Raw genomic sequence first — 125,900 nt, forward strand, 5'->3', positions numbered from 1 at the left:
ACACGGACAGCTCGTTGATTTAAATAAAACCGGTGTAATGATTCATGTCCCCTGTGGTGGCGCTGCCTGGTTCTCTTAGCAGCTGATTACTCGGGGTCCCAGCAGTGTGCGTGTAATTAGCAAATCCTTGGGGGACTCTAAACAAAAACTGATTGTACAAAGCAGTGTACCCATTTAATGATTTTCAGGGAGGCTTTTTAATGGACTCTCTACTCTGTACTCACCACCTATGTCATCAGGATGTGGTAAAATTACAGATACTTTCTCAGTAATGCAAAAGCTGCTGCGTGACAGTTTGCTAGCTCTGGGATTAATAAAATCAGCTTTGGTAAGTTTGAACTCATTCACACAAGGATATTTCATGCTCGTATTCTCGGCCATATTTTTTTTCGCCAAAGGAATGTTTTTCCTTTTTGTAAAAAAAAAAATTCTAATGTTTGATTCAGAAAAAAAGCACGTTATCTCGGTTGTTAGCAGTGTTGCCTTGCAGTTCGTCTGTTTGTCTCATGCTTGTGTGGCTTTTCTCCTGGTGCTTCGGTTCCCCCCCATACTCCAACAACATACTAATATTTTAATTGGCATCCGATTAAATGCGCGCGCGTGTGTGTGTGTGCACGTGTTTGAGAAAGGGAAATTAGACTTGGACCATTGTTAGCGCTATATAAGCAAATGGAAATGGAAAAAAAGCAGTTATTACTTATCAAGGTAGTTGCCTACATCACGAGCTCTGTATTCCAGCCACGGGAGCATGGAAATACAGGTCCATCACAGAACTGGCTGTCAAGCATTGGACAATGACCCAACGATCAGGCCCCTTAGTCACCTTTATGGATCTCAGCAAGGAGAATTAGCACCTTCCAAACGTTTGAATGTGGCACACACAAAACTTTGCTTGGATACACTACCCCCCCCCCCCCCATAAATAAAAATGTACATGTTCAGACATTCCGCAGTTTTGGGCTCAAGCTCATAGCCCAGTTCACACTGAGTTTTAGGCACTGATTTTGATGTGGAAACCGCGTCAGAATCCATGGCGAAAACGCCTTCCATTGATTTCAATGGGAGACAGGTGTTTTTTTTTTTTTCCCGGGAAGCTTTCAGCCGTTCGCGGGAAAGAAAAGTAGCACGTCCTTTCTTGCTGCAGTTCCGCCTCTGACCTCCCATTGAAATCAATTGGAGGCTAAAGCAAAACTCGCAGCGCTCGTTTCAGAGCGTTTCTCGCTGTGTTTTTTGTCCACGGTCTTTTGCATTATCTGCAATGGCCACGGGTGAAAAACGCCAGCAAAAAAAAAAATCACAGGCAGGTCAAAATAGACGTCAAAATTCCTGAAGGAATTTTGAATCAGATTTTTTCTGCCTGCAAAACACTCTGAACTAAGCCCATGTGTGGATCCCTAATACAACACACGTAGGAATTTATGGGTTCCTACTGCACCTGTGTGCCTCATACAGAATTTTCTTTTTCATACTGCATCTTGACATATAGCATGCTCCATTGCGTGTAGTATTATGGAGTAATTCTTCTCTAGATGTAATGCTTTGACTATTGAGTAATAGAAGCATTGCTGTTGGGGAAGAATTGCTCCATATTACTACATGCCAAGAATGTCAAGGATTCAGCATAAAAGAACTATGCTGTATGGAGGAACAATACAGAGTGTCTGGCTCCGTAATACAGGCTTCATACACACTGCTTTGCTTTGTGCATGAGGCCTTAAAGCATAGCTAAATGTTTGACAAACTTCTGACATGTCATAGTGACATGTCAGAAGTTTGGATTGGTGGGGGTCCGAGCACTGAGACCCCCACCAATCGCTAGAACGAAGCAGCTGAAGCGCTCGTGTGAACGCTCAGCCGCTTTGTGTCTGTTCTGCTTTTTCTGGAAATAAATGTATCATGTACGGACTCCATAGAAAGTCTATGAGCCCGTACTCCGATACATCGGCTTTCTGGAAAAAGCCGAACTGGCACAAAGTGGCTGAGCGCTCACACGAGCGCTTCAGCCGCTTCGTTCTAGCGATTGGTGGGGGTCTCAGTGCTGGAACTCCCACCAATCCAAACTTCTTACATGTCACTATGACATGTCAGAAGTTTGTCAAATGTTTAGCTACGCTTTAAGACAAAATCTCACGAGAGACTGGACTGTCTTGTAGCCCAATACTAAAATCAAACTGGAAAACAGAAAAAACGCACAACTTCATTATTATAAGGGGTTACAAATATTCAATTTATTATAAATAAGAAATACTGTTTTATACATAGAAAATGTGTTGTGTTCTGTTGAACCCCTTTCTTCCCTGGACAAAAATAAAAATTGACCACAGATGAGCCCTCCCCCCTTCTGAACAGTCTGTTGTCCATTATAAGTCCAATATTAGACATGGCTAACAAAGAAAGCAAATTGGGCACACCGGTTGGTGGCCACTGGAGCTTTCCTAACAGTGAAATGGTTGCTTCTCTGTTCGGGAAGGGTCTTTGATTAAAGATGACACATGAGGAGGTTAAAACAGAGAAGACACAATGACACGAGTTAGGGTCTGTGAAGAGTTTCAGTGAGGGAGTAAAATTTAGATGTGCTGTAACCCTACCCAAGTGTCTTTGCCTCTACAGGGGTGTAATACATAATGTTTTCAGAGAGACTGTCAGGTAGAGAACATGGAGAACAGGAGGCGAGGGAGAAAGGGTTGGGGGCACACTTTAGCTATGAATGAACCCCCCACTCCTCCTTCTAATCCCACCTCCTCCCAGCCAGGAAAATATTTACAGAAATAAAGATAAAAACTGAAACAAAATAGACATTCAACTTGAGTTATAATCTGGATACAAAAAAATAACACTCACAGGAATCAAGCAAATTCAAAAATCATTTATAGCACCAGTGTCGTTTAAAAAAGGGGGTTACCCTCCAGCAGCGCCCCAATTCATACTGGGAAGCGGGGATGGAGTGCGTCCTTCAGATGAGGGATTGCTGTATAGAAAGACCAGGTGTAACAGATGTATGGTTTCTCAGAACTGTAAAGCTAAAGTCATAAGAAAGCTGTTCCCTCTGCCTTAATTTTCTTTTAATAGTAACGTTTACGAGGGTTCCCTAACTCTATATGGCCATAGGCAGGGTAAGATGTTCGTTCCTCTCACATTGAAACGCTATACATGCAGCGCCCACGTGGCCGGAATGCAACACTGAAGACTGATGACAAAAATGTAATTGTTGCCCTGACGTTGTGCCTTTTATAAAATCTTGGCCTAATGCCTCACGTTTTTGACGCCATCCGAGTGTCACCCGACAGTCTTCACGGACCCATTAACTTTAGCAGGTGAATCGGGTCCGTGAAAAATAGTCCGAGTCTCCGATCTGAGCAAACATAGAACATGTCCGATCTTTCCTCGGATCACTGACGGGACTCGGACGGCACACGAGGCATAAGGGTCTTTTGGACAACAATCTGGCCAACAAGCCTATGGTTGGCTTTAAGCCGGATTTATGCTGCCATTTAGTCATGGTTTGCACTTGCAACCTGGAACAGATTCCAACAAGAGGAGAAGCATAGACAGCAAAGTTTCATCTTTCTCTGGCTTCTGTTGCCCAATTTTCTTAAAAGGAACACTTGGAAAAGCCGATACACTGCGTTATGCCTAGTGCAAGGCCTGAGGGGACGGTGCATGATCGGGATCCTCTCTTTGGTGTTTGTTGAATCCCTGTGTCATGAACCATGCTGCACTAGGCAGAACACATTGTCATTTTTGCCCATAGTGCTCCTTTAAGAAAGTCTCAAGGGCAAATTACAGCCTAAGTTGGATTCTCATACACTGGTTGCAGCCTCGCAAGTCGGCCACTTAAAAAAAAAAACTAAGCTTAGACCCATAAGCCTAATATGTGGGTACCAGCCTTACACTGCCTGGTAAACTCATCCAAGCAATTAAAGTAATGGTAATTTGGAGGAGCAAAGCTTTTGTTGAGACGTGCAACAGAATGTCTCACTTATAATCTCTTGGCAATTTATTTGATTTTCCTCTTTGAGAAAAAAAAAAAAAGAAAGAAGCCCAAAAATCTAAAGGTCAGTGGAAATTCCAAGTAAATATATTGGTAGCATGCCACAATAAGATAAGTATTAACATTTAACAGGGAAATACACAATTACAGAATGTTAATATTTTGGGGCTTCCTGATTCCTTAGTGCCCTACGTTATCCCAAATTGATTATGATTTTTATATATTTATTTTAGTATGTTTAAAATATATATATATTTTTTTTTAATAGGGGAAACAGATTCATTCAATTATATTTGTTGGCAGATTTATGCTAGAACCCACTCTCCTCTATTAGGTTTCCAAAATTAGAAAAACTGGTCTGCTTTACTTTTTTTTTTTTTTAGAAACTGTGCCACATCTATGAGCATCATCTAGTATTGAAGTTCAGCCCCATTCACTTGAATGTATATGAACTGAAATACCAGACACAGCCCATAGACAAAAGTGGCGCTGCTCCTGGAGTAAAAATATAAAATGAGACACTCTAATCCTGGACAACCCCAAATTGTGTGCACGCTGGCGGACAAGAAGATGCAGCAGGTATATCCTCGCAATGGCTGCTACGGCATTTTACCTGAAATTATTTTAATACCATATGTGAATAGTAAGATCCTTCCTTTGTTCTGAACAGCAAGTGGCCATATAATAATAAAATAATAATAATATTCTACTATACTACAGAGTGCAGAAATCTCAAATATATAGCTATGGACTGGATATAAACACCTCCTCTGATACTGCCAACATATAAACTATAGTAAAGGTATATACAAATTATGGCATCTAAATAACAATTTTCCAGTGGATTTTCTTAATTTTAAATGGGAGGAACAAAGGTGTGAGGTCGTCTGCTACCTGAAATAATGACTTCATTCTTATTATTGGCAGCTCTACAGCTTTAGTATGCAAATGATGTCATGTGGCCCCTTGGTTCTGTGCCATGAATACTTTGCTGGTTGCGGGAGTAGAGTTCTCTCATTGGGTACAGTTCTGAGATGCCAGGACAATCATCCACCCCAATATGTGATCAGAATACCTTGCCCAATCTTGCGTGCCCACAATTGCCGCAATGCTTTATTCAGTTAGATATTACATAGACCAGATTACTGCCCGAGGGAAATCACTTATATTTTCCCAGTCACAGCATTATAGGACCCTTCCATAGAACAGAAGCCCATGCCCTTATAATTGAGGGCTCTGTGCGGTCAGGGATAATACTGGCTGTGTGGCTACATTATAGGGCAGGACGCCAGGCAGTTGGTTAGTCAAAGGGAATGGAAGGTAAAAACGTAGACGGGGGAACAGATACATTCCAAACACTTTTGGGGCAACAGGCCCAAGTTTTCTAGAAGGTTGAAAGCATAGCTTTATTAACCACTTCTGTGCTGCAGAGAACTTAAATGTAAAGCACCGAAGATGCAGCCATCACTGAAACAGTTAACCCTTGCTAGAAGCAGTCCCTTGGCTAATCACTGCAGAGCCATGGCACCGTGGCATTACTATGCCGTGCATGGCACCGCGGTGTTCGTATGCCGGGTGGAGAGGCCTGAGCGTTTGTTTCTCTCACCATTACAGCAAACCTCTTTCTCTCTGTAGTAACAAGGACAACGGACTCAAGTGGATGCCTCTTGTACACAGAGTATGGTGGTAGAATTCAGGTAAAATAATACAGTTTCAAATACTGCCCCCTTAAAGTTCAATATGTGGAGGGCTTGGAGTGATCATTGTGTAGGGCAGATAGTCTGGGGTGGGTGAGTAATAAGGCACTTCACAGCCAAACATGGAGGTTGGTGAGGAAGGAAGCGTGGCTGAAGTCCTTCCTTTTTGCCAGCACTTAGGGCTTCTCAATAATGGGGGTGTTGAAGCAGCCAATAGGCAGTGTGTTTTTAATGTCCTCTAGATTATCAATGTCTTTCAGTATCTGATCAATGTCTTGTTGATACAAGAGAAGGGCAGCATCCTGCAGTCGCGCGGATTCCTCCAGCTGTGCCACCTTCTTGTCCAGATCGCTTTCATTGAGCTGGGTCTTTGCATCCTCTAGCGTCCTTTCAAGCTCGTTGAGTTTTCCTACATCTACAGAATCCAGTTTACCTGTTGTAGAAAGCAAAACCAACAATTATATCTGAAGTTTAATCATTCACCATCTATAGCGCCCTTTAAATAGGATTTGACACACCTATTTCTTGCATATTTGTAGGATATAATCTACCAGAAAATCATTTAATCGGTCACAGTACCTATTCAGCCTCCAGCTATCCTTTCCAACATCTTGTGGTAGAAAACGTACAGAAAATTGTGCAACGAGTATACGGGACAAAATGTGTTCGGCAATACAAGAAACCAATGCTTTTACAGTGGATAAAAATTGATGGTGTTTATGCAGTGCCAGACACAGCCCATGGATAAGAGTGGCGCTGTTTCTGGAAGAAAGCAGTCATGTTTTTCTTATCTTATACAAGCCCTTTAACCTTGTATTTATGCACATGGGAGGTTTCAATAATAAACCCATGCTATAGTAGACTGTCCTCACTGCCAATATTTGGAAATGGTATATAAAGGTTTCCTTATAAGAGTATACGATCTCTCCCAGGTTACAAGGAGCATCTCCGGGAGACTAACACAAGCGTCATCTGTGAAGCCTATGGACATCTAACTGACCAAAGGAGTTTATGATCTCTACATATCTATGGTCATTCAGCTTCAGACTTATAACAGAACCGATAACAACAAAAACACTTACTACAGGCAATCAAAGTTCTACATCTCAAAAAGTTTCTTACCAAGCTGTCCAAGCAAGTCATTAATAATTCCAAGGACATTATTGACCGAGTTCTTTGCCTTCTTGGCATTATCTTCTGCTTCTTGTGCTGCTTGAGTGGTCTGGAAAGAAAGTATGGCTGTTATTTCCTGTAGGCACGCCGCACCTCCCGTAGACAGTATTTTTACATTTGCTTACCATGCTTGCCATCATCATGTCCTGGTCAGCTTCCGTCTGCTTCTTTTTCAGCTGGTTCTCTGCATCTTGTAACTGACGCAACATGTCTTGCAATTCCCCATCTAAATCTGTGACATCCTTAAAAGTCTTGTCAGCATCTGCTTTGGCTGCGGCAGCATTCTGAACAGCAGGAAGAAACAGAGCAAATTTATATTATTTCAAATAGTCTACATTTGGATGCACGTTTTGAGAAGGAAGCACAAGGGAGAGGACATTCCTCCTTCTCAAGTCAAACTCTGGGCTTCCATTACTCAATTGTCTAGATTTGGATTCAACATTTATGAAACTAAATTTTTTAAAACGTCTCTGATCTTCAGGTGCATATTCTAGAATATCTACCGCACACTCAATGTGGCAGTTTTGCGATCTGTCTCTGTGTCATTTTGGTTTCTGACACAGCAGACTGTAATGGTTACCTGTTTAATTGCCGGTAAAATTACAATCAACACAAGTCGTGTTTTCAGACATCTCCTAAGCTGATAATGACAGGATTGCATATCTTGGAGAAGTGAAAACTTCTAGAGAATAGGCGGCATGATTAACTTGCCCATTCAACATTCTACAGTTTTTAGATATTGTGGAATTCTATTGAGGATGCCAAACTACCTTGAGCTGAAAACCTGAGTCATGTGAGACAGACTGGTTTGCCAGTAATGGGCTGCCTGACATTCGCATATAAAAATACTGCACTCTATTCCTAGCTAGCAGACTCTATTGCCAGATGTGTGTCAGTTTTTCAGCTCAAAGGTTTGGCACTGCGGACAGCAGACAAAGGGAAAAGCAGCTCGGCAACAGGCAAGCGATCCTATTCCTCAACGACAGTCCGCGTTACTAATCAGATTAATAAAAAAATTAAAAAAATGAAGCCGGCCATACACAAGATAGCTGTGGGCCAAACACTAATTCGACCGACAGTCATCTCCCAATCAAGATGGCGGTTCTGCTTGAACGAGCATGCACATCTTTTTTAACGGGGATAGGGAGACAAGCTGCTGCCAGACTGACAGCAGATTATTTTCTGGCATAAAATTTTGGGCGTTAAATTTCAACAATCAATTTTCTTTCAATATCTGCGGTCAGGGGACAGTGGAAGGCGGGACAATAGACTTTAGATTAGCGGCAGATCCTGTTGATCTCAAGAGAACTCAAATATGTATTGGCAGCTAGGACACAGATTGTGCTCATTGCCCACCTTTTGGACAGTATTGGCAATTTTCTCTGCTTCTTCTGCTTTGCTCTTTGCTCCTCTGGCGTCAGCATTGGCATTGCCCAGTGCACTTTCAGCTTGACGAGTCTTGTTGTTGGCTTCAGCAATAGTTTGGGCGATTGCAGGGATTCTCCTTAAAGCGGCTTCTGCTGCAGTTTTATTGTCATTCACTCGCTTGTCAAAATCTGTAGTGAAGATCAGGAAAGTTATAACATAAAACCAACACATTTTATTCACTGTATTTATTTGTGGTGACAATCACCTTCTTAAATTCTGCTTTATCTAAATACTTTCTAACCTTTCAAGTTGGTTAATATGTCATTGGCCTCCTGTAATGTGGCACGACCCTTCTTGGCAGCCTCCTCGGCTTGAGCTTTTGCTGCATCAGCCCGGGCCAGCAACTGGTCAGCAGTCTAAAGAGACACAGGACAGTTAGTCAGAGGTAGACTACATTTACTAAACGCCAGAAAAAAAAAATATTATTAAATTTAGATATAACAATGTCAAGTATTTAAAAAGCTATGTACACATTTGTTAAGTCACTTTTCTAATTTACTTTTATTTTTTTAACTTTTTACGATACAGCAGTTATGTATCCTTTATACAGTACATAGAAGCTGTATCGTTTTTCACTCAGCTGATTCCGTCAGTTCAGCTGAACTGACTGCTTGGCTGAGAGTCGCTTCTGTGTCTCTGACACACAGGATCCGGCGTATATCGATCATCTCTAAGTTCATAACTTAGATGTCTCACAGAGAGAACGACACAGCTTATATGTATACAGAATACATAGATGCTGTATCATAAAATGTAAATCGATTAAAAAAGTGATTGAAAACACAAAAACACAATTAATAAATGTAAAAAAAATGTGTACATAGCCATCAAACTCAATGAGACACACACACATTCCGTATGATATTGACGATCCATGACATGCGGTATTTCGTAGGTGGAAAAGCCTTCAGGAAATGTCATCAAGGGTGGGAATGTGTCTGAGAACTATGCAGCATGAATGCTCACTGCCTCAGCATGCAGCAATCAAAAGGATAAAGATTTTGTAGGGTGAACATATTAAAAAGGTAGAAGCCAATGAGCCTATACATTAGAAATGAGAGTTTATGGATGGGAGCTGCTTACACATTTCTCTATACAGTGGATAAGTTGCGAACAGAGAGACAAATGAGGCTCATCCATTAGTCGGCTTATCAGCCAGTTAAGCAAGACGTTCCCCAGATATATAGAAAATAAAATATATTAAAGTTCGCTTTAAGACCCTTAGATGGGTCACCAGAAAATACTTTAATCACAGGGTGTCTAACTGCTGGAACCCCCAGCAATCAGCTAAAATCTGAGAACTAAGGAGAACCAGCCAGCAAGTATTCAATTTCCCTTCAGCACCAGTGCACCTCCGCAGGGGAAATTTAGGAATGGAAATCAACAGATTGTCAGTGTAAAGCACAGACTCCGGAGTCGCTTTCCATTATGGCCAATAGGAGTGCTCTAAATGGGGAACCCTCCTCTATTAACTCTAGTTGCCCTAATAGGCATTTAAAAGTAACGTTTCTAAACCAGACAACCCTTTTAAGTTTCTTTCAAAACACCGGACCCAAATTACTGCTTTATAATTAAGGGTATTAATTACCAACCTAGAAATGAGAGGGGTCTTGATTTAATTTCAAGTAAATCTTGAAAGGGAAATGACAGAACAAAATGGAGTTGGTCATAGTGATTATTCATGAAGAAGTTCTTCAGACTGAATGTTAATATAGATTTTGTTGATTTTGCTAAATACAGATATATTCAAGCTTGCGTTCAGCAACAAAAGTCACGGGGAGCAGGTGATCTGGCCAAGCCTCACACTTCTGTGGCCACCCGACAGCATTACTTCTAAATAAATGAAGTGCTGGAGTACAGTTTCCAAGTATACATCTTTAAGAGGTTAACAAAGAAAGTTTATAAGGACTTTCTCCTATCTGTAAACAAGGACCTGCACGTCTTTTCTCTCTCTACAAACCCTTTGCCTGGACTCTAAGGGTATGTTCACACGAGTTCATTAAGTCCGTAATTGACGGACGTATTTCGTCCGCAAGTCCCGGACCGAACACACTGCAGGGAGCCGGGCTCCTAGCATCATACTTATGTACGACGCTAGGAGTCACTGCCGGACAACTGTCCCGTACTGAAAACATGATTACAGTACAGGACAGTTGTCCGGCAGCGAGGCAGGGACTCCTAGCGACGTACATAACTATGATGCTAGGAGCCCGGCTCCCTGCACTGTGTACTGTCCGGTACTTGCGGCCGAAATACATCCGTCAATTACGGACGTAATGACCTCGTGTGAACATACCCTCAAAAGGACAATATTCTTATAAGGACACGTCACACAGTGGATTGACATTTCTTGCATTTATTAACAAGCGAGTCACAACGGCTTCTACTGAATCGCATTGAATGAAATTTAAGAAAGTCTTATTAGGCTTATTTCAAGCAATCGTACTGATCAATGAAATGACGGATATTCAGATTCGGTTGGTTTCGAGTCTTTGGCAGATTATACACATTTCAGAATGGTGAATAGTTATCGGACCAGAGCTAATAAACCATTTTAGAATAGGATTCAGATTAATCTGTATTCTATAACTACACGCAGTACGACTTCGGCCCCATTCACATCGCGTTTGTGCTATCCGCCGGGCGTATACGTTTTTTTAAAATAAAAAACGTGGACCATTGAAAAAGTATATAAACGTGTACCATTTTCGGTTTACGTTGGTTTATTTTATAGCGTGTACGTTTAGCATATACTCATACGTCGTATACGTTTGTCCGTTTTTTACCTAAAAAAAAGTACACTTTTTTTTAAAAGTGAATGATAGAAAAAAAAAAAAAAGAAAAAAAACGGATAGATTTAATGTATGTAAACTGATACAAACGTATAGTATTACATTTTCATACGTCGTCCATTGAGATCAATGCTTAAAATGTTTCGTCGCGTATAAGTTTTTTTGAAGTGCAAAATAGAGTAGCAGACTACGCTTTTCAGTACATTCAAAAAACAGTATCCCAACGTAAACCAAGACAAACAGACCAAACGGATGCTATTTTGGTCTACGTTTGACCCACTTTAGTCCATGTATATGCCGAGATATACATTTCAATACTTTTTTAGTGTTTAAAAATGTGAAGCCGGGCGGATAGCACAAACGCGATGTGAATGGGGCCTAATACAAACAGAAATAAAAAAAAGGACATTGAGAATCTTAAAGTCTAACTAAACTCTTTTAAAAAAAAACAAAAAAAAAAAACTTTTAACATGTCATAGTGACATGTTAGAAGTTTTGATTGGTGGGAGTCAGAGCGCTGAAACCCCCACCGATCGCTAAAACGAAGCGGCAGAATTGCTTGGGTGAGCGCTGTACCGCTTCGTTTCTGACCGGCTTTCCTATGAGAAGTGTACAGGCTAAATAGAAAGTCTACGAGTCCGTACACCGCTCTCTCGGCTTTCCAAGGAAAACAGATCAGAAACCAAGTGGTACAGCGCTCACTCGAGCACTTCTGCCATTAGTTTTAGAGATCGGTGGGGTCTCAGTGCTCGGGCCCCCAGCGATCAAAACTTCTGACATGTCACTATAACATGTTAAAAGTTTTTTAAAAGTTTAGTTACCCTTTAATATTTTTTGTCATGCGTGGATTCCAAGGACTATATAGGTTGCAACACACAATAGACCCACCTGTTGCTCGCTTCTGCCTTTGTCGAGCAGACGTTTAACCTCCATCTCCCGGTTTGTCATGTCATCACGCAGATCCTCATAGTCTTTCAGCTTTCTGTCAATCAGCAGGTCTAAGTCTTGTGCCTCTTTCTGAATCTTTCCAGCCTCGTTCTGGAGGAATGGAAAGAAGAAAATGCTTTAGAAAATACACTTTAACAGTGAACTGTAAGTAAAAGTAAGGCTCTGTTCACACTAGCATCATGGCTTCCGTTTAGCGCTGTGACAGCTATAGTGGATTAGTTTTCAAATGGTTGCCAATGAGTCCTGACAGACCTCAATGACTTTAATGGGATCAGTCAGGGGTTATGGTATTTTTGACTGCAAGAACAGAATTGCAGACTTCACAATTTTTCTGAAAAAAATACTGGGAAGCCCGACTGAAACCCTTATGGACCCATTAGCCGTAGTGTAAACAGAGCCAAGTCATGTTAAAACCTGCAAAGCCCCCACTTTGTTTAGGAGGGATGCGAAGAAAACCTATATGTAGGTCTGCAAAACATATTAGTAGAGACTACACCTCCCTGTGTCCTGGAAACCATATGGGGAATAATACATGACTTGGGAGTAGGGCTTAGGCTGACTTGTCTCCACTGGAGACCAATCAGTTTGAGGAGGGGTAGGGTATCCTCAGTTGCCTCCAAACCACAGACAAAACAGCCTGAGCTCATACTCTTTTTCTAAGTCTTTTTTTTCTCCCCACATGCACCAAAACCGGCAGGGAAAAAAAAGGAGAGGAAGAGGAAATGTAGTACAGAATAGAGCAGGGTGAAGACAGGAGAATATCATGGCAATAAGAAGTGTTCACATTTTTATAACGGATCATGTCTGCACTTTTTGTGCACATAAATCTTGCATTTCAAAGGATGGCAGCCTATGTTATCAATCAAAGATATACTGCATATGGGGAACATCTGTGTAGCTGCAGGCATGCGGCTTGCCGGCTCTAAAAAAATATATTGTATTTCTAAGTAGCACTTTTCAGAAGCGTGAGGGTGTATTCACATGGTGCGGTCAGATCACGGTTATTGCCAGGATTTTCATAACACATGGCATTTTGTTGCGACTTTGAAAAATTGCGGAAAAAAAAACCAAAAGGTCTGATCACGCCGTCTTAATACACCCTAATCAGTATCTGATTATTAACCTGGAGGTGAAATCGCTACAAGAGAACATTTTGTATGCAGATCCTCAATAATAAAGCACCTGCTGAGGCTTGGGGATAATTCACCACTCAAGGTGCCCTTACACGTAGATGGCGTGTGGCAATTTTACGAAGAATTGGCGTGTTTTTTGCCTGTGTGGCTGGTACAGGTGAAGCACAGCATGTGCTTCACCTGTACCAATTGCATGACCAAAAACACTGCAAGTCGCAGCGGCTCTTAGCCACGTGACACAACCGCGACGTGGCCGCTATGTGTACAGGTACCCTTACAGCAAAACATCTCAGCTTTTGACGTTTTCCTCAACACGGTCAATCACCTACTACTAATTACAGATCATTCTTTACCTGTAAAGCCGTAGTGTCGATGGGAGGAATGCTGGTGAGGTTGGCATAGATCTGCAATGCCCGGTTTCCTGCCTCCTCAGCTTCAGCATGCACCTTGCTTGCCTGTTTCTCCAATTCCCGGGAAAGCTCCTTAGCTTGGTTATATCTTATGGACAGAGAAAGAAAACGCATTAGCTCTATAGAACAATGTTACTTTTTACCGTATGCCCCCGTGAAGGACTCGAGATAAAGCTGCAGCTTGTGTGAATATATAAAAGGTGCCTCGGCTTACTTCTTATTCAGTTCCTCAATATCAAATGCAGTTTGGTTCTCTGCAGCGAGGGTCTTCAGGAGCAGGCGGTAGGCTTCATTTGCCGTGTCATTTGCTTCCTTAGCCATTTTCTCAATCTCACGAGCTTCCTGGGTATGCCTGAACAAATCATTCATTTAGTTAAATGTGTACAAGAACGTAGAAGTTGAGTAAAACATTTAGACATTACAATGCTCTAGAGAAGTCTCAGCCAAGTAAGTAGAATGGATCAATTGCAAGCCAGCACATAGAGTAGGTGGTCACCATAGAGACACATAGGTCTACGTAGGAGTTGTACACTCAAAACCCTGATATTTTCAATGAAGACTAAATGCAAAGTTATTTATTTTAGATACATTGGAACAATATCTAAGTGGTTACAAAAGTGGACGTAGCATTTTAAGATTTAGGAAATGCTACATTTAAATATAGGCATGTTCCAAGCTTGTGAGGGAATCCAAGTTCTCTCAACCTGTCATGCAGGACTAAAAGTACTCATTAGCTGCCCTGAAGCAGCCTGTAGTAGAGGTTTTAAAGACAGAATACAGGCTGCTGTAAAATGGATCTGCTGGTAGAACAGATTAAAAAAAACAAAAAAAAAAAACTCCCAGCAGTGCTGTATTGTTTTAGGAAACAGCCAGGTATAAAATTCAGTCCTATATTCTTTAAAACTGTTCCAAGGATTGGCTTTGCTGTAAAGTTGCATTTCACTTACTGGTCTGAGATTTCCCTAGGGAGACCGATTACTGCATACATTTATAGCACCAATGAACATATTCTAATTTACCTATTACCCCTTTAAAATTACGGTACTCTTCTGCTGTCTAGATCTTCTCCTTCCTTAATGATAATGCAGGGATATTCTCTAAATATATGATAACCAAAAACTCTGCTCTAAGATTCAATAGACTCTCTGACTGCCCATGGAGCCGTGCACATGAACACACACTTAGGCCCAGTTTACATCTGTGTTGGAGGCTCCGTTAGGGCCTCAGTCACAGATCTGGAAGAAGAATGCTGCGCTATTATTTCTGGTAAAACCATGGACACCCTCCACGGAACCCATTAAAGTCAATGGGTTCCGTCGGCCGCCGATGGTGTGCGTTGTACAACGGAAAAAGCACTTACGGTATTCTCTCTGACAGAGCAGAACAATAGAAACAACAAAACAGAGGTGTACGAGGCCAAACCTGCCAGCTCCCTCTAAATAGATTTGCAGTCCTCAAGATCAGTAATCAGAAACCAGATTTTAACAGCGTAAAGTATATGAATTCTATAATTATAAATTATTATATTCTCAAAAACGCCCTTTAACAATGTAAGTCTAACGTCTATGATATTTTCTCACAGTGCAGATTTGGTTGATTTGCAGCCATTTTTAAAGCCCAAACCAGAATTGTTTAAAGAGAAGAGACACTTTAAGGGGAAGGTGTCATGAAATGTTTTATTTTTTTTTCTCATATTGCTTTTAATATGATATTAACTTAAATTTTACTTATTAGTGTTCTCATGTTCTACTTTTTACTGTGTTCTTACTTTTACTTCACTATGGGGGCTGCCATTTTTTTTTTCATCTCTGTATGTGTCGATTAACGACACATACAGAGATGGACTACGGCACATACAACCCCATAGAGAATGCAAACGGGAGCCGTTCCATTCTCTGAAGCGTATGCCGTCTGTGTGGGAATGGCGCATGCGCCGCTCCCACACAGACCAAAACTAAGCTCGTTCGCAGAGCAAAATCCGGCGCCATTTTCACGTGGACCGGACCATTTTCACGCTTCCGGCCATATGTTCAACAAAGTGAAGGCTCAAGGAATAGGAGCGGAGGCGGCGGCAGGAGAAGGTAATTTAGGTTTGTGTATGTGATGTGTGTATTATGTTCGTGTTATACTGTCTGCTGAGCCCTGTATCTAATCCTCCTACACTGTGCAGTCGCTCAGAAAATGGCGGCGCACAGTGTAGGAGGTTTGAAGATTCAAACCCCTCCTTCTCCTGGCACTAGCCAGAATAAGGGAGGGGGGATTGTGTGAGGACACTAGAGAGTGTGTTTACACCAAATTTGCAGCATAAAGCAATGAGGTTGCTTTACCACAGTGACCATGCTGCAATTTTGGGAACTGCTCCCTCTAGTGGCCAGCACATGGAAATATTATAAATTAGAATCTAATTTATAATATTTCCTGACTTGTGAAAAAATTAAAACAATGTGTAATCACTTAAATAATAATTGTTTAACTAAAAAAAAAATTATAATAATTTCTAGCGACACATTCCCTTTAAGGCCTTCCCTTATATATTTCTTCTGTTCAGGTTCCATTTGTGGTTTTGGATAAAAAAAAACAAAACAAAACCACACAAAGCAAGATCTGCACGGTGCCTAACTTTAATCTTTTCTGTGATGTCCTGGTGACAATGAGAACACTTGTTATTTGCCTGACTGGGAGTCCACTCACCTTTCAGCTAATTTCCTTGCCTCTTCTGCCAGCAATGTCATATTATTGGGGTCACCACTAGTCGCTGGTGGGGTGATTGACTGCAAAACAAAAGTAAAACATTAGCGCTAGGAGCCCACAGATTTAGCTTTATTTCTCAGCGTGCCACAATAAAAAAAATTGGGCATTGTGAAACTTCCATGAAAAATATCAAATGCTCCTTAAACAAAAATGTAAGTAGTGCAATGACCAGACACTATGTTCTACTTTCTTCAACTTTTTTTTCCCCATTACTGGTTATGTCACAATGTTTACAAGAACACTTCTTACTTCAGAACTCTTTTTTTTTTTTGGACATGAATCATACAGGCTGATTGACCACTTTCTGTGTACTCACGCTGATATAGGTGGAGTCTGACAGACATTCAAATGAAAGGATATCAATGTAATGCATGGACTGGCCGGGTCTGGCAGAGCGGAAGCGGTCATTATCAAACGCTTCTCCAATCTGGCTCACGGAAGGGAGTCCCGAGCAAGGGACCCTAGTATATGATGTTATGCTCTAATTGGTCATTCATAAGACAACCCCTTTTAACTGATGTATCTAATGTATGTAAAAAATTGCACATTCATTTGTAATAAAATTAGTCTGCAATTGGCAGATCATTCTAACGACTTGAAGTAGCACGCTTGTCCACGATCCTGCTGCATCAGTGCTTACCACGTTAGCGATGGCCACCTTTGCTCTCTCCAGCTGCACTCTAGCAGACTCAATGATTAACTCTGTGCCTTCCACGCGATCTCGAGCGTCTTGGGCCTGTTTGTCAGTGTCACGGACCATATCTCTGATGTTCTGCAGACGCTCCAATTGAGAAGTTAGTGTGGCATTTATCTCAGCGAGACGATCCAGCATTCCCTGATCTACATCTAAGAACAAACAAGCACAAGGTCAATGAGTATAAACAACAAGTGTTCAGTTTTCATACAGGGCAAAAGATGGAAGAAGACTATACCTTTGCTGCCTTGGGCATCCAAAAGGAGGTCACTGACAGCCTTCTCAGCTTCTCTAAGCCGCTCTTCAAAGCCCTGATCCGTTACAGTGTCATCACCTGTTCCCAGGTTCTTGAGGAGTTCTTCCAATTCCTGCAGTTTTTCTCTTTGCTCCATCGCCTAAAAAAACAACCACAAAATACATGAACTGGTCAGTTATATTTCTATGTAATTCCTAGTATCTAGCATCAGTGCTTTCCAATTTTGACAACTTAAGAGCAAAGTTTAAGAGTTTACATGCTTTACTGAAAAAGGGATAATAATTTAGTACGTTTTCTAACTTAGTATCGGATTGAATGCTACGCTGTTCAAACAATTCAGAAGGCTAAGCACTACGCGTAAACATCAAAGCAACAGGTTAACGTACGTCTAATAGAATTTATACGATGTCAGGTGTCATGGATTAATCATGTGGCCGCATTGTCCATAGGCTCGTTCTATAAGTGATCTGTGAACGTGCGGAGGTCTCACCACCCAGGTGGTTATTTCACATTTCTGCATGAAGTCTGGCATCCTATGGATCCCGGTAGGAATTCTTTTATCTGCTGCCTCATTTACAATCAGCGCAGTGCTTCATTTTAGAAACGAAACCATTATGTATTTGAAAGAATCATACGTATTAAATTGTTGTAGTAAGTTATAAAAAAGCACCACCGTTTGATTAAGAATGGAAAAAAAATAAAATGAATATTCGTCACAAACCCGCCTGTACCTGGTGCTACACTAGATCGTGCTACACCTGTATTGTAAAAAGTAGTCCCTCACCTTATCCTTTACTAGTCTGTAGCAGGCCGGACACTCTTGGCAGCCTGGTCCTGAACGGTTGTAGAAATAGTTTTCCTCGCACTGGTCACAGCGGATTCCCACAAAACCGTCTTTACACTCGCAGCGCCCATCCTCTTTGCACTGCAAACTGAGGGAGCCCTCAGGATCACAGTCACACGCTACAAGGCACAACAACAAGAAATGAGTGTTAGAGAATTCCTGATAAATGCAATTAAATTAGCTACAGTGGCTCTAATGATGAAGCTTTAAGTTTTCAGTGTCTTGATATAAAGTATAAAAAGGTAGGATATCAGTACTCTCAGGGACTTACGTTTACAGCCTTCAGGTCCAAACCCAAAGTGGTTAGTCTCACAGTGCTGACAGCGCAGTCCACTGATGCCAGGCTGGCATTCACACTGTCCAGTACGAATATCACACTGCCCATTTGTAGATCCCAAGGAATGGCATTCACATCTATTAAATACAAATTGTGTAATTAGATATTTATTGAATATTTTTAGCAGTTAAATAAAAGGATTTGGAGTAATGAAGGGGAACGGCATTAAGTTCTAGATAGAATATAGATGCTTGTATGTTCAGGGTCACGGTGTTGAGTACCACAATGACCCATGTGAGAGAAATAAAATGAATGAATCTTACCGCTCACATCCTTGACCGCTCAGTAGGTTGAAGAATCCAGGCTGACAGGCGGAGCAGTCCCTCTCGGTAATATGTGGCAGACACTCGCACTGGCCGGTCACCTGATTACAACTGCTCTGACTTTTTACTGTGCCATAAGAGTTACAACTGCAGGCTGAAAAAAGACAGTCCAAAGACACACATGTTCACGTACTGGTCACAGACAAAGGCACCTCTCACATTTTTCTTTTAATTAAAAACACATAATTAAGAGGACGTCATTTTCACTGTGCAGCGTTGCTCTCAGTGATAACATATAAGATACCTTTGCATTTTTGATCTGGTGTAGCCCCCATAGGATTTCCATAGAAGCCATCTCTGCACCGGTCACAGTAAAATCCAGCCGTGTTATAGATACACTTCAGACACTCGCCAGTTAAGCGATCGCAATTCCCCACAGCATTAGGATCAATGTTGCTGTTGCATTCGCAGGAACGACAGGGGCGGGGTGCTCCATTCTGACCAAGTGGATCACCAAAATATCCATCATCGCAAAGCTCACATCTTTTTCCTATGGACAAAATTAATTAGAAAATCAGCTCAGCATCACTTAATTCTCTAAAAGGAATATTGCCGTCATAAGTAGTGATGGCACATAGCTAGGTCCGACTGCCGTGGCAGCGACAAATTCTATGAAGGCTGACCCTTTACATCCTTTCCCACATAGCGCAATCTACCGTGCAGGAAATTACAACAAAGCCCTATTCACTTGGAGTGTCTGGGAGCACCGCTTTGCAGGGAATAAGTCCCTTCGTTCTTGACTCTTGCCAAATATTACAACAATTAACCCCTTAGATGCCATGGTCGCTACTGACGGCGGCATCTAGGGTTAATCGGCGGGGATTAGAACTCTGGTCCCTGCAGTTATAGCAGAGTGTCAGCTGTAATACACAGCCAACACCCGCTGAGGAGGACGCAGGCTCAGCTTATGAGCCCGCACGATCACCGTCACGTGCAGTGACGTTGCATTGCGATTAACGCTTGGCACAGCAATGTAACTGTACGTGAGATGTTGCTAAGGGGTTAAATAAAGAAATCTGTATATTTTTGAATGGTAAAAAAATAAGAAAAGGATTCAGAAGACCTAAAAGCAGATCGTTCTTACCTGTAGTTCCCAGAGGACAGTTGGTACACACCACTTCCTTTGTGCGAGGTACAACAGCACAGCTGGACCCACCAGGGCATGGACATGGCTGGCAGTCCAAACTGGAACCAGTAGTGCTGTCTCCGTAAAATCCCTCGCTGCACCGCTCACAATGTGACCCTGCGGTATTGTGCTGGCAGTCACACACGCCTACAGAATGGAGGAAAACTTTTAGACTAAGTTTAGTCTCTCAGCTACCAGTTATATAGACATAACACAACAGCACTAGTCAGTCACAGTCAAGCCTAAGTATAAATATTTCAATGAGGGATATTTATCAAAACCGGTGCAAAGTAAAAGGTGTAGTTGCCCGTAGCAACCAATGAGATTTCTCTTTTCATTTTTAAAAGTGCCTCTGAAAAGTGAGGTCTGGAGTCTGAATGGTTGCTATAAGTAACTTCTCCACTTTTGATAAATCTCACCCAACAATAAACATACAAAATGCACAAAAATTATATCGCAGCAAATCCTCTCATAAACTCCTGCTTCACTTTGATTCTATTTTCTCCCATATTGCAAATAAAACAGAGAAATATATAAATAATTTTTCTGTGTATATACCAGATCATCAGCCATGCGCTCCCCTCATAGTACTTAGTTTGACTTTAAGACAACTGGCTGCAACAGGAGCCTCCTCCCTCTGCCCTGTCTGCAGTAGGCATAAATAGTTTAGCTTTGCCCCCTATTGCTAAGCCCCATCCCCAAAACACTGTTGCCCAGTGGAAAATCCTGCAGACTGACAAACAGCGTGAGCAAGTTTATCTTATGTTTACTTTTATTGTTTATTTCTAGGGTTAGTGTTCCTTTAATATTACAGCATTAGTGTAATGTAGTCTGAGATATTCGATATACAGACTACTGTAAAACCATCTCACCTATACATTTAACTACTGATTAAGCAGGTAGCATATTTAGATATTTAGGGGTCTAATATTTCTTAGCGTATCCATTTAGGAGAAACAGCAGCTGCTGTCGTTACTCACCTGTCTCGGGGTCACAAGACTCACTATGATCATTACAAGTGCAAAGCACACAAGGACTGTAAGGTCCTAGGCTGGGGTTCTCTCTCCGGTATCCAGGGGCACAGCTTTCACAGAACTGCCCAACATAGCCAACAGGACAGCTGCACACCTCCACCCATGGTGCAGGATCACCAGCTTCATCGTATGCAGTTACTAATGTAACCTCCTCTAGGAAACCAGCGCCTGTAAGGAAAGGATAAGATAGTTCACATTAATCTACAGTTCACTGATAAAAGTAACATTTCAAAGCGTACCTAACTTTTTAAGGGAGTTTTCTGAATAAGCTTTCATGTGTGTGTGTGTGTGTGTACATGAGAAATAACACTTTCTTGCCATTATAGGACTTGTATCCTGGATTTTTTTTTTAGCAGTTTTCCCCTCTGCAGAATCTCTAATTCTCAGTTGTCGCGGAGCTTGTGGGCGAAGTGGAACGTCTACCAGGTCTTCTCTATGTATGCAATGTATAGAAGAATCCTGCTCTTTTATCTCTATCTATCACTCTATATAGAAGCTGCAGCAGCACGGAGGAGATTATACAGCTGTAATGAGCAGTGTAGCTGAGAATCCAGCACTGGGGTGAGACAACTTAAAACTGCTGCAGCGTCTATCTTTTTCACTCTGCGCCTGCTCCCCCCTCCACTCTTCAAAGGCTTGTATAGGTAGCGTAGCTGTGTCTCTCCATCTCTGCTCCTTCTACCCTCTCCTTAGACTTACATAGGCAGTGAAGAGACAACAGAGGTTGGACAGCAGAATATAGGAAGAGATACCTAGTGGCAGTAACGCCACACAATTCGCATGGATAAAACAAATACATTATAAAAGTAAATTACGAAGTTGATATATATCAGGCCTACGTTTAGATTAGAATAAGCTGTTTGAATGTATCTCATTTACAGATAAAAAATAAACATTTAACGCGACGTAAAAAAAATAATTCAGTTGTTGGGCAAGTTTTGAAAGATTATATACTCTGGAGCTTAACATCTCCCAGCATGCTTGGACCTCCACAATAGATGTAGAGCCGGCAGCTGCTGGTCTCTGAATTAGTTTCTTTAAAATCCACTTTGCACGGCTGTCCGTTTCACCGATACAAGCACAATACACATAATAAAGTACATGAAATGGGATTTACGCTGGTTAATAAAAAAGAAGCTCTACCACATATGATGGAACTAGACAAAGAACATCCGTGTACATAGCAACAACGTTCAAGTAGAATCTAGAAAACCTCAGCTTTGTCCATGCAGTGGAACAAGTCTATCATTTATAGGCAAATATTGTCATGGTAAATAAGGGAGAGCTTCCTATTTACAAGTTGCTCGTCCAGTATTTTTTGCTACTCTTCTCATGGTACCAATCCAAAACCATGATTTAATTAGCTAAATCAGACATCTAACTGGGTGGAAGCTCGGATTACACAGGCGACACCTATACGTGTGCAAAATACCATAGCAGTCATTTATTTAGCTACCCAGAGCAATACCCCCCAAAAAACACATGGTGCAGACAAGACAATGCAGCATGGGTCACTGTACCTACTCAGTCCCCCCCCCCCTGTCACGACAACTGATCATGGGGTCTCCCAGCTGCAAGTAACAGACCATACACACAATCCGTTGCTGGCATAAAAAACGAATTCCAAGATGAGGCTGACCAAATTCATTATAACGTGCTATATAATGGTAGTACAATATGGTACTGCATATAGATGAATATTATAATGTACCTTCACAGTCTGTCTCACTATAATGGCGCACACATAATTGAAAAGTGCTGAAAAGCCAAAACTTCATCAAAAGCTGCAGCTATGGCAACCACAGCCTAGACTTGAGAATGGCAAAGATCATTCAGCAGATGCAGCGCTCTGTGGTGGCCCGTGGTTATTAGGTAAGCAAGCATTACATGGACTTCTATGGTAAATGCTGGGAGGGGGTTCACAACTCACTTCTTTCACTGTATGTCCCCCGGATTTTGATTGCAGTAAGATTCTGAAGCATTTTCTGGAATTCAAAGGGTGATACTGACGGTCTCCATGGATAATCGGTAGCCTCGTGTAGCCTGAACAGAATATATTACATTATAATTTGCTTTCACAGGAGAACATATATGAAACATTATTCCTAGATTCTGTTATTAAAGGGACCTAAGAGGTGCTCTGTTCATTACACACATAAGATTATCATACAGTCCGAAAAACTACTTGTTAGCCAGAAACAGCTGCTGGACTACCAGAATCTCATGTCAGACGCTGTAAAGGGGTCTTCCCACTATTACAAGAGATGGTATATTGCCAAAGTTCTTCCCGGCACAACTAAGCTTCTGGCCACCCCGTGTGTAGGGAACAGCCGCAAAACCCCATTCACTTGAATAGATCAGTATTGCAGTTCTGTGGGCAGGAGTGCCACTGTGCATAAAAAAAAAACGTAAGGGGCATCTGGACTCCCACTGCTTGTAATGTTATGATATGTACTAGAACGCTCTACCATATTGCTAAGATGGAAATATCCCTTTAATGAAAGGTTCCGGTGTGAAAAAGAGTCACCATTATGAACCGTAACATATAGAATTAAACAAGAGAAGAGGAGATGTGTCAATTTCCCACAAATACACGACTGGCTTGTAACGAAGTCACTTCTTGTGTAACATCTGGGATTCTTCCATTCCGTAAACAAATAGGCAGATTTTAAAGGCGATTATATGTCAAAATATCAATTGCAGGCCTTCTCCCATCTTTGTAAACAAAAGCAGATGTCTACCAAAAAAATAAAACAAATCAGTCAAGATTACAAGAACCAGAGACCGATAAACTGCTGCGTTCATAAGCGATCCAAGGAGCTTCCTTAGCTGAAACATCAATGAATACCAGATCCCCGCATTATAGGAATCAAGCTGACGGGAGACATCCAGCGGAAGGAAGGGACGGCGCTGGCCATCAATTAGGTCCTCCTGCCTTATGTGCAAAATGGATGGCTGGGAGAATAAGCCCATATTGTACAGGGGTTTATAAAGGATTGTGTAAAGGAAATTTTAAAGAGGCTCTGTCACCACATTATAAGTGCCCCTTCTCCTACATAACGAGATCAGTGCTATAATGCAGGTGACAGCAGTGCTTTTTATTTAATAAAACGATCTGTTTTCACCACTTTATTAGTGATTTTAGATTTATGCTAATGAGTTGCTTAATGCCCAACTGGGCGTATTTTTACTTTAGACCAAGTGGGCGTTGTACAGAGGAGTGTATGACGCTGACCAATCAGTGACCAATCAGCATCATGCACTCCTCTCCATTCATTTACTCAGCGCATAGGGATCCTGCTAGATCCTTATGTGTTGTCTAATACGAACACATTAACAATACTGAAGCGTTTAGACAGTGAATAGACATTCCACGGGATGTCTATTCACAATCTCTGCACTTCGTTACTCTGTCTGTGGTAGTTACAGCAGAGGAAGCGTGATCTCGTTGTAACCTGTCATCTACAGCGAGATCTCGCGAGATTACGCTTCCTCTGCAGTAACTACCACAGAGAGTAACGAAGCGCAGAGATTGTGAATAGACATTCGGTGGACACTTCAGTATTGTTAATGTGTTCATATAAGACAACACATAAGGATCTAGCAGGATCCATATGCGCTGAGTAATTGAATGGAGAGAAGTGCATGATGCTGATTGGTCACTGATTGGTCACTGATTGGTCAGCCTCATACACTCCTCTGTACAACGCCCACTTGGTCTAAAGTAAAAATACGCCCAGTTGGGCATTAAGCAACTCATTAGCATAAATCTAAAATTGCTATTAAAGTGGTGAAAATAGATCGTTTTATTAAATAAAAAGCACTGCTGTAAATTAAAGAGACTCTGTCACCACATTATAAGTGCCCTAGGAGATAGGGCACTTATAATGTGGTGACAGAGTCTCTTTAATTTGTCTCAACATTTATGTAGAGGTAACCCTTTCTTTCCCTCAGATCTGCCTGTCCCCACATGTACGCAGAAGGTATGCAGCAAATTCCTGACATTATTTTGCGCCACTGAAAGAAGTAACCAGAATATAGGAGCCCAAACCACCCTACAGATTGGCAGAGGATTCTCGAACACGTTTCCCTCAGCTTCACAGCCTAGTTTCAGAACACATTGCTCTTCTTCTCTGTCTGCTGGAGACCACATGTGCATTGCTCAACCTGCCTATCCCAGACCTCTAGAAAGGAATGTGTTAATGTACCCTCTGCTGGTAAACACTGTCACTGCAATATAAACAGGCTTATGCTATATATATTAGAGGATTTAAGTGCTCCATTAATCTCTGGACCCATCACAGACACTGACAGGACATTATTTACCTGAATACATATTGCAAAGAGTTTTCGCTGGGGTAGGAATTTCCCTGAGCAATCAGAGGCACAGAGACCCGGAGTCCAGCACCTTCCAAGACTAGATCTTCAGCAGAAAGACGAGCATCACGCCGCTCTACCCGAAAACTGAAGGTCAAATTCTGTCCATAGCTTAGACCCTGATTACCAAGGAACTTTGCTGCAAGAAAGAGAAGGAGAAAACACAAGATTTAAAAAAAAATGTAACTATTGAAGGGATTGTTTACTATCATTTCTCATAGACACGCACAATTTTATCGGATACTGTCCCTGCATAGGGAAGTGTTTTTATCTAGATGCATTCCTATATTCCTTGTTTTAGGTATGGGGGTAAGCACATAGGATGTAGCCTAGCTAAGCCATACCTAGATATGATGTATCGTCATAAAGGGAGACAGACCCCCTGTAAGTAATGACAAATTTCTCTAGTTTTGTGATGTATGTATTGCAATTTGTGCTGTACCATTGTTAGCCACTAGATGTCAGAGTAGATAACGACAGATGTAGAGCAATGACATTGAATGCCTGATCTCCTGCAGACCGCAGTTCTAAATTAAACCACATCCTGAGCCACAAGACAGCCTTCCCTTAATATAAGATTTTGTCTGCCAGCTAGAAATAACATTTTACCAGAGCGCATAAGATAATCGTGATAACAGAGTTCATCACTTATTAACTTCCTGCAGTAAGTCCTCTGCTCCCCTCTTCACACAGGAGGAACTGTATGTTCCAAAATTATAATATCATGCAAGTGCTCATCGGAAAACTATGTTCTAGAAATTAAAAAACATAATGCTCATAGGTTATTTTCCGTCCTGGAGCATTTTAAAAGGGGCATATGGTCGTCAGAGGGGATTCCCCCATTGAGACAGAACAGAGCTAAACTACCATGTAAGAGAAGCTACCATTCCGGCGATCTCAAGCCAATGTGCTACGTGGACGGCCATTTTTTTTGCTGCTTGCAGCTTCCCTGGGTACAATCAGCTGTATCCCAGGGGTGCTGGGAGCCTGACCCGTGGAGATTAGCTTATCACCACAGCGGCTCCGTACTGAAAGGGGATGTGTGAAGAGACAACCTTTTTAAATCAGGGATTGTACTCAGTCTGTCCTGGTAATAGGAAGGGGTTTTACAAAAAACAATTTATCAGACAATCAAGTAAACATTGGACCACTTTAAATTCTTGTTAATAATAAATTATAATTAGTCGTTAGCAGTCTGAAAATCTCAGTAACGCACTTTCTTAGCTGTGCTCTCTACTAAGCTGTGGTCTGAATACATTTGGTCCACGTTTTGTTAGAGGGGTTGAAAAGGATTAAAACAATACGGCTGCTTTCCTCCAAAAATAGCGCCACACCTGTCCACAGGTTGTGTGGGGTGCAGTTTTTGGAAGAAAGCAGCAATGTTTTTCTAATCTAGTACAACTTCTTCAACAAAATGCAGTTAAAAAAAATATTAGGCTGCAGCTTCGTAGAGAGAACAGCTAAAAAAGTACATTACAGAGATTTTCAGACTTATAATAACTAATCTCTTACAACCCCTTTAAAAAGTAAATAAGGCTGGGCTGCATTACCCGACACAAACCAAGGACAAAGGTGGCGCTGTTTCCTGTTGTAGTACTTCCTCTAGACTTACCAGGTGCAATGAAGTAGATGGGAAAGTAGCTCTCAGAGGTGACCGACAATGAGCTGCTTTCAGAAACCCAAGTTAGGGGGTATACACCCCCATCTCTCTGGTGTGCCGACCACTCGTCTGTACCTAAAAGACACCACAGGCATGTAAATCAAGTTCCAGCAGAGAAAGCAGAATGCAGTTAATCAGTCAATGTCCCATTTGTAAAACAGGCATTCATACAGTCTGCAAAAAACTACATCTCTGACAACTGCACAAAACTGGACATATGCTGCTGCCCAAGCGCAGGTTTGCAGATCATAGTGTGGAGTAACTGGGGAATTAATAGACCGTTTAACTGATCAGTGCGGGGTCCGGGTGTCTGACCCCCACCGATCATACTCTGATGACCTATCCTGTGGATAGGTCATCAGTAAAAAAAACAGACCCCAACATGGACAACCACTTTCATGTACATGCTGTCTGACCGACATGCAAGGTAGATGAACTTCTGATCCCTATAGGCATCAGCTTGCTATATGGAGCCGCTGACAAACATCTAGTATCTTTACACATAACAAAAACGACAACAGTGTAAAAAAAAAAAAAAAAAAAAAGAACTAATAGGAAAGTAATAAGTGGTCAGGATGTGACCTGTATTAATGTGAAACAGTAGCCAGCGCAGTCTTAAGATGGTTATTAAAATGTAGCTATTTATGAACATAGAAGAAGGTGGTGACGAAATTCCCAACCCTAGAAGATAATTACCGGTCTCAAACGTGGAGACGATCTTGGCAACGGTGAATCCTTCAGCACTACTGCACACGGAGGAATGGCCATAACAGAAACAAGGAGTGCAGCCACGATGATTTGCTGCATCCATGTGAAAGAAACCAGGTTTACACCTTAAAGAGAAGTGAGGGGAAGAGTGAAACAGCTTTCATGACAGTATACAACCTCACTTATAGGAGTCTTCTGGAGGGTCAGATTCCTTTACATGTGCTTTTTGATAGATAGAGATATAGAGATATATTTCTAAAATAAAAAAAATAGGTAGCTCCCAGCAGGCCGAGAATAAAAAAAATGTGATATTTGCAATACATATCGTTACAAGTGATTATTGTAGAAGATATCTACACGATAAAATACAAAAAAATATAAATAAAAGGAAAGAAGGAAACTCGTGAGACACGTGGAAAAAAGCGTTGACATCATTCCAAAGTTTCTAAATGTTTGATGGCTTCTAAAGTAGGGGCCAACCAGTATAGTTTGTTGATCTAATGAACGGGACTGGCCACTGCAGAAAAGCTTGCCATCCTTATAGCGGTGCCTGATGCCAGGCAACTTGCCCTGAAGGATGCTAAATTTATAGGAAAAACCTGGCTTAGAGCTAGTACTTTCACCAATTCCAATTTTTGTACCAATGAAGTCTCGTTTTTTTGCTCCCTATAGGCTGCACAATACTATAATGCAGGTAAACGGCATTGCTTATCCACAGCGGAAACAGAATTGGACACTTAAAAACCAACTTGTCCGATCCAGGACTCAACCAAAAGCAAACCCTGGACAGCAAATTATTAAAAATAAATAAATTAAAAAAAAAGGCCAGATTAAGAGTGCAACAATATGTATGATCGTTCCATTTATATGGCTTCTAACTTTTACCTCTCACAGTTGAAGCCTTCCACATTGTCTTTACAGCTGCAGCGTCCGGTCTCCACATTGCAGTCATCTGTACTACCAGCCGCATTACACGCACAAGGTCTAAAGACAAGAACAGGAGTTACTACCTAATATAACATGCATGCCTATAGCAGGGGTGGCCTTGTCTGAAGTGAGGTTATTACCTGCAGCCAGCCTCTGTCAGTGAATGGAAGCCAGGCTGGCATCGGTCACACTTCTCTCCCATCACTCCGGGTTTACAGCTACAGCGTCCATAGTTATCACACTGCGTGCTAAGAGAACCTGCAGGGTATCACAAGAGCGAAGCAAGAATTAGAAGCCAGATAAGACTTTCCTGAAACATCGATTTACTAAATATTTGTATTTCCAATGAAATAATGCTGGAACGTCTTTTCTCTGTGTGGTCTCATTCCTCTGTTATTCCTCCTGGAAATTTATGATTAGACAAAAGGTCAGACTGTGTAGGGACACAGTATTGACCATAGGAATGGTAACACCCAGTTGTCAAAATATTCATACATTTCCAGGTGGAATACTTGTATTAGGAAACTGTAATTGCCTTAAAAAAAAAACACTTCTATTGGTTAGAATGACCTAATCTTAGCACAAAAGCAAGTTTAAATCTACCGGCCATGACGCTTCATTCTGCAGAGTACAGACATGTTTCTTTCATAAAACAGCCATGTTCACAGGCTGGAAATGTAATTTCCTTGCAAGAGGGTGAATTTGTCATAGAAAAAAAATAAATCTACAACATATAGAGCATGCCCTGAAATTGGTGCAGATTTTATCCACCGTGCGCTTGCATTGTGCTGCGGATCTTCCACAACAGATATACCATGTGTGAACGTGGCCTCAGGTGGATGCTGTTAATCTAATTCTAACATTTTTAAGCTCCTTACTTCACTATGTATATACAGGACAGCTGGAACCTCTAAAATAAAAGTGTAAAAACAACTTTTTCTTGATGTATGAAAAATAGCTTCTGAAATTATTGGCACAAAGAAAGACAATTGGATACAGTTTCAATGGCTTATTCTGTAGTTGAAAATTGTAAATGTAATATCCTCTTAATTATTATTATAATTTTTTTTTCAATATCAGCTTGCTGTGTAGATTTATAATAAATGAAGTAAATAAATATATATATTTTTTTTTTTTGCTGCTATATGATAAATACCATGGCTCCGCACCCGCAGCATATGTGATCTTAGAGCGTGATGCTGGAATGCAGGAGATCTCAAAATACAAAGCCAAAAGGGTCAGAATATCAGTGTGCGGTCTCCTTTGTTTAGAAGACAGCATGATGCTTATTTACATAGGATTGCAATGCTCGACACCGTCTACTCAAAACCAATGTGTTTATAGGACGATGTTTGTTTGTTTCAGACCCAGGAGAGATTTTCCAGAATGTGAAGATAAGCATTTCACTGCAGAGGGGATCTGTTCACATCACGTTTTCCCTTTACACTCTACTTATAAGCAGGGAAAATTTCCCAATGTGCCAAACATAAAAGCACGACGTATGCCACTGCATGTCATATAGTGGCATATTTGACCCATAGGCCCCCCATGTTAAAAAAAAAAAAAAAAAAAAAGAAAAAAGTATACCATGGGGTATACTTTTTTGCTCACTGAATAGGAAAGAACAGCAGACTATGCTTTCCTATACAGAAAAATAAAATACAAAGTAAAATGCATACCTGCCCTACAGACGCCAAAAGGTCACGCTTTTGACATTCGCTTGGTCCATAGGGCTCTATGTATGCCGTCGTATTCAGTACATACGCTGAACGTACACAGAAAACGTGACAACCAATAGCAATGGATGGCAGAAATTTCAGTATGTTCTGGTCATCATTACTGCTCGCACATGGGTGGTCACCAAACTCCATATTTCTGCAAGGCAACAAAACTTACAACTACAGCACAAAATCTATTTTACATTACAGGGTCCTCCATAAGAAGCTCCTTAAAGTGATATATACGTACCAACAGGGTTACAATTGCAAATCAGGCAAGGTTCATCATCATTCTGCCGATAGTAGTTTTCTTTACAACGCTGGCAGTTTGGTCCATCCGTATTGTCTGAACAGCCTGTACAATGCCCACCGTGTCCTGTGGAACGGTACAGCTCTGGATCAAAGTAACATTCTTCAGAGCGGCCGTTACAATTACAGGCTGTAAAAATTAAACAGACAGAAAAATATGGTAAAAACTCATAATAAAAAGTGGATCACCATTTAAATCACTACGGACTATAATGTAGGTAAAGTACAGCAGAGGCATCATTGGCTAGGAGTAGTCCTAGTGTAAATGCAATTGTGGTCTGAGACCTTCGCTATGGGACACCATAAATTGGCTAATACACAGGGAGGAGTTCCCCCATTTTCTGGCTTTCCTGAATGATAAGTATTCAAGTGGAGATGTTCAAACGGAACTTCACAAAAGATACCCAATGCCTTGGTATGAGCCGATGAGGTTCAAATTTTAGCACAAACCCAAACTAGGTCTTATTCTGAAGTATGGCACTGGCTTGCAAGATGGTCAAGAAAGTTGCACTTCTTTCTTCTGGAAGAGGAGGCGGTGACAAAGGTCCCTTACAGAGCCTCCAACGCAGATGTGAACAGGCCCTAAAACAGTAGATCAAAATGGACAGCCAAAAAAATAAAATATTACTCACGCAAACACTCGCTGGCACTTTCAGAAGTCGCCCTCCTCCAGGGTCGATCATTAAAGAAGGGCAAACATTTTTCACAGTCAACACCAAATGTGTTATGCTTGCAGTTACAAATCAGCTTGTCAAACTCATTGCGCACACATTCGCTGGCGTGGCCGTTACACTTGCACCTGAAAACAAGAGAAATTCTGGATGACACAAGTAAATGATACTCAGAGGAGCTAAAAAAAAAAGGAACTACACCCGACAAATATTGGCTTGTACATTGTCATAACACCAACAACAAGGCTGTTCTCATAATTTACCGTCCAGAGGAACATTGCACAATAGGAGAATGAAGAAGGAAAAAAACGCAGGGAGACGGCACACGTGAGGATAAGACTGCCGAAATATCTCTGTGTTTCCACTACGGAACATCATAAAATAGTGAACGTCTTTATTGCAACTTTCAGGAGAAGAAAATTAAGGTTCTTTTACTTAAAGAGACTCTGTCACCAGATTATAAGTGTCCTATCTCCTACATAATGTGATTGGCGCTGTAATGTAGATAACAGCAGTGGTTTTTATTTTGAAAAACGATCATTTTTGAGCAAGTTATGAGCTAGTTTAGATTTATGCTAATGAGTTTCTCAATGGACAACTGGGCGTGTTTTTACTTTTTACCAACTGGGTGTTGTACAGAGAAGTGTATGACGTTGACCAATCAGTGACCAGTGACCTACACTTTTCATTGTTCCAGCCCAGCTTCTTTCACTGCACAATCACACTGTCCTGTGGATCATGCTGGGCTGGAACAATGAGAAGTGCAGGTCACTGATTGGTCACTGATTGGTCAGCGTCATACACTTCTCTGTACAACACCCAGCTGGTAAAAAGTAAAAACACGCCCAGTTGTCCATTGAGAAACTCATTAGCATAAATCTAAACTAGCTCATAACTTGCTCAAAAATGATCGTTTTTCAAAATAAAAACCACTGTTTTTATCTACATTACAGCGCCGATCAGATTATGTAGGAGATAGGGCACGAATAATCTGGTGACAGAGCCTCTTTAAGGATACAGAAGCTAGACACCATTAAATAGAATACATGAATTCCAGGGTCAGCTTTCAGGGTCACTTTAGCATGAGGAGTTTAAGTTGGTTCAAGATAACCAATGCGGATAATGTAGGACCACCACCCACAGCACAGAAGCCTCGTAGTCCCAGGGTCTACTAAAAGGCTTACATATGACCTTGTAGCTCTCCTGCCATGTCTGTCTGTTTTAGTCAAATACTTTTATTCCTCATGAAAAAATTCTGGAGCATCGTTGCTTAGAACTCAATTGTGCTGTTCCTCTGTTATTCCTCCTGGAAACATGAAAAAGTTGACAATTGAGCTTTACGATTCCTTATCAATTGGGTGTGCCCCCATGTAGTCTGACACGGTCCACACTGATTGGACAGTGTAGGCACACCCCCCTCTTTAAAAAAGGAACGGTTACACTTTGTTGTAACTTTTTACCCAAGAAAAGATGTTCCAGAAGTTTTACTTTAAAGAGGCTCTGTCACCAGATTTTGCAGCCCCTATCTGCTATTGCAGCAGATAGGCGCTGCAATGTAGATTACAGTAACGTTTTTATTTTTAAAAAACGAGCATTTTTCGCCAAGTTATGACCATTTTTGTAGTTATGCAAATGAGGCTTGCAAAAGTCCAAGTGGGTGTGTTTAAAAGTAAAAGTCCAAGTGGGCGTGTATTATGTGCGTACATCGGGGCGTTTTTACTACTTTTACTAGCTGGGCGTTCTGACGAGAAGTATCATCCACTTCTCTTCACAACGCCCAGCTTCTGGCAGTGCAGACACACAGCGTGTTCTCGAGAGATCACGCTGTGACGTCACTTCCTGCCCCAGGTCCTGCATCGTGTCGGCCACATCGGCACCAGAGGCTACAGTTGATTCTGCAGCAGCATCAGCGTTTGCAGGTAAGTAGCTACATCGACTTAACTGCAAACGCTGATGCAGAATCAACTGTAGCCTCTGGTGCCGATGTGGCCGACACGATGCAGGACCTGGGGCAGGAAGTGAGTGACGTCACAGCGTGATCTCTCGAGAACACGGCTGTGTCTGCACTGCCAGAAGCTGGGCGTTCTGAAGAGAAGTGGATGATACTTCTCGTCAGAACGCCCAGCTAGTAAAAGTAGTAAAAACGCCCCGATGTAACACACATAATACACGCCCACTTGTACTTTTACTGTAAACACGCCCACTTGGACTTTTGCAAGCCTCATTTGCATAAATACAAAAATGGTCATAACTTGGCCAAAAATGCTCGTTTTTTAAAAATAAAAACGTTACTGTAATCTACATTGCAGCGCCGATCTGCTGCAATAGCAGATAGGGGTTGCAAAATCTGGTGACAGAGCCTCTTTAAGGCGAATAAAAGTATTTAACAAAACAGACATGTCAGGAGAGCCAACAGGTCCTCTTTAAGATCTCCCATTTCCACCAGTAAATTCCACTTTTACTGTAATTAAGCCATAGAGAAATATTGCTGCACAATATGAAAAGTAGATCGAGAACCATATATCCACTATCCGTAATTAGAAACTCACCTGCCTCCTACTGCAAAATCTGAAATGGCATAGTAATAAGATTTCAGCACCTTCGGATCACTGAACACTTCATCTCCAAATGTATTGAGTCTGTTCAGAGTTACGCGGATGTCTGTAGCGGTCACCCAATCCTGCAGGCAAAAAGTGATGCAGTAGTCACGATTTGTTATAATGTGCTCTTAGGCTTTAGTAATATATCTGGACTAATAATATACAGGTCATTAAAACTCATTTTGCTGTAAACAGAACCTAAATTTTAAGGCTCAGCATTGACAGAGACTCTGGAGGGTCTTCCAACTCTCCCCTGATGGCAGATGTTGGCAGGGAATAAAGGATAGGGCGTGCTGGATTTTAACATACATGGTCCTTTGTTCCCTCTGGTCACAATCCATAAGCTTTTTCCTTTCTCCCCACTGAAGAAAGCGGTTGGACGGATTCTCGTGTGTATATTTTTTCAGTGTATGGCCCCCGTACGAGTCTGAACCAGCCCGCTTGTTACTTTACGCGTATCAAAAGTGGTCAAACCAATCAGATAATTTAGTATTACATGGTGGCCATAGATGTAGCACGTGGAAATCCTGAGTCCACCAGAGCGAGAACCGCATATTAGTGACTCTCTGCTTTAGCTTATAGTGGGGGATCCCAAGTTGGAAACCAAAATGAGTAAGGGTATGTTCACATGTGGCAGATTATTTGCGACTCTTCCATTTATCTGCATGGGGTTTGCAGAAAGCCATGGCCAACCTCATTCACATGCATGGAACAACTTTTCAGTGGCAGAAATTTCTTGCAACTAGTCTGCGCGCGTGAACATGCCACAAGTGTGCCTGGAGTGTAAATACAGATTAGATCATTTACCTGCAAAACAGGACTAACGTCAAAGTTGTACGCGCTCGGTCTGCCCTCAAGAGTAGAGAACGCAACATTGCCGCCTGTTAACGGTGAGATATCACTGAATTCATCCGTGCAAAGAGCCTGCTGTTCATCTTCTCCAGTGCGGATGAAGCCTCGGTTGTTTTTTTGGTACGTATTCTCACAGGAGCCACTGTAAAACTGGTAGGGGATCCATGGACCATCTTCGCGTGTCCGCTTGTATAGGGTAAAACTCTCGGGGCGACTGGTATGGAACTTCAAACGTACATAAGTAATATCAAAGGACTTCCCTAGAAGAAAAGAGAACTATAATCAGTGTTGAGTGGTGGGAGAGTCGTCAGATACAAAAAAAAATTCCAACATTACACATGTGATCTATATTATACCTCAGCAGACGACAGATTTAACTTTTCAAAACCTTCTTGCTACTAAATATAAAGCATTGTGGGCACTGAAGAGCAGCACAGAGGATCGAGGATGTGTATGACAGATAAGAAACTTCCCTGCTTATTAAAGTTTGGAAAATGAGTAAAGGAAGAAGAATGCATATGAAACACATGAAATAAAAAAGACATGAGGGGAACAAATGAAAGATGAGAGATACAGACAGATTGGGAGTGAGAAAAGCAGCCGCCCCCCACGCAATTATTTCACAGAACATCTGGAACAACTGTCCGGCACGAAGGTTCCCAGGATGATGAGCGCAGCTGCAAACCAGCTGTTTCATTGTTAGTTTATGAGAGGCACAACCACAAAACACACAACTCGCGCCAGGGCCTCCTGCCACTCTCACGGTCCCCTTACCAGGTACAGACTGGTTACCCTGCTAGGTCACTGTGCCAATTAAACATAGAAAAGTATGAGCAAAGCCAAATGGGCTACCAATTTGTGTCCGTAAATCTTCCAGTTTTGGGGCGTTTTTTTTTGTTGTTTTTTTTTGTTTTTTTTTTTTAAGACTGGCGTTTCACTTTTTTTAGAGGAATCGAAATCTGTACTTTTTTCATAATGACAAGTTTTACACCGATAAGTATCAGTACAAGAAGAGATACCAAACATGTTTTTTTGAGGCAGCGCTCACAGCTAGAAGTAGATGGCTGTATACACAGTCCCAGAGAATAAAACTATAAATCCAGGTCCCGGAGTTGTCCTCTTCTGTCCAGTTTTTCGAAGGTCTATTCAGCTGTTTCTTGGACATATCAGTTTCTGGGAAAGCTGGGTGACACACAACATGGCTGTCATTACAACAAAAAGGAGATGTTGCAGAACTTGTGAATTCTAGAACTACCCGAACCGGTAGCGATACACAGTAAGTGAATGTATCACTACATGATTTGGCACATTTGCCATTCTGGAGTCTGGGAAAGCTAGGTTACTTCTCCCATGGGAGCCATTAATGACATCCATATTTGCTGCCCATTGCTTTCAATGGGAATTACAATGTTCTACTCCCACGAGACATTATTTTACGTATCGCTGTCAAAATACGGCACGTAAAATGACGGCTTGTCAAAAGAAGTGCAGGACACTTCTTGGGACGTCTTTGGAGGCGTTTTTCATTGACTCCATTGTAAAAAAAAACACCACGAAAAACGTGAGTTGTTAAAAAAACTTCTGAAAATCAGGAGCTGTTTTCGCCTGAAAACAGCTCCGTATTTTCAGACGTTTTGGCTCACTGCATGTGAACATGCCCTGAGAATTAAGGCTTGTTCTTTTACCGTCGTGCATTTAGTATTATCCCCCTCAGCCCAGTGCCCTGTAGATGAGCGCCCCCGCACTTATTGCGGCTGGACACTTACTCCCTGCAGGTATGGAGCAGCACCTCCCGGCGCCTCGGACAGACACAGATGGTTACAGGAAACTATCTCTCCGCTTCAGGATGTGTGTAATATCTAAACAAAATTCCATACACTCCACAGAGCTGAGGGGGAGAGAAGGAATGAAACAGGTGCTAAGAAACAGGCAGAAAGGCTGAGAAAGGGCTAGGAATGGGAGGAAGGCCTGTGGGAAAATCTATACCGTTAAGTGCTCATCGCACGGGAATAGAAAGCAAAGGATCCAAAAAAATATATCAAATGTCTCAACTCCTTCATTCTTCTGTCCTCGGGGAAACCAAGTTGTTGTCCATAAATAACACAAGTTCCCCATTACCACTGAATATGCGGAGTCTTCGATTGGCCATCAATGTGTGGTCAGTGAGGGTCCAAACCCTGGGACCCCACGTTCAGAAGAATGTTTACCGAGTGGATAGTCCCTAAAGTGAACGGGGCTGAGATGCAGGACCAAGCTCCGCTGCATGCACATGTGCTGCTGTGACTGCATAGCAGAGCACTGTGCCCCCCTCGTTCTGCTGACGTGTGGGACCCACTGATTACAAATTGATGGCGTGTCCTAAGGATAGGCCATCAATATGTTTCCCTGGAAAACCCCTTTAAATAACGCATCGAGTATGCATATACAGGGTCAGATCTGTGCAACATTTTTTTGCCGCAACTTATTTTAATTTTTGTTTCAAAAACGCAGCCCCTAAGCAAAGCTTGCAGCCTAAGGCTACATTCAGACGAACGTAGCCAACCTCGGACGTGAAAAACTAGTTTTTCACGTACAAGGTGACCCCATGCTGCACGCGTTCTCACGCATCCCCCATAGACTAGAGTCTATGGAGGGTTGCATGAAGCGCAAAAATATAGGACATGTCATATTTTTTTCACCGGCCCTTCACGCGCTTCGTTGAAGCAACGATCGTGTGAACGGCCCCATTGAAGTACATGAGACCGTGTGACGGCCGTCGTTTTAACTGCTGTCAAACGGACTACATATACGCTTGTCTGAATAAGCCGTAAAGAAAAAAAAAAAAGCATGCAATTTTTCATAGAACCAGTTTAAGAAATGTAAACGCAACCACAATTTGGATATTTGTGCTGCACATTAGAAAGGGTTGTTTGTTTTTTTTAACACATGAAGATAAATTTGTACAGAAAAGAGTGCCGATCGCCAATATTTACTATTTCACTTGAGATTTCTGTGCAACAATTCCACACCTCGTCTCGACTGCTAACAACGCACAGATTCCTGTTTACACGAGGAGACGTACCGCCGACAAACTATTATTTTTAGGTCCTCACTGACCTTGCAATCGCTGTCCATGTCTACTACGCTGGCCAATAACTGAACTTGCCAACTTTCACTCCATATACGAAATTTTTTTCCCCCCACAAAAAAAATAATCACCCCTTGTACAAGGGCTTTACATTTTCAACTCAGCCTTCAGGCCCGGTTAACGCTTCTTTTCCAATGTTGTGCTATCCGCATGTTGCATTTTCTTTCCACCTAATACATGAACTCAATTAGCTACTATCTTAACAATATTAACTAAATAAGTCACCAGGGAGTATGCCCGAGACTGGACTGCAAATTACACCATAGGAATCATTTATGCCTTTCATGCGTGTGGGGAACGACTGTTTTGGGATATGAAAAGATAACCTACAATTAACGGAATTTAGCGATTTGACTTTAAGATAGGGCAGCAGAGCGGCGGTAAGACGTCGTCGTAGGCAGTTGACTGTACATCATACAGTAAGAATCTCAGGAAAGAGATAGCCAGACGAGTCACATTATGCTGGCTGTCTCGGCTCGATGCCCTGTGTAGACATATCTAACACCTCATTAGGAGACACTTGTCTCAGAATGTGCTATTTGCGGAATCCGACAACAGCCGGCTCCTCACATCTATGTCATGGCCCATATACCCCAAAGCCCATCTATTTTCTGAAGCTCACGGCTTGTAAAGTCACCAGATACAGAACAGGAGCATGGACATCCTGCTGCTATATGGCGCAAAATATGGAAGTACATAAGTAATGTCAGTCCTAAACACCATAATCCATACATTTAAACAATTAAATAATGTCTACACGTGTGTTTACTTGTGGCATATGATAGGAAGGAAGTAATGTCCCGGATATGCCGGGTTAGTAAATCACACACATACTATATCCCTTCACACAAAGTTTTTTGACACGTTTTTTGACGCGGAAACAGAGCCGGAAAACGCGTAAAAAATTGGCCGAAAATGCCTCCCATTGATTTCAATGGGAGGTGGAGTTTTTTTCCCCGCGAGCGGAAAAACCGTCTCGCGGGAAAAAGAAGCAACATGCCCTATTTTCGGGCGTTTACATCTCTGACCTCCCATTGACATCAATGGGAGGCAGAAAAAGAATATTTTGCTGCGTTGTTTGCCCACGGCGCTCAATGGCCGCGGACGAAAAACACCACGAAAATTGGCGTGAAGGCAGAGCAAAATCTGCCTCAAAATTCCAAACGGAATTTTGAGGCAGATTTTCCGCCTGCAAAAAACACAAGTTCAATTTTCCTGCAGTGCCACCACAGGTGAAATTAAGCATTACACAGTGCAGTATGAGAGTACATTCGCGATTATACATTCCAGTCCCCCGTTGCACTGATTGAGATTTTCATCGGTCTCGTGACCGACCTCACTGTACTCCATGTGCTCCTGCTTGTACATGGAGTACAACGGGGTCGGTCACATGACGAAGAGTCGTGTCATCAAAGGAGGCTGTGCAACTAGACTTCCGATCCCCCGGCAGCGCTATAGAAATCTATGAAAATATCAGAATCCGCGTGATGGGGGACCGAATTGTATATGTGCAAGTACTCACATACTGCAGTGAGTACACTGCTAATACTTTTTTATCCCCACATAACCCCTTTAAAGCAGTGGGTAGTCTGTATAACGCAGGACAGGACTGGTCCTCCAGAGCGAGAGACACTTTGTAACCACTCTCCACTTTGGCCAAGAGATGAGGACCCACCTCTAACTCCGAATGCCCAAATAGAGTATATGAAACTGGGTTTTCTAAACTAGACAACCCCATTAACTATCTAATGTGCATAAACTCACAGAATCTTTTTTTTTAGGCCGACAGACATTTGCTAAGGTTGTATCAGAGGGAGGATCATACATTTGCCTCGGTCATTAGTTTCTACCACTATTATAATAGTAATACATTAGGCAATGCACATTCCGCTTTTGCAAAGTTCACTGAATGTTGTTTCAGAATGTATGGAGAATTTGATTTATCCATGTCCCGCAACCTGCACTATATGAAAGTTTAGGGTTTTGTTTTTTTAAAAATTAAAATTTATTTCCAGGTGAAACTTCTGCAATATATAGTTTTTATTCTCAATCATCTTCTAAAGATGATCAGTCAACGGTCTAGTGGTTACGGGTGGAAGGTGCAGATCATATGATGGTTGGCATCGATTGCACCAAGCGTTCTGTGTTCCAATTGTTTGACCCAAGTACAGAACAGTCAGAACTTTCATACGGGAATTATTAATGAAGAATTTTGAAATAGTTTAACACTGGCCTGATGGAAATAGCACGTAAACAGATCTAGCTACAGTACATATCGCTCACTGCCACATCCGGCTGTCAGGATCAGTATTGAAATATTCACTTATTTAAACAATGTTTTGTTCATGAGAAGACACAAAGAATAAAGCTCAGCTTTCATCATCAAGCAGAACACAAGTTGCTTAGCGATCTGAAGAGTCTTATTCGTACAAGGTTTTATCTATGTCATCAAAGACGTTTTGTACAGCAATCTGTCGTTTTTAGCCTAAGGGCACATTCAGACGAGAGAGTATCACATTCGTGTGACGGCCGTTAAAACCACGGCCGCCACACGGACTCATGTATTTCAATTCGGGCTGTTCACGGAGCTTGTGAAGGGTACGTGACAAAATAGGACCAATTTTTTTTCCGCTTCACGCATCCCACCATAAACTTGTCTATAGGGAATGCACGATAACGCGTCCCACAAGGGTACACCTCAGACGTGAAAGACGGTAGTTCTTCACGGCTGAGGTTGGCCACGTTCGTGTGAATGTATCCTTACAGGTAGGATAGGAAAAAATTGCTCCCATTCTAGCAAAATACAGCCCAGCTCTTCCCAATGGGCCATTCCTTCCCATCACTGTCTACACGGTACCATGTTCGTGATAGAAGTGATTCGATTAGAGAAAAGTACGATGCAGGTCAGATAGTCATTTGATCATTTTGACAATATACCTATATAAGTCGAGAGCACCGGCACAGCGAATAACCTCGGAGTAAATGCAGCTTTAAGGTCCTTTTAGACCAAAAGTAAAAAATGTTACGATCTAACAAACAGCGATTCGTTAAGAGTTGAGCGAGCTGCATTTTACCATGTAGGTTATTTAAATATTAGTTATTGCGATCGGGAGGAAGACACGCCTACTGGTTTGTCGTGGAAGAAAGAGCGCTTCCTTTTGGCATTTGCAAATTAATCGCCAACGAATGATAATATATTTGTCAGCAAAAAAAAAGACACATTCAGCGATATACCAATGAAAGATTGATGCTCGTTCGGTCGCAGATTGTGAGCTTTTGCTCCATCAAACGATTTTTCGAGCGAGAATCTACTTATCTAAAAGGGCTTTTAGTCATCCAGGGAATTTTTTTTTCAGGTTATCAGGAATGGTCAATAATACTGGTATTTTGAACCCATATCCCAACATCTGTATGAACAAGAGACTTCTAATCAATATTCTTTGCATACGGATAGCTTCTATAGGATTTTCCTGTAATCTGAGGCCTGATTGTCCACCGACTTGTTACTTTTCAAAAGAAACAAGGAACGTAAAGGTTGGATTTTAACCTGTACAATCCCTTGTTTCCCCTGAGATAAGGTGTGTCTGGCAGACGCTTATCTACTTTCCACCATAGAAGAAAGTGTCATCATTATTAAATTTTATTACATAAATGGATGTACTAAATTACAGTACACTGATTAGAAATAAAATGTAATCGGGTTCTCAGCTCTGCATCAAGGAAACCAAGGTCATGTCTAGGTATGCATAGCCCGGTCTTGCAGCTATTTCTGTAACCAGAACGGGCAAACTGAACACAAATTCTTAGGCCTTGTTCACACAGTGCAAAATTTGGTGCAGACCTTGATTGTATTTATTCTTTTAAGCCAAAACCAGGAACGGAAACTAAAACAGAAGAAATATTTATAGAAAATCTTAGTGTCTTCTCACCTGGATCCAATTCTGGTTTTGGCTTAAAAACTGCATTCAAAATTTGCACTGTGTGAACCAGGCCTTAGGGTGCAGTTACAAGTGGCAGATTTTGTTTTAGAAATCTTTGCAACTGAATATTAGTTCCATTCATCTGATTGGAACCTGCAGAAATCCACGCACCTGCTGCCCCATTTAGAAGTTTCTGTAACAAAATCTACCGCGAGCGAATCCACCAATACAGTTTCCCATTAAACTCAATGCGCCTGTATAAAACCATCCACAAGGACACTTGGCAGGATTGGCCAACAGCGCTTACGTCTAATCGCTATCATATGCAGCTGAAAGTAGTGCAATGGCGATTAGATGTGAGCACGGTTGGCCAATCCTGCCAATGTCCTTGCTGATCTTAAACAATCTTCTGTCTCTGGGCCCAGGTTACACTTGGAATTCGCGAAAACATTACTAATATTGCCATGACCAATTACCTTTTTATGAGACAAATGCTACTAAATGGATTCCCATGAATGTGCTCGAGATCTTACAAAGTAGTGCAAAATCCCAAAGTAAAGCACGTAAATGGTCTACAATCATTATTTATAGGGTCCGAGTGTCATACTACTAGAAATCAACCATATAGCATACGGCTTGTCCACATGCGTATTGCAGGTCTGTCCAGTAGCCGTATATTTAGTGCCAAGGAGGAGAGATCGGGTAAGACTTTCCTGATCTCCCAGGACGGGATCCGATAAGGTCCATGGCGCTAAATTTACAGCTCATACATAGGAGCTTACAGCCATGTGTCTGAGCGATTAGGTCTACAAAAACAGAAGTTGAACATCCTTCCTACACCAAGTATGAGTAAGAAGTAACATAGGCAGAACGTGTTGGTGGACCCCTGTTTATTACAAAGAAAAATACTATTATTAGTACAAGGTCTAATGAAAAAGTTATATTCCCATTGTAAAGCAGCGGTTTCCTTATCCCCAGGAGACACAACACCCTCGTTCTCTGTATTCGGCACGGCTCCTATATTACTTTAAATGGAATGAATTCCTCCAAGCTCACTCAGTGGGCGATGAATAAGAACTGATGACCATTTCAGCCAGAAATCCCTCACATATATTTCCCTCCTTGAGGTTATGTTTTTTCCTCTATTGTAATGTAAGTTGCCGCAGAGGGACACATTATATACTGGACACTTCCGGGTATTTGGAATTGTTATGTTTAACGGATGACATTTTGTGCCAAAAGCTTTTGCAAACAAACTTAATCTCTAAAAACAATGAACAAAGTGATAGAGCAGGAATTTTAGGTAAGTGCTTTTTTATTTGCTGAAAATTCCATCGCACCTTATAAGACATCAGCTCCTAAATATACAGAATGTTATTACATTAACCCCATGAGAGTTAAAGACCTCAATTGCAGAGACGTAATACAATTACAATAAGTATGATATAAAAGCACTTTGGTCAGTGACAGAATGAAAAAAATAAAACCCAAATGTTCACCCCCACAAAAAAACAAAACAAAAACAACTTAAGACATATTAAAGAGGCTCTGTCACCATATTATAAGTGCCCTATCTCCTACATAATCTGATCGGCGCTGTAATGTAGATAACAGTGGTTTTTATTTTTAAAAACAATCATTTTTGCGCAAGTTATGAGCTAGTTTAGATTTATGCGAATGAGTTTCTCAATGGACAACCGGGCGTGTTTTTACTTTTTACCAACTGGGTGTTGTACAGAGAAGTGTATGAGGCTGACCAATCAGTGACCAGTGACCTACACTTCTCATTGTTCCAGCCCAGCATGATCCACAGCACAGTGTGATTGTGCAGTGAAAGAAGTAAACACGCCCAGTTGCTAAAAACACAATACACGCCCAGTTGGAAATAAGAGAAAACACGCCCAGTTGTCCATTAGAAAGGCTCATTTGCATAAAAATAAAATTGCTCATAACTTGGCCAAAAATTAGCGTTTTTAAAAAACAAAAACAAAAAAAAAAAAACGTTACGTTATCTACATTGCAGCGCCGATCACATGCAATAGGAGATAGGGATTTGATAATCTGGTGACAGAGCCTCTTTAAGGGCCTGTTCACATCTGCATCAGTGCTTTCGTTGCTCTGCTCAGTCAGAGGAGAAAAACAATGAAAATACTGGAATTGCCAGATCTTTGGATGGATATAGAGTTGTATACTGCAACAGTGTAAATGTATGGCGCCACATTATGTAAAATCGTAACACTTTAATAAAAAGGTCGTTTTTGTTACTCAGAAATTGTAGATTAAAATAGTGCTTTGACAATTAATCGGTGCCCTTTGGAACCCATGGACTTTAAAGGGTTCCGTTGGGCTTCCGTCATTTTACCGGAAACTATAGTGCAGAGCGCTGCTCTATTGTTTTCGGTATTTTGGGCCGCACCTTTGACAGAGGCCCCTAACAGAGCCTTAACGCAGAGGTGACTTTTGCACAGTCCCTTTGTTGCGTTTTTTTTTTTTTAAACATGTAAGGTGATCACATGCTATCCTGCTATTCCGCAATCAGCTGTAATCTGGGGGGAATATAGCAGCAAGTGCTCAATTCCTACAATGCCAACACAGCGGAAATTAAATATTACACAGTTTACCTTTAAGTCAATGGGCTGTGCTGGATCCTCCATAGTAAGAGTCCACTGTAAGGCTCTATTAACAAGACAGGGTCCGAGTGTCGGCCGATAAAAACGGATGTTTTGGTCTGTTTTTCTCGGCCGTTTTGCATCTTCTCTGCATTTGTTCCGGGCAGTTTTTAATCAGTTTTTTTCCTTTGTCCGCTTTAGAAACGGATGAATTTAATTTGTCGTCAATTTTTTGCCACACACTGGCCTCTTAAAATGACACACACTGCCCCCCTGTAGCTAGTGCCACACAGCCCCTTTGTACATAGCACCCTCCCTCCCTTTCCGTAGATCGCTCCACTGTGGAGGACCGCTCCAGGAGAAGTCCCTGTCCATATATGGACAGTGAAGTCCGGGACCTCCTGGATCGGAATCCCAGACGTCAATGTCCAAATATGGACAGTGAAGTCAGGGACTTCTCCAGGAGCAGCGGAATCCCCGGCGCTATGGCCGGGGATTCTGCGGCTGGGGATTAGGGATTCCACTCCTACAGGGAGCAAAAAAATCTCCTCCTCACATGCACTTCACACTGTGAGGAGGAGAAGAGAGAGCGGCACAAAGCACGGTAGTCACTCGGATAACATCCGACTCCAGACTTCTTTGGGAGCCGTGCGGCTGGGAGAATGGCCGAAAATAGGGCACGTCCCCGTTTGACAGCCCAGTTTAATTTAGATGCATCCAAAGTTGCGGGACGATTGCTTTTATGTGAATGACCTGAGTGACAACGTGTATGATCAATGTGATGTCCAATCAAAACTTTAGGGTTACTACAACTTTTACAAAGTAATTTAGTTAACAGATTTTGAAGACCAAATACTGTCAAAGGGTAACTAAACGTTTGGCAAACCTCTGACATGTCATAGTGACATGTCAGAAGTTTTGATTGGTGGGGGTCCGAGCACTGAGACCCCAACAAAACCGCTAAAACGAAGCGGCTGAAGTGCTCGAGTTAGTGCTCAGCCGCTTAGTGTCTGTTCGGCTCTTTCCGGAAATCAATGTTTCGGAGTACGGACTCAATAGAAAGTCTATGAGCCCGTACTCCGATACATCGGCTTTCTGGAAAAAGACGAACAGAAACGAAGTGGCTAAGCGCTCACACTTAGTGCTCGGACCCCCACCAATCAAAACTTGATACGTCACTATGACATGTCAGAGGCTTGCCAAACGTTTAGTTACCCTTTAAGTGAAATATACTCCACAGAGGTAATTAGAAATTGCCAATGTCTCACACCAGTGGTTCAACTTTCCATGTAGACGGAAAACGGTGCAGAATTCAAGTAGCACAAAAGTCAGGTTACATCCCTTTAGGCACGTGTATTTACTGTGCCAGGAATGCTAAGTGTACAATTTTGACTCTAAAGGGCATAATGTTATTTGGTTCTCCTCCCATTGGCATTTGCGTGTATAATTTGACAAGTTCAACATTCTGAACTAAAAATGCAGACGAAGATCAGACACGATTAAACCTGTGTGATAAAACAAGATTAGGTTTTTTTTTTTGTGAATTTTGATGCCTTTTCCACACACGAGAAATCCTAGACTTCCTATACAAGTCCGAGCAAGCCCCAAACATCATCTGGAGAAAGCAACGATTAAAATAAAAAACAACACCACAGATATCTGCATATCTTTTCCATAGGAACATTTTGCTTTGCTCAGACAAGATCGCTATGAACCATAAGATGAAACATGGCAACAAAACCATAATTCTCTCTCCAACTTCCTGCTTGAAAATCAGAATCATAGGAGTAAAATCAGGAGCTTCACGCAATATAAAAAAATCCTGAACGCAGAAAACAGCCCCATACCCCGTGCCATCCCAGCGCCATACATTTAAGCTGCTGTGCGGGAACTAAACGTTCAGCGCTGTGCGGGAAGCACATGTAGCATCATTCGATCCCATGACGTTACACAGATGTTTCATTTATCACAAGAATAGGAAGTTATGACTTAATCATGAAGGTCAGGATGTCCCAGTGGAGGAACAGAGACCAGAGTATACTTTAAATACGGCAATTCTAACATGTAATTCATTTTTCTATATTCCAATAGCGACATAATTTATAGAGTGGCATGCCATGTACTCTGAACCCATGAGAAATCATTCACTGTTTTAATGGAGCAAATAAACTACACAAGATTCTTTTATAAATGTACAAATGAGTGGATTTTCTAAAAAAATCAAATGTTTTGTTTTGGAACCAGAACATATTGTCATGAAGAAAGTTTCACGATGTACTGGCCGAGTAAACTCTAATTTTCAGATTTTCAGTCTCTCGTTTATAAAAGGTCAACATTACTTTATATATTTTTAGGATGTTGGGGTTCACAAAATTTAATTTCTCTAAACCAAGTATGCTTTTTTGGAATGTAGGTGGAAACCCTTAGAAAGTCCATGCAGATAAGGTATGAGACTGACTGTCCAGTCAAGAGCTTAAGGCTGGGTTCACACGACCACATTAACGTCCGTAATGGACGGACGTATTTCGGCCGGAAGTCCCGGACCGAACTCAGTGCAGGGAGCCGGGCTCCTAGCATCATAGTTATGTACGACGCTAGGAGTCCCTATTACACTGTCCAATCAGCTACGGACAGCGTCAGGGCGGCTTGCGCTGTGTTCCCTCCTGCGAGAACACACAAAGACTGAGAGCGCTCTCTGCAGAACCCCCAGTCTGTGTGTTCTCGCGGGAGGGAACACAGCGCAAGCCGCCCTGGCACTGCCCGTAGCTGATTGGACAGTGTCAGAGCGAAAACATCATGGCCCTTTGCCATTTAGTTAGATAGAAACGCCCCATTGACAGTTCAGGGGCTTATTTACATATCAGGCGCCAAATATAGTGGAAAAACAGAACCTTGTTCCCCTCGTGTGGTTTGTTTTGGATAATCAAACCTCATTCATCCAAAATCGATCTTACAATAAACCTGTTGCCGATAGCAACCAATCAGAGCTCAGCTTTCATTCTACCAGAGCATTTTAAGAAATGGATGAGGCTCCACATATTTTTTCCCCTGCCAGTTCAGTAGTATTATTTTGTGGAGGGCAGTAGTGTTGTGCTTAAGCGTGTCATAAAAAATAAAAAAAAAAAAAAAAAAAAAAGACCCAAATTTGACTACTGATTTTAAAAGGGAGGTATAGGCAGTTTTTTTTGGGCCGTGTTTGTCTGCCTGCGAAAAAAGATAAGTCATGCCCGATTTCTTGCAGTGGTTTCCGCTTCTGAACCCCCATTGAAATAAAATGAACTAAAAAAAACAAAAACGGGCTGTTCGTTTGAAGCGGTTTTTGACTTACATAAAAACCACCCGCAATTTTTACACTTGCTAAATTTTAAAAAAAGCCTCAATAGAAGCTTAAAAAAAAAATGGCATGCATTTCAAAATCTGTCTAAAAAGGTCAGGAAGGAAAAAATCTGCCTGACAAAAAAAACCAGTGTGAACTAGGCCTTTAAAGGGGTTGTCCAGGCGGTATATGATCGGTGGGGCGTCTAAGGCACCATACAAACGACTGTATTCTCATCTATCCCGAAATACTGTCCGTAAATACGGTCCGTATTCCATCCGTGTATACGGATCCGTAAAAAAAAAAAAAAAAAGGAGGATGCAAATGATGTCATCAGCATGTTGCATAACAGCGCTTCTGTAAATAAGGACGGTATACGGATGCATATCCGTAGCCATCCATACTTACGGAAGCTCCCTATGGGAGAGTCCTTGCCGTAATTAAGGACAAGAATAGGACAGGTTCTATCATTTTTTCACCACGGACACCCATCAGTAAAAATACTGAAAGGTGTCCGTGGCCAATAGAAATGAATGGGTCCGTAATTACGGTCAGTAATTACTGATGAAAAATACAGTTGTGTGCATGGGGCCCTAACACCCTGATCAGCTGTTCCGGAGCCCAGAGGCAGCGGGAAGTTATGCAGTGGTCGGTGCCAGAAACAGATGTCTCTGTACACAGTATAGCGGCCGTGCTGGTTTACTGCAGCTCTTATCTGATTCACTTGAATAGGAGCAGTACTGCAGCTCGGCCGCTATTCCATGACCAGAGCCAACTGCTTCCGGCATGGATGTACAGGAGCGGCTGATCGGTGCAGGGTCCGGGCGTCGGACCATCAGATCATGTACTGATGACCTATCCGGTGGATAGGTCATTAGTTGTCCAGTTGTGGACAATCCCTTTAAGGGCCGATTCAGACGAACGTGGCGTTTTTGCGCACTCAAAACACGCAGCTTTTTGCATGCGCAAAAGCCACTTGACAGCTCTGTGTGGCAGCAGCATATGATGCGCGGCTGCGTGGTTTTCACGCAGCCGCCATCATTATGACGCGCCATTTGGATGTTTGTAAACCGAAAAGTACGTGGTGCTTTTCTGTTTACATTCATCCTTTTGACAGCTGTTGCGCGAAACAGCCAGTTCGAACGGAAGTGCTTCCGTGCGACCTGCGTGGTTTTCACGCACCCATTGACTTCAATGGGTGCGTGATGCGCGAAAAATGCCAAGATATTGAACATGTCGCGCTTTTTACGCAGCGGACAAACGCTGCGCAAAAAGCACGGACTGTCTGTACTGCCCTATATACTTCTATTGGTCCATGCAAGCCACGTGAAAACCACGCGGCCTGCACGGACGCAATTCACGTTCGTGTGAATCCGCCCTAAGCCTAGGATTTATGAATCTAATCCCCAGACAGTGCCCGAACGGAAAATGCAAATTGAAATTCATGTCCAGAATATCGAACATGTGGTGTTGCAGAAGGTGTTCCTGAACATATGGCGGGCACAACTTTGCACTGCCACTAGCGGTAACCACTTCCAACATCTCCTGTAACATGGAGCGCAGTGAATGCATAGTGAAAGACTTCCAGTCCACACAGCAGAAGCAGGAATCGGCTGGTCCTAGTGCGGTCACGGATATTTCTGCAGCAATGCGCCCGGTAAGAGGATAGCCTGCCCAACCTTTTACCAGGTGTACTAGACAAACCAGGGCCGCAATAAAAAAAAATTTGCAGGAGGAGTGTCTCTAAGATGACCAACATAGCAGGCTGATTCCATGTTTTACACATTAGTTCAGAACACAAAATGGCAGCCTCTCAGGACTCCTTAAGGGTATGTTCCCACAGAGTTTTTTTTTTGCAGGCTAAAAATTCTGCCTCAAAATTCTGTCTTAAATTTTGAGGCAGATTTTGATCTGCCTGTATGCCGTTTTACGCGTTTTTTTTACCTGCGGCCATTGAGTGCCGCGGGCAAAAACGCAGCGAAAAATGCTTTTTCTACCTCCCATTGATTTCAATTGGAGTTCAGAGAGGTAAACGCTCGAAGATATGGCATGTCGCTTTTTCCCGTGAGCCGGTTTTGCCGCTCGCGGGAAAAAAACGCCTTCACCTCCAATTGAAATCAACGGGAGGCGTGTTAGGACTTTTTTGGTGCATTTTCCGACGCGTTTCCACGTCAAAAAACGCAGTGTGAACAGGGCCTTCAGGAGACAGGATTGGGCAAAGCAAGTTGGGAGAGGATTATGGTAACGGTCCATTAAACGAGACAAACTAATCACGGCCGCAGCTACTGGGAGGTGAACATGTGAACGTTTCCCACCCAAATAGCTAGACATTGTGTGTATTTTAGTTAATGACTCACCTCGATCATCACAGCCCATAAACTGCAGAATATACATGTGCTCAACACACAGCATTACTAATATCTTACTAATAGGAACCCTGGGTGCGTGAAAAATGTGAGGGGAGAAATCGTGTTCTTAGTTAAACTTAGGCTATGTTCCCACACAGGATATGCTTCTCTCCATTCATGTAATCAGCACAAAGTGACCCTGCACTGTTCACTATGTGCAGCCACATTAACGTTACTGAAGTGTCTTGACCGTAAATAGACATCGCGTCCAACCAGGACGGGATGTCTAAGTCACACACAAATGTTACCGAAGTGTCGGGATTGTGAATACTCACACAGCACATCGAGATCACGTTGTGCTGTCATTTACAGCGAGATCACGCTTGCTGTGTTGTAAGTCCCACAAAACGTTTCCGAAGTGTCGGGATTGTGAATAGACATCCCGTCCTGGTTGGACGCGATGTCTATTTACGGTCAAGACACTTCAGTAACGTTAATGTGGGTGTATGTGGGTGCACATAGTGAACAATGCAGGATCACTATGTGCAGAGTAAATGAATGGAGAGAAGTGTATGACACTGATTGGTCACTGATTGGTCAGCGTCATGCACTTCTCTCCACAACGCCCACTTGGTCAAAAGTAAAAACACGCCCAGTTGTCCATTAAGAAAGTCATAGTAGTAGTAGAATATGCAATTCCACGCAACAAAGTGCTGTAAAAATAAACATATGCAGTGCGGTAAAAGTTTTTTTGTTTTTTTTTAACATGGAAGTCTACGGGTAACATCGGATGTCCCTGGCAACCGGTTTAATATACATAGAGGTCATGGGCATTTCGGCAGTGACACGGCTGCATTAACATTAATGTAAGGGTATGTTCACACGGCGGGGGTCCGTAACGGCTGAAATTACGGGGATGTTTCAGCCTGAAAACATCCCCGTAATTTCAGCCGTACCGGCATGTGCAGGCGCTTGAACGCCGCGTCAATTACGGCCGTAATTAGCGCTGCTATTCATTGGAGTCAATGAATAGCGGCTCCAATTACGGCCAAAGAAGTGACAGGTCACTTCTTTGACGCGGGCGTCTAGTTACGCGCCGTCATTTGACAGCGGCGCGTAAATATACGCCTCGTGTGAACAGACAAACGTCTGCCCATTGCTTTCAATGGGCAGATGTTTGTCAGCGCTATTGAGGCGCTATTTTCGGGCGTAATTCGGGGCAAAAACGCCCGATTTACGTCCGTAAATAGGCCGTGTGAACATACCCTTATTCTATGGGGCTATCCACACGGCCGTCGTTTTAACAGACCGTGTTAACAGCCTGTGAAAAAATAGGACATGTCCTATTTTTGCCCGTTTCCACAGATCCCTCAATAGATGCAAGTCTAGGGATCCGTGAAAATTGGTCCCTCACGGATGCAAATCGGCACGGAAAAACTGACGTTTTTCACGGCCGATTTGACACCTGGACGTGTTAAGTAGCCCTTAACGTATGTATGTCAAGAGTATATGTCAAACATAGGCCAAAAAATATGATGTGAATGGGGCCTAAGCTAGTTTGAACAGGGCATGCTGAAGTCATATGTTTGGGTATGTAATGTACACATCCAGTAAGATAGACAAATATTTAATAAAAATTGCCAAAGTACATAGTAAAAAATACAACAGCCAAATAAACAAACAGAATTGATGCCACAATGTGTCGACTTTGAAGTTTAATGTATAAACAGTGATCTTTCACCAAGTATTCATGAAATAATTCCCTTCTGACCACAAACAGAAGGCCCCTGGCACTAATTATACGCATTGTTGACAAATCAAACAGAATGGTAATTAAAGCCGCGACTTCCTTAACGGATAGGTAGTAAATAGTTATCCATCACTATCCATTGCTAGCCCTGAGAAAACCAAATTGAAAATGAAAGAGCGGCTCTGTGGACACAGCTGTTTTTGTAAGTAGACAGAAGAGGACAGGGATATGTGACCCTCACGTCGAGACCGCACAACCTGAATACTAAATAATCCAGTTTATGTTCAGGCCATTGAAATGCCTTGCAGAAACGGACAAAAAAAAAAAGTGTACAATTCCTTAAAAATAATATAAAATCAGCCTTTTTTTTTTTAGTGCCCTATACCGCCATCATGCCGTAATACCGAACATGCATTGGTTTATAAAGATGCCCCTGTATATGCTGGCTGATGCAGCATAACCTAAGAAACTTAAAAAAACATTGTGCGCTGTATGGAAATTTCCTGTGAAAAATCATCTGGGCATGGCCGTGATGCTGAAAAGTCAGGCAGTCCGGTTCCTTCCTGGCCTGACTTACATCCCGCAGGCTGGCTAGTAAGGACGTGTCACGCTCTGGGGACGTCAATCAAGCCAGGAAGGAGGTGTTTATTGACAAGACCGCCTGACTCTTCAGCTCCATGGCTGTGCCCCAACTGACTTCACAGGTAATTTGCATGTAACACAGCGTTCCAGAAGTTGTTGTTACGTCATGGTGGAGCTTTGGGCCCGGTTCACAGGTTTTTGCAGGCGGAAAAATCTCCTGCCCGCAAAACATTTCCCGTGTTTTTTGCCGCGGGCAAACAAACGCAGCGAAAACCGCTTTCTCTGCCTCCCATTGATGTCAATGGGAGGTCAGAGATGGAAACGCCTGGAGAAAGGGCAAGACGCTTTTTCCCCCGCAAGTATTTTTTTCCGCTAGTGGGAAAAAAAAACCCGCCTCCCAAAAGTCATGACAGGTTCCCTTTAAGTTGACAGTTAGAAATGTAATCAATTCAGCTTTATATTCCCTATTAAGTCTCTATTACACGGGTTAACTGTATTAGTTGCTAATTTCCAAAAGAACGTGAAAATTATTGGCCACTGGAAATTAATAAACCTTATATCGTTGATTGATCGTGCCACTGTACAAATTATCGTTCTTAATGAAATGATCGGTAAAATGTCACTTGTAGGGCATTTATAGTCGGCATTTCTGTTCTTGCAAGAGCTTTTGCTAGGCAACATTGACGCATTTAACCCAGAGGATCATCCTGATGGAAACGTCCATAAGAAAGTTTTTTTTCCTTTGTTTTTTTCTTCTCGCTCTCAGTACCATCAAGTACACAAATGTTACTGCGAAAGGAGTACTCGGATAAGTATTTTTTTTTACCCTTTGTTTACCAAGCATTAAAGACATCCGATTACATTGTCCACTTTGAAGCACATCAAAGCTACTGGTTGACCTCTAAGGCACATGTACACATTTTGTTAGTAAATAACATCAAATGAATGGGCTGAACTGCAATACCAATCATAGCCCACGGATAAATGTGGCAGTATTTCTGAGGAAAAAGCGGAACCATTTATCTCAGACTGGACAACCTCTTAGGTATGTTCACACGCTTAACAAAAAATGTCTGAAATACTTCGCTGTTTTTAAGAGAAACCAGCTCCTGATTTTTTTTTTTTATTTAAGCAAACTCACGTTTTTCGAGCTGTTTTTCTAGAGTCAATGAAAAACTGCTCCAAAAACGTCTCAAGAAGTGACATACACTTCTTTTTCGCGTCCGTTTTTAAAAACGGACATGTAAAGAAACGCCCCGTCAGACCAGAACGCCGTTTTTCCCATTGAAATCAGTGGGCAAATGTTTGTAGGCGTTCTGCTTCCGATTTTTCGTCCATTTACAGCCCGAAAAACGGCCGAAAATAAGCCGTGTGAACACACCCTTAAAACGATTAACTAGAGAGAAAAACACTTATAAATATTGATTTATGCATTTTTTTTCTGTAATTTTTTTTTATCTGAGTCACAGATTAGTTCTTTAGCTGCGCGGAAGTGGATTGCTATGGATTACTATACAGCCTGGAATTTCCCAATCAACAAAAATATTTTTAAAAGGGATTAAGTTTTTTAAATCTACAAGTCAAAATGTAAAAAACAATCATCAGACATTTCTATAAAAAAAATTCCAGAGATAATATATGTGCATTAACAATCACTAGACCAGAACAAATGACAATTGCCTTGTTAAATGCCTAATACAGAAGACTGACCTCTCTTCATTTACACACTATTTCACATTGCTATTTCAAGAATGTCTTGTTTCTATTGTATGTTGTATAGTTTAAACATAAATTTACATTTTGGGAGCAAGACTTCGCTCACATCTGCCTCGGGACTCCGTTGATGGCTTCTGACAGACCTTTCAGTCAGCGGAAGCCATCAACGGAACGGAAACCAAACGGATGCCATAGCTTTCTGTTTCCATTACCATTGATTTTAACGCTAATGCTTCCATTGCTAAGGCCCCATGCACACGACCGTATTTTTGTCCACCCGTAAATACTGGCGTAAATACGGGTCCTTGGTCACACGTATTCGACCCGTACTGCACCAGTATTTACGGACCCGTGCCCGTAAATACGGGTCCGGTGTCACCCGTATTCCACCTGTATTTACGGGCACGTTTTTGCTGCAAAATTACACTGCAGTAAACGGCAGCCCTTCTCTCCATCAGTGCAGGATAGAGAGAAGGGACAGCCCTTTCCGCAGAAAAAGTAAAAGAAATTCATACTTAGCCGGCCATTGTCTTGGTGACGCGTCCCTCTCTTGACATCCAGTCTGACCTCCCTGGATGACGCGGCAGTCCATGTGACCGCTGCAGCCTGTGATTGGCTGCAGCGGTCACATGGGCTGAAACGTCATCCCAGGAGGCAGGACTGGAGGAAGAAGCAGGGAGTTCTGGGTAAGTATGAACGTCTTTTTTTTAATTTTTTTACAGGTTGCTCTATTGTGATAGGAAGTCACTGTCCAGGGTGCTGAAACAGTTACTGCCGATCGTTTAACTCTTTCAGCACCTTGGACAGTGACTATTTACTGACGTCGCCTAGCAACGCTCCCGTAATTACGGGTGCACACACGTAGTCACCCGTAATTACGGGAGCCCCATAGACTTCTATGGGCCTGCCCGTGCCGTAATTACGGCCTGAAATAGGACATGTTTTATATTTTTTACGGGCGTTTTTACGTTCGTGTGCATGGGGCCTAATAGTTTGTCTGTCTCAGTTCCGTAAGGTCTGTTTTTTTTGGTGTAATCAATAGCGCAGTCGACTGGTAGTCGATGGTTTTTGTTCATGAGCTCCCCGGACGGTAAGGTCTGACGGAACACCGACGTGAACGAAGCCTTATCTGCTAGGATGATTAAGCTGGCCGTACACATACAACGGTTTGCTGAATGTTCGTTACATAGACTGCACACGCTTCAGATTTTGTTGCAGATCTTAGCAAACTGCCTTAGGACGGGTTCCCACGTAGCGTAAACGCTGCTGAATATCCGCAATGGAATTCGGTGTGGAAATTCCGCAGCATTTACAGTAGAATCAAAGTGGATGAGAATTTGAAAATCTCATGGCCACGCAGCGAAAATGTTAATAAATTGACCTGCGGTGCAGAATTTAAATCTGCAGCATGACGATTTATGCTGCGTTTTCGCTGCTTTTCTGTTGCGGGTTTTGCAAAAGCCACAACATATAGCTAAGTGTTTTGCGACGGGATTGCAGAGATTCCACCGCAAAAATTGCATATCAGGAAAATAAAAAAAATATATACTTACCTAGAACTCCCTGCTTCTCTCTCCAGTCCGAATCTGTGAAATGGGGTCCGGAACAGATGCAAATTAGCCATAAAGAAATGGCCATTTTGACACAAGTTTGTGTGAATAAGGCCTAACTGGAAACAGAAGGTTGAAACAATAGCGAACAATTAATATATTATGGACCCAGGTCTTTTGGTCTCCATACAAGTACACACAGACACTCCCCTGCGCTCCCCTTTTTTCATGTCTGTAAATTTTGTATCTGTTGCTACGACCATAGTCGTGCCTTCAGTACCTGTATTAGTACATAAGGGAAAGACATTCCTACACTGAGGGCACCTAACAACAGCCCAAATTCGGGATGAACAAATCCCAGGAGCCAGATCGCCAACGCACCTAAATATTTGATACTGGCGTTTTAGGTGGTGGTCTGTTGATTTCAGAGAAAGTTCTTCTATCTGGCTCCCAAAACCTACCTTACTTTGTCTATCCCTGGCCCACATACATCCAGAAGGAGCCAATAATGCCAAATACTGAAAAAATAATATATTCCAATAGGGCTGGATTCACACACTGCATATTTGTCATAGAATTTCGGTTGCAGAATGCAATGCTAATGTATGGGGCTTTTAACAAACCTAATCACTCACAAACAAAAAATCTTTGGATTCTGAACACAACGCGTAGTGACGGAAGAGACCACTGCAACATCTAAAACATAGATAAAAGCAGATCTTTGAGAGCAATCATATGGAATTTGTTTTCAAATCTCAATCAGGTATTGCACTTTGACAATACATCTGTACAGCACATTCTAATCTCAAGATGAATCTCCATGTGCTTATGTAATTCACATTTGAAGTGGGTTTTACACTGGGCGATTATCATGTAGACAAGAGTTCATAGAACGCTCTTTGCCGATAATTACCCTGTGTAAACAGGGCAGCGATCAGCAGATGGACGAGCAAACGCTTGATCATCTGCTGGTCGTATAGTTTCAAAAAAGTAAAATATTATCGTTGTCGGCAGCACATCTCCCTCTGTATACAGGGAGACGCGCTGCCGACATAATAATAATGTATGGGGACGAGCAATCGGAGTAACGACCACTCGTCCCTATCCATAGCTCCGTGTGACAGGAGCAGATGAGTGCCGATCAATGATGTCTCGTTGATCGGCGCTCGCTGCACCGGCCGAGTGTCAGCCGGTGAAAAAGGCCCTTAAATAGGAGAATCTGAAGTCCATTTGACCAAATGAAGGTTGAAGCAGCTGAAGACGAGCGTGACCTTATCAGAGGCAGTGACCGGTCCACTTATGGGATTATTGGCGAAGATGGAGCAATGTCATGATATGGGGAGAGTGAAATGGGAGGCCACATCCAAGGTGTGGAAGGAATTGTGTACCCCACCCAGTAAGAATATGACGTTATGTACTGTTCATGAGGTAAGACTGATATCCGAAGAAAATTTCTATATGAAACAAAATGCAGAAATCCAAACTGGTTTGGCGAGACAATTCTAGAAGGCTATAGGACATGCATGAATGTCTTCACAGTTTGGTTCCTAAAACAATGGATGTAAAGAGGGGCCTTTTCAATGGCAAGGTATCAAAGACATCTTTTGTATGTTCTAACCCCTCTATATGTGTGGTGTAATCGCCAAGTTCATCAGGAGTGGTTTTGTTTGGCAGGAAGCCGCACAGGAAACCCATTAAAAACGTAAACCATCCGACCGCAGACTAAGCTAACATCTTGTGTGCAGCTGCAGGACCCCAAGAGGTGGGTAACAATTAAACATTACACAACAGGCAGACGAAGCACCATCGTGTCACTGTCAGCAATGAGAACTGCCCCACATGTGGTACATTCCTAACGCCATAACCCATGAACGAAAGCCAAGAAAACGAATGCAAAGCAAAACGGAGAACTACAGGATGGTTAAAAGTCATCAGGATGGATTCCTTAATTTGAGGCATCAGAATACACGGTGATAAAACGAAATAAGTGGGTGCAACTGCACACATTGAATGGAGACCCAAAAGTGCCAATGGAAGGGCATCAGTAAATGAGCACTTTTCATTGAAAAAACATAAGGGTATTCCTGGACTAAACCAGCACCAAAAATGTAATATAAAAAAAAATAAAAGATATACATTTAATCAAAAAGGTAGTGTAGATACCATTTCCTTAGTCACATACCAATCACAGATAATTCAAACAAAAATAGTGAAGATTAAATATAGAATATAGTTTAAAAAACCACCGAAGGTCGAATAACCAGGTGAATAGACCGCAGCAAAACCTTATTATATCTAGGGCAAACAGGGATTACCTACATACAAATGCAATCCAGTGTGTATAGACAGAGCACATGTAACGATTAAGATAATGTGTTATGCAACGTTACACCAGAATAGAGGTACTCATCTATTTGTAGATACGTTCAAGGGGCCCCATTGATTGAGGTTTTCCAGAGGAGCTAAGACTCGACCAATTCACTATCCTTAAGTAGTGATTCAAGCAGGTAGATGATATATAATGCAGCACAAGGCCAACAGATATTGGCTAAGCAGTTTTAATCACGTCTTTCAGGACAGGACCGAAAGGGAAGTAGAGTCTTCACTCTCTAGGCAGGTAAGCCCGGTCTAGTTCCTACCTGTATGGCTAGTCTGTCACCCCGCATCACGTAGTCTTGAACACAGTGCAAGTTCGAAAGGTAGTCATGCAGCATAAAATTTTGCTATGAAGTGAGTACACGGCGTGTGACGTCATGCACGCACGTGTCAGTACAAAATGGATTGGCTAACGCGTTTCATCCTGTCCGGGACTTCCTCAGAGCCGTCATGGCCATCAAGGCATCCAAACCTTATATAGTGTCCATTTTAAAAGGCATAGTACTACTCCATACGTAGTTTTAATATATTTAGAGATTTATGCTAAAAAAAAAAAAATCAAGATGAGCATCCTATATTAATATATATATTTAGCACATATAGACCTAACATATAGGTTTCAATAATTAAGACTCACAAAGAAAAAGTCCCTAACATACAGAATATTTCAAAGTGAAAGTCCTAGTACAATTCAAAAATTAGAGAACTTCTCAACATTGGAGGATAATGAGTCTTCTCATGACAAAGTTAATACAGAGAAAAAGTGATCTATTACATTATAATTCACTTAAATCAAGGTAAAGACTGTTAGTGCTGTGGATAGATGCTTTCAAAAGGGGGAGGGGAAAAAGAAAACGTAACGGATAAAAAAAAGAAGAAGAAAACAATAACACAAATGTAAATAATATATTTAAATTCAAGGTTGGCAGATGGTGATTTATATATACTCTCTCCGTCCCAAGGTAGGGAGCCCGTCAGTAGGGTTACCCAGAGGTAGTGTCAAAAAGAAACACCGGCATGAGCAAGAACCGTGACCGGGAGCCGGCCAGAGACGAGCAATTATTGCAATCTCAGACCGGGTCCCCATCAACGCGGGGGGGAAAAAAGGTTAAGCCCATCAGCAACGCATAGCCCAAACCAAGGAGTCAACCAAACACACACCAGTCCCCACCTGAGGCGGAGAGTAAAATATACTCTAAGGGTGTTCTTCGGGGGTGACGACAGGCCAGTCCAATGATCAGGTCGCCATCAACCAATATGAGCACCCTAGTCCTACACCAAGAGCAGTACAAAGGCTTTTAGATATTTCTATAAAGGCAACCTGTCACCAGCATTTCACCTATTGAGCTTTACTTATCCCGCACTGGCCGCTGCTATCAAAAGTTCATTGCCGTTATCCTCTCTCCTAAACGCCTCCTCCGACTGTAAATAACGGTCTGCGAACATTTTGTGCTTTTTATCGTAATAATCCGGTGTCTCGTTGTGCGCACACACCAGAAGAGGACATCAATGCACAAGCGCAGGATTATGTGTGCTGGGGGAAGGCGAGGAGCTGTCAATCATAAGTAAGGCGGCGGGGTAAACACGGAAAGACTTGAGGAATGAAGATAGGACTCTTTTCAAAACGAAGATGTGACTCTTATGCTCATTAGCATACGGTGCAGGAACACTAAAAAGCTGAATACTAAAGCTGCAGAGCCGACTAAGACGACAATTATATAGAAATGATTTTTCACCCACTTCCACCAGGTATTGCTGGTTCAATAGGTAAAATGATGGTGACAGGTTCCCTTTAAAGGCTCAAGTTAGAGAAAGAAGGGCAAGTATAGTGCAGAGTCCGGTAACATTAATAAATGCATACAGAACAAGAGAAAATGAATCCATAGTATACAGGAGTTCTTTTAGACACTAGTATACAGTAATCAAACCAAATAGTTCGGATATTGGTAAATAAAAAAAATAAAAAAATAATGTTTGTTTCAGTGAACATGTTCAGAAGCAGCAACAGGGATGTGAAAGAATTAAGCTCTCCTCACATACAGGGCCCCATTAACGTGCATCTCTTCTACTAAAACTTTGCTGGAATATGAATGCAATTCTGCAAAGCACATAAATTAACTGGAAGCTTTACATTTTGTTTGGCCACACTCACTCCTTCCAAAATTGCAGCTGTGGAAAGGTCATAAAAAATTTATTTTGGTCAATGAGAACGTATGCAACTTGGCCTGGCGTCCCATAACATCTGTCTTGTTCAGTGAGGCAGCCAGATCGTTTCTGGACTCTCAGGAAGCGCTGGCTCTACTGAAGATGGAACGTCAAACTTACCGAGAGCTCAACTTACAGCTCTCCACTGAACGTCATCGTCAACCAGCAACTATGATCGCGCTTGAGGAGTTGTATCACCTCCATTATCAAATGCTGGTCCATTGTACAGTACGACAACTGGTCATTGGGTGAAGTCTATTGCATGTTAAAAACGTGCCGGTATCTTCATAGTAGACCTCACTTCAGGAATAAAACCCACACCAGACTCCCATGAGAAGCCTCTGGATTTATTCTCGCCCTCAAACTATTTACCAAATCCCTAAAAAGCAGAAACGTCACTTGTACGAATACTCAAAAAAAAAAAAAAGCAGCGTTTTTCCTGCATTGCAGTTCCGTGTGGCATCAGTGTACGTCTTCGTTTTTTACGCGCGGATGTCATCCGTATGTCACGCGTTTTTTACGTCAGCAAAAAAAAAACTGAAGGGGTTTTATTTTTTCATTTCTTTAGCAAGTGGTGCGTGAAAAACACGGACAACACACGGATGACGTTCGTGTGCTGTCCGTTTTTTTTCACACACCCATTGACTTAAAAAAACGCACAAGAATAGGACATGCAGTGAGTTTCACGCAGCGGACGCACGCTGCGTGAAAAACACTGAATGGTCCCATTATATGCAATAGGTCTGTGTGACGTCTGTTATTTTAACGCGCATAACACAGACGTGAAATACGCTCGTGTGAATAAGGCCTAAACCTACAATAGACACAAAACCACTGGTCCCGCTGTACTATGTGATGTCGGCCACACATGCTGCACAAATAACCTTTATTACCTCTACAATAAAGGAAAAAAAAGTATTCCATTGGGCAGATCTTTATGTAAACTCTGAAATCCTTTTTATTATGGTTATTATCAGAGCTATAAAAATAGATTTGATTCATCAGTGGACTATTAAAAACCTCGCTGAAAACCTCCACCGATCCAAACTTTCTAAACAAAATTTGAAGGAGGAGACAATGTCAATAATGAAAACTAAAATAGGAAAAAAAATGCACCAAATGTCATTAACTGCATAGTCAAGTATAATAAAATAATGTCGGCTAAGAGAGAAATGAGTGGCAGATGCCGGAAAACAATATAATAAATTGAATATCTAAAGCAGATGCTCTCAAACTGGCATCACTAGTGGAAAACCACCCTGCATCCAGTGCCCTTCCCAGCAACACTAAGGCTGGGTACACCATGATTTTTTTGCAGGCGGAAAATAAAGATTTTGCTCTGCCTACATGCCGATTTTCGCTGCGTTTTTCCACCCGCGGCCATTGAGCTCTGCGGGCAAAAAACGCTGCGAAATACACTCTCTGCCTCCCATTGATGTCAATGGGAGGTCAGAGGCGTAAACGCCCAAAGACAGTGCATGTCCCTTCCTTTTCCCACGAGAAGGTTTTTCCGCTCTCGGTAAAGAAACGCCTCGGCCTCCCATTGAAATCAAAACTGCAAAAATAGTGATCTCATATCATCTGGAAGTGAGGACATTGCGAGGACTGGGGGTGAAAACGTGAGGCTACAGAGGAAAAAGTTGGAGAGCCATTGATCGGAAGACTCACAACAGATGGCATAAATGTAATTTACTATTTATCATTACAGTCAGGCAGAGTGATAATACAATCAAGATCAGTCCAGCTTTACCAAGACCCAAAGTCTGAAGGCCTTTTTTACATATGAACGCTCCTGTGTAAACAGGGCAACAACCAAACGCTCGTTCATCGGCTGATCGTATCGTTTATACAGAAATAATTGTGTAAACAGGGAGATGTGGTGCCAACGTTATAAAAAGGGGGGACGGCGAATGATCGCTTATCCCCATGCACAGCCAAATATTGTTACTTGTGAAAGGAGTAAACGAGCGCCGATCAACGAGCTGTCTTGTTGATCGGCGTTCGTTTTAATGGCCTAAATGGTCTGTAAAAAAAACACCACGTTAATTCTACCAGCTTTTTCCTTACCAACTACTCCGATCTTTACTTTCTGATTAGACTAAGGCCCCATGCACACGAACGTAAAAACGCCCGTATTGGCCACGGGTACCTCCCCGTATGCTTACGGGAAGGTGCCCGGGACGTTGAAAAATATAGAACATGTCCTATTTCAGGCCGTAATTACGGCACGGGCAGGCCCATGGAAGTCTATGGGGCTCCCGTAATTACGTGTGACTACGTGTGTGCACCCGTAATTACGGGAGCGTTGCTAGGCGACGTCAGTGGATAGTCACTGTCCAGGGTGCTGAAAGAGTTAACTGATCAGCAGTATGTCTTTCAGTACCCTGGACAGTGACTTCCGATCACAATATAAATCAACGTGTAAAAAAAAATAAAAATAGAAGTTCATACTTACCCAGAACTCCCTGCTACTTCCTCCAGTCTGGCCTCCCGGGATGACGTTTCAGCCCATGTGACCGCTGCAGCCAATCACAGGCTGCAGCGGTCACATGGACTGCCGCGTCATCCAGGGAGGTCGGGCTGGATGACGAGAGGGACGCGTCACCAAGACAACGGCCGGGTAAGTATGAATTTCTTTTACTTTTACCTCGGAAAGGGCTGCCCCTTCTCTCTATCCTGCACTGAGAGAGAGAAGGGCTACCAACTAGTGCAGTGCAATTTTGCAGCGAAAACGTGCCCGTAAATACGGGTCGAATACGTGTGACCAAGGACCCGTATTTATGCCAGTATTTACTGGAGGGAAAAAATACGTTCGTGTGCATGACTAAACACAACTGGATTTAAAAAAACAAGTTAACTGCTTATATTTGATGACGATCCTATTAGAAGTTAAAGGTGTTTTCCAGGATGAGAAAAAGTAGTTTTTTTCCAGAATATGTGACTCTTGTCCATGGGCTGTGTCTGGTGCTGCAACTCAGACCCATTTACATGAATGGAGATGCGTTGCAATACCAGACACAGCCCATGAACTAGTGTGGCAGGGCTTCATAGGAGAGTGTCAGAATCACGATATACTGCAATACATTAGAACTGCAGTATATCATGCAAGCGATCCAACAATCGCTGCTTCACGTCCTAAAGGGGGACTAATAAAATAAGTTTAAAAAAAAGAGTTTTTTGTTTTTTTTGGGCACATTATAAAAAACTAAAGCAAAAAAAAAAAAAAAATCTCTTTTCACATTTTTTCCCCAAAGCAATGTTCAAAAAAATAAGTTAACATAACCGGTATCGCCGCATCCATAAAAGTCCAAACTATCACAATATAGCGTTGTTTATATATCATGCAAATTGCTGTTTTTTGGTCACCATAGCTCTCCAAAAAAAAAAAAAAAAGGATTATAAAGTCGCATGTACCCCAAAGTTGTATCAGTGAAAAATACAGCTTGCCCTGCAAAATTTAAGCCCTCACACCTCTAAATTGATGGAAAAATAAAAAAAGTTATGGCTCTCTGATAAAACATTTTTTTTTTTTAGCAAATAGTTTGTTTTTTTAAAAGCGTTTAAACATAAATTTGGTATCGCCGTAATTGTATCAACCTGCAGAATAAGGTGAATATGTAGTTTACCGCCTGATGGATGCCGTAAAAACAAAACCCTAAAAAAAAATGGTGTAATCGCTGCTTTTTTCCCATTTCACCCAACAAATAATTTTTTTTCAGATTCCCGGTACAATAAATGGTGCCCTGAAAAAACACAACTTGTCCCATAAAAAAAAAAAAACAAGCCCTCAAGCCCTCATATGGCTATGTCGACGAAGAAATAGAAAAGTTATGGCTTTTGGAAGGTGGGGAGGAAAAAAACGAAAATTAAAAAAACGAAAATTGGCCTGGTCTTTAAAGGGGTTAATTTTCCCTTTATAGCCCATAAAAGGAAAATTAAAAACAAAAATAATGATGTAACATGAGGAAGATTGCACACCGTGCGGCTCCTTTATTAGATGCCGTATGTACGGGTTTTGTACTAGGGCATGCCATATTGCTTTCTATCTAATTTTGTATGAAAAAAAACCAAAAACGCCTCCGTATTGAATTGTTGCTACTTCAACTAAACTACAATCCTCCGTAAATTGCTGCTGACAGCCTGCGGTCAGAGCGGTCCATTTCTGGTACTGAAAGAAATATTACCTGCTAAAAAGAGTATATTAGGAAATTGCTAAGAAAGTATCGTTTCATGTCATGCACTTTATAGGTGGCAGCATAAATAAATAATAGGCAGGGGATCTTTATGAAGTCTCCTACTAAAGACCAGATCTGGACAGTGTTTCCTTCCTCCCCGAGATTCCTCGCTCTCCTCCCTCCCCTTCAAACTGCAAACATACACACCTAGTGCCAGTCTCCATGAGAAAATGACACTCACAACTCAAGCTCTGTGATTTAAGAGGCTGTAAGGTCAATTACCTTAAAGATCCCACCTAGAAAATTATTATTGAACTGGGGGGAGGAAAGAAAAGAAGATGTTTTTCAGAATGCGAACACAAAGGAAGCCGACTTAAGGAGGGGATTGTACAAATCCTAATGCAACCGCTGCCAGGAATGTAAGACCTACTAATGGCAGGCAATTACAAGCACCAGCAGTGAGATATCAGCTATACATTCCTATTCACAAGGTAATAGGAGCAATGACCCCCACACTTTTCATGAATTTATGGTCAGTCCAGGCCTAGGGGAAGACAGATTTAAAGTGTAGATGTTCTAAATTCTGGCCGATGCAACGAGCGCCGATCAACGAGACATAGTTGATCAGCGCTCGTTTGCTCGTCCCCATACATCATGTCGGCAGCGCATCTCCCGGTTTACCCAGGGAGATTTGCTGCCGACAACAGTAATATTTCAGTTTCTGCTGATCGCTGCCCTGTTCTATGAACGATCTTTTGCCTGATAATTGCCCAGTGTAAAACCCCCTTAACTAAACTTTCAGAAAACTTGTGACGTCATAGTGACATGTCAGACGTTTTGATCGGTGGAGGTCCGAGCACAGAGACCCCCACCAATCGCTAAATCGAAGCGGCAGAAGCACTCGGGTGGGCGCCAAGCCACTTAGTTTCTGATTGGCTTTTCTCTGATTGCCAAGGTAATGGTGAACAGGCTCATAGAATTTCTATTGAGTCCGTACACCGTTACATCGGCTTTATGAGAAAAGACAAATCAGAAGTGCTTCTGCTGCTTCGTTTTCGCGTTCAGTGCGCTTCTCAATGCTCGGACCGCCACGGATCAAAACGTAACTTGTGACATGTCTTCTGAAAGTTTAGTTACACTTTAAGAAAACCGAACCACATAGCAACAATATTCGTAACAGCTTTAAAGATGACTTGTCACTAGGTCACATAAGTTAGCCAACAGGGAATGAACTACCCTCAAGCTGCCTTGCACTGATTGGTCAGCATCAAAGGCAGAGAAGCTAGCTCCACCCCGTTGGCTAACTACAGCAAGTCAACATATAGGGAGCCAACACTACAGTGGGCCATATCTCCGGAATGAGGGTAGGGGAGGTCCAGGAAAAAAAAGAAAATCATTGCTGGAATCAGGGAGACGGCGCTATTCAGGTCAGTAAACCATTTCAGCTTATACAACCTAGTGAGAGATCCTCTTTAAATAAATATTTAGATTTTGGTTGTAGGAGGCCGTAGAAGTGATAAAAAAAAAAAAAATGAACATATTCACAAATTGCACATTGCTCTTTCCTACCGTACTGAACTAGAATAAAAAGAGAAATATTGTGGGTGCGAGTTTTGCTGGCAAAGAGCAGTCATTCATCCATCCCCGTGATGAAAATTCAAGTGTGTTAAAAAAACTTGAGATTTATTTATGAAATACCTCCAGATACCAAATGAAGGGTGGATGTATCATACCACTGATGGATATTACAGAACACAACATGAACATCTGTTTGCCTTGTTACATAAAATTAGAAAAACATTTTTAAAGCGCACATGTCACCAGGTTGTATTTATTAAAGGGCTTCTGCCATCGATATAAGATCAGAGAGGTCTGACCGCTGTGACCCACACCACTAATAAGACTGAAGGGGCAGGGGTGGGAGAGTCTAACCTCACGGTAAAACTTGTCTGAGTGAGGTCTCGTCAACTTACATTACAAGGTTTAAAAAAAAAAAAAAAAAAAAAAAAAAAAAAAGACACCGATCCATCAAATTCAACCTCTCTCATAGGGTTAAGCTGCAATACTAAAAACAGTGCACAGGCGACAGCGGCGTAGTGTCCGGTGAAGCTTAAAGGCTATGTAGGTACACACACACACATATATATATATATATATATATATATATTTCTTTTTTTTATAAAAATGTGTATCAGTTTGATTGGTTCAACTTTGACATAACATTTTGTTGAAAATTATTTTTACTTTGTATACAGGATACAAAGCAGCTGTATCTGAAAGAGTTCATAACTTCAATGTGATCGATAACAGGTAGAGGGGCCATCACTGAACTCATCAGTCCCGCTGACCTGACATATATAGGTCTCAGCGCTAAATAGAGCTACTCTGTATACAGGAAACAAAGCAGCTGCATCTGAAAATGTAAAAATTATTTTTAATAAAATGTAATTACAAAGATGCACCAATCACACTGGTAGACATAATTAAAAATAAAATCGTTTCCAAAAAGGTGTACATAGCCTTTAACGCTGGAAACTTGGCCATCCATATACATTAGATATTGGTATTCGTCAAGCTGTACCCCAATATCTCCTATCAAGGGAAACAAAAGCAGGACTGTTTTGATCCTTGGTTTCCCCTGGAAATTCCCTTCATGCTGTAAATGGGAACAGGCTGACGTTATAGGGACTCCACAGAAACTGTTCTAACATCATTAGGTTCGGGAATTGATGTTTATGCCATTTTACCCTATGTTTAAAAGCGGCTCTTGAAACATTTAGTCTGGAATATACCCAGCATTTTATTTCAGTGCTCATCAGGTGTTCTATGAGGATATATAATATTTTTTACAGTATTTATTGTCACTCATGCACATAGCTTTTACTCTCGGGCTCTCCCCAATTCGTGAAAACATGATAAAAAAAAAAAAGAGAAGGGACTTAAAGAGGCTCTGTCACCAGATTTTGCAACCCCTATCTGCTATTGCAGCAGATCGGCGCTGCAATGTAGATTACAGTAACGTTTTTATTTTTTTTAAAAACGAGCATTTTTGGCCAAGTTATGGCCATTTTTGTATTTATGCAAATGAGGCTTGCAAAAGTCCAAGTGGGTGTGTTGAAAAGTAAAAGTACAACTGGGCGTGTATTATGTGCGTACATCGGGGCGTTTTTACTACTTTTACTAGCTGGGCGTTCTGATGAGAAGTATCATCCACTTCTCTTCAGAACGCCCAGCTTCTGGCAGTGCAGATCTGTGACGTCACTCACAGGTCCTGCATCGTGTCGGCACCAGAGGCTATAGTTGATTCTGCAGCAGCATCAGCGTTTGCAAGTAAGTAGCTACATCGATTTACCTGCAAACGCCGATGCTGCTGCAGAATCATCTGTAGCCTCTGGTGCCGATGTGTCCCCGCTCGTCTGACACGATGCAGGACCTGGGGAAGTGACGTCACAGCGTGATCTCTTGAGAACACGGCTGTGTCTGCACTGCCAGAAGCTGGGTGTTCTGAAGAGAAGTGGATGATACTTCTATACACAACGCCCAGCTAGTAAAAGTAAACACGCCCCGATGTACGCACATAATACACGCCCAGTTGTACTTCTACTTTTCAACACGCCCAGTTGTACTTTTGCAAGCCTCATTTGCATAAATACAAAAATGGTCATAACTTGGCCAAAAATGCTCGTTTTTTAAAAATAAAAACGTTACTGTAATCTACATTGCAGCGCCGATCTGCTGCAATAGCAGATAGGGGTTGCAAAATCTGGTGACAGAGCCTCTTTAAATACACACAGCTAGGTGCAACATTTATCCTGCAAGAGGCGGAGGGGACAGCTACATGCCAGAGGTCAGTGTGTCAGCAGAAAGAGTACATAGGACTCAGAGGACGGAAGTCAATAACACAGGCAAAAAAAAGCAGTCAGGACTCCTCCCTAGACCCTCTAATGACCTCTCAACCCCGTTATTGTATAACAGCTCTTAAAAGGGTTTCCCATCTCAGACATTTATGGCATATCCTGTGGATATGTCCAAAAGACGCAGGTCGCACTGATCTCTAGAACAGGGCCCCGACCCCCATCCTACCTTCTGCCTCTGGACACCGACCACTGAGTCGCGACGTGGCTGGGTTTTTCGAAAACAGTCGAACAGTAAAGCACAGCCAGTTGTTTCCAGATATACCATTCACTTCTATGGGAGTTCCAGAAACCGCGTAAGGGCTTATTCAGACGAACGTATAATACGTTTGTGCTACGCGCGTGATTTTCACGCGCGTCGCACGTCCCTACGTTAGTCAATGGGGCCGTTCAGACAGTCCGTAAGTTTCACGGTGTATGTTCGCTGCGTAAAACTCACGACATGTCCTATATTTGACAGTTTTTCGCGCATCACACACCCATTGAAGTCAATAGGTGCGTGAAAACCACGCACGGCACACGGACGCACTTCCATGCGCTGCAAGTGATGCGTAATTGTATTCCCCATGAAATAATGCTGGTATACCTTTCTTAGATCTCGGGGTAATAAAGTTCCTGTTATCCCTCCTGGAAACGTGAATAAATGACAACTGGTGTTAACATTCCCCTTGTCAAATGGGCGTGTCTACTGATTGGACAATGCCCGACTGAAGGGACACACGCTTAAAGAGGCTCTGTCACCAGATTGTGCAACCCCTATCTGCTATTGCAGCAGATAGGCGCTGCAATGTAGATTACAGTAACGTTTTTATTTTTAAAAAACGAGCATTTTTGGCCAAGTTATGACCATTTTCGTATTTATGCAAATGAGGCTTGCAAAAGTACAACTGGGCGTGTTGAAAAGTAAAAGTACAACTGGGCGTGTATTATGTGCGTACATCGGGGCGTGTTTACTACTATTACTAGCTGGGCGTTGTGTATAGAAGTGTCATCCACTTCTCTTCACAACGCCCAGCTTCTGGCAGTGCAGCACTGTGACGTCACTCACAGGTCCTGCATCGTGTCGGCACCAGAGGCTACACTTGATTCTGCAGCAGCATCAGCATTTGCAGGTAAGTAGCTACATCGACTTACCTGCAAACGCCGATGCTGCTGCAGAATCATCTGTAGCCTCTGGTGCCGACACGATGCAGGACCTGTGAGTGACGTCACAGATCTGCACTGCCAGAAGCTGGGCGTTGTGAAGAGAAGTGGATGATGCTTCTCATCAGAACGCCCAGCTAGTAAAAGTAGTAAACACACCCCGATGTACGCACATAATACACGCCCAGTTGTACTTTTACTTTTCAACACGCCCAGTTGTACTTTTGCAAGCCTCATTTGCATAAATACGAAAATGGTCATAACTTGGCCAAAAATGCTCGTTTTTAAAAAATAAAAACGTTACTGTAATCTACATTGCAGCGCCGATCTGCTGCAATAGCAGATAGGGGTTGCAAAATCTGGTGACAGAGCCTCTTTAACGGGTAAAAAAAACAAAAAAACAGCTATTGCTGTATTATTTTTCTATGTAATCTGGCCATTAAACAAAATATGTCACGGTACCTTTCTCAACATGTCATCAAGTGTAATCCTAGTAACATCCAAGGATGATGCGTCACGTGTTTTCTATTTATGTGAATGAAATCATACTCCACATAGTTATTAAAAGGACCACAGAGAGGAGCAGCTCACAGAATTACAAGACACTGACCACACAGATCTCAGGACGGGTCTTTAAAAAAAAAAAAAACCTCAAGGTGGTCATAAATCATTTGCACCTTATGAGAGGTACAGAGCCGTATTTAACCAGGTGTATTAGTGGTTCAATAGCAGCTCCACTCTGACTCCCTTCCCCTCCAGGCTTATTTTCTTAGGGTGGTGAGCAGAGGATTGGCAAGTGATGACAGGACCTGCTATCTTCTGATGATGTCACTGCAGGTGAGCACATAGGGAGATCCCACACAAAGCTCATTTTGCTTGAACTCAGTACATGGCCCTCATCAATGGGCAAAATTAAAAAGCAGAAGATGAAAAACACCCAAATAGGAAGTACAGTGACTTCATATGTAGTCCACCCTACTTCTGTGGGGTAAAACAATTCACCTACAATTATGATGGCAGAAAAATAATGATACCTCTAACTACATTTATTAGTCATCGGAGCACATAAATCTATGGCTATGCAGCGGATTTTAACATTTGCGCACTAGGATGAGTTTAGGACCTTACGCTGTTATTATTGCGTTTGTTATATAACTGTATGGAGAAAGCTCCCATGCTCACTCTAGTGGTGGCTGCAGATAGTCTAAACATCGGTGGAGATTTATTATGTGATTTGCGCCAGTTTCCCTGCGAAAAAAGGTGACACATTTTGGCGCACACCTGTTTTGCATTAAAAAAAAAGTTTTCCATTTTACGCCACTCTCACCACTTTTAAAGAAGTGGGTGGGGATTAGCAGGAGGACGGTGCCTCTCGCAGTTTAACAAATTTAGTATCATTTATGTAAGAATTTGGGGTAAATTATAGCCAGAAATCTATGCCAGCTCGTAGCTGCATAGATTTCCGTTTTTGGCGCATGGCCAACCCAAGATACGGCAAATTTATTAAGAAGCGTCCATTTACTTCAGTAGGCCTCTGATTTTAAGAATAGAATATAAAATGATTTGTGAACTGTAACTATTTAGAAAAAAATAAAAATTGTGTTCAACCGGTGGGGAAGAAGAATATAAAAGTGTCATAAGGGGCAGTACAAAGATAGCTATAGGTATACATTGCGATTATAGGAACGACGAGCACCACAACTCACAAAGTCCCCGTGTTTATACAAACCAATACACTCTGAAGCAGTCACAGCCTCATTAGTAAATATGGCACACAATGACCAGGATAATAAAATACAGACCAGTAGTAAATATGATTGCATTTCCTGTGGGAAACTGAACTGCGATCCTTACGCTGCCAAAATATAAAAGGCTCCTTCCCAGGAGACGGAGGAAAAACACTGAGAAATGCAACATACACGAAAACAAATATTAATTCAGTTGTATATAAAAAGTTTTACTGATTATAGTTAAATCGCCAAGAAAAAAAACAAACATAATAATGAGACTTTACTGCAAGTTACATTCCCAGCCTGAGGACTAGGGCTACACGGCAGGTTTGATCACACAATGCGAAGATCCCAAGATCCCATTGTGAATTTGCAAGCAATGCTTGTGAATGTGGTTGCGTTACTACAATGTAATTCACATGCGACTGGTCAGCGATTCTTGTTTTTTTGGATGTCGCAAAGACTGAATAGCATGCCACTCGCAAATAAATTGCAGCCTTGTCTACGAATTGAGGTAGTGCGACCAAAGTCGTTGTCAAAAGGTGGACAACTCCTTTAATAACTGATGACCTATCCCCCGGATTGGTCATCAGTACGTCATCGGTGCGGGTTCGACACCCGGACCCTGCACCGATAAGCCGCTCCGATGGCCTGCAGGTACCGGATGTTATGACACATAATGCTATGTACGGAGCCTGGAAGCAGTTGGCTCCGTACATAGCATAGCGGCCGTGCTGCAGAACTGCTCCTCGGCCGCTATTCCGTGAGCAGAGCTAACTGCTTCCGGCTTGTACGTCCAGTGCACAGAGGCATCGGACCAGCTGTTCTGTGTGGGGTTTGGGTGTCTGACCCCCACAGATCATGTACTGATGACCTATCCAGTGGATAGGTCATCAGTTGTCAGAAGCTGGAAAACCCCTTTAAGCCCCAGCCTCATATGATACAAAGGTTGAATATTTTCAAAATCTCTAATACCAAAATGTGAAAAAACAGCCACACACATTGAATGCATCGACTAGTTGCGGTAATGTCGCAATCTTAGGACTCGTCCACATTTAGCGGAATTGGTTCGTATCTTCCGGCCGTAATTGCAGACGGAAAACACGCAGTAGGTTACGGTAGAAGCAAAGTGGGTGAGATTTAACAAATGTCATCCACACGCTGCACAAATATTCAGAGCAGAAACTCACCCGCAGTGCGTATTTTTCGGATTGCATGTCCATTACGGCTGCGGAAAGAGGACAGAATTGCTGCGTTTTTCAGACGAGATATCACCATTTCCCAACATTGAGAAAAACGCACGATTTTTCTGCAGTCAAAACTGCTGGAAATGGTGCGTTTTTACCACAGTGGAATCTCTGCTAGTTTCAACGGAATTGGTGCAGAAATTTTCACGAAGCACTTTTAGGCCCCCTACACACGGCCGTAGCAGTGTGCACAGTCCGTGATTACTGGCACGGACGGCCGCGGACTGTCAATCGCATTTGCGGGCCATGCTCCCATTATAAAGTATAGGAGAACTGTCCGCAAAATCAAAAATACGACCTTTCCTATTTTTACGTGTCGTTTCTATGGTCCGGAAACTTACCCGTAAATATACGGGAAGGTGTCCATGGGCCATGGAAATGAATGGATCCGTATTTTGATCCGCAATTACGGATCTGAAATTGCGGATCAAAATTATGGACGTGTGCATGAGGCTTTACCTACTGGCGAGCTCGTCGTGGTCATCTGCTTATGCACAGAAGCCATATTAAGCACACAAAACTGCAGTGTAAAGCATGGGGGTCAGTGAATTACCCTAAACCTTCTATGAGACAGGCGGTGGATTTCAGACCACCTCAGATTACAGTACATAAAGGAGTCACTAATGGGTGCTCTGTTGTAGTTTTCAAACTATAGGGGTGTTCATGCAGCGGTTTTAATACCAAATAAGTGGCGGTCTCAGTATTATTACAAAACAAAATAGGCAAGCACTTTAACTAGATCAGTGTTTACCAGGCAGCGGCACGCCACCAGTTGGCAGCTCTAACTACTAGTGGCACCTGAGGTGATATAACATTACTAGAACTTGGCACTACAGTCAATTTCATGAGAGATGATATTTAAGACAATTACATTCTGCTGCAAGGCCAATCAGAACTGCTGATACGGTGGGAAAAATCAGTGTCCTCGTTCACATCTGCGTTCAGCTTTCCGTTATTCTTTTGTCATTCTGTGTTATTGTTTCCGGTATTTTTGGCCGGATCTGCGATGGAGGCTCCTGCTCCATCGCGTGGGTTCACACGACCACATTAACGTCCGTAATGGACGGAACGTATTTCGGCCGGAAGTCCCGGACCGAACTCAGTGCAGGGAGCCGGGCTCCTAGCATCATAGTTATGTACGACGCTAGGAGTCCCTGCCTCGCTGCAGGACAACTGTCCCGTACTGTAATCATGTTTTCAGTACGGGACAGTAGTTCCACGGAGAGGCAGGGACTCCTAGCATCGTACATAACTATGATGCTAGGAGCCCGGCTCCCTGCACTGTGTTCGGTCCGGTACTTGCGGCCGAAATACGTCCGTCAATTACGGACGTAATTAGTGTGTGTGCACATACCCTGAGGCTCGGTTCACACAGTTTTTTTGAAGGCAGAAAATCTGCCTCAATATTGCGTTTGGAATTTTGAGGCAGATTTTCACGGAAAAAAAATGCTGCGAAATACACACTTTCTTTGCCTCCCATTGGGAGGTCAGAGGCGTAAAATCCTGAAGATAGGGCATGTCGCTTCTTTTTCCCGCGAGACGATTTTCCCGCGAGAGGCATTTTCTGACTTTTTTTGGCGCGTTTTCCAACGCGGTTTCCGCGTAAAAAAACTCTGTGTGTGCTTACCCTTACGAGGTATTCTGGTATAATTCTCTAGCTGCATTGCTTATTTACCCATTCTCAATTAAATTTTCTACCATTGTTTGCGACACGGTCTTGGAGGAACAGAAATACTGCAATCACTACCCTAAGCAGATCTGTGTAGTAGCACGTGAGGGGTTGTGTGCAAAACGGACATATTCCAGCTGGGGAAAGATCAATGATCCCAGAAGTTGTTGCATTTCACGAATGGCTGCACCTCTGCTTTGTAAGCAGGCCTAGATCAGTCACACACACTTACATTCCACTGCTTTCCTGCCAATGTTTAACCCATTGCTCACCTGAAAATGAACGAAGACTTTACGGAACTTTCTAGATCAGCGATTATTAATTCCAGCCCTCACAGAACACAAACGTGCATATTGTGGGACTTCCCTTAAAGTGGTTATCCGAGACTTAAATCCTGATGGCCTATCCTTAGGTTAGGCCGTCAGTATTTGATTGGTGGGGGTCAGACCACAGGGACCCCCCGCTGATTATCACAATGAATGGGCCCCCTTTATGGTTTACACATTCACAGTGGCTCGTCCGTACTAGTGACTGTGCCTAGTATATCTTTACCATAGAAGTAAATGAGACTGAGCTGCAGTACCAGGCACACCCACATCCGTATGAACCTCTCTGTTCAAATGAAGGTGATGAGGTGCTCGTTGGGGTAAGTCCCAAAAAAACAGTTCACGATTCAGAGCATACATAATTCACCAGAATTCTAGGGAAGGTCTCACTTATGTTCAACAAGTGTAAGTGGCAGTCTGAAATGACGGCATAGTCTACCGCAAGGACTATCTAGGTTATTGTGCTGGTAGTTTATATCTGCAAACTTTATCACTGCATAACTGTGGCTGAGTTAACACCTGTGTCAGTGTTTGATGTTCTGCTCCGTCACAGGAGCAGAACTACGGAAATAAAGGAGGCGCTGGTTCTGTTGTACGAGGGTCACCACCACCAGCCGTTGATGGAACAGATTGAATTGGTTCTGTTGGGGTGCGCTATTGTTTCCGGTATTGTCAACCGCATCTGCGACAGAGGCCCCTAAGTTTCTAACGCAGTTGTGAAAGAGACCTACTCCATTGCTAAATTTTATTAAATTGATAGTAATTAGAATTGCTTTAATTAAGGTTACTCCATCAGTAATTATAACAGGTATTCTTGAAAAACGTACTTCTTGGGGTTCCTTCAGAACTATAGAATATAAATCCAACTGGAATGAAATATGTTGTGTTTAGTGCAGTTTTTTTGTGCCAAAGTCAGGAGTGGATCCTAAAAGAAAGAAGTATAAAGTAAAGACTAATGCCTTGTTCACACAGTGCAGATTTGCTGCAGATTTTGCATGCACTTTTTAAGCCAAAACTAGAATGGAATCGAGCGGAGCAGACACATAAAACATTCTTTATATATTTCTTCTGTTTAGATTCCTTGCCTGGTTTTTGCGTAATGCATTTTTCCGGTCAAAATGACGAACATCCCATAAGTCAATGAGATCCATCAGGCACCTCTGGCGTGATCGCAGTTAAAAAAAAAACATCTGTCCCTTGTCACTGCACTCATGTGTGCAAGTGGATGTTGTAATCCATAAATTCACAGGCAAAATTAAAAAATGTGCTCAGTTGTCAGTGTGTTAAAAGCACGGAAGACCCATGAATTTTTAGGATTAAAGTCAAGCTGTTCTGAGAGGCCCCGTCAGATAGTAGCCACAGACGTTCCATTGTTTACTGGTGTTAATTGCATGTTCTTGATGCTGGACAAGTTATTAACCAATGTACCTAAACTAATCCCTTAAAACTAATCCCTTAAAACTACACCCACCCGTCCCCCATAGTTAAACTTTTCACACTACCACTAGACCTGGAATATATTAAAGGGTTTGTGCTTTTATTTCCAGACATAAAAAATGAAGTCGAGATGCAATACCAGACAAAGTCCAGGGACAAGAGTGGCGTGGTTTCTGGAAAAGAAGCAGATCATTTTGTCTGTTGAGAAAACCCCTGTAAAAATTTACATTGTCTAAGCATTTGTTGCAAAGACCATAATATTCATTTTATGTCACTGGCTTGTGTGTCAGTTCCACACAAAAATAATAGGTTTTCCATATTACATTCCTACGAAGACAACCAAGGCAGAAAGTAACGTATGGACCTAGAACAAAGAAGCTATTCTGCCTTTAAAACAAATCAATTGTGGAACGGTCACAACCTATCTTATGTTACGAAACATCTTTGGCATTCTACAAAAATGTCAACGCGCCAAAAAGCGGGCTACAGTATAATAAAGACAATAACAAATATAAATGGGTGCATGCTTGGGGTATCTCTACCCAAAGACACAGGGGACTCATTTACACGATGAATAGATTCTACAAAAGATGTATTGTCTTGAATGAATCTTTGAAGAGAAGATCAGAAAGGACTGATGGGTTTGAATATCTCTCCACCCACAGCGGAGCACGCTGGTTAACCACAATATCCCCCACCTCACCAGCTTCCTAATCTGTTCAACTGATCTACAACAAGCTCAGACAGAAGGTAACCTTCCGTCCTTGATCCAATGCCACTTAGATACACCTACTTGAGAAAAAACACAAAGAAAGCAGTCAACCATGTGCCATTTCCGGTAGGTTTCCGTTGGTTCGGATTGTGTCAGGTAGAAGGTCATGTATTGTTGGCAACAGGAGAAGAAAAAGTCATGGAAAGATGACATCGTTCTTCTTTAGGACTAAAGTGGAAGCTTTCAAGAAAGACTCGAGTGTCAAGTATATTATACATAGGGCTCCACAAGTTCAATCTGAAGATATTCATCAATATTGCTTAATTGGGGGATAGGGGGGGGGGGGTAGGGATGTCACGATACCAGAATTTGGACTTCGATACCGATACTTCGTTTAGTATTGCGATTTAGATACCAATTCGATACTTTGCCAACAGTAATAAAAGAAAAAAGGTCTTCCATTTTCTGATGTGAGTCACGTGGTGTGATGATGAATTTAACGTCCACGTCCCACACATTAATAGTAATTAACCCCATCATGTTTCTCAGTCATAATGGGTTAATGTGTGAGGTACATGATGGGGTTAATTACTATTGTGAGGCACATGGAGGTTAAATTCATCACACCTTGTGCCCCACAATAAGTGATAGAAAGCAGTTTTTATTTTATTTTTTTACAGTGTACACATCATAAATGATGCAAAAAAATTGTTGTGCAGGTTATTATGGCCGCGCCAATACGGAATGTGTATATTTTATGTATTGAGACTCATTTTAATGTTTATTGTAAAAAAGGTGTATGTGTATTTTTATTAATTTAACATTACTTTATGTTTTTACTTTATTTTTTGAACTTTAATGTACTGGCATATATCAGATATGTGCCAGTACATTAGCCTGTGTACTGATAGTACAGCAAGTTGTTAGGACATACCCAAGTATACCCTAACAACAGTAAATATGGTAGGACAGCCCTGGGGTCCTTCAATGGACCCTGGGCTGTCTGCCCATATATGGTATGTCCCTCAATAGCGTCACAGGAATTCCCTGTGACATGATCCAAGGGGCATCCCCCTTCTCATTTCCCCCTGAATGCTGCAGTCCGCTGTGATCGCAGCATTCACGGGAATAACGGCGGAGATGAGAGGTTTCTCTGATCTCCGCCAGCGGGGCGGCGGCTGTGTAATACAGTCATTACCCCGCTCCCGACAGGAAGTGCGTGGTCAGCATGAGGTGATGCGGCCGGCGCTGCACTAATGAGCGGCGGTTCAGGCACGGAGGACAGAACTTGGGGGTGTTTTGCAGTGCGCCCGCCATGTTCTGTCTTCAGTGTCGCCGCTCATTAGTGCAGCGCTGGTCGCATCACATCATGCTGACCCCGCGCTCGTCAGGACTCAGGAGCGCGGCAATGACTTCATTACACAGCCGCAGCCCCGCTCTCATACATTCATGTGTTACTATACTGAGCTGTGCGGCCGCACAGCTAAGTATCGAAATACATGAAATAACGGTATCGAACCGTTTGGGGATGCAGAGTATCGAAACAGTATCGAAGTTTCGATGCATCGTGCATCCCTAGGGGGAAAACATGTCTCCCCGACTTCAGATGAGAGGGGGAGAGCAAGAAGCCCCCATAGACCTGAAATTATCAACAGATCCTGAACACATTTCTTAAAACGTCTACAGACACCTTACAGGGGTACTCCACTTTAGACAATTTCTACTTCTTAGAAAGGTCCCTTAACAACAAGCTGACGCCAAAGTGCCCCCTTGCTGGGACCCCCAGCGATCAGCTATAATCATGCGAGGGAGATCCTGAATAGAGGACAGAGGACCACCCCATGTAAGGCTGGATTCACATGGAACGGAAATGCTGCAGGTTTTTCCACAGCAATATACTCATGCTTTGTGTGTGTATTGTGCTGCGGATTTCCCTACTTCTACACTGAAAAGGCGAAGATCCACAACCGAATGTGCGTGCCGCGGCGTTGAACATCAAAGCATGCTCTGTTGTCTGTCTGCAAAATATTCAGCAGTATGTGGATGAGATGTGCTCACATGGTTGGGAATGTAATACAATGCAGATTTCCGCCCCGTGTGAATCCATTTCCTAATTGGGGGCATGAAAATGGGTTTTCTGAACTGGACAACTCCTTTAACGATGGTTATAGACGTAATGGGATAACGGCTTTTGGAAATCATGGTTGCATTTGGGCCTATACACAATTACACTGGTCTGATATCTTATTATTGCCTGTCATATACCTGTAGCCGCTGGGAGTATCGGAAACAAATTGACCCACTGGAGCTGTCATATATACAATCATGCCAAGATGGAGAGATACCTCGCTAATGCCAGCGGCTTTGTGCCACTCTGCCACACTAATGACTTCCAGCAATATTTCACAAATGAGAAGGCCGCCTCGCCTTTTGTTTGTCAAATAAACATGCAAAGTATAATTAATTATTCTACAATGTAAATCAATTTCATCGGCTTAGCATGGACTGCAGGGCACTGATTCAAAGCTTGTGAGGCGCTCTCCAGGAAATCTTACTCAGCAGGGCTTTCCCTCTGGGCATGCGATGGGCAGGAGGGATTTAGGATCAAAGGCTCTCAATGAGTGACCCCCAGCAACAAGAGATAAGCTGACTAGAAAAGGACAATGATGGCATTTCCTGAGTAGGAGAAGAGGGAGGAGGGTGGCGCTATGTGGGGGAGTGGATGGTCCTCATACGCACACACCTGGAAGTCAATTAGAGGGGGGAATGAAAATACACTAATGAATAGAAGCCTGGACACATTTACAAAGACCGTCCACCCTTTAACTCAACTGAACTTCAAAGCCTAGTGCTAAATAAATAATACACGTCAGCAGGTAGAAATGTTGTGGCTGCGGCTTCCATTGAGAAGAGTACATGTCAACAAATAGCAGGAGTCGGGATGACATTCACAACAACCACCCGTTTTACTTCTTATATATTTGATTTCCAGAAACGATGTACCAAAAAGCTACTACTCACTAATGGCTTGTTTAGACTACGGTTTAGTTGTGTTTTTATGTTAGTCACACAACTGCTTTTCTATGTATAAGCCTGGATGAATGCATATAAGCTATACTACGGACAGACCGTCTTTACAAATCACGATGTTAACCTGCCAGCCGGTTTTACTGTAAATTATTTATTTGGCCATATTTTAAGTTGAGAAGTCATTTGCAGTTTGAGTAAAAGGAGGTGGTGGTAAAGTTTCCACAAGTACATGGCAGATATAAGCTTATGCATATGGCAACGCCGTGTACACCTACCGGTCCTTTTTCTAGACCACTATCATAAGCCATTATTTGGGATTCAAAAGGGAACACTCGGCCTAGGCCCTAAAGCATAGTATAGTATATGCAAGTTTAACAGAGGTCAAGCATTAGTTTTATCGTTTTACCAAGTTCATGCTATAACCGGTATGGCTGTAAACTACTTATGTGGAACCTTGTAACTTAAAAGGCACAGGCACAAGTAAAATATTAACGCAGTTCCCATCTAGAAAATTAATTGTCATAATACTAACATTAAGATATCTTAAAGAGGCTCTGTCACCAGATTCTGCAACCCCTATCTGCTATTGCAGCAGATAGGCGCTGCAATGTAGATTACAGTAATGTTTTTATTTTTAAAAAAAAACGAGCATTTTTGGCCAAGTTATGACCATTTTTGTAGTTATGCAAATGAGGCTTGCAAAAGTCCAAGTGGGTGTGTTTAAAAGTAAAAGTACAACTGGGTGTGTATTATGTGCGTACATCGGGGCGTGTTTACTTCTTTTACTAGCTGGGCGTTCTGATGAGAAGTATCATCCACTTCTCTTCAGAACGCCCAGCTTCTGGCAGATCACGCTGTGACGTCACTTCCCCAGGTCCTGCATCGTGTCAGACGAGCGAGGACACATCGGCACCAGAGGCTACAGATGATTCTGCAGCAGCATCAGCAGGTAAGTAGCTACATCGACTTAACTGAAAACGCCGATGCTGCTGCAGCCCTGACTGTAACCTCTGGTGCCGATGTGTCCTCGCTCGTCTGACACGATGCAGGACCTGGGGAAGTGACGTCACAGCGTGATCTGCCAGAAGCTGGGTGTTCTGAAGAGAAGTGGATGATACTTCTCGTCAGAACGCCCAGCTAGTAAAAGAAGTAAAAACGCCCCGATGTACGCACATAATACACGCCCAGTTGTACTTTTGCAAGCCTCATTTGCATAAATACAAAAATGGTCATAACTTGGCCAAAAATGCTCGTTTTTTAAAAATGAAAACGTTACTGTAATCTACATTGCAGCGCCTATCTGCTGCAATAGCAGATAGGGGCTGCAAAATCTGGTGACAGAGCCTCTTTAAAAAACCTCTGATCCTGAATCTGCATTTTTTTTATCTTTCTACTCACTTGCATTCCATCGCTATAAGCAAACGGGCCGTACGCTGCATGTTGATGACGAGTCCTAGGAATCCTCTCCATTAATGTTGCAGAGCTTAGTAGTCTTCTCGATGCATTCAACATGTAGCGTACAGACCATTTGCGGGCAACAAGCGGGGGAATGCATGTGATTAGAAAGATAAAAATTGCAGAATCAGAATCAGCGTCTTCACGGATTACAGTACTATAGGGGGGGTTTCGGAGATGACTGAGTCTCTTTAAAGGGGTTAAAGGCCATTGCCTTGTCTACATATTTGCTTATATAAATCTGGTGCAGTGGCATTATTTATTGGTTACAGTGGGGGAATTTATCTTTCCTGCAGCAACCACAGCAGGGAAAATGTATCGTCAGCTGCTGGTTCCTGTTCAGAGTAGCTGGGCCCGCAGCAATCCGATGATCGTAGCAATGACATCTATTTATAAGAGGGGTGATCTTCACGAGACCTTCCCTTTAATTATAGCCAGGACACCAGAGAGCCAGATCGTTTATCGGCGCTCGTTTGCGCCTTTCACAAGATGCTAGTGTGGCGACGAGCGCTTGTTGCTCCGATCGCTCGTCCCCATACATTCCTATCATGTCAGTAGCACGTCTCCCTGTTTATTCAGGAAGATGTGCTTGCGACAACGATAAACTTTTTAGGCTGCATAAACTATACAAATCAGCTGGTACTGCTCATTCATCCTCTGATCGTCGTTCTGTTTACACAAGACAACGATCGGGATCGAGTGTTCTGTGAACGCTCGTTTGTCGGATGATTGGCCCGTGTAATAGGGTCATAACAAATTATCTGACTCCTCTAATGGGTCTACACACTTCGGTTTACCCTCGCTTTATTAAGAGGCAGGGTAGCGAATTTACAATATACAATTCTATACAAACCCTCAAGTTACCTCACCTCATTCATTACAAACATTCAGTAATAATGCGTCTTTTATGTGCAAAGTAACACGTAAGCTATGTAAGCAACTTATCGTGTTACAAGTATGAAGCCATGAAATCGCCAACTACCATACTAACAAAATGGTCATTTGTGTGTGGCCGACATGGAGAATTTAAAAGAAAACATTTGTAGAACATGTAGACCATAATGATGAATGCCATTCATCTACCCATTACACAGTGAGGTTCACAACCTAAAGCTCGCTCACACACAACCAAAATTAGTGGAGAGCGCTGAACTGCAATACTAAATACGGTCTATGAGCAAAACCCAGTACTTTTTCTGGGGAAAAAAAAGAAAAGAAAAACAGGCCTTATTTATTTGTACGTTAGGCAATACTCCCGACATGTGCATCTGACGGATAGCCCAGACGTAAGGCGCTCAGGGCCGAACATCTCTGGATAGTATTGGAGGAAACTGGAGTACTCAAAGCACACACACTGATGTGGCCCCCAGTCACATTCAAACCCAGGTCCCCCGTGCTGCAAGACAACACTGCTAACCACGAAGTCTATTGTCAGGACCAGCAGGGATTTCGTTTTCTAGGATCGGATTGAATTTCCTGTTCCCATCTTAGCAGAATGTAAATGCAGAGCTCAGACCTGCACCTATATTATTATTTGGCCAGTTGCTTATATTCTTCCATGTAAACCAAGACTAAAGGCCAAAGCGATTATCATTCAAATTTGTCTAATTGTTCGAATGTAGGAGATAATCACCTTATGAATCAGCATGTAACGATTGTACAACGAACGATAAACCCTTGGGCTTCTGTGGATTGGGCACAGCTACCTGAATGAAAGATTGTTGATTGCCGCTGCCAAATCCCCTTGTCTAATCGGAAGTCGTTAGCAGTTCAGAGATGAGGTGTGGGTGAACGAGCGCCAATCTCAGTAACGACTGAACAGCGAAGATCTTTAGCAATTGTCGTCGCATGTAATACAGTTTTTCTAACGCAAGGGACTCGCTAAATCATTTTGTTCATGAAAGAATATCTTCCCAACTAATATGATCCTAAAGGGGGTTTTACTATCGGGCTGACGAGCGTACATACGTTAATCGGGCAGGCAAACGCTCGTTAATTATAATTGCACTGTGTAAACAGAGGGGGCGAATAGCAGATGAATGAGCAAACGCTCGATCATCTGCGGACTGTATAATTTAAAAAAAGTAAAATATCGTTGTCGGCAGCACATCTCCCTATGTAAACAGCAAGACGCGCTGCCGACATGATAATAATGCATGGGGCGAGCGATCGGAGTAACGACCCCTCGTTCCCATCGATAGCTCCATGTGACAGGAGCAAACGAGCGCCGGTCAACGATGTCTCGTTGATCGGCGCTCGCTGCACCGGCCGATGTAAAGGGATCTACAAAGAGTCTCTAAAGGGCTGACATCACACACTCCTCAAACAAGATTAAAAATGCGGCCATTTACGAAGGCGATTTGTGTGTTTGACAAGAAAATAGAAGACACAGCATGGGAGTTAATGTTTGTTCTATATGAAGGTGCTCAGTGTTAATATGTAATTTATAATACACCATTGTGACTTGAAGAGGGTCAAGTCTCCTGAACATGAAAGGGAAGCTTGCAGGTGAGTGCAGGATGTAGTCTCAGAAGTGTGCGCCAGTGGCGTCAGGCTAGTCGTAGGCGGCTACCCCCCCAATGCTCCACTTCAGCCTTTCTGCAAATAGCTGCAGCATGCCATAAAATTCTAACTCTGGCACGGCCTTAAAATAAGCACGGGACTCAATGGATAAGCTACCGAGGCTGCACTCTGAGGAGGGGAACGCAGGATGAGCCAGTACAAAGGGTGGGGGCGTTTGTGATTAAAAGTAAAAAAAGGGCGGAAAAAGGAGACAAAAAATTTAATTAAAAGAAAGACAAAAGGAGAAAGAATAAAGGGGGTATTTAACAGCTGATGGGAGAGGATGTGCCCCGTTAAAACTTAAAGTGTGCTGTACGTTCTAGTCCAGACATGCATTTAAAAGCAGCTCTTTGTCAGAATGCCTCAGAGAGACCCCCTAAGGGGTGGGAGACAAATTCCAGGGTTGGAGCTCTGAGAAATTCTCTGAGACTTTAGCATTTCACAGTTTATATATTAAATGTTCCCCTAATCACACGGACATCTCAATATTGAATTATATGGGAGACCCTCCATGCTGCCTATTTGCAGCACTGTATCGACGGACCATAGGTAGTCTTGCCCAAGCAATAAAATTACATATACGTATAAGGCTTCATTCACATCTGCATTGGGACTCAGTTCATGGTTCTGTCTGAGCATTCCGCCAGGGGAACCCATGAACGGAATCGAAACAGAAACAAACAAAAACCATAGGTTTCCGTTTACATCACAACTGATTTCAATGGTGACGGATCCGATGCAAATTGTTTCCGTTTGTCACCTTTGTTTAAGGGTTCCGTCATTTTGAGGGAATACCGTAGTCGACTGCGCTATTTATTCCATCAAAACGACGGAACCCCTAAACAAAGGTGACAAACGGAAACCATTTGCATCGGATCTGTCTCCATTGAAATCAATGGTGTTGAAAACGCAAACCTATGGTTTTCGTTTGTTTCGATTCCGTTCATGGCTTCCCCCGACGGAAAGCTCAGACGGAACCCATGAACAGAGTTCCAACGCAGATGTGAACGAAGCCTTACTCAGTAGGATAACCTGATATTATACACAGGTTGGAAAAATCACCATCTACAGAAGATTGCAAAGTATCAGAAGTTAAACTCGAAGAAGAAGAGTGTAGGGCATTAGGGGATGTAAGCCCCAATGAGCTTTTGTGATTTCCTTCTAATACAAGCCAACGTAAATAAAGAAAACGGTGCTCCAGCAGGACACGAAAGTGAACTTTAATAGATTAAAAACAATGGCCATATATTTATTCAGTGAATGCAGGATGTCTGCTACACTGCATTTAAAGATTTCACTACTTGGTGAAATCTTGTAAAAAGCAGGTGGCTGGGAGTCTCATACGAGTTCTTTTTTTTTTTTTTTTTTGACCACGGAGTCTCTTCGTGACCCTCCATGAGCAGAGAAAGTCTAGCAGGTGCCTGGAAAGGTGGTACATCAACAACGTGGTACGTCCCGTTCACATCTGCGTTCGCCATTCCGCAGTTCTGCTCTGTCGGAGAAGCAGAAGAAAAAAAACCTGAAGCGCTGGTTCCATTGCACCACAAAGACCACCAACAGAACCCATTGACTCTAATGGGTTATGTCTGGGTGTCTGTGGTTTTACCAAAATCTATAGCACAGCATACAGCGCTATTGTTTCCGGTATTCTAGGCCAGATCTGCGATGGATGCCCCTATTGGAGTCTCCAACACAGATGTGAACGAGGCCTAAAGTACTAACTTAAAGAGGCTCTGTCACCAGATTTTGCAACCCCTATCTGCTATTGCAGCAGATAGGCGCTGCAATGTAGATTACAGTAACGTTTTTATTTTTAAAAAACGAGCATTTTTGGCCAAGTTATGACCATTTTTGTAATTATGCAAATGAGGCTTGCAAAAGTCCAAGTGGGTGTGTTTAAAAGTACAAGTCCAAGTGGGTGTGTATTATGTGCATACATCGGGGCGTTTTTAATACTTTCACTAGCTGGGCGCTCTGATGAGAAGTAACATCCTCTTCTCTTCAGAACGCCCAGCTTGTGACAGTGCAGATCTGTGACGTCACTCACAGGTCCTGCATCGTGACGGCCACATCGGCAGCAGAGGCTACAGTTGATTCTGCAGCAGCATCAGCGTTTGCAGGTAAGATCGACTTACCTGCAAACGCTGATGCTGCTGCAGAATCAACTGTAGCCTCTGGTGCCGATGTGGCCGTCACGATGCAGGACCTGTGAGTGACGTCACAGATCTGCACTGTCACAAGCTGGGCGTTCTGAAGAGAAGAGGATGTTACTTCTCATCAGAGCGCCCAGCTAGTGAAAGTATTAAAAACGCCCCGATGTACGCACATAATACACGCCCACTTGGACTTTTACTTTTAAACACACCCACTTGGACTTTTGCAAGCCTCATTTGCATAACTACAAAAATGGTCATAACTTGGCCAAAAATGCTCGTTTTTTAAAAATAAAAACGTTACTGTAATCTACATTGCAGCGCCTATCTGCTGCAATAGCAGATAGGGGTTGCAAAATCTGGTGACAGAGCCTCTTTGTAGAAAAAGGCTTGGTTTTCATTCTTAAAGTGGAGTTAGAAAAACAGTGCCAATGAAAAAAAATAATAATTTGCTATTTAGTCATTGAATAAATTGGCTACTAAATATTCCTTTTCACACAACTTTGTAAACCATCAGTTTTAGACCCGGTTTAGGATGTACAATGGGAAACCTCCCAGACGAAGCTGCACTAGGATACGATACCCGTGGTTCTATATGCTGCAGCCTATACTTGGGTCACAAATATCCTTATATTTATTGCTTATCTTTTTGTGATCTACGGTATCAGGATGTCACATTGTATACATATTTGTACCCCATCTCTATTTTGAGGGGGATGATTTGCACTCATTCTACATTACATGCATCATCAGGCTATTTTGGGACATCCATTTCTGTTTCTTCCATTCTATTCGGATTATTACAATTGTCATGACGTTTGTATATATTTATTATACCTGATCATGGGTTGGTGCTCCAGTTGACACATATGGACCGGTTCTTTGTCCGTTTTTAGATGCTTTTATCTTTTTGTATCCTATTAAGAAGTATTGTTGTGTATTTTGGGTGTGCGCCTGTCCATAATGTGTTGCGTTACTCGTAGTTAAAATGTGCTTTTCTTGCACATTTGTAGCAACCCTCCTTTGCCACCTACTTTGGCTTTGGTGGTGCCCATACCCTTTTAGTATTCCAATGGAAAACCTCCCGACGTACATGTTAAAACGTGTCCAGAGTTACATTAACCCAATGGAGGCCAAGAGTGTCCTTTCTACAGAATATACGTCAATACAGGAAAAAAAAGTGTGCTGGAATTGGGCAGCAGAAGGCGAGATTCCATAGAAGTAACCGTTAATGAACATATACAGTGCGGTATACGTTTTGTTTTTACAATGGGGCCCTATGATTGCCGGATTCTACTGTATGCCATCCATCGGAGGCATCAGTTTAACATATTCGCCAGCTGTTTTCCCGGGCGTATATGTTAAACAGAGGTCATAAACGCGATGTGAACTGGGCCTTATTACAGCCCATTAGCAAAAACAAGCTTTTTTTTATTTTTTTAAATAAGTTCCCATATTTTCTTCCACAATCCAGACAAGATCCAAACTGTTATTCTTCCTGTTAAAAAAGATAATTCCCTGCCTCGAATGTTATTTAAAGAGTGGGTGGAAATACGATAGCAGGAAAACCGAGCGCTGTAAGATTATCTATGGAGAGGAATGAAGACCGATAATAGAAAAATCTTCACCCCTGGGGAGGAACTGAAGTGACTGTAGCCAGAATTAAAGATCACAGCACCACTTCCTGAGGATACTAAGCCAATTATGCTAGCCGATAGTTGCAATATGGATTTACTCTAGTGTTTACACAAGGTCCAGACGCCTCTTGAAGTAATCTGGAGTCAAACATTTCACGGAGAGCTCCTGACAAACCTCAGGACTGAAGACCAAATGCCAAACGCTAGTGCACACCTCAGAAAAGCTCACAGATCAGTGACGTGACCATCAGGATTTTTGGAATTCCTCTAGTATGATTGCCTCAGAGCAGAGGTGGGTCTGCCGAGAAGAATCTTTGGTGGATGAAGTAGGCAGCCTCCAAGACCTGCATAGTTCTTATTTGCAGGGAGACTGCACTGACATTCATTTTCCATTCCCTCCCCCCCCTAAGGGCACTCGGCAACATTGTCTGAAAACTGTGCCTTGCAACACTACTAACAAAACCCTTGTACACAAATTAATTCCCAATCCGATTTAGACACTAATATGTAGAGATACAAACATCTGTCCCCGGCATTCAGATGACCATTCCTTTGTATGGTCACAAACATACCCCACAGAGCAAACCTTGCTACTATTATAGAAGAAGTGTATGCGATAAACAAAGGGTGGCTTATGCGTGTGGTGCATGCCAAGCATTGAGTTCAGGCTCGCTTCTTATATAAAAATAAAGCGGCATGGATGCATAGGCGCCAGCACTGTCTGGGTTAAGTAAATCTCAACATCAGGTCGTGGGAGCAGGGCTCGTAGGCCCACAGGCAAAAGAAGTTACAAAAAAATTTTTTTTTTAAACCGAAGAAAACATCTGTATTTTTCCAAGTGAAGTTTAACTCTCCAAGGAGTTTCGTCCTCTGACCCCTCCCAGCATTCGGAAATTGGAAAATTCATCTCGGTGAAGAGGACAAGGACACACGCAACGACTGTCCCAAACATTTCTGACCAACAGCGATCAACAGCGCTCTTTGTTTCCTCCGTCGCCCCGGTCCCTGGAATGGGCCTGCATTTTAACTCAGCTGAAAAAAGGGCTTACTGAAGCTGGAATGCTACAAATTAAAGGCAGTTTAGGCTGTGGTCTGGAAAATCCCTACCCATCCCCCGCTAAATGCGAGGTGGACACAACCAGAATATCCATAAGCATTCCCAAACCTCCCAAAAGACAAAAAACATATTCCCTTCCCCTGACCCCTGCCTCTCCAATGTGTCCCCCTGCACTAGGCAGGAATCATGCCTCGATTCCCAAGATTGATCTACAACAGAAACCAGACACAAGTTTGCAAAACACTCGCTCAACCGTTTTCCTGCGTGACGGACATGCAGCTTGGTCACTAGAAGCGAACAGGTGGCGTTTGTTAGCTGCAAAACTTAAGGATATGATGAGATTGAATTAGAACTGGAATGAAAACAAAATCTTAAGGTTTCTGATTCTTCAGAGGTAATGGAGCATGAAGCAGGAACAGGCTTCTCTCTCAGACGTGGCTCCTACACGACCGCACCAGAACTTACAGGTAGGGAGAGAAGACATACCACCGCTTCCCAAAAACTGGTCAAAGCAAAACGTCATTTTATTTTTTTTACATTATGTCAGATCACATTGATCATATGGTTTTGTATAGAAAGTATAGAGGCACGACAGATAATGGCAGACGTCAATGCAACGTAAAGAAAAAAAGTTTCCGCCACCATTTTCCTGTCCTTTGCAAACAAAAACACAGCTTTTCCACCATTTATTTATTTTTTAGTACATTTGGAAGGATGGAGATAAGGGATGCGATGGATTGCACCCAGTGTATCATTTTTTAGGCTTAGTTTGAATCTGCGTCAAGGTCCTGTTCTGACGGATCAGATTGTCTCAGTTGTGCAAGGGTTCCGTCGTTTCCGTTTGTTTGTCAGGATCCTGTTCTGATGTTTACGAAGCCTTATACCCGTTCTTCCAAGAACGGTTTAAAATTATATTTTATTTGAACAAACAAAAAAAAAAAAACAAAAAAAAACAAAAAAAAAAAACACACAACAAAAGCTGTGCAGAACACAATATGTAGTGTGACCATTGCCATGTGGCTGTAAAAAAGACGGAATTTACTTTTGCCTCACGCGTGGTTGAATTGGTCCTAGAACATCAGTCATTAAGACTTCAGTCATAAACGTGTTGCCAAATTAAAGGGTCACGGTTATTTTGAGCAACTTTTGAAACGTCAGAGACATGTCAGAAATGACAATCGATGGTAGTCTTGCTGCTGAGACTTCTACCAACTTCTAGAAGAAAGCACTAAATTCAGCATCGAGCTTTTGGGCATTCATCAGTTCTTCTCAGAGAGCTGAATACGGCAATATGCTGTTTATGGCCCATATCCAGTTCTCCAAGGAGAGGTAGGGTAAGCTATAGGGGGGCATGGAGGTCCAGCAGCAGATTTTGGCAGCGAAAAGCACTCTGCGTGTCGTGATTTGGTGCCTCTGAAGCACCATATTCTCCCATAGAAGCAATGCTTCCTGTCGGGAAATACTGCTCTCGTATGGCGTGGGTTAAGCGCCACAATAATTTCTCATGGACTCCATTTGAATCCATGAGAAAAAAAAAAACCTTTGTATGAAATCGTAGTGGCACAGAATGGTAACCTGATCATAGATCAATAATACAGCCATATGCACGAGCCCAAATGCAGACAGGAACACATACCACAAATATCTACTAAAGTTCCTGATCCCATAGCAGTTCTTGCCATGATCCTATCATGTAACAATTGGGAATAGCAGGTTTGTATTGCTTAGTCACTGTTCACATCTGCGGTATGGATTTGCATGCAGTGATATTCTCTCTGTCCAATCTGACGGAATTAGTGACGGAGCCTCAGACACAGATGGGAACATAGTCGGTGATGCCCCAACATAGCAAAACACCACTGCAGGTAAAACTTCCCAATAACTGTGCATAAGTTTTACACTTGGCTTTGTCAATTTGAAGCGATAGGACTAGTACTGAACAGACTAGAGCAAACACCTACGAGTCTCAGCATGTCATTTTTTTCTCAATGTTCCGCCATAGTCAAGAAATATTTCTAGTTATCCATGAACGTCAACACGGAATCATACGTATGAACTTCTGATTGGCTCAGCTTTATACTTTTTATGAAGCAGCTCACCCGCTAGTTACTAAACAAGATCTATGGACGTAATATTTCTGGGTCTATTTTAAAAACCAAAAGGAAAAGGCCACATACACGGTGCCGGGTGACATCAGCACATCATGGGGTCAGCCCCATTAGTTTACAAGGGATGCTTGTAAAAAGGTCACTACTAATAGCGTCCCAATTACAATATAATGACGAGTTAGGATACAAATCATGCTGCTACTTTTTCGCACTGGCTACAAGATAGATATGCGCTACCACCAGAAGTATATGGAAAGATTTATTCCAGGAGACATTTATTGTGACCTTCCTGGTTGTTGAATCGAATGAAAAATTTGCAGTGAAGACTGACAGTTCACAATAGAGCAGCAAGAATGGAGTGTAAAGGATATAAATCTGCACCAGGGCCCATACACGTGGCCATATTACAGATCTGTGTGGTCCGGCACCCAGAGAAATCTATGGGCCTATCTATACTGCATCTCCGTATGCCTCCAATTTTTTTTTTTAAAAAGTGTTAAATATTAAGGCATTTCTATGTCTAGGTATTTCTCCTGAACTGTGCAGATATATCTGCATGAATACAGCCGCAATTGTCCTTTTATTTAGGTCTTGCCTATGTAACATTCCACGATCTGTAGCGTTTTTAGGCAAAACTGCCTCATTTAAAACACATTCCTCACTAGCAGGCTGACTTCATAATGCAGCCTTGTTTTCGCAAACACAATTCTCTTTATTTTCCAAAAATTCCAGAAAGAGTAGGCGGTGGATTATGTAATTTCTCCATTTGTACTGTTCCAGATCTATGGGAAAACTATCAAATTAGGATTGTAGCTCCAGATCCACAGAGTTGAAAATATGTGGAAAAAACTCATCAAGAATTACTTGGCAAATTAGCAAACAAAAAGAAAAACATTTTGTACACAGCTTCAATCCAGTTTAGTGTACGTTTCCAACTTTCTACAAAGTTTCAAAAGCTGTCTATGTAAACAACTCCGTACTTTTTCTGCTCTATTTACATCTAAGGCTACATTCACACTAGCGTATCAGATTCATGCGCGTGAATCTGGTCCGTGTCTATTGCGTTATGCATCAGTGTGCTTTACGAGTGGCATGCGTTATTCACGCCATCGCAAAGCACTTTTTTTTTTTTTATTATTTTCAATTGAATGGATGCGCAAATCACAAACCGCACATGGAAGTGCATCCGTGTGCGGTGCGTGGTTTTGACGCACCCATTGACTTCAATGGGTGCGTATGTGCGTGAAAACGCACAAATATAGGACATGCAGTGAGTTTCATGCAGCGGACTGTCGCTGCGTGAAAACTCACGCATGTGTGAACGGCCCCATAGAAATCAATGGGTCCGTGTGCTGCACGTGATTTCCAAGCGCAGCACACGGACATTATTCATGTTCGTGTGAATGGGCCCTAAAGCTATGGTTCTGTTGGATGGTACTTGAGATGTGTTGGTAAGTTATCTGTAGACTAGGGATGTCACGATACCAGAATTTGGACTTCGATACCGATACTTTGTGTAGTATTACGATTTCGATACCAAAACAATATGTAAAGACAACCGTATGACATTGTCCAATCAGCGTCACACAGGTCTCCTCTTCACAGCCCAGCGTGATCTCAGCTTCAATCGCGAGATCGCGCTGTGTTGTTGCTTCCGCGGTACTCCAAGATGATCATCCCTACATCGCCTCCAGCTGTGACGGACGACTCTCATCCACAGCAGGGCTGAGAGGACTGATTGGACAACGCCAAACAGTTGTCTTTACAACGCCCATAGTGAAAGTAAAACGCAACCTCCTATTTGGCTATTAGCCAAATTCGCATATGTACAAAAATGCTCACGTTTAAAATAAACGTTTTTTTTTCTCATACACTCCTAGTTTAATAGGTTTCCTATAACATCGGTCGAGGGCGTGTGGGTTTAAGACAGGGAATTTAGCTTGTGAGCCCCATTGGATGTGAATGATGAAAACGGTGTAAAGTGAGTCTGTTGGCGCTATAAAAGCAACACTAAATAAATATCTGAAAACTAAAACTTCACCTTAGGGCCACTATATACCGTTATATTAAGGAACTAGAGGAACAATACCCTTATATATATTTATATCTTGAAACACTCTACGAGTGGAACAGTTAGGCCTCATGCACACAACCGTTGTATTTTGCTGTCTGTAAACAACAGATCCGCAAAACACGGATGACATCAATGTGCTGTCCGTAATTTTCACATCGCAAAGTCTCTCTGGTTGAGACGGTGCTGCAAAAACGGACAGGAATAGGACCTGCTCTGAGTTTTACGGCTCGGTACCACGGCCCCCAAACGGATCCGAGAAAAACACATGTGCTTGGGGCCATAAAAGTTAAATGCAATAAAAATAACGGATAGAAATTTGACGGTCGTGTGTATGAGCCCTGCAGTACGGTGGACACATTGCGGATCCGGAGGGACTCGGAGTGCAGCCCTATAATGCCTCTGTACTAGATTTTATTCACTATTGCCAGGGCCCCCTATAGCAATCGCTTGGGGGACACATGGTATCACAGCCCCACATAATTTTTATGATTTAAAGGTTGGTGGTTTCTGGTTTGGTTTCTTCCTCCCCACCCATCTTTTATTATTACAGTTGGTATTTACCTGCATGGGTCAGGTTCAGGTCAGCTGTACAGGAATGTACGAGCAGGTTCTGGAATTTTCCACCTTGCGCTCGTGAAGCCCGCGCTTTTTACTGATTGGATAACGAGCAGCAATGGCGGGAAGATTTCCTGTTTAAATTCCAGTGTTCGGCAGTGTTCCGGGCCGTTTGAAGAAGATTCAAGACAAGCCCCGCCCAGCCCTCCCCTTTTTTAAAAGGGCTCCCCTGTCGCGATGTTTACTAGTGGGGTTTAGTCTCCCAGCTAATGCTGGGGGGACTTGGTTCAATAATTTGATGATTGATTAATGAATTTTCAATAATTTTATGGTTATGTTGGATTGAATTATTTATTCTTGGGTAACCCTTAATAAACATCGCGGCCTATATTTCCAATTATAAAGTTGTGGTTGTCATTTATTTGTATGTTTATATGTTGGGGTTTGTGTTACCATGGAGAATACCTCCAAAATGACACGCAATGGAACATGCCAAAAAATTTTCTCACAGATTCTCCATAGCCTATACAGTATGGGTGCCAAATTACAGATCCGTACAACACAGATCCATAATAGCGATTTCTGCCTGAGGCCGACTGGTGCCCATAAAGAAAATTATTTAGGTAATTAAAATACATTAAGGCTGGATTCACAGAAAGAATTTTGCTGCGTTTTTTTCATGCATTTTTTAGTGAGGACTGATGTTACCAGATTTTGCAACCCCTATCTGCTATTGCAGCAGATAGGCGCTGCAATGTAGATTACAGTAACGTTTTTATTTTTAAAAAACGAGCATTTTTGGCCACGTTATGACCATTTTTGTAGTTATGCAAATGAGGCTTGCAAAAGTCCAAGTGGGTGTGTTTAAAAGTAAAAGTCCAAGTGGGCGTGTATTATGTGCGTACATCGGGGCGTTTTTAATACTTTTACTAGCTGGGCGCTCTGACGAGAAGTATCATCCACTTCTCTACACAACGCCCAGCTTCTGGCAGTGCAGACACAGCGTGTTCGAGAGATCACGCTGTGACGTCACTCACAGGTCCTGCATCGTGTCAGACGAGCGAGGACACATCAGCACCAGAGGCTACAGTTGATTCTGCAGCAGCATCGGCGTTAGCAGGTAAGTCGATGTAGCTACTTACCTGCAAATTCTGATGCTGCTGCAGAATCATCTGTAGCCTCTGGTGCCGATGTGTCCTCGCTCGTCTGACACGATGCAGGACCTGTGAGTGACGTCACAGCGTGATCTGGCAGAAGCTGGGCGTTCTGAAGAGAAGTGGATGATACTTCTCATCAGAGCGCCCAGCTAGTAAAAGTATTAAAAACGCCCCGATGTACGCACATAATACACGCCCACTTGGACTTTTACTTTTAAACACGCCCACTTGGACTTTTACTTTTAAACACACCCACTTGGACTTTTGCAAGCCTCATTTGCATAACTACAAAAATGGTCATAACGTGGCCAAAAATGCTCGTTTTTTAAAAATAAAAACGTTACTGTAATCTACATTGCAGCGCCGATCTGCTGCAATAGCAGATAGGGGTTGCAGAATCTGGTGACAGAGCCTCTTTAAAGTCTACAACTGCGTCTCGGTTTATGGGCAGTTGCCTTTTTTTCCCAGAATGTAGCCTGCTTTGAATATGGCCCTTTTTTCAGGCGTTTTCTCATCGACTTCTCTATAGCACATCAAAAATGCAAGAAAAAAAAACAATGTCCAAAATGCCACTAAAAAAAAACAAAAACAAAAAAACCACACATTACATTTTAATAACGCTAGAGTTTTTTTAGAAACGCTTTTTGATGCAGTTTAAATTGCCAGAAAATGTCTGTGTGTGAAGGAGGCCTGAAGGGGTTTCCACTGCACCCCTAATGCAGGAAACAACAACACAGCCTTCAAGACTAGGGCAATATATGTCAGGAAACGTTCCCAGCATACACGGCAACAGTGCGCCACAGACGTGGTGTGAATTGACCCCAACGTTTGCTATTGCTAAGATTTCCAAAGATTCTGAGTGAAAAAAAAGATACAGCAGAACCAGAATATGCGCAGACCAGCTGAGAAACGTGCCACCTGCAACTGACAGCTCCGTTCGGGCACTCACCAGCCCTTTTCCCATTGAGATTTACAGCAATAAGAAAATGCCTGATGGTTGCAGAGTCTAACAAAACACAAGCGCTCAGATTAAAGCAAGAAGATGGTTTATTTTCTTAGTAATAGATGCACAATTAACCAATATAAACAAAATGTGAGACATACAAAGTATTTGCCTGGGAGCCGGGATACTAGAAGGAAATCTGGTTCTAATCCCTGGAATCTGTTATTAACTACATGTTCCCTTCGTACAAGATGGAATCCTCCTCCTAGGTAGACGCACGTTCTTTAGTAGCTCATGGACAATTATTCCTCTATGTTCAGTTCCCCAAGCCAAAAAAAAAAAAAGGATAATCACAACTATAAAACGTAAAGTTGTTTAAACTTCTGTCTGGAGCTACTGAGACATGAATCCTCTGAACCCGACCGTAGGCTGCACATCAACAAGAATCTGGCATTACGTGACCTATTAGGTGCCCAAACAAATAGAAGATATCCGAAACCATGCACACATGTGGTAGTGAATGGCCACACAATTTTTACGGTAATACCACAGTTTTACCAGCTACATCGTACGGCCATTCGTCACCCGTGTGGACATGGTTACAGACGTGTGCGGCTGCCACACCATTTGTTCTAACCCTAAGTGTGGGTCAATTTACCCAGGCAGATTATGCCAATGTAGCAAGTTAATCGGCACTCATGGAGCAATCATTGGCACTATAGATGACGGAACGATTGTTCGTGCAATTCTTCAGCCACATAAAATTTCGTTATTGTCGGGAGCACATCCCTATTTACAAGGGGAGATGCGCTGTCAAACAACGATCATTTTTATGTTGGCATAAAAGATGCGATCAGCTGACAAACAAGCGCTTGCTCGTTTGTCGGCTGATCGCTGGGCATGTTTATATGGGGGAATGATAAGGAACGAGGATTCGAAAGTGCACACGTTCGTCCGATCACTGGACTGTGTAAAAAGGCCTTAAGGACATTTCCCATCCCGTATTTTGGTTTAGCCTTTGTAGACCAAAACCAGGACTGGAACATACGTTTTTTGACGTGGAAACCGCATTGGAAAACGCGCCAAAAAAGCCTCCCATTCATTTCAATTTGGAGGTGGAGGCGTTTTTGTCCCGTGAGCGGAAAAACAGTCTCGCGGGGAAAAAGGGACATGCCCTATCTTCGGGTGTTTACGCCTCTGACCTCCCATTGACATCAATGGGAGGCAGAGAAAGTGTATTTCACTACGGTTTTTTTGCCCGCAGCACTCAATGGGCGCGGGCAAAAAACGCAGAAAATCGGCCTGCAGGCAGAGCAAAATCTGCCTCAAAATTACAAACGGAAGTTTGAGGCAGATTTTCCGCCTGCAAAAAGCTCCGCGTGAACCCAGCCTTAGGCTTCAAGCACATGACTATTAGGTGTATCGCTGTTTGAAAAATAAATAAAATAGATGCCGCATGGGTGCTAATTTTTTCCATATGTCAAAGGAGACTAATAATTCATATTCGTGTACATGGATCGGTGGAAATCTCCATACAAGTACCGTTTTTCTCCCCTAAACTACTAGCAAGGGGGACTGGTTCTGAAGCAGGTAAAGACTCTCCAACACATATGGACTCCTACGGTACTATATGAAACTTTGAAAGGATTGTTAAATCAAGCCAAACCAATTGACAACAGGCAGCGCATTCTTTATGACTCTTTTATAAGAATAATACTTTAAACTTGTCAGGATTGAGGATCTTCCTATTTCAGCCAAAATATCTGTGCTTTGGATGTATTTGAAAGAGACATTTCCAAATTTGTGGTTCTATGGCCATCATTTAATGAATACAGCTTCAGTACTTGTTGCTAATCTCAAACAGTGGTTGATCTCTGGTCACTAGACCATATCACAAGAGGACTTGTCGTACATGGAGAATCCATCCAGAAGAATGGGACGGAGTTGATGAACCCTAATCCTCGGTACGTCCACACAAATGCTTGTATGCACCTCGGAGGGACACATGAAGGACATCTGAAAAGCAAGTGTATGTACAAGGTCTGCCAGGTGCTACTGACAATACGAGACACACCTCACAAGCAAATATTACCTTTTCCAATACTAGAAATCAGGAAAAGATTTATATGTAAAGGGACCCACATGTGACTACAGCAGGACTGGGTCAAACACTGTAGAGTTTAGGAGTCATTTCGACCTGTCAAAGAGCCACTGCCTATTTTAGCAATTTAATAGACATCAACAAGGAACAATCCAAAAAAATTAGCACAAATACTTAATTTTCTAGGTATATTGGCTAACTGGTTGCTAAGATTTGTCCAGCCCGGGGACACAGTGCCAAGATCAAAAGGATCACCAAGACACCAAACTCATGGGAAAAAAAAAACTTTCCTGACCAGAACGAAGATCTTTCTGATTTTTCCTAACTTTAGATAAAACATCCAAGTCTGATTGCTGTAAAAGGAGATCTCCACGGTTATGGAGGTTTCCTACTCGTTGACTAACGCTTCGGCTATGCAGCATCTTTCATTTACACGTGAATCGTGGTCACTTTGCAACTATGGCGGAACTTGCAATCATTTACCTTGATTTCATCACAATTCATGCTTGACTAAAAATCGCCCTAAATCCCCAGTCTTACACTATACCGGTCATATTAGGAAATCTTACTTAGTTAGGAAATATGCCATCCTATGATATCCAGGTGTTAGCTTCAACATTATATGCAAGTTAACTAAACTTTTTAAAAAAACTTTTGCCATGTCATAGTGACACGTCAGAAGTTTTGATCGGTGGGGATCCCAGTGCAAACAAAGCGCTAGGCAGCTGAAGTGCTAGGGGGAGCCCTGTGCCGCTTCATTTCTGATCGGCTTTCCTCGTAAAGCCAAGTGAGCGGTGTGCAGACTTAAGACTTTCTATTGAGCCCATGCACCGCTTGCTCGGCTTTGAGGAAAGCCGATCAGAAAGAAAGTGGCAAAGCGCTCAGCTGACCGCTTCTGCCACTTCGTTTTAGCGATCGGCGGAGGGTCTCAGTGCTTGGACCCCCACCGATCAAAACTTCTGGGCATGTCCCTATGACATGTCAAAAGTTTTGTTACTCTTTAAAGCCTTTTAGCTCTGATCCATTAGGACACAACTACATTACCTAATGGAAACGTGAAATCAACCACCTGTCTAATAAGGCGCTTAGGCTACTGCGCGGTCCCTTAGGGTATGTTCACACGTAGTCAACAAAAACGTCTGAAAATCCAGAGCTGTTTTCAAGGGAAAACAGACCCTGCTTTTCAGACGTTTTTTTACCAACTCGCATTTTTCGCGGCGTTTTCACGCCGTTTTCGCTGCGTTTTTTACGTCCGTTTTTGGAGCTGTTTTCATTGGAGTCTATGAGAAAACAGCTCCAAAAACGTCCAAAGAAGTGTCCTGCACTTCTTTTGACGAGGCTGTATTTTTACGCGTCGTCGTTTGACAGCTGTCAAACGACGACGCGTAAATAACAGGTCATCTGCACAGTACGTCGGCAAACCCATTCAAATGAATGGGCAGATGTTTGCCGACGTATTTGAGACGTATTTCCAGACGTAAAACGAGGCAAAATACGCCTCGTATACGTCTGAAATTTGGCCGTGTGAACATACCCTTATTCTTTACACGGCAGTTCACATTAAGGGTATGTGCACACACACTAATTACGTCCGTAATTGACGGACGTATTTCGGCCGCAAGTACCGGACAGAACACAGTGCAGGGAGCCGGGCTCCTAGCATCATACTTATGTACGATGCTAGGAGTCCCTGCCTCTCCATGGAACTACTGTCCTGTACTGAAAACATGATTACAGTACGGGACAGTTGTCCTGCAGCGAGGCAGGGACTCCTAGCATCGTACATAACTATGATGCTAGGAGCCCGGCTCCCTGCACTGTGTTCGGTCCGGTACTTGCGGCCGAAATACGTCCGTCAATTACGGACGTAATTAGTGTGTGTGCACATACCCTAACTGCTCTGTGTATAATATACAGAAGCCTTCCACATAATCACCGAAAGCTTTCATTTATTTTTTTACTTCAGCAACGAAAAAAAGATTAGAAGTACAACCAAACTAACCACTTGCGAGAAAAAGGTAGTCAGGCAACTTCCACGCATACTTCAAATGAGAAACGAACTTCACAAAATTTTGCCATACTATATGTACAATATTATTTATTATATAAGCATGATATATTTTTCAGCTGGTGGAACAAATTTCCACCTGCAAGAACTGACTGATGACCATCACTGTCCTCCTCCGTCAAATCAGTTGAATTCTCAATGCCCCTTCCCATGGCATTAGTTCAAAAACGTTTAAAAAAAAAAAAAAAAAAAAAAAGTAGTTCACTAAAAGTTCAGTAGGTGCACAGAAGGGCCCAACAGGAAAAGCACGGAAGGTAGACAAAATACCGTGATTGAAGAGCTTCATATCTTTATGCTGAGGACAGACAGACCTCTTTGAAGCGGTTTCTATTCTTGTAGTTCATCTCCGCAATTGTTTTTTCCATTTCAACAATGGTAGAAAATAGACTGATCTTTAAAAATGTCAGACAGACCAGGCATATTATTAATAGTTTCCCCAGAAATATCCTACATTAAATGTGCGGAGCCCTTTGTTCGGGTCTGGACTAGTAACACACCCCATATTAAAAATGTTTATTCACCTTTAATGGCAGGCGGGGTGAGGAGGGGACAGGAGACCTAGCAGATGGCGCATTCACTTACACAGCCTCAGGTGCTATTTTCCACACCAGGCATTTAATTGCTTCTTTGGCGAGGGCAAAATTAAAAGGTCTAATTACACAAAGGTATAATCAGGTCTATGGACATCATTCATTAAAGACGGCTTCACACAGCTCAGTTGTAGCACGGTATGTTTGCCGCACCTACATTTTTATTTTATTTTTTTACAAGAATGGAGATCAAATCTCGTAGGGAAGAAAAGTATGTTCACATGTGGCATATTTCTTGCGGGTTTTCTGTGTGAATTCTGCGACAAAAACCTGCGACAAATCACAGTACAATGCAAAGAATGGAATTTTTCAAATCCATAGCATGTCTCATCTGTTTTTGCAGAGTATTTCAGGTCATTTCCACAGCAGATATTTTTGCCTAAAGCTAGACATTAAAATAGTGGTACACTAAAGATGTTGAACGGCCAAAAAGGCCGATTCAGACAAATTTCTTTTGAGGAACAGATGTTGGCAATACGTGGATATTAGAGATGTGAACACCCATTTATAAAAGCCCAAGGCACTGCTCTAGGCAGAGACCGATAAGCAATTTTTAATTTCAACATTTGCATCCGGGCTGTTGTACCTGAGGGGGTCAAAGGCCGCTCTGCCACTTAAGAAGATACCAGTATTATAAATAGCACATGATAGATGGGTGCCCTTTAACAGATTATTTTTTTTGGGGCCCAGGACCTTTTAGGCTGTGTTCCCATCACTGTTCCGTTCCGCTGAGGGGTTCCGTCTGGGGTTCCATCGGGTTAACCCACTCAACCGAAGGGCAACGCTGATTGGAACAGGCCCTAAGATACACCTTAGGTTGTTACCTAGAATGATAACCTTCAAACACCAACAGTAATCAACAAGTTGTACAAAATATGGTCCTCTGAAATCTCTAATGTACAGCAAGCTTAGGCTACATTCAGACGAATGTGTCAGATTTACGCGCGTAAAAAAAACGCTTTTCACGTCCGCGCAAGCACTTTATGTTTAATTTCTCTGCATTTCTTTGTTACGGATGCGTGAAACATGAACAGTGCACAGATGTCGTCCGTGTGTTGCCCGTGGTTTTCACGCACCTATAAATTTTAATGGGCGACCAGGTGTGCAAAAACGCACCAATATAGGACATGCAGTGAGTTTCACGCAACGGACACTCGCTACGTGAAAATTCACGCATGTCTGAATAACCCCATTGAATTGCATGGGTCCGTGTGCTGTGAGTTATTTCAAAGCACAGCACACGGACAAGGAACATACTCGTCTGTATGAGCCCTTAAAGTGTACCTAAACGTTTGGCAAACTTCTGACATAGTGACATGTCCGAAGTTTGGATTGGTGGGGGTCCGAGCACTGAGACCTCCACCAATCGCTAGAACGAAGCAGCTGAAGTGCTCAGCTGCTTCAGGTCTGTTCAGCTTTTTCCGGAAAGCCGATGTAGCGGAGTACGGGCTCATAGACTTTGTATTGAGTCCGTACAGGGATAAATTTATTTCCGGAAAAAGCCAAACAGACACGAAGCAGCTGAGCACTCACACAAGCTTCGTTCTAGCGATTGGTGGGGGTCTCAGTGCTCGGACCCCCACCAATCCAAACTTCTGACATGTCACTATGTCAGAAGTTTGTCGAACGTTTAGCTACACTTTAAGGCCGTGTCCACATGTGGTGAACCTTTTTTCCATCGGTTTTGAAAGAATCTCGGCAAAAACTGCAAGTTGACCGGGATATGTGAAGGCGGCCTTATCACGAGCATTCTGTTTGTAAGGGTGCGCTCTCACGTGGCGTAATTACATTGTATTTCCACAGCGTAAAGATACGCAGCAAATGCTACAATGTGAGCCTATGGGAAAAATATTCTGCAACTCAGACAGATTTCTCTAGTACAGAATATTTTTTCCCATAGGCATACATTGTAACGATTTCCGCAGCATAGGCTTATGTGGAAGTACAATAGGAAATATTGTGCCTCTGCTTTGATACAAAATGTGACCATTACCACTATTATGCCAGGTTCCCATGAGACGGATACGCTGCGTAAAAACTACGCAGCATACCCGACCTGGAACCCGCAGAACATTCCGTCGGAAAACCGCACCAGTTTTTTCGGATGGAATTTCCACTGTGGAAAGCCGCGGTAAAGACCGCTTATACTTACGTAGGTCTTTGTTACGGCAACGCGTCCCTCCATCGTAGTCCGGTTCGGCCTCCCTGGATGACTGTGCAGCCCATGTGACAGCTGCAGACTGTGATCGGCTGCAGCGGTCAAATGGGATGCAACGTCATCCAAGGAGGCCAGACTGCAGGAAGAAGGGAGGTTGTTGTTTTTTTTTCTGTAGTTGCGATTTTTGCAACGTAATAGAAAAAAAACAGTTTTCAATGCATTTTTTTTTTGGCCCGCGGCGCTTAATGGCCCGGTCTGAAAGACGCAGCAGAGTGCAGGCAGGGTAAAATCCACCTCAATTCCTGAAGGAATTTAGAGGCAGATTTTTCCACCTGTAAAAAAAACTGTGTGAACAGGGCAGAAATTTGAATATTATGCTCGGCTTAAAGAGGCCTCAGGCTACATTCACACAAGCCTGATACTCGGTTCAGATACCGTAGAAATTAGTGCCAACGGTTTTCTTTTTGTCCTCTAACAAGATCTTTTTTTGCAAGAAATATGCAGTGAAACTCAGACCGGAAATACAGAATGTATGTGAATGTGTCCGAACTGCAATGGCAGGGAAAAATTTTGCACACACTTAACTACTGATAACTCACAGCAAGAATGTTAAACGTGCCCCGCAGTTCATGACTCAGATCGTGAGAAATAACTGCTATCAATAAGGCTACATTCAGAAATGCTCCCAGTGCATAAGTTGACCGTGTCCACAGACCCCTATGGGCTAAACCAATGCCAAAAGCGTGTGGCACCAACAGGGCTGGAAAACATAGGTATACGTTTCATTCCCGCTGTATAGAAAAGTGCAGGCTGCTGTGCTTTCCTATAAAGTCTGGCAGAGAAAATAAATAATTTTTTACACAATTGTGGCGTATACATCAAAAGTGGTGTGTACAGAGCCTAATCTATACCAATGGACTCCAACCTATAGATTCGGACAATAAAGTTGTATAAGAGAATTACTGTAAATTCAATGCTACAAGCGTAGGTTCACCAAACATATAGAGGATATAGTAATATCAATGACAGAATGTGACTGTGCTGGAGTTATATCCACAACCAACTAATAGCATTAACCAAGGGTGGAGCATTGTATGGAGAAAAGGTGGGAGGTCGGAACCAAGGGCAACTGTCTGGCATGGTGCCAGCTGCATGATCGCAGAGACGAGGGTTGCAGAGGGAGTGTCTAACATATCGAGGGTGCTAAGTGCAAAAAAGATTTTCAATTTGCCAGCAATAGACTGGGGTGCAATCGACAGAAAGGCAGGTACAGACTGTGGTTGACAGGCAGGTCATCAGCTACCAATTGTATGGCGCCAAAGGCCAAGTGGAAGCAACAGTATGGGGTGCAAAAGGCAGAAAGGGTTGCAACAAAACTGACAGGCGGCAAACAAGCAAAACTGGGGTGCAAGGAAAGCAAACAGCAGGGCAGCAGTGGCAGACAGTGGGCAGCTAAAGGAAGTGAGGCTAACAGTGATAGACAGCCAGGCACCCAGGCACAGAGACCGCACAGCACTGTTTATTGTGGTGTCCACAACAGTTTCTGAATTACACAGCCCCAGGATATGGAAAGAGCAGCTCACAACTTCCAATGCAATTATCATGTGTGGAAGGAAACCAGTGTGAATGTGATACCAGAGGCAAGTGCCAGTGACATGGAGGGGTAACGGACTGGCATAGGTTTGCACTGCTGCAGATATGTGACAGCGAAGTGATATGAAGCTGGTACCATATATTAGGGCAGGGTGGACAACCCCAAGAAGTTGGACGCCAGCAGCAAAGTTCTGTCCGCTTTGGCTACCTTGCTCCTGGGATTCGCCCAACGCTGGGTTGGGGCAGACAACTCCACCGTGTACTGGTACATGGTAAGAAAGGTTTCGCAAACCCTTATAGCCAACGTATACAAAATGAAGAACCCAAAAATTGCAGTTGTGTATGGGCACCTTAATTCATAGTCCACTGCTCTACCAATAGAAGTCAATGTTGTGCGACCAAGACTCGTCTGCCACAGTCGTACAACATTGACTCTATGGCCGCCACCACCATGTCATTTCAAACGCAACGCGTCATCGCACGTAAACACGGTTCACACTATGATACTCTTGTGGTGGGCATGGCACAATATACCCCAATACCCTGGACTTAGAATGTGCCACTCACCGAGATGCAGCGTCAGGTTGATGGAGTGCGGGTACTGGATCCCGGCCAGCATGGTCTGGCTCTGCCACCAGGTGGTGTCGGCCTGGTTGTTGTAGTCGGTGAGGTACTCGGCGCTGTGCTGCAGGTGGAGCTGGCTGCTGTCGCACAGGTGGCAGGACTTGGTAACCCCGGTGACTCCGGTCTGGACGCAGTACTCCTCGGGCGGGGAACCGCAGCTGTTAGTGGCTACCACGGTAACGTTAAAAGCTGCGTTGACAAATTCGGGCATGCAGCGCTGCGGCCGGCCGCCATCCATGCACTCGTCCATAGCGGCCCGGGCTGCGTCCAGAAGGAGCAACAGGGCGAGGAACACGGGAGGCCGCATCCTCCGGGGCATACCGGCTCTCGTGTACCGGGGATCTACGCTGCAGGCTGGGTGACGTAAAGGATCGCAGTCAGCCGGGTGAGATGTTGGGAGGCAGCGGTCATATGTGGCAGCACTGTCCGAACTTGTCCCGCTGACCTGCACGAACTTCCCAGGAAAGTTTCTCAGCTCCGGAGACTACGGCTCAGATTGTGCAGGGAGAGAAGTTACTTTCCGGGACAGGAGGCGGAGAGTGTTGGAATCACAGGGAGGTGCAGGGGTCCGGCTCCCGGGACTTAGCTCTGGGTGGGGGGATAGAGTGTGCGCTGCGCTCTTCTCTATGGGGCAGGATAGAGGGGCCGGACGAGGACACGGGGTGGGGGTTCTGGAACGCGATGCAGCCTGGGAATTAATGTAAATGAGCTACAACGGGATCCCGGGAGCAGGGACTGCACTTCGGCACTTTCCGGCAATCTTCGTGATGCGGGACACGAACTTCATGGGGGTCTGATTACCTGACTGTCGGCTGTGTCACTTGGCGGCGCCCATTGAGGCAAAGCGTCCCCCCTCTCATAAATGGAATGTTCCCACATGGATTTTGATATAGTTTGAACTAATTGTTTCAATTTTATTACAAAAAAAAACAACAAAACATGACATTATTTTTCTGCTTCCCACAGGAATTTCTGCACATTTGGGTTTGAGCTGTAAACACTTTTTCAGTCCACTGGAATACATTAGAACATGTTACAGAGACTGGCATACAGCTGAGCCACCAGGGTTGCCACCCGTCCGTCTATTCCTGAACAGTCCGTAAATATAGGGGACTTTTTTTTTGTCTGAAGTGTGACTCTTGTCCTCACACTGCAGTCTTAGGCTATGTTCACACGGAGTATTTTGGGGGAGGAATATCTGCCTCAAAATTCCGTTTGGAACTTTGAGGCAGATTTTCCTCTCCCTGCACGCCGATTTTCGCGCCGTTTTTCGCCCGTGGCCATTGAGAGCCGCAGGCATAAAACAGTGCGAAATACGCTTTCTCTGCCTCCCATTGAAGTCAATGGGAGGTCAGAGGCGGAAGCGCCCGAAGATAGGACATGTCGCTTCTTTTTCCCGCGAGGCAGTTTTACTTCTCGTGGGAAAAAGACGCAGACGCCTCCCATTGAAATCAATGGGAGGCGTTCTCGGGCCGTTTTTGCCGAGTTTTGCGACGCGGTTTTCACGTCAAAAAACTCTGCAAAATACCCCGTGTGAACATAGCCTTAGAGTATTCCTATGTGATGCAGCTCAGCCTGTCACCGCTGCATTCTTGTGATAGATTTAGCTCTGTCAGCTCTTACAAGCAGGAGACAGTGAGGAGCAGCACCTCATAGAAATACATTGGACTCTCTGCAGACAGCGCTCACAGATTGTGTAGAGGGAGGAGTTTTATAAATCTGCAGCTAATTGTTGTATGAAGGGCAGAAATAATCTCTTTAGTAGCACTATATGCATGGGGGACATACAGAGAACGAACGGTGGAGCTGGTTGGGGAGGGGTCTCAGAGCTGCCAGTAGGGATTTGATGGGTGATTATGTAATCCTGTAGTTAACAGGAAGTCAGCCACACAGGAGAGACTTACCTCCTGTCTACACATGAGAGCATGGTCTATTCTGGTGGTCAGACTGACATCACACGAGAGCATGGTCTATTATGGTGGTCAGACTGACATCACACGAGACAGCTGTCCATAATGAAAGGGTTCAAAATGTAGAGAAGAAATAAATGACACTGCTAGAATATTACTGGTGAGTTTGAATGATATGTGAAAAAAAAAATTGTCTTTAAAGAGGCTCTGTCACCAGATTTTGCAACCCCTATCTCCTATTGCAGCAGATCGGCGCTGCAATGGAGATAAGAGTAACGTTTTTTTGTTTTTTTTTAAAACGAGCATTTTTGGCCAAGTTATGACCATTTTTATATTTATGTAAATGAGGCTTTCTAAAGTACAACTGGGCGTGTATTGTGTTCGTTACATCTGGGCGTTTTTACTTCTTTTACTAGCTGGGCGTTGTGTATAGAAGTATCCTCCACTTCTCTTCACAACACCCAGCTTCTGGCAGTGCAGACACACAGCGTGTTCTCGAGAGATCACGCTGTGACGTCACTCACTTCCTGCCCCAGGTCCTGCATCGTGTCGGACGAGCGAGGACACATCGGCACCAGAGGCTACAGTTGATTCTGCAGCAGCATCGGCGTTTGCAGGTAAGTAGCTACATCGACTTACCTGCAAACGCCGATGCTGCTGCAGAATCAAATGTAGCCTCTGGTGCCGATGTGTCCTCGCTGGTCCGACACGATGCAGGACCTGGGGAAGGAAGTGAGTGACGTCACAGCGTGATCTCTCGAGAACACGCTGTCTGCACTGCCAGAAGCTGGGCGTTCTGAAGAGAAGTGGATGATACTTCTATACACAACGCCCAGCTAGTAAAAGAAGTAAAAACGCCCAGATGTAACGAACACAATACACGCCCAGTTGTACTTTAGAAAGCCTCATTTACATAAATATAAAAATGGTCATAACTTGGCCAAAAATGCTCGTTTTAAAAAAAAAAAAACGTTACTCTTATCTACATTGCAGCGCCGATCTGCTGCAATAGGAGATAGGGGTTGCAAAATCTGGTGACAGAGCCTCTTTAACTTGAAAGTTTTTCCTCCTTTTTCTGAAAAAATCCTAAAACCCCAAAAACATACCAATAGGGAATTTAGATTGTGAGCCCCAATGGGGACAGTAAAAGAGGACCTCTGTACAGCGCTGCGTAATATGTTGGTGTTATTTAAGTAACTGAAATAATAATAATAATAAAATGTTATAGGTGTTGAAAATAGGCGTTCAGCATGAACACCATTCATTTCAATGCAATCATGCCATAACACCGCATTGAGTCATGAGACAATGGGGCACATTTATTAATACTGTCTTAAATTTAGACTAGAGCAGGCAGGCAGAAGATGTGCCAAATGTACCACGCTGAGTCATAGATTTGGCACATCTTGCTAGACATGTTAGACACTTTTATCTTCTTTAAGGCACCTCTTGGCTTACTTTACTCCAGGATTTTGTGCCGAAATTGTGGCGCACGCCCATTTTCTATTGGGGAGCAAGAAGTGTAAAGCTATGTTCCCACCTAATTTTTTTTTGCCTACATTTAAGGCATATGTTGGGAAAAAGCTCCTGACGTATATGTTAATCATAGGCTGCGCTGAATGCCCAATAGTGGCTTCCTTACCATGGACTATAAGGGTATCCATTGAACAGATACGCCATGAAAGGCTATTGGAAAGCCCATGATGTATACATTAAACTGGTGCCTGTGACGTAGGCCATATAGTGGCTGTAGACTGCAGGGATGTATCGTCCACAATGACTTAACATCCAGTGGCAGCCAGTAGATGACGCAGTCACATGATGTGAGATCGCTATGAATGTGACCGGCTCTGTTCACATCTGCGTCTTGGTTTCTGTTTATTCAATTGAATGAGAGAAGGCTGTAATACTGTAAACCGCCGCTATAACTGTGTAGGACCTGGGCTGTTCCCCAAACTTGGGCACCCTTCTTCACTGCCACCCTGCCACGCTGTGTCTATAGTAAAGCCCACTTTTCTGCGTAAGCATTGACAAATGTGTGCTACGACTCCCCTTGTCTACATACTTACTGTCTCCAAATATAGCTGACAGTATTACACTGTGCAGGGACACATCCTCCTGACAAGGGGAATGGTAACATCCATTTGTCTATTATTCCTGTACTACATAAAGATTTTTTGTAGAATAGTGCCAAACACTGTCCCCTGTAGATAGTGCCACACCCCCCCCCCCTCCGTAGATTGTGCCACCCCCTGTAGATAGTGCCACACCCGTAGATAGCGCCACCCCCTGTAGATAGTGCCACAAACCCCTGTAGATAGTGCCACACACCCCTGTAGATAGTGCCACACCCCTTGTAGGTAGTGCCACACACCCCTGTAGGTAGTGCCACACACCCCTGCAGATAGTGCCACACACCCCTGCAGATAGTGCCACACACCCCTGCAGAGAGTGCCACACAGCCCCCTGTACATAGCGCCACACAGCCCTCTGTAGATAGCACAACACTGATCTGTCCCCATTCCCGCATCGTCCTCTCCTCCAGATATGCAGACATGGTCTCTTGTGATCAGGCCTCATTCAGCGGAGCAACGCAGGCGGCACAATGACATCTTTGCACCGAGTGCATCACAAAAAAGTGCCGAATGGTGGGGAAGGGAACCAATAGTTCTCTTGTCTCGCTAGCGCTGTCAATTGTATCCGCATCCAAATTGAGTCCTATTATGGTTTTAAGCTTTGGCGGCCTTGGGCCCCGGGCAGCCACTCTATACGGCCCTATGGGGATCCGATAATGTCCCCTCCGATCAGATTTTGATTGGTCTTTGGGATAAGACCATCAGTTTTATCTCTCTGGGAAACCCCTCTAAACCTATATTAGTGTTTATCCAAAAATACTTTATATAACTCATGTAAGTTGGTAAGGGTTTCTAGATAAGCACTTTTGCTCTAGAACAGGAACACCACCTATGGGTCACAACTAATATTGCAGCAGCAAGTGATAGTTCCTATCAATGTCTTGATGTATGCAGAAGTAGCTAAGTAGAGGCAACTAAATACCTGTTCTTCCCAACATATCAAATGTTCAAAAAAGGGACACATGTCTTCTTAAGAAAAATATATTTTTTCCCTGCATCTCCATATTCTTAGGCAGACATTCATCTATCCATATTCTTAGGCAGACTTTCATCTATCCATATTCTTAGGCAGACTTTCATCTATCCATATTCTTAGGCAGACTTTCATCTATCCATTTACACAAAACAAGGCTTAGGCTCTTCTGCATTCGTAGCAACCTCAAGAGTCTCCGTGGCAGATTCTGTCATTTATAATGGGAAGAATAGCGCAGCATGCAGCGTTATTCCTACTGTCAATACGACAGGGCTCAAAGGATCCGATGGGTGAAGTTTGTGGCCGTTGTCTAGGGGTGCGACTGCCACGGGGCCTGGAGGGGAGGGGGTCTGCCAAGGATCCCTTCAGGCTGCCACATCAGGCAGTCTGTGTTGTGCCATACAGGTACTGACGCCGGGCAGCTTTAGGACATTTTATGTTGACATCAGGACTTTGTATGCGCTGTGGCACTGACCGGGCCTAATGTTGCATCCTTAGGGAATCTGGGTGGGACCCAGCGCTAAATTGTTACACCCATGTCCGTCATGTAATGTCAGCTTGAATTCTATTTTTCTGCTCTTATGATGGATCAAAAAATGGAATTCACAAGGCAGATGTGAACTCAGGCTCATATAGAAACTTCTAATCACAAAATAGCAATAAATTAAGGCAAGAAAATGGATATTCTTTGAACAGAGGAATTTTGATGAAAAAAACAAGCTAATTCCCCAGCAGAGGAATGCTTGGAGATGTCTCACTGAAAAAGTGGTCTAAGAACATGGTCTAAACGTCCAACAAACTTCTGGCATGTCACAGTGACGTGTCAGAAGTTTTGATTGGTGGGGTCCGAGCACTGAGACCCCCACCAATCGGTAAAACTAAGCAGCAAAAGCGCTCGTGTGAGCCGCTTAGTTTCTATTTGGCTTTTTTTGGAAATCGATGTAGCGGTATACAGGCTCAATAGAAAGTCTATGAGCCCGTACGCTGTTACATCGGCTTTCCATCCCACCCTGTTACATTCCAACCAAAATGAGAAAAAAATGCTTATTTTATTCAATACAAAAAGTTCAAAACATCTAAAATACAAAAAGACCTGATCCATGTAATATAACACAGGATACGCTACGGCACAAACCATCCCTAATAAGATGTAATAGTATTCCTAGATCAAAGAAATAAACACCCTATACACAATATAACAATTGTGATATTGAAGACTAGACGGTGAATCTAGTCAATAAGTAACATTTTAGACTCAAAGAATCACACAATTCCAAATGGTACATATAGTGATACGGATCGGACCGGTGACATACAAGAGGAATTGGCAGGCAATATCACTAGCGCTCATGGATATTGTATTCTAATATGAAAAGAACCAAATTTGTCCTCAACAATTTGACATCATGGGTACCTAGGTGAAAAAAACCTTCTTATTTTGAGCATTGTGTATAGAGAAAAATCAATATATAGCATGGGCAAAATTATACATGACCCGAAATACCTGTAGCAGAATGTCTGCCCCAAACGTATCGCTGCCTCCTGGTGCAGCTTAGTCCGGGGTGGTTTTCAAGGATCTGTGTGGGGGGCCTTTGGACCGAGCCGCAAAACTCAGAGCAGGTCCCTGTAATGTCCACCGGGGTTGTGAACCCACTGGGCCACTCCATTGTAACAGAGTATTAGCTGGTCAAATAATATAGGACAGTCACTAGACGGTGGTACCTGGATAGCAGGCTGTGCCGGTTAGCTGAAGATAGCTTGTGGTGAATTATCGGAAACTGGCTTGTGCTGGATTATATTAAACTGGTTTGTGCCGGATTATCGGAAGCTGGTTTGTGCTGGATTATATGAAACTGGTTTGTGGAGGATTATTGGAAACTGGTTTGTGCGGGATTATCGGAAGCTGGCTTGTGTTGGATTATTGGAAGCTGGTTTGTCATGGACAGCGGACACGGATACTGAAGTCGTCACAGACACTGGACTTGACCTGGTCACCGGACATTGAAGTCGTCATGGACACTGGACTTAACACGGATATGGATACTAAAGTCGTCACGGACACTGGAATCAGCAACAGGCTACGGAACCTTTGCAGACTAATACAAGGTTAGCAACAACATTGCTCAGGCACAGGATAGGCTGGGGACAATTTTACTGGTGTGCACACTGGCCCTTTAAAAAATTGGGAAGAGCGCGCCCACCCTACAGGACAGACAGGGAGAAGAAGCAGAGAGCGCTAGCGTCCCTGGGAAGGGAGACGTCCGCGAAGAGCCATAGTCCTGCGGTTGTGGCTGCTGGTAAGAGGGGGATGCCGTCGGTCGACATGCGTGTGCTGTCTGTGTTTTGCGGATCCGTTTTTTACGGATGGCAAAATACAAACGGTCGTGTGCATATAGCCTAACTTGAAGAAAATTTGTTGTCAGTAGTAAAGTGCTGACATTGTGACTGCGTTACATTGTAAACCATGTCCACCTATTGCAAAATTGTGGGTCAAGAAAGTCTTTATGTTGCACAGGCCTAATTGTCCTACCAGATGGATCCCAGCTGTAAAATAGAACTGTCGTGAGACTTCAGTAAGGGTCATTTAAAACATCAAAACAGTTAAATGTAGCATAAATGCTTTCATGCGAAGCCAAATGTAGATGTGAACAAATGCCTCTTGTTCTAGAAGAAAAAAAAAAAAAGCGTGGATGTAAAGGTTTAGATGACAGTCTGAGCAAGGGTGCAAAGTTTGCAGCGCCTCCATTGGGAGAAGTTGGGCAGATCAAGGGTGTTCCATGCTGAGGGTGGATTTGCTGCATGAATGCACTGACTTTTGCAGGATTGGTAGTTAAGAGGTTTATAATAATGACGGTGACAAACCAGAGGTTTACAATAATGGTAGTGACAAACCATGACAAATGAATGGTTCTCATTGAATGACTAGAATTGCCATGTAGTCATTGAGATGGCTTAGATGAAAAGTAGAGTCATAACAGCATGGGTTCATGAAGGACCAGCCATGCCAAACCTATTCAGTTATATTCCAATAGGAAGGTAAATTGCAAATTGAACCTTGTGCACACATTTTAATGTTTTACATCTTATCATGTCCCGCATAGATTGGTATATAAAATATAAACTTGAGAAGTATGCAAAAAGTGTACGGTACGTAGGAACACATATTTGGAATAAAACATCACAAAGCAGGACTTATCATTTAGTCCAGTTTACCCATGTCTTTAGTTATGGGTTTCAGAACTCATTGACTTGAATTGAGGCTGTATACAGGGTGAACACAGACTGATCCCCCGTGTGCTCCAAATGGTAAGTTTTGCTACCTGCAGTTTTCTGTAGGTATATTTTAAAGAAAGAAGTACAGATGTAGTGCACAGAGACCTATCTGGAAGTCTGCATCACAATGCTCCCAATCAGCAAAGGGATCATTTGGCAGATGATGCTTTACATTGTGGGCCTTGCTACTACTGTAAGAAGGGCATCAAATTAATAGGCTATATCTGGGGATTTTATCAACTGAAAATGATTTAGGAATATTACTAGATAGTAAACTGAATACCAGCACGCTGAAGCAGACAGCTGCGGCTAAGTTTTATGAGAACCTGTGAATTGATGTATAAAAAAAAGGGCATAGATATTTATATTTCATTTAACATAGACATTAGTCTAGAGGTTTATAGCAAAACATTGGCGCAAATAAAGTTAGTTCAATTATGGAAAAATGTGTGCCTTAGAAGTGGCTTACAAATTTGTATATAAGTTATGGCTATGCCATAGATGACTAGTGGGCGTTAGACCTGTGATCACTAGAACAAAGTGGCTACGTCGCTGATGAAGCACTCCAGTGACATCATATTTTTCCCGGTACAGGGCCACTTATGACCTGCTACTGTGGAGGTACTGCAAAAAATATAATCGAAATATAAGTACCTTAGTTGTTCTTTTGAGTTAAGTCTTTGAATATTCCATTGTCTTTTCCTATCTACATTATTTGACCAATAACAGGGCTCTGTACAGATCATTCAATTTCTTCTACAAACTGAGCAAAGCATTTTTTATGGACCTCAATTTGTTCACAGGGGTGAAAGATTTTTCCCAAAACTGTTATTGCCACATAGACGGCCGAACCATTATTCCTCCACTACAAATTTTACATTTGGGCAGGAAGAGTTCCCCTAGTAGCTCCTTATCGTCTATGACAATAAGGGTATGTGCACACACACTAATTACGTCCGTAATTGACGGACGTATTTCGGCCGCAAGTCCCGGGCCGAACACAGTGGAGGGAGCCGGGCTCCTAGCATCATACTTATGTACGATGCTAGGAGTCCCTGCCTCGCTGCAGGACAACTGTCCCGTACTGTAATCATGTTTTCAGTATGGGACAGTTGTCCTGCAGAGAGGCAGGGACTTCTAGCATCGTACATAAGTATGATGCTAGGAGCCCGGCTCCCTGCACTGTGTTCGGTCCGGGACTTGCGGCCGAAATACGTCCGTCAATTACGGACATAATTAGTGTGTGTGCACATACCCTAAAAATGCATGATTTGCTGATCCAAGCATGTATGTCTGTGGAGGGAGGCTACATCCGCTGAATGAGCATTTGGGTCAGTAGGAATGGGTGACAATGTTTATGAACACTTAATAGTGGTGTAAAGGATCTGCCAGGCACAACTTCTGTGGATACTCCCATAGGTAATCAGTCTGCACCTGAGTCTATGTCTCTGAGACTGACGCCATCTTCCACCACTCAGGATGGCAGGCTTAGGAGTGGGAGAGCCTATCGCAGCCTGGCCAGACGGAGCTAGCTCCCGCCCTCTGTCTATTTATACCTGCCTTTCCTGTTCCTCCTTTGCTTGTGATTCTTCTCGTGTGGTTTCCTGGCCCAGCTACAGCTTCTATCTATTTGATCCTGCTCCATACTGACCCTGGCTTTCTGACTACTCTCCTGCTCTGCGTTTGGTACCTCGTGCACTCCTGGTTTGACTCGGCTCGTTCACCACTCTTGTTGCTCACGGTGTTGCCGCTTTCCCTTTGCTTTGTGTTCCCTTGTCTGTTTGTCTCGTGCACTTACTGAGCGTAGGGACCGCCGCCCAGTTGTACCCCGTCGCCTAGGGCGGGTCGTTGCAAGTAGGCAGGGACAGAGTGGCGGGTAGATTAGGGCTCACTTGTCCGTTTCCCTACCCCCGTCATTACAAGTGGTAAGATCTTCCCTAAACATAGAATCTTCAATACTTTTTGCATGTATTGCTACATTTATGGGTTTTATCATTTCCAAAGAGGGCCTACAGCCGGCGTTCCATTTCCATTGACAGGAAAGAAACTTTGCAAGAATGCATATTAACAAACATCATGTCATATGTCTCATTTTATTTGACGATGATCAATTTTTACTTCATAGTTTATCTGTTGAGATATGAAAACATACAAGAACCACTTGTTCCCATTTGTTTAGCTTCAGGTTGTCATGTTACTGTGATTAGCGGAGTATTTGTGTGGTGAACTGATAACAGATCCTGTTTGCTGTTGAGCTCATATTTATATTCCCAAAGGGCCATCAACATGGAAGCTTGAGGCAAACAACATGGTTGAGTTTCCCAATATGAGCATTACATAAACACATGACGTAGTGCAGAAAGGCATATGGTATTGAAATACGCTTGACGGGGAAATTTCAGTACAAACTTGAATGTACGATTCCAGTTATTATCTTTGAGACTCTTCAATGATTGATTTTTTATTTGTACGTATACTATTTTCTACAAAGGGCCTGGATATGTTTAGCTAACATTGCATATGGCTCCTGTGGAGACGTGCGCTGTTATCCTTTAGGTTTTAAAAAGACTAGTGGGGTGATTATCACTGATATGGGCAGTAGTTATCAGAAGCCAACAACCTATTGTATACAACACTGGCTCATAAAGATAATCCCTCTCCGTAGGTCCTATCAGATAATATGGACATCATAGAGGCAGGTCCTCCGCTTGGGACCCCCTTATTCTCTATTCAGATGACAGGGATAATCGGCCATGTGATGGACGTTTTTCTTATCGGCCGTCACACGGCTGCATTAAAATCAACGCAAGTCTTTGAGGCTATTAAAATGGCTGTTTTATTTACGGACCATGTGAACAGCCTGGGAAAAAATAGGACTGCCCTATTTTTGCCAGTTTTCCCGGATCCCTCAATAGACTCAAGTCTTTGAGGGATCTGTGAAAACGGCTCCCGCACGGGTGCAAATCGACCGTGAAGAACGGCGGTTTTCACGGCCGATTTGACACCCGATCGTGTGAATATAGCCTAAATGAGCAAAAACTGACTCTGTAAGTGCAACTCCCAATCTACGAACCCAGCCCGTCTATGCATTGTATGGTCAGCCATGCAGTGATCGCTGCAGAGGAAATACGTTGCACCCAGCAAAAACAGCTGGCGATCTCTCAACGATCAGTTAATCGACGCCCCGACTTCTATCAAAGAAGGTTATTGTCTTCATAAGATAATGCAAAATACAAAATAATTCCTAGATAACGATAAATAACTTTTATTTTGTCAAGTTACAAGACTCAAAGTCAAAGGTTCCAGATCACAATATATAACACCACCATACCAACCAATACCAACGGCATCATGTGCCTATAGAAAAAGGAAACTACATACAAGTAAATCAATGACAACACAGCAATGGCTGAGATCAGTCTTCTATCTCCAATCTTTATGCATGGATCACATATTGCTGTAACAGCATAGAAAATAATAGTAGTGGCTAATTCCTGGCAAAATCCCACATTTATAGAGGGAATCATTTATTTTATTTCCTGCTGTATGTGCAGCGCTAACATATACTGCAGTGCTGTTCAAAGACTATCCACAGTGAGACTCAAAGTCTAATTTCTCTCACAAACAACATTCTTACTTTCATAGGACATTAATAAAACGATCAGTATGTTTTATGAGGAAAGAGACTGGGGTTCTTGGAGAAATCCCATGAAACCACAAGAAAAATGAACTCCAAGCAGGTGTTGCCCTTGGTCACATGCACTTCATCACCTCAATATCATTACTATCAACAGTAGTAAACCAAAGCTGGTATGTTAGGAAGGAGAAGCTGGTACTTCAAGAACATGCAAAAGAAGTGCATCAGACTTAAAATAGAAAAATTAAAGGGGGCGGCAGAGAACACTTAATTCTGGTAAAGTGGGGATGTCACTCCATGTTTGTGGCTGTGGTTCCAGAGCACTGTCATGTCTTTCCCTGTATATAGAAGTATATGGGAATATACACTACCGTTCAAAAGTTTGGGGTCACCCAGACGATTTTGTGTTTTCCATTAAAACTCACACTTATATTTATCAAATGAGTTGCAAAATGACTAGAAAATATAGTCAAGACATTGACAAGGTTAGAAATAATGATTTTTATTTGAAATAATAATTTTCTCCTTCAAACTTTGCTTTGGTCTTGGAATGCTCCATTTGCAGCAATTCCAGCATTGCAGACCTTTGGCATTCTAGCTGTTCATTTGCTGAGGTAATCGGGAGAAATTTCACCCCATGCTTCCAGAAGCCCCTCCCACAAGTTGGATTGGCTTGATGGGCACTTCTTGCGTACCATACGGTCAAGCTGCTGCCACAACAGCTCTATGGGGTTGAGATCTGGTGACTGCGCTGGCCACTCCATTACAGATAGAATACCAGCTGCCTGCTTCTTCCCTAAATAGTTCTTGCATAATTTGGAGGTGTGCTTTGGGTCATTGTCCTGTTGTAGGATGAAATTGGCTCCAATCAAGCGCTGTCCACAGGGTATGGCATGGCGTTGCAAAATGGAGTGATAGCCTTCCTTATTCAAAATCCCTTTTACCTTGTACAAATCTTCCACTTTACCAGCACCAAAGCAACCCCAGACCATCACATTACCTCCACCATGCTTGACAGATGGCGTCAGGCACTCTTCCAGCATCTTTTCAGTTGTCCTGCGTCTCACAAATGTTCTTCTGTGTGATCCAAACACCTCAAACTTCGATTCGTCTGTCCATAACACTTTTTTCCAATCTTCCTCTGTCCAATGTCTGTGTGCTTTTGCCCATATTAATCTTTTCCTTTTATTAGCCAGTCTCAGATATGGCTTTTTCTTTGCCACTCTGCCCTGAAGGCCAGCATCCCGGAGTCGCCTCTTCACTGTAGACGTTGACACTGGTGTTTTGCGGGTACTATTTAATGAAGCTGCCAGTTGAGGACCTGTGAGGGGTCTATTTCTCAAACTAGAGACTCTAATGTACTTGTCTTGTTGCTCAGTTGTGCAGCGGGGCCTCCCACTTCTATTTCTACTCTGGTTAGAGCCTGTTTGTGCTGTCCTCTGAAGGGAGTAGTACACACCGTTGTAGGAAATCTTCAGTTTCTTGGCAATTTCTCGCATGGAATAGCCTTAATTTCTAAGAACAAGAATAGACTGTCGAGTTTCACATGAAAGCTCTCTTTTTCTAGCCATTTTGAGAGTTTAATCGAACCCACAAATGTAATGCTCCAGATTCTCAACTAGCTCAAAGGAAGGTCAGTTTTATAGCTCCTTTAAACAGCAAAACTGTTTACAGCGGTGCTAACATAATTGCACAAGGGTTTTCAAGTGTTTTCTAATCATCCATTAGCCTTCTAACACAGTTAGCAAACACAATGTACCATTAGAACACTGGAGTGATGGTTGCTGGAAATGGGCCTCTATACACCTATGTAGATATTGCATTAAAAACCAGACCTTTGCAGCTAGAATAGTCATTTAGCACATTAACAATGTATAGAGTGTATTTCTGATTAATTTAATTTTATCTTCATTGAAAAAAACTGTGCTTTTCTTACAAAAATAAGGACATTTCTAAGTGACCCTAAACTTTTGAACGGTAGTGTATATACAACGGTCTATAAGTTTCTGCACAGAACAATGTTTCCAACAGAAACATATGTGAAGTTCGAGGCATGGTAAGTTGCAATACCATCTTCCACTTTTTCTGGTAATATCCATGTATCAAGAAAACCACATCATTATATGACCACCATAAGCCGCAACTGTTGACACAGGATGGGTCCATGGATTTTTTGGCCATTTCTGTTAAGCCTATGTTTATTGTAGCCCCAGTTTTTGTTCTTAGCTGATAGGCCTAGAGCTCCATATAGTCTTCTGTTGTAGTCCACCAACTTCAAAGGTCTGTTGGTTTTACCACTGTTGCAATAGCTAGTTATTTGACTTAGGTCGTATTTACACTGCATTTATGGTATTCATTTGACCTATGTTGGGAAATGCTCGTGAAGAGTACGTCTGACGGATGCCTCCAACATATGCAACTGTTTACCATAGAGTTGCATACATCACCCATATACCGCCATGGTATAAGAAGTTTCTGAGATACCTAAATGACCCTGTCCGGCAAAAACAATTAACCCCATATATAAGCAACTGGAAATAAATAATACAAATAATCCCATAGTCTCGGTCAGATAACATTTCTTCCCCATATTGGTGTTTGATCTGATCAACTGAACCCCTGAGCTGTTAGTTTACTTTTACACATTGAATTGCTGCCATATTATTGGCTGATAAGATATTTGCATAAATACACAGGTTTACCTAATAAAGTAGCCACTGAGTAATGCAAACATTCCATGTATCCCATTAAAAGAGTTGTCTCTATGGGCGATCCTGTAAGGAGTAAATAAGTAATGCCTCCTCTGCAGCAGTGGTAACCAAGATCTATACCACAACTAGAGATACGCAAATCAATTCACCTATTCACAATTCGCCAAGTCAAAAATTTGCCTGCCAACAACATACATCGTTGAATTGATTTGCCATGTTTAAGGTTAATTTTTGGTTGTTTGAAGAGAATAAAAGGCAAATTGATTTACAATGGGCAGGTCGGATTAGAGAGGTCAAGAAATCGAGTTGAAAAATATAAGAAAGAAATATTGGTCCGCTCACCATGCACCTTAGATGTTTCAAACACCACACTGTAATAATGTTGGTGCTTGTAGACATAGATGATTCTTTGTAGGCAATAGATGCAAATAGTAGATGTTTTGAAAAAGGTAATGTCCAGCACTCGGTCCAATAAAATCCAAACTTTAATTCATAACTTGAAAACAAGGTAAAAACATTCCCGGGAGCGTCCTTCCCGGGAATGTTTTTACCTTGTTTTAAAGTTATGAATTAAAGTTTGGATTTTATTGGACCGAGTGCTGGTCATTACCTTTTTCAAGACATCATGAAATCGAGTTGCTCATTACTAAACACAGCTTGCCGTGTAAAAAAATAAAAACAATGTATTATTTTTCTTTTCTGAAATGAAAAGCTTTGAAATATACTTTCTGTTCCAAACCTGCACGTATCTCCGTTTTCCACTCCCCGTCGCTTGGACCCAGAAGTTCAGAGCGGCTGTTCTTGTGGTGACGCGCCGACACAAACTCTGGGGGGAAGGAGCTTCCCCTCTCCTCTCTGATGTCGTGGATGAAGGGGCTGGCTGCCTGGCTCAATTCATCAGCTCAGCCAGCCCCCTTCTCCATCACGGCTGATTCGGAGACCGAGAAGGGGGCTGGCTTAGCGGATAAATGCATCCACGTCATTGACACAGAGAGGAGGGGGAGCTCCTTCCCCCCGATGCCTGTGTCGGGAAGTCCCCACAAGATCGGCCTCTCAGAACTTCTGAAACATTTTAGTCGGACAATCCCATTAATAAGAGTCCATGTCTAGTTTCTCACAATGTTGAAATTCTATAGTCTATCCTCCTCAGTTCTTTTGTTTTACTTGGTACCAGCAATCCACACATTTGTAAAAATACCCAGCTGATTGACCTCATAAGTGTTCCTGCTCTTGCTTGTGCTCTCAGTTGGCCACTGGGGGCGCATGGTAAGGTGAGCTCATTCCATCTGCTCACATGTTGTGGTGCTGTATGGTGGTGTCTGTTGCTGTAGTGCTGCACTTGTGGGGGGACGTGGCCCAGAGCCAAGGAAGCTTGGCACGGTCTGATAGCATGGGTGCTTTTGGACTACTGGGTTGCTCCCTCTGCGGGAGCGGTGCTGCGATGGCGGCGGCCGCCATGCAGTGCTGCAGTGATAGAGTAGGGACCCACTTTAAAGAGGTCGCCGTGAAGTGGCAACTGGGCTTATACAGTTTGATCAAAATGTTTACAAAGAACCTCATGTTCATGTTTAGAAATTATGCCTAGCGGCTCAGATCAACGTATACATTGTGGATTGTGCGGTCCATGTCTAGTTTCTCACAATGTTGAAAACCCATTGATGATTAATAAGATATGCCCAATTATTTTAGCCTTATGTACTATAAAATACAGAACTCCTCTAAGCGCATATCATTCATACAAAGCAAGCACATATATTGCAACCTTATTATCAGGTGTGCAGTTTGATCCTATATTTTAAATGTTAGTACGTAAATGTACTACGCAGGTTACTTCATTAATATCCGTTTACAATTAGACATGCTTCCTCATGTATCCGCAAAGTAGGGCTATGTTGCTTTTGTTACCCATTAAGATAATTAGAGTGATCGGTTGATGTTACCATAGGCGTCCTCTGCCGCATGGTAGGAAATGAATTGCTTGTCTAGCAAATAGAAAGGGGGATCTAGACTCCCTTCCCCTCCTCTCAGACATGCCCTGGCCTGACCCCCATGATGTGTAGGCTTCCCACAGGCTCGTCTGCATTTCTCAATGAGCACAATCATAATAATGATAATGACTCCAGACACCCGCAGACCATCCAATAAATAAAAAGAAACATTACAGACAAAAAGAAACCCTCATTGTTAAGGGAACTTTGAGAGACCAGATGAAAGCAAAAAATGAAAGAGTGGGATGCACGAAGGCTGTGGCTATCAGAATGATCAAATATCTTATCATGTGGGAGACTAGTGACTGGTGGATGGGAGCGGCTACAAGTCAAGAGAGCAGAATATGAGAACACTGGTCAAACGGTCATCAATGAGTTGTACTATTGTCCCAAACTGATAGTTTGAAAAAGTTACAGAGTGAATGGTTTTGGTCTGAGTTAAGATCACTTCTGTCTTTTTTGTGCTACAAATATGTATTAATGTTAACCCCTTCAGTCCCGGCCTATTTTGGGCCTCAAGGACCAAGCGTTTTTTTTTCTATTTTTCATCGCCACATTCCGAGATCTATAACTTAGTATTTTTCCATTGATGTAGCTGTATCAGGGCTTGTTTTTTGCAGGAAGGGTTGTATATTAAATAACACCATATTGGGGGTACATATAATATATTGATTAGCTTTTAATAATTTGTTTGGGGGAAAATGCAAGGAAAACTGCAATTCTGCCATTGTTTTTTGTATGTATTATTCGCTTTTATATCTTGCGGTAAGAAAAACAAGTTAACTTTATTGCGGGCCGGTATAAATACTGTGTTACCAAATAACTAGGTATTTTTTACAGTTTAGTACTTTTGCCCAATAAAAACATGTTTTATGGGAAAAAAAAGTCATATTTGTGTCGACATATGCCAAGAGCAATAACTTTTTAATGTTTCCATTGTCAAAGTCGTATAATGGCTTGTTTTTGTGGGACTGGTTGTAGATTTTATTATCACCATTCTCGGGTGTATACATACAGTGAAGGAAATAAGTATTTGATCCCTTGCTGATTTTGTAAGTTTGCCCACTGTCAAAGACATGAACAGTCTAGAATTTTTAGGCTAGGTTAATTTTACCAGTGAGAGATAGATTATATAAAAAAAATAAAAGAAAATCACATTGTCAAAATTATATATATTTATTTGCATTGTGCACAGAGAAATAAGTATTTGATCCCTTTGGCAAACAATACTTAATACTTGGTGGCAAAACCCTTGTTGGCAAGCACAGCAGTCAGACGTTTTTTTGTAGTTAATGATGAGGTTTGCACACATGCTAGATGGAATTTTGGACCACTCCTCTTTGCAGATCATCTGTAAATCATTAAGATTTCGAGGCTGTCGCTTGGCAACTCGGATTTTCAGCTCCCTCCATAAGTTTTCGATGAGATTAAGGTCTGGAGACTGGCTAGGCCACTCCATGACCTTAATGTGCTTCTATTTGAGCCACTCCTTTGTTGCCTTGGCTGTATGTTTTGGGTCATTGTCGTGCTGGAAGACCCAGCCACGAGCCATTTTTAATGTCCTGATGGAGGGAAGGAGGTTGTCACTCAGGATTTGACGGTACATGGCTCCATCCATTCTCCCATTGATGCGGTGAAGTAGTCCTGTGCCCTTAGCAGAGAAACACCCCCAAAACATAATGTTTCCACCTCCATGCTTGACAGTGGGGACGGTGTTACTTGGGTCATAGGCAGCATTTCTCTTCCTCCAAACACGGCGAGTAGAGTTAATGCCAAAGAGCTCAATTTTAGTCTCATCTGACCACAGCACCTTCTCCCAATCACTCTCAGAATCATCCAGATGTTAATTTGCAAACTTCAGACGGGCCTGTACATGTGTCTTCTTGAGCAGGGGGACCATGCGGGCACTGCAGGATTTTAATCCATTACGGCGTAATGTGTTACCAATGGTTTTCTTGGTGACTGTGGTCCCAGCTGCCTTGAGATCATTAACAAGTTCCCCCCGTGTAGTTTTCAGCTGAGCTCTCACCTTCCTCAGGATCAGGATACCCCACGAGGTGAGATTTTGCATGGAGCCCCAGATCGACGTCGATTGACAGTCATTTTGTATGTCTTCCATTTTCTTACTATTGCACCAACAGTTGCCTCCTTCTCACCCAGCGTCTTACTTATGGTTTTGTAGCACATTCCAGCCTTGTGCAGGTCTATGATCTTGTCCCTGACATCCTTAGAAAGTTCTTTGGTCTTGCCCATGTTGTAGAGGTTAGAGTCAGACTGATTAATTGAGTCTGTGGACAGGAGTCTTTTATACAGGTGACCATTTAAGACACCTGTCTTTAATTCAGGCACCAAGTTGATTTGGAGCATGTAACTGGTCTGGAGGAGGCTGAACTCTTAATGGTTGGTAGGGGATCAAATACTTATTTCTCTGTGCACAATGCAAATAAATATATATAATTTTGACTATGTGATTTTCTTTATTTTTTTTTTATATAATCTATCTCTCACTGGTAAAATTAACCTAGCCTAAAAATTCTAGACTTTTCATGACTTTGACAGTGGGCAAACTTACAAAATCAGCAAGGGATCAAATACTTATTTCCTCCACTGTATATATATATATGTGTGTGTGTGTGTATATGTATAGTTTATTGTGTCGTTTTTATAAACTTTTGGGGGGGATTGTGTGTAAAAAACAGCAAATTCGCCAATGTGTTTTTTTGTGTTTTTTTTTACACCATGTAATTGATTTTATTCGATGCAGTCCTATGGGTCATTATGATTGTGGCTCTTAAATGGAAAAAATAAACTTTGCTACCTGGGAAATCGCCTATTTTTGTTCTTTACATAACATCACAAAACGTACCAGCGCTGGCCTTCATTTTTTGATCAGCAGTAAGACCCCCACGATCAGTCATTAGGCCATCAATATCTAAGTCACCTTTAAATTGTCACTTTAGTTTTGCAAAAGTTTTGACATGTCATAGTTATGTCAGAAGTTTTTATCGGTGGTGATCTCAAAGCCTGTAGCTCCTCTGCTGACTGTATTTTTTGCTTATACTCTGATCTTGCTCAGCGTTGTCATAAAGGCAAATTATGGATCCAAATTACAATCTACATTAATGTCCACAAACAATCTGGATTGAATAGTTTCAGTGTTCAATGTATGAACGTTGAGGTGGATGGTAATTTCGATCCACACAATGTCAATATCACAAGGCTTAGCGGGGGAGTAAGTATTGGCATGAGGACACAGATGTAAAGTTTCAGTGTTTGGGCCTGTACATTTCAGCACTGGTAAAACGAACAAGTAAGCTATTAATTTTTTTCACATTCTTATATACAGTAGTGTCCGTTTTTTTTTAAATAAATTCTTTTATTTTCATTTTGTTATTTTGTAACACAAAGTATACAAAGGATACACAACACAATTGAGAAATGCCCGTGTAAACAGTCAACAGGCCACAGGTCGGCTATCAGCATGACCCAAGTGCATGAAATTACTACATCGCTTGAATCAAATATGAAAAAATCTCCGATATGCACCCTGAACCCGCAGCCGTGCATAATACTCCAGAAGCGAACATGAGAACAGTAAGAGGAAAAGAAAAGCAGAGACAGTAGGAAGGAGGGGGAAAAAGGGGGGGAGCTGACCTGACACACCAGATCTAGGTGTGAATTCAAGAGGCCATGATGGTCTTATATTCCGCAGTTGATTGAAATCTGATCCATTCACGCCATGTTCTGAGGAAGGAAGCATGGGACCCTTTCATTGATGCCGTGAGGTCCTCCATTCTCATTATCTCCTGAATCTTGCCGAACCACATGCCCACTGACGGGGGACAGGATCGTCTCCACAGTGCAGGAACACATACCCTAGCCGCGTTCACCAAATGGCAAACTACCGAGCGTCTGTACGTAGGCAGAGGGACCTCACACAGGTGGAGCAGGAAGAGGCCCGGGGATCGTAGGAGGGGGAAATCTGTAAATTTCAAGGAAACGCACCACACCTCTGACCAGAACCCAGTCAGGAGTGGGCAGTCCCAAAAAATATGCATGATTGTACCCACATGGTCACCACATCTCCAGCATAATGGCGAAGCCGCCGGGATCATTGCATGCAACCTGGAAGGCACCCTATACCAACGGGACAGAATCTTGAACCCTGCCTCCTGAAATCTGCTGGCCAAGGAGGACTTATGTGTCATGGTGAACAGGCGTTCCTTTTGTTCAGGGGTGAATGCCTCGCCCAAGTCCCTCTCCCAGCTAAGCAGGAAAGGGGGTGGAGGCAAATTGGAGGGTGAGATCAAGAGAATGTAAAGTCTGGACGAGTGACGGATCGTGCCCGTGCCTGTACATAGGAGTTCAAATGGGGAGCAATCTCGCGGTTGTGTCGCAGAATGTTCTAATGACGCCAGGAAATGTCGCAACTGGGTAACCTGCCATGCCGAGAAAGGGACCGGGTCAGACAAAGACCGTAGTTGAACGCTCGACATCCACCTCCCATCCTGCAAAAAGTATGCGGCCCGTCCCTTTCCTGCCCTCAACCATAGCTGAAATGGGCCACTGTCCAGTCCCGGTGGAAAAGCAGGATTGCCCAAAATCGGGAACATCGGGGAGGGGGACGGCGAGAACTCTGCCCGAGGAAATACCCGTGCCGCAACTGCAAGGGTGGGGCCTATTGTCGGGTGTGTCCGCGCTACCAAGGGAACATTTCCACCCAACCACGGTAGTGCCTGTCAGGGGACTGTCATAAAAGCCTGTTCCATAGATACCCATGCTTTAATCCCGCCATGT

General features: G+C 42.7%; 1 protein-coding gene across 1 annotated transcript; it reads right to left on the bottom strand.

The window, feature by feature from the left end:
• Nucleotides 1-2,200: 2,200 nt before the first annotated feature.
• On the bottom strand, nucleotides 2,201-105,294 carry LAMC1 (laminin subunit gamma 1). Its single transcript, XM_075833124.1, has 28 exons — nucleotides 104,420-105,294; nucleotides 34,715-35,019; nucleotides 33,857-33,987; nucleotides 31,269-31,435; nucleotides 30,578-30,766; nucleotides 28,750-28,867; nucleotides 28,568-28,666; nucleotides 27,671-27,807; nucleotides 26,927-27,049; nucleotides 25,264-25,453; nucleotides 22,868-22,980; nucleotides 20,884-21,105; nucleotides 19,862-20,050; nucleotides 19,022-19,267; nucleotides 18,718-18,871; nucleotides 18,389-18,531; nucleotides 18,058-18,236; nucleotides 17,256-17,412; nucleotides 16,964-17,169; nucleotides 16,264-16,343; nucleotides 13,787-13,924; nucleotides 13,516-13,660; nucleotides 11,970-12,119; nucleotides 8,531-8,645; nucleotides 8,218-8,417; nucleotides 6,987-7,145; nucleotides 6,811-6,910; nucleotides 2,201-6,121 (listed from the first exon to the last, which is right to left on the bottom strand). Exons 1-28 carry the CDS (start codon nucleotides 104,793-104,795, stop codon nucleotides 5,865-5,867), a joined length of 4,788 nt encoding a protein of 1,595 aa, XP_075689239.1. The 5' UTR covers nucleotides 104,796-105,294; the 3' UTR covers nucleotides 2,201-5,864.
• Nucleotides 105,295-125,900: the final 20,606 nt, after the last annotated feature.

This window comes from Rhinoderma darwinii, chromosome 7, assembly GCF_050947455.1.
Source record: "Rhinoderma darwinii isolate aRhiDar2 chromosome 7, aRhiDar2.hap1, whole genome shotgun sequence".
In the NCBI taxonomy this organism is placed as follows: Eukaryota; Metazoa; Chordata; class Amphibia; order Anura; family Rhinodermatidae; genus Rhinoderma; species Rhinoderma darwinii.

Bases quoted from the DNA above. Each gene is read 5' to 3' on its own strand.
- LAMC1 (XM_075833124.1), bottom strand. From the start codon at position 104,795: ATGCCCCGGAGGATGCGGCCTCCCGTGTTCCTCGCCCTGTTGCTCCTT. The intron at 8,646-11,969 runs GTGGGTCTATTG...GTGTCTCTTTAG, and splicing joins AAGGCAGAAGCGAGCAACAG to ACTGCTGACCAGTTGCTGGC. The intron at 6,122-6,810 runs GTAAGAAACTTT...TTTCTACAACAG, and splicing joins TGACTTGCTTGGACAGCTTG to GTAAACTGGATTCTGTAGAT.